Genomic DNA, 103,070 nt, shown 5'->3' on the forward strand with positions numbered 1-103,070 from the left:
CCCGCCATAAAGAAGTCTTCTCTCTAAACAATGCTTCCTTTATCATGTTTAGAATACAGTTAGAATACAGTTGAAGATATGGTTCCTTCCTTCCTTCCAAGTCTTTATGTTTTGTTTTGCTGTGTGTTAAACACGGCCGACAGCACCAGGGGACCCAGAATGCACCTCAGCAGAGCTGAGCTGTAGGGCTACAAAGGATCTGTATGTCAGCAGCTCCTGTGTCAGGGCCATCATCACTCCCTGCGCTAAATAACAAATTACCTCTTTTGGCTTCATGATGCTGGTGCGGCGTCAGGGAGAGTAATGTCACCCTGAGGTCTGCTTGTTTAACGTATACCTGATGCCTCGGGTTTACATTAAAAGGTGCCAAAGGATCCGATGGGTTTGTGCACACAAAAAGACTTTATGTTTCCACTGAGGTGGTCTGCACTGTTTCTAAAAGGAGTTTCGTGGAAAAAAAGTGCAATTTGGCAAGCGAGCAGAAGGAACTAAGATCATAAAACTGCAAGTGGGAGAGAAGAAAAGGGAGGAACAGAACAAGGGCTGTTTCAGAATCGGCCGAGGAGTCGAGGAGACCTATTTGGCCCGGACGACTGGATGACAAGGAGATGGATACTCCCTGCGCCTGGCTCAATGTGAGGCACATGTGTGTGTCTCAGAGCATATGTCAGAATCTTAAGATGGAGGAATAATGAAGGGTGGGAAAGGCAGGCAAAGACTGAGGCTCTCTAAAAAACGCGTTTCATTTCCCCTTGGGTTTATTAGACTTCCTACAAAGTGTCGGAACTGTAGTTCTGAATAGGCATCTCAAGGAAGCATTCTGACATTCACATCCTTTTCCTCTTCTCTTAAGACAAGGGGGATGATGTTAAAACTTTACAGCTTCCAGTGTAACACAATGGTAACCAAGTAGATGTTTATACACATGTAAAGCGCATAGCATAGAATAGCATATTTTGAAGAGATTTGAAGAGATTTTGAGAATGATTTACTAGGGCTTGTAAATAATTGGTCCGTAAAAGAGAGAAATCTGCTCTAACTTCAGCAGCTTTGACAACTGTTTTTAACCATGTGGTGGACGTTTTAGCGGTCACAGTGTGTTGGAATTTATTTAAGCACAGAGAGGGGCCCTTTGCACCACGGGCCAGAGTGTTTGGTGCAGGCCACAGAGGGCATGTGTGCCCAGGCGCGGTGGCAGATCAAGCATATAACGTTCAGCCGGCACCTTTGTTGTTCCGGCGCAGCTCCTGTCAGTATAGGCCACATCTGCACACCTCTGCAACCCGAGACAGGTGAAGCCCTCTTTTAAAAGTGCTCATTAAGTCTCGCCAAACCTTTGTTCGGAAGCCATAAAGGTGTGGCGGCGCCCGGGCCGTAAATCAGCCCCGCTGTCTGCTCACGCTCTGAGCCCTGTTCTGGGCCTCAACATGTCCTCAGTATCCTCTGTGTGTTGCCTTTGCTTCTGATCCCTGCTGGCTGGTTTGGCCCACCCAGTCCTCTCTGGTTGGTCGTGCCAGTTGAGCTAATTCACGCGGACAGCTGTCTGTTGAGTTAAAGTTCAAACGCTGACCTCTGACACTTTTGTCACTCTTTACAGTGTGAAAACAAACAGGGGATCATTTTGAGCTGTGTCAAAAATATGATTTGTTTTGGGAGACTTTAAACTCACATAAAATGTCAAAGATATCCCCACCAGTCTTACCCGTCGGTCCAGCAGTGAGTAGATACAACAGAGAACTTGGCTTTAAAACGGCCATGATGATTCTATTGCTTCAAGACCTCCTTTGCTGAGGACATCTTGGCAGTGTTCCGGTCGTCATCAGACACTAATTACACTCTCAGTGCTTGTTTGTTGTATGGAATGTGCAGGGTCAAACATGCTAAGAAAGGGGCCATGTTGGACTAAAGAACAAGGGCATGTTCTAGGGAAGTTCACTAGAGAGGAAACTGACTAGAATTGCATGTGAAGGGTTCCAATCGTGACGACATTTGTTTGAGGACAGGCTGACACTTCCAGGCTCCTCGTTTTTCTCGCTCGCTCACTCTCTCCTTCTCACACACAAATCTTCTCTCTCCCTCCTTTCTCTCTCACTCTCTCTCCATGCCATACACAAATCTTTCTTCTCTCTTTCTCTTCCTGTCATACACAAATCGTCTCTCTCTCTCTCTCTCTCCCTCACTCCCTCTGTCTCTGAGGGAGGCCTTGGCTGCAGTGTAGCTGAGGTATGGAGATCATCCTTCCTCGGCCCCATCTCTCCTCAGCTGCGTCTCCATTTGGCCCCGTGTCTCCCTCCTCAGCTCTCTGAGTGCCGCACACGGCTCACGTCACATGTGGGATGTGGGAACAGATTAAAACATGTATGGAGTGTTGTTTTTTGTTGCTGGTACAGGCGCCTTTGTCAAAGCCCTCTTTTAAAAACATGGTTATTGCTTTTTGTTGTTTTAAGGGGCTCTCAAATAGATTCTTGCTGTCAGGGACGAGGCTGATGCTTTTCCATGTCATGTTTTCTTTGGCTCGACCACAGCGTATTTCAAATTGCGCACAGATCTTTCCAGAGAGGGCGACCCATAAACGGGTCTTTAGCACTGGGCCTGGTCTAGCTGGTGCTAATGCCCTCAGAAAAGGTCTTGCCTGGCCAGGAATGTCCAGAGACAAGGTTTCAATTAAGCGGTTGTCATGCGAGTTTGTTTTCATGCCCCAAACGTCCGACTGAGTTTGGTCTGCTTGGTGTTAATGGATTTATATAATTACTTCAATCATCTGTGGATTAGAGCGCTAGCGAAAAAACAATAGCTTCAATGGAATCAGCTGGGGAACAATAGGGAATAGCGGCCCAGTGGGAACTGCACGGCCACATTCCAGCATTGTCATGACGCAAAGGCCCATCTTTTCATCTGTTGTGATTGAAAAACACAAAGCTCTAACAGGGTCCATGTGTATTAGATAATACACTTTTTGTGCCATATGTCAATTGGATTACATCTAAGCCATCTCTTTTTGTATTCCTTGTAGGCTTCTTTTACTCTGTAGCCTACCTTTCGACTCATATTTCTTACTTTTCTTGCATTGTCAGTGAAACTCAGGGAATCATTTGCTTTAGTTAGATTTGTGGTGTTTAAAAGCTTACAGGGGCTTGTCCGGGGCCTAGATTTCCTGGACACCACAAGACTGGTTTTAGGCTCAAGCCATGGATTCAGTGTTCCACAATCCACTGAGACCAGAACAGGCCGACTTGTCCTTCCCAAGTGAGGAGGGAAGAAATCCAATAATAAAAGATGCCTGCCAAACCTCTGAATTCCTGATGAGGGAAAGAATGCAGCAGGAAGAGAAGCCACGTCCTCCCTCCCTCCACTCTGCACTTTTTTCGGTAAACATGAAAATTTCCCTGACCCCGAGCTCACTACTCGTACTCATCTGCTTTGCCCTGTTAAGGGAATACGGTCTCGAGGAGTGAATAAGGCCCTTTGCCATCTCAGATTACCTAATTGCTGTACTTTAGGGAGTGCTCATTTTGGCTTACCCACACTCCCCAACCCACATATGAATCCTTAAGGGGGTGATCTGTGCAATCAGTGTTGCTTTCTATTTAGCAATGGTTTTATTGGTTGTACACAGAAATGTTGTGTTAAATACAATGACCCTAGTTACAATGCCACATGGCATTTTGTTGATGTAAAAATAATTTGTGTGAACCAGTCAAGATGTGATAATAGAAAAAACATTGTCATAGTTTCTACTTTTGGAAAATAATCATATCCGCATTATTTTTCAGTTTAGGAATTGATTGATAATCAGAATCAGATTAAAGATCACACTCAAGAAACCTACACTTTAGGACAAATAACTACCTTTATCAAAGCAACACACATGAGGAGAGATAAAATAATGTAAAACTAAAATAATAAAACAGTGCTATCCTTTTATACTTTCATACATTTTATCCTCCATTTTTCCAGCTTCCAGCGTGGACCACACAGATTAGCCTTGGCTACACAGATTAGCCTTGGCTAGCAGCTGTCTGGTGCTGTGCTGCAATCTGCTAAGACTTAGCATGTGGAGCAGCATGATTTATTACAGGCGGAGGCCTGTGTTTGCTTATGTTCTTTGTGATGCACTCACACAGTTCAGTGCCCCAGTGGGGAAATATCTCATTATAGAGGAGCAGGCACTGAGCATAGTCTGCTGATTGGGTTGCTCCTGATCAGCATCTGCTAATTAGTTCTGCATGAGGATACCTACAGAGCTCACATTTTCATGGGGGCTTGGACATAGCTGTGAAGCACTGTTGGCAGAACTGAGGTCTCAGTTACTGCTATAGTTTATGCTTCGCTCATACACCCTTGCGTTTCCATGGCAGGGCTCTTTGTTCAGCGGGGAGTGGCTCCAGCAGGACTGATAAAATTCCAGAACATTCCGTGGAGGACTCAGGTGGCCCTCGTCGTGCTCCGCTGCCCCCGGCATGCCTGCACTGACAGATGAGTGTCCAAGCAAGGGCGACTGACACGGCTCTGTACACGCACGGCTCGCCTGCTTGCACGGACTGCTGGCCAAACACAGGCCGATCATATCACCACAGGAACTCCAGGTGGAGTCTTAATGGTGGGCTTTACCAGGGGATCAGGCTATTGTTGGCAAAAAGAGGCCTTCTGGCTTTAACTCTCACCTGCATCTAATGCAACTCTCTGGAACGGTTCAGCCAGAGGTCAGCTGTAAATAGCTTGGACCATTTAATCAGGGGCTCATAGGAGAGCTGTTCCACTCCGCCTGATGACTTGAAGTTGTTTTCCTGGCCTTTGATTCCCCTCTGAATTGAGAATGTTCTCTCCCTCCCTGCACACGCTGTTGTGTTTAAATCATTTTGTATTTGATTGTTACTCAGTGCATGAGGCTTGAAGAAGAGGGTGGAGGCTGGGAGAGTGCCACTAGTCGATGACGGGAAATAACTGGAGTCCGTCTAAATTAAGTCCCACGTGTGGGTTGACACACTAAAAATTTGAAACCCAATCTGCATGGGAAGTGGTCCCTAACATGACACAAATGCATAAGAGGGAACTAACAGGGGCATGTGTCCCATCTAGGATCTTGCTCTTGACTGGTTCTGAGTCAGTGAGCCTGAGTGGCACAGCCGAGGCCAGGCATGGCCCCCTCACCTACACCATCACCCACCAGCGTGAATCGCATGCAGGCACACACAGGCATGTAACGCTAAGTCTGGGTGAGTACACTTTCTTCTTTGAAAAGCCTGACTCAGATGTAAACAATATGTTGCTACATAACAGAGACTCTGTTTTCATGTGCTCTTGCACGCTTGCACTGGACAGACGGGGATTTTGGCATGTTGTTCCTTAGTAATTGGACACCTCTTTTTGACGAGAAAGTTGGATCGTTTTGTCTTCTGCGGACGTCTGGCTCGTGGACTTTCCCGCTCCCCTCGGTGCTGAGGGTCGGGTGCAGCGGAAGACTTGCTAACCGATCGGCCATTATCCAAAATGGTGTTCATTAATCTGCTATTGCAAGTTCCTGTAATTTATGTGTGCTCAGCTGCAAGGCTGAATGACCTCTACTCCCATCCACTTTTCATCCTTATTCGTCAAGGCAAGAGTCGCTGGGGACACAGATCATCTCTGTTTGATGTGAGAAAGAATAAGAGACAGTTGAGAGACAGAGAGAATAAGGGGGAAAGAGAATGAGAGAGAAAGAGGGGAGGGAGAGAGAGAGAGGTACAGTTCCACTGCCTAACTCAGTGGAATGTTCTCATGCAGGGTGTACAGGCCTCACTGAGTCAGAAGCATTAGGCCGAGTCGTCCAAAAAATGCAAAGGCTTCATGCTGTGTGACTAGGACTTGCCGGCTTCTCCAAGGGTCAAAGTTATTGATTAGTGCTGGTGTGTCTGGAGTTCATGCTGGCTCCCAGTAGACGAACATCTGTTGTTGTGGAGCCCTGGACCGCAGCCCCCCCCCCTCCGCAGCTGGCTTCCCCTGTGGATCCATCACGCCGACGGATGATACTGTATGTCACAAGCTCTCGGAGAGAGAACAGAGGGCGAGTCGTCGACAGTGATGACAATCTGGGAGACGCAGACCTCTCCGCCTCTCTGGTTTCAATTTATGTGAATGTTTGTTCTGTGTGAACAGGGGACATGAAGGACCTTGGCTTTGTTTAGTTGTGCATCGTGATGAATTGTTTGGCAAGAGCAACAGTCAACAGAGCCGAGCTATTGTGAGAACCAAGAGTGTCGCACATCACATCCAATCACATATATTTTCCTCAGAGTTTATGACATCCTATTCACAAAACTATTTAAGAGGCATTTTCTGGGATACTACACTCATTGGCAAACCAATGCAATTCCTGTAAGCCGCTGGATACTAAAGAGTCTCTTTAGCACTAGGAGGGCATCAGCAGCATTTGCCCATGCACATTAGAAAACCAGGGAACAGCAGCAAGACTGTGCATATCTGGAATTGGTTTCTACAGAGCAGCTCGCTCCTCAGGTCGTCCTGTAAATCAGAGCTGAATAAGTGTGGGTGGGATATGATCAGAGGTGCAGGCTGCAGCTTGTGTGACAATGTATGCGGAGCACCGAACCTGTGAAAAATACCAGGCGTCAGATACCCCGAACATGGCAATGTGTGTTTTATCAGCTGGCTTCTGGTGCAGGAAAAATAATAAACATTTACTGTGTGTTACTGTATACGCCCCTCAGTGCAAGTCGGCGCGAGCCCATGTGTACGTCAGCCTGCTGCTCCTGCCCGCGGGTGCAATGCAGACACATAATGATTTTCTGACATTGTAATTAGATATAAATTCCCAAACTGTCTCTGGCATGTACAATCCCATACCTTATCTATGTTGCCACTTGTGGAGTTGGTATGCTTTCTTAGGCGTCAGATTCAAATTCACACCCATCTCGTCCAAGAGCAGCTCATGGTATGAAGTACTTGGGCAGAAGAGTTTTGCTTTGCCAATTTGAGAACATCAGGACATATGAGGTGCCCGAAAATAGAGGACAAACAACAAGATAAACCAAAGCACAGGGCAGACTCTGTTATACAGCATGTCGTGAGTTGTAGCAGATACTGTTTGAAGTTGCCTGCCCACTGGTGTGATAACAACTCAACTGAAGATTCTTGAAACAGTCTCCATCTACCCCTCCAACCCTGAAGCCATGCCAGCATACCAGCTCTGTCTCAGGCAGCCTTCGCTCTCTCCGTCAAAGTGATAAGAATGATTCATCGAGCATTCCTGCCCTTGTTTTCACTAACAGTGTTTTCCCCTGTTTTCCACTCACGTCTCCACGCTGCCAAACTGAAGATGACCTCATCGTGCGAGGGAAGTGTAGCGCTGTGCATACCCTCCTGGCCCGGCAGGAGTACTGGGGAGCTCAGGAAAGGCAGACAGAGCAACTGCCTGGTGGACTGATGAACAAGATGAACAGAGTCCTTGCACCACTGGGTAAAAAAAATGTGTGAGAGAGAGAGAGAGACCATATCAGTTGGTTGTTTTCAGACAAAAGAGGAACGTTTTGAAATGGAAAAAGAACGCAGACCAAATCTCTCATGCAGGCATGTTATTGGAAAGGCTAATAGCACATGTTGAGAGCGGGGCCGCTCCACGAGAGGAAGGGAACAGGGGGAGATGAAGTGGGCCTGATCGCTCGGGCTGCTGCTCACGCAGAGAGGCCTTTGGTGCGGCGGCGGGGAGGGAGAAATAAAACACCCGGGCGATCATAAAAGAGGGCCGGGCGGGACGTGAAGAAGCACTGAGCGAGCGGCCGAGTGCAGAAAGGGGACATTGTTTGTGTTCACCGCCCAGGGCCTGCTGAAGAGTCACTGGGAGCCGCGGCATTCCGAGGAGCACATTAAAACTCAGAAGGACAGCAATCTCAAGCTGGGAGGGTCAAGAGCGAGGGGGCCGGTGTTATGAAAGGTTCAGTCGGCCGCTGCGAGATCTGACCACTGCCTTGTTTCTGTGGGCCAATTATGGGATTAAAGGAGCACACAGAGAAAGCCCTGTGATCTCGTTAATAATCCCCGCTCACATTGAGAGCTGTTGTAAGACAGCCGCCGTGTCAGCTGAGCAATCACAACAGGGCCAGATTACCCCAGATTGCCAGCCCACCAGTGGTGCGAGCCGCACACCTGCACTCCAGCGATGCACTGGACTCCAGACGGCCTGCCGATGCAAAGGCCCTATGCTATGCGCTTTGCCACCAGTAGCGGGCTGTGTGTGTGTGTGTGTGTGTGTGTGTGTGTGTGTGTGTGTGTGTGTGTGTGTTTGTGTAGGTGTGTAGGTATGGCCCAGGGAAGGTGTTAAGGCAGTGGGAGTGGAGCATGCAATATGGCCTACTGTGGTATTGTATAACTGTGGTATTGAATATAAAAGAATGGCTCTGGAAAAGGTTTGCCTGCTGTTTGTCTATGCTTGTGTGTGTATGTCTGTTTTGTGTATATGTGGATGAGAGGGTTTCTTTATGTGTGGAAATGGCCAGGATGAAATGTCTGATTGTGTGGACTGTCTCAGTGGAGCTCTGTTGAATAGACTTGAGGCAGGAGTCCTCCCCTGAGGGAAGATATAGACTCCTAAAAGAACTCTATATCCCATTATAGCCTTCTCATTTTACAGCGACAAACAAATCCTCCATTTTGGTGGCACTCTGGCCGAGCACCTTAGCAATTCTAATAGGCCACAATGTTGCACACGGGGGATTGAATAGAATGCCACAGAAGCTTGCTCTCACACAGGCATTGACTTGTGCTCTCTAAGTCGGTCGTTTCCATGGATATTGTCGGTATGCCTGTTCACACATACCCTGCGCTAAACTCACACATATGGAATCTTTACAGTTTCCTCTCAGCTGAATCAATCCTACCCCAAACACCCTCGGCAGTAATTGGATTCACCCAAGCAGCTCCCCTAAACCAACTTTAAGACGCCCTGAGGATGTGCGTTGTCTCAGCTTCTGTAAAGCTCCTAAGACGGCTTCTGTAGTTGAGTGAAAGCCTCATGCACTGGCGGTGCGACTGGATTTGATGCTGTGATTGTTTTGGTTAGGCTGCCCTCTGCACATTTCTAAGGGGTGAGGTGTTGGGAGTGCAGAGTGCCGCTCCAAACTTAGCCCGTCACGTGGAGCCTATTTAATTGAACGTCTGCTGTGTTTGTGCAAGTGAATCATAAAGACCGGAATGACCACAGTGCAGGACTCTGATGTCCGAGGTGACAGAAAGGGAACTCTGGACGATTGGACTTGTTGCATGAGGGCCCCCTCCCAAGTGCACCATTTACAGCCCCCCTGCCCCTACCCCCCCCATCCCCACTATGTCTGAGGCCTGAAGCCAGCACAGGTCAAGAACAACAAGCCTACTGTAAAAGGAGCTGGGAACTGTCCAGCACACTGGATTCCAGTCGGGTTGGAGACTGCATGGCAGCGTGTTTTTTTTTTTTTTTTAAGGCTGCGTCGGTCTTGGTTCTAATGAAAGCCTGAGCAGGAGAGCAGTACCCACATGTGACTGCTTTTGGCTCTTTTATGACTCTTTTCCATTGCGACTGGAGGTGGCCGATGCGGGACTCGGGGAGCATGAAAGAGAGCGAGTGCACCAGACGAAGGGAGCAGATGGTTGCAGGCTAATACATACACGCGCAGAGGGGATTCTCTCTCGCGTGCCATGAAACCCACCCCCTTCGGAGTGTGATAGCATCGCGGGGCTTTGCTTTCTTGTGGTTCCTCACCAATTCACACATGCTCAAAGAGGACCTTTCCCAGACTTGGGGCCCGTGCTCTTACTGCCCCCACAAGACTGAGCCCACAACTTCCTGATGACTCATAGCTTGATTGTCTCTCCCGATGTCTCCACAACAAAGTGTTCATATCACTGAGATGACTGACCTGAAATGGCCTATATGTGGACAGCCCAGACGTAGTGTGATCTCTGTCTGTGTGAAACATAGGCATCCTGTAGTGTGACTCTCCAAAGTAATTTGGACACCAGGACAGAGTAGTCATGCACGTTTTAGCATTTGATGTGTTCATTAGGTTTTTGGACACTGTGGCTTTGGGTCTATCTGAAGCACTTCCTGTGTAACACATCTGTTCCAGAGGCGTGGTGAGCACAGGGTCAGGCTTTCCACTGGACAAGAGGAGAGTCTCAAATTCCACATATCTGCTTGAGGTGTGAGAAGAAGAGGACTTCAATGAGATCAAGGTCAGAAGGTTATGTGGGTTGGTGGATCTGTCAACTTGGCCACAACATGCCCAGACATCCCTGGAATTTAGCCAGCCAGTGGACTGCTGTTGCCCCTTAAAGCCACTGTTCAACTCAAGTGAAATAAGTTTCCTTACCTGTGATAGAAATGATTGTTTCTCCACCATTACATGAAATACATTAATTGTGTTGTCTGAAAGGTTTATACCGTATGACATTTGGTAATCCTGTATAGACCTACATCACTATTTTATGGGAGTGACTGGAATTACTAACAGACGCTATAGCCTATGCCCCCAACCTCTTCAATGATTGGTTATTTTATTCCCTGAATATGCAAGAAGCACAATGAACTTGACCTACAGTTGCTGGTGAGTCTTATAGAAATCAAAACCCTCCCACCACCCATCCCTTAAGTTATGAGAAGAGAAGTTGGTGTAGCAGAAACGGCACTAGGACCGTGTGAGCAAGCGCAGCGTCTTGCCTATCCGCTCCAGCAGCAGCGGTCCCACAATACTTTTAGTTGCCTGTCTCTCATGGGACGGAGGAACTGTAGGCTATCCCATACTCGGAAAATATGCTCCTTTGACTTTTCTACCACTCGAGGAACTAGGACAGATAACTCTGAAGAGTGATCGAACCGTCGTCGATCCAAATATCATTTCAGTCGAATCTTGGGGAGATCAGCTGGACCTGTCAAAATCTCTGGCGAGATGAGACTTCACTTGAGAATTAACATACCCGGTGTTCACGAGGAAGAGGAGCATGACTGAAATGTGAACGTATGTCGATTTTCTTATCAGGTAGAGTACCACCCTTACATTCAACAGTAGCCCAAATGCACAATGGCTCTTCTCATAAATCTCTTCCACAAATATTTAATTCGGTAGTCTGTTGAAATGACTATGCGTGGAATGAAATTTTGCCCACACCGAGGGTTCTTTTAGCTGTTCTGTCAACCTTATGCAGTGTCAAAGTCTGCGAACTTTGCATTGTATGGAATGCATGGGAACAATGAACAAAGTTTGACGAGTTTGTAGCCACGGTAGCCACGGTTTTACGGCAAAACGAGTTGTCGACGCGTGAAATTGAGGACTGGGCAAACAGAACGCGTTGTCCGTGAGTTTACCAACAACTCAAGGAGTGGACACGGGCTTGCTGAGTATTCAATCAAGATCTATGAGATAACAAAAGACAACGAGGTGGGTGGGTTTCTGAACAAAGCAGTGGTCTGGGAAACAGGTTCCTCTCAGGGAATTCCAGAGGCATCGCAAGGGGTCAAAGATACGTTTAGTATCTAGTCATGGTGGGTGGAAATTGTTAGGGGAGTGAAGAGCAAGGGCAAAAGTTGCACACAATTAAGAATTCCTTTGTTATCATTAGTGATAAAGGTCCTATTGCCTGGAAATGGGAACTGGGAATACTCCTGATTCTGTGTCATTACAGCTTTAGGTAGGCCGATGGGCTATTTATTGTTCAGGGGTGACAATGTACCTATATCTTTTAACAGTGGAGAATGACCTTTGTCTAAATTCTAGTAGTTAAAATGTAAGTAGCTAGGCAAACACTTTAGAGAAGACCTAATTGGTGTGTCCTGGACCATTGTCATCCATGCCATGTATCATAGCGTTTTACTATTACTCTACAGGAAGACAAGAGTTATGTCAGAAAGTCAGTAAAAAGGGAAGATCCATGTACTGTGGGGTTATGGTGTGTGCCCTGGGTGACCCCTCTCCTGCTCTGCTGGTGTTGAGCTCATCAGAGTCGTGTCTCGACCTGTGGTGATTCACTCTCAGACACCTGCGCCCACTTTGGCCACAAGAGCCTCAGGGCCCATATTCTTACATCATGTGTTTGTCAGTGCTAGTTCTTTCCCTTTCTTTCTTTCCCTCTTGCACATGTAACTAGCTGCACTTGCCATGATGTAGTGACACTTGCACATGTAACTAGCTGCACTTGCCATGATGTAGTGACACTTGCACATGTAACTAGCTGCACTTGCCATGATGTAGTGACACTTGCCATCTTTGAATGAATAGAAAAAAGGATTCCCTGCAAATTAGATTTTATTGCTAAGAGCATGACTAATTACTAAAGGTACCACAAAGGCTTTGTATGCATTCTCCAGTAACACTGTAGGCTACTTAAACCCAATACTTACAAAGAGTAGTAAACACGCATCTAATGCATTACATATGCGTTACATGCTTTACATGTACATTTACACATAGTAATGACTGCACTTAAGTGTTACAATGTATAATAAAAGCCCTTACATCCTGAAGAAACAACATGCTCAGTAAAGCTTAATACTTGGTAATGGAACTGTTGACATGTTTATGTTAGCAGACACTTTTGTCCAAGGCGACTTACAATAACATCAATAAACATTACATTAACATTAAAATAACAGTTTAGTCATATGGTATAAATAAAATAAATACACATTATTATTAGACTAAACAGAATGAACAGAATAATAACAATAATCATGAACATATTTATTTATGTTAAATGTTTATTCACCAACTATGCTTTATGGAGCCATATGATACTCAATAGAAGCTTCATTAATAATGCTTGTGTATCTGGCGTATGTACATGCTCATATATATCACTATAATGCATTATGCTTTAATGGATACTGGGTTTATGGTAAGTTCTACATATTTTGGCCCTTTATGCTTTGAAGCTTGTTAATTTGATAAACCCATCACATTTGTGGTTGCTCTTCCATAATCGAATTTACAAATGTAAAGAAAATAGATAGGAACCACTTTCATTCAGTCAGTGGTGTTTTATTGACCAACTAGAGAGTTTATACTAGGTTGTCATAACAGCATCGACCGTGGACAGAGGCATGGACACACATACAAACACACCACCTCAGATCCAGCCAGTATCATTATAAAAGTTACAATATGGCTGACTTAAGTATTACATTGTATTTGCCAGAAGAAACACAGCAAAGCTTGAATAATTCAACATTAGTTGAGGAGTGGTTGAAAAGCTGACAGCCAGACTGACAGAAGGTGGGGTTTGGCCTGGTGTGTGTTGATGAAGGTGTTATGGCCTGCAGCTATGTAGTTGAAATATGGCAGATGTATGAATTGGAGACGATATGAAAAAGACTGCCATGGTATGTGTTGGACTGCTGAATGTGTTGAATTGGCCCGCAAGGCATCATAAATCAGCTTAGCAGTCTGCTGATCGCCAAGCTTGAATGGTGGCTCTTTCACTGGCGCCTGAAGCAGCGTGGGTATACTTTTTAGGGGCCTTTTGTACTGCTGTGATGTTTTTGAATTTTGAGAGATCAATGTCTCCTTTCAGGACAGCCTGCGAACAGCCATGGCTCTTGATCACACGCCGATGTCTTCCCATCCCTGCTGCTCCTTCCTGCTCGTCTGTCTGCTGCTGCCCCTGTCCTGGGTGTCCTGTGTCCTGCCCCACCAGCCTGCGGCCCTCCACATCCCCTCCCTGGTGGCGCACACCCCTCTGCCCCTTGTGCGCTCCCGCTTCAGTGCCCAGGCCCAGCTGGACTTCACCACGCACTGCAACGCCAGCTGCTTCCACCGGGGCGAGCAGGCCAGGCCGGAGGAGCTGGCCGAGCAGCTGGCCTTCGAGACGCTCTACTCTAACGGCTCGCGCACCCTCACCGCCGTGGACCTGGACGAGGACGAGGAGGCCGAGTGGAGGCCCGAACCCGCGGTCCCCTTCTTGGCCACTGGGAGGCGCCGGGGTTCCACCGGGCGCCGGCGGCGGCAGAAGCGGCAGATCTACGGGGCGGACGGGCGCTTCAACATCCGCGGCGACCACTTCCTGTTGGATTACCCCTTCTCCACGGCCGTGCGCATCTCCACCGGGTGCACGGGGGTCCTGGTGTCCCAGCGACACGTGCTCACCGCCGCCCATTGCGTGCACGACGGGAAGGATTACGTGAAGGGGGCGCGCAAGCTCCGGGTGGGTTTCCTGATCCCGCCCTCCTCCCTGGTCAACGTCACCCTGCCCAGCACTCCTTCAAAGAAGCCCTTGGTGCGCTGGGTGCGCGTCAAGCGAACGCGCGTCCCCAAAGGTTGGATCCAGGGGCCCCTTGAGGTCAGCATGGACTACGACTACGCTCTGCTGGAGCTGCGCTGGCCCCACCGCCGGCCCTTCATGCGCATGGCCGTGGCCCCCTCGGCCCAAGACCTGGCCGGCAAGCGAATCCACTTCTCGGGCTTCGACAGCGACCGGCCGGGCGAGCTGGTGTATCGCTTCTGCCCGGTGGAGGACGAGTCCAACGACCTGATCTACCAGCACTGTGACGCACGGCCAGGGGCCAGCGGCTCTGGGGTGTACGGGCGCGTGTGGGACAACAGCCTGGAGCGCTGGGAGAGGAAGGTCATCGGCATCTTCTCTGGACACCAGTGGCTGGAGATCGACGGGGAGAACCGGGACTATAACGTGGCGGTGCGCTTCACCCCCCTCAAGTTTGCGCAGATCTGCTACTGGGTTCACGGGAACCAGGTGGATTGCAGCAAAGACTGATGGCAGACAGGATTGGTGACAACAAAGGACAAAAATAGCAGTGTCTGTTGTGATTTGTATTTTCAGCCCATCTGCAGTGAGTTTTAAGGTTTAATGTGGTTTAATGTGGAGTCCATGTTAGTCTTTGAAGAACACTATTATCCCCTAAACTATTTTTCTACACTTTATTTAATCCAAATTGGATCTGAGAATTTGACCCACGATACCCTTGTGCCTGATCAGGACTTTATACTCTTTAGGTGCCTTTGCTGCAATTCATAAGATTAATGTCTAAAGGGTTTGTTTACATTTCATAATGGAACACACTCATTTTGATATTTTAATTAAATATGCCCACAAAATCGTTCTGAAACCACTGACAAATCAGAATCTATGACGTTTTGATGTAGATTTGACTCATTCTGTGTTTTGAGCTACACATGTAATTGTGGTATTCTGTTTCTTGTATCTGACTCTGACTCATTGACACTTCTTACTCCAAATTATAATGGTTCATATTCAACTCAGCAAATGTAGTTGCAGAGATATTACGTGTGACTGCTTAAAATGGATAGCTTCAAAGGGCCTGGTTTTGGGGACACTTGATGTTGGGTAAAAATTATTTAAAATGCTTCTATTTTAATTAAAGATGTCTTTCTGAAATATCTGTCTTGTATGTAATTATGCAATCATTATCCACATGACAATTGTTGTTAAAATATCAGTCTGTAAAACTAAGGGCATGTTTCGCTTGGTAAGTGCCATCCCTGGAAATAAAATCACACTGTGAATAGACAGCGCAGCATACAAATGGGTGTGTGGCGCCCTCTTGTGGTCAAATGTTGATGCTGTATATTTTCACAATAAGGCTTGAGAGTGCCAAACACACTTTATAGAATGACACAAGTAGGCCACCAAATGTGTTGAAGACTGGACTTGGACATCAAGGTCCAATTTAAAACTGATATGCACCCATTGATCTGGTCAGAAAATCAAATGCCCATCCATATCAGCCATGTTGGTAGAATCATAAGCCTATGGTTAATTCATTAAGTATAAGTATATAAGTATATATACACTGTTTTGATCCCGTGAGGGAAATTTGGTCTCGGCATTTATCACAATCCGTGAATTAGTGAAACACACTCAGCACACAGTGAGGTGAAGCACACACTAATCCTGGCGCAGTGAGCTGCCTGCAACAACAGCGGCGCTCGGGGCGCAATGAGGGGTTAGGTGCCTTGCTCAAGGGCACTTCAGCCGTGCCTACTGGTCAGGGTTCAGCCGGCAACCCTCCGGTTACAGGTCCGAAGTGCTAACCAGTAGGCTACGGCTGCCCATTAGCAGGCGGAATGGTGCTTCATTACCAGTTGTAGCCACTAAAAGAAAAACTTTTCTTGAAACAAAATAATTATTTGTAACTACAAACTTATCCAAAGATTATATCCATTTTTCATTCAGGTCATTACCACCACAGCATCCAATGAATTTGCATTACAATGGGAATGGGAATACATGAGTTCAAATGAGACCATCCACATCTGACTGGTCACTGTAGTCCTCTTGAAGATCATAATGCAGATATGGACAAGACTAGAAAGCCCTTTAGAATCCAAGACCTTGGACAAAATCAACTAGCGACTATGGAAGGGCAATATAGACAATATTTTATGGTGTTTTTTGCATGACCTCACTTTTTGCCACAATAATCCAATACAGTGTTCAAAGGCAAAACAAACCCAACGAAAAACTACAAAAGGCTAAATTATTCCGATTATGGAGGATTAATACAACAATCTGACAACTCATTACTAAACTTGCATTGAAATATCCCAGGATCATACGAATTACTACATCATGGATGACAGCACATCCTCACACCATGCTACCCAACAGGTCATTCATTTGAAAATCAAGCCAAGACGAGAACTAATTTAGTGCCTTTTTATTAGAGATAAGGAGACAATACAAAACATCCACAAGCCAATAACCCTCGTAAGATCTGTACACAGGCTGTTCAAACAATCACTCCCCAGCAACCTTCAGCTCATTTCAAACAGACGTCACCTACTCTACCAGTTCCTACATCCCCCCCCCTCCCCATTTCTTCCCCTTTTTTTTTTTTTTTTTTTTTTTTTTAACACAAGTGAAGAGTGTGTTCAATATTATCACAATGATGCCCTGGTTTGAAACTTGGAAATGGTTGTGAAATAAAAAAACAAAACCCCAACAAAATAAGGGGCAGGGTGGGGGATAAAAAAAAAAGAAAAATCCCAGAATGCTTTTTGTTCACGTGCAATCATTCTTTTGGAGTGAAATGTTTCCGTCTCTACTCTTCCTATAGTCTCAAGTGCACACACATACAAAAACATACCAAGAGGTTTGGCAAAAAAAGGAAAGTAACAAAAACGGCAAGGAACTGAATTTTGCAGGAATCAATTGTAGTAAATTGCAACGGTTGCTGCCCTGTCCGACTCTCCAGCACTAATGGAAATGAGAAACAAAAAAAAAATAACCCAACCTGTCAGCACATATTAATTTCTCAAGTTATAATCAATCATTCTCCTTCATTTTTTAAAAATCTTTTCAATGTCCTTTTCCTTTTTTTGTGTTTTCGTCCCTTGAATATGAACCGGAATGACAGCCTAAAATTGTGTGGTGTTTGGAAACAGTCCCTCTCACCCACCCCACCCGCAAATATTGCCCCTTTACAGTCCCACCAATGATCCTGCCTCTCCTGCTGCCCCACCCTGTTGGAATGAACAGCTAAGCCCCACAGGGAGGTTGTCCTCATTCGTTGAGGGGTTTCCCTTCCAAGGAGACCACCGATGTGCCACCTAGCTTCTCAGCCAGACTCCTCCGGTCCTTGATGTCGTCCAAACCGTTCAACTGCCACTCGTGTTTGATGCCTGCAAAGTGAACCAAATGTAAGTACACAGAGGAAAATAACAGCAAGTGACATCAAAAATGGCGCCAATGAAACCTGTTACAATGACCATTACAATGACTATGGTAACATGTACATCATATTTCGATTAGGGTAGGGTCCATATTCTGGTTAAGGCAATATTCAGAATAAAACATTTAGGGGATAGATCCTTTATTCTGAGGGAAATTTTAGATGTGTGGCAGAATATTGAGCAACAGGAACATTTATGTTAATTGGCATTAGGGGGTGTAATAAAATATCAATAAAATAAAATAAAAAAACCCACAATATTTTATTCAGCAATTGATTTACATATTGATTTTTTTTTAATAGTTTACATGCAAGCACTTTATTTTGTTATTGACATGGCAGAACTGTACTGTACAGTGTACTGAATTGTTTGTCTAAAGTAAACTTATTTACTTACATTTTATATGCATGATGGTGTCTTTTATAATAAGTTTTTCTAAAGTTAGAACTAGAAAATCGCAATATATCGCCTTTCGCACAGTATTGAAATATATTGCAATGTATCGAATCGTAACCCATGTATCGTGATGGGTATCGTATCGCCAGATTCTTGCCAGTACACAGCCCTAATTGGCATATGTAACATACAGTAGTAGTGGCTGCGTCAGGACAGCTTAGTGTCAGTTCCTGAATTTCATCCATGGCCATGATCTAGGTGAAATCGGCTGGATTACAGCAGCTACCGTTTTGCCTTTTAGCCTTCTATTAATTCGCTTTGAGGGTTCTCCACTGGTTTTTGATCCGTCCTAGCCTCGTGAGACCATCCTGATCTCGCGAGCTTCAGGGTTTCACTCGCAGAGCAGTCTGGATACTTTCCGTTAGAGAATTTGGAGCAGTTCACCAAACGAACGTCCAATCAGCGTTGGCTTTGAGGCGGGTTGAGGTGTGACGCAACAAAAAACATGACTGCATCCACAGAGATGAGCATAGCTATCGCGCAAGTTTTATTCAAATTAGAAAGTATTCCTGGGTAAGCTGTGAAGCTATGAGTCTCAGCCATGCAGCTGGGAGGAATGAACGACACAGACATCCTCCACGGCTGATTCCAGTTCATAATGGAGGAATATACTTTCTTCAGAAGTGTAGGGCCTACCATGAAAACTTGATGGGAATTGACGTTGATTAGGTTCATGTCACATGCAAATGGTAAGTTAACATCTTAACGTTAGTCACGTTCCCTAACTTAATTGTATGTTAAACGAAGGCATTAGAAGAACTGTTCTCCATCTGGCAGAATCAGGTTAGATCTGTCCACAACATGTGCAAAACCTGCCTCTGAGTTTGTTGCACACCCTTTTAAAGAAGTCACTATCGTGATGCTTTTGCCCATCGATGAATTCCATGACATTCAAACGCTCAGGTTTGAACACATAAAGTGTGGCATTTTCCAACTCATCTGTTTACTTGCCTCAATATTCTGGCTAATACAGACATATGCCAAAGGTCTTGATTGGGTTTTAAGGAGTCAGAATGTGATCATAATTGGCTTAATGTGTTTACATGACGTATGCATGCACATTACATACGCAATTGGAATATTGCCATTATTCCAGTTAAAACAGGAATATGGTGTACATGCAAAAAGTCAGTGACTCACCTGTGAACTTTTTCTTGATGGCATCCTTGGAGCTAGCGTAGATCATCTTGCTTTTCAAGGGAGCCGAGTCAGGAGCCCTGAAAACAGAATTAAGCTTTAGCTAGAGCTATACACCTGACACTTGGGTGGTTGGGAAGGAAGGAAGACAACCTCTACCTGCTGTGCAACACACAGTGAACACGCAAAAGTAATTGGGAAAGTACAATCACTAATTCTGGAACCCCAGTGGCCTGAAATAAACTTCTCAACAACCGATCCCATCTGGCTGAGGGCTACCATGACTCACCAGAAGATAAAGACCAGGTCCTCTTTCTTGGTCTCCTTCGTCTCAAATGTGGCATCATAGAGTGCGTAGCGGCAGTCGTCACTGGGCAGCATGTTGATGAGCTTGGTGTAGGGGTCGCCTTCGTCGCCCTGCAGGATCTCGCGGCCTTCCTCCACGACAATCTTCTTCTCGTCGCTGCTCAGACAGAAGAGAACCACCTTCTTCCTCTTCTTCTTCTCGTCCTCGCTGAGGTTGGCCTTGCGCACCTTCATGTCATTGAAGAGGTGGAGCACATTCTCGTCTACTTTAACCCCAGAAGCCTGGTGCATAAATACAGAGATCAAGGTTAGTCAGGTCGACTGTGACTCAGAATGGCAACAATATTCCAGTGCTGAAATGCAGCCTTAAAGTGAATGCTTTGGCTGTCTGCTGTGGCAACAGGGGTATACATCACAGGTTATTTTGGGGCCCAGTCAGTTTGCAAATGCCATTTTTCAAATATGATGCACTACTTAAAAAGGAGACTGCCCAATATGGTTGGGCCAATGGAAATGTCATCTATCTAGAGGCTGCACTTGCAAACAAGAACCACATGGTGGCAGCAGACAGTTGAATGGTTAGGAAATCCCTGACAATGGATGTCAAACTACAGGGCAGGTAGTGTGAGGCAGACAAGTGAAATGGAACTCCGCACATGTCTCTGAAGAGAATGGTATTAAGGTAAGAGAAACGTTTTGTTCCTTGAGCCTATAGGACACATCGGCACCATCTCCTACAGACCCTGGGCAAGATTCGGAGCAGCATTCTTTTTTCAGACACCAAAGGATGGGTTTGGGTGCAGCACAAAGCTCACCATTCATCCGAGATCACGTGACGCCCACACAGTCACCGACAGGGTGGCGTGGCATAAGAAACCGACTAGAGCCAGGAAGAGAAGCACTTCCTCAAATGTTTTGCAACACGCAACCAAACCTTGATTTAGAGAATAGAGGGAAAGCGTGTGCGTCAGCTGAGCATAAATGGCTGCCTCTGAGCAAGAGGGAGCGCAATGAAAACAACCAATGGCAAAGTGAAAGATTTACAGTTGCTGACCATCTTGTGTTAAAATAAACACGTCTGCTTACAAGTACCAAATACTACGCTAAGACATACACTGTGACCATACAGGGAAAGAGATGGGAAGAGACAGAAACAAGTTCAGACAGAAACCACCTAGCCATACAATACAGCTTATGTGGCAATTAAGAAACAGTCTGTCATATCAACAAGACCATAAATTCTACACAGGTCTTCAGATTTCCATTAGTTTACGCAACAGGTGACAAAGTCCAAAGGCGGGGAATTAAACGGCAAGTTAGCAGACAACAGGGCGCAATCCAGCACAATGCCGTGTTCTGCCCATAGCAAGGAATGAGGGGGGCCAACCAACACCACAAGGCATCATGGGAAGAAAAAACAGTAGCACTGAGGAAGTGCAAAGGAAGAGCCGTTGAGACAGCTCACATCTAGCCTTAACCTGATCTTCATTGTGTGTTGGTGCTTCAAAATAATGTTCAGAGAGCACTTCCTTGTCTGCAGACAGGCCTAAGGTTACATAGGGCCCAGGCATCAGCAGCAGGGTGACCCACTTTGAAAGGAATGTGCGTGTGGTGAAGGGGTGTGGAAAGCTTTGCAAAGGGTGTGAGCACAAGGACTGGTAGAAGTGAGCATGTTCAGGCACCTCACTGCAATATACATGGGCAATGCCAGCAGTTGATGCCTGACTCAGACAGACCAAAAGCCACATGACACAATCACATTCATATTTTAAAAGTAGTATTGTCTGACAGCCTTGACCATGACCAACATAGGTGGTTAGGTGTGCTGTAATCCATCAGGGACTTTAACAGAAAATGAATGAAAATGGACAGCCCCTAAAAATCAGACAAACAGGAAATGTACTTAGATTCAGAAAGCAAAGCGAATGCTAACCCCATCTGATGGGCTATGCGGTCTCAGGGCTACCACCATCTTACCTCTAGTCATAAAGTACCAAGTGACGTTAGCAAATTCTGAAGGTTCAGGTAACACCCCAACATAATAGGCTACACCGGATAGCCTACTCATGCCGCTGAACACCAGAAAGTGCGATGACAGCGTGTCACTCAACGTGTGCACTGGAGCAGGAAACAATACAGATAACCACGAAAACTACGGGCCCTTGTGTTTCAAGACAAGTTCAAGAAAACAGGCGACCTAGAAAGGCAAAGAAAGCTGGATGCCGTTGAACCGGAACCGGCGTTTCCTTCGTACAAGACAGCGCTCCTACCCTTAAGAGAAAGCCACGATCCAACACTGGAAGAGATTTAATAGTAAACCATGACGTTCTCATTAATATTCAAATGAAGGAATTTGTCAGATGTAACTACTATAAAATGCTTAACACGAAGGATAATTTGCACACAAAAAGTAAGCCAGTGAATTTGGCGCTAACTGTCAGTCTAATTTGAGGGATGACTCAATGTGAAACTAGATTGACATAACTGGTCAACATTCCGCTTGCATTCGATGTCTGTACCGAGAAATAGACACTCATGATTGAATGGAGCATTTTTTTCTGACTGGGCCAAGTCGTCCACTGTCCGGCCAGTTTGGTCTGGGAAAACGAACGTAGGCCTATTCCACAAAATGTAATTATAAAATTCGGAGACGCACTTGGAAAAGTGTACAATGTATCCAATCATTCGATTGAACTTGGCTGCTTTCGAGTCACCGCAACATTTTACAAACCAGGAAGCGCCTTGCATCGTGCACTCAGCTTGACACGCAGACAGGCCATTTTCCCGTCAGTAAAGCAAATACCAAAAAGCAAACTACCTTACATGTACTCCGAGGGAACGGAGCTGTTAACGGCCTTTACTTACTACATAAACAATATCGACCTATTCTAAGGCCGGTGGAGAGACGTGCAAAACAGTTAGTGAGTTGAAACTGCACCGGGAATTAGGGTGGGGTCATAAATGCAGTCTTCGTACATCTGCTAAATTAAGCCGCAAAACGTTAGTGTTCCGATTAGACACACCGACGAGTCAAAATCTGCACCAATATGATCAGCAAACACCGGTAGGCCTCCACCTGATTTATAGTGCCCGGCATTCAAACATTCATTTGTACGTAGAAAATGCTTGAGGCGACCATTCGGAGACAAAGGATGGAGTCGAAATGACTAGCTAGCAGGCTCGGCACCATTTGTAGCCTGCGGGTTAACTAGCAAGAAGGATGCCTACACTGGAATGCGATGATGGGGTCTCGTTTAACAATGCCCAAACAATAGGCCTACTCAAAATGAAATACAAAAACACTAAGCAGATATGTTGTCTGCAGAGGACTGCTGAGATGGTAATGCAGCTTGGGCAGAAAAAACGGCCTACGGCCTTAATTTGCGGAAATAATGCGTGAGAGGAAATGGCGCCAGTTGTTTTTGGGTCGCTTCTACTCCATCTTAAAATTTCAGGCCAAATTCTTAGCGTTCGTCAAAGGGGGACAAATACATCTCTAGATCACTTATGGCCAAGAACAATGGGACTGCAACAACCATGATGCAAACAATTTGAATCAAGCAGATTCTACACCAAACACTGCTCAACCCAGTCGGCGCAACTGATAAAGGCGTCAAAGTGCTAACCTGGTGACTGCATGGCCATACAACAAGATAGCTGAATACGTTAAACTGATCACACAATATAAAAAGGAAGCTTCAAGAGCTATTAACCAAAGGTCGCATAATTGTTAAATGTAGACGTACCATGGTTGTCTCTGTGCTAGTCGGCGTCTGACTGGGAATTGAATGAGCTGTGACGCGTTCTTTGGTTTCGCACACACTTTATACAATTCACGGGCGCGCCTTCCTACGCGTGCTTGGTGATGCTGAGTTGGGCGCGAGCATCTCAGGAAGAGAGTGATCACGAGTTAAAGCAAGGAGTATGATGGGAGTTGGAGTTGGATGCTTCTATGTTTTCATATAATTTTAATGAAAACATTTAGGCTAGGTGTGATGAGTGGCACTGTGATGGGATAGTCATTTAATTTGCTAATTGCTGAATAGAACTGTATAGGCTACTACAGTCTAACTTACATGCGAGTGCTTCTGCATAACAGGCTAGACAACTGTGAAACTGACAGCATCCTGTCAAAAAGACAAAAATGGCAATTGATCTTGCCAATTTGTCGAATTGAAGGCGAATGCTGTTTGTATAAAATTAGAGGGTCTACCATTAAGCTATAGCCTACGAAAGTCTATAATTTGATGTGCCCTTTCGTTCAACATCAAGGCGATTTAATGAAAGAGAGAGAGAGCGATTTAATGTGAGTCCCATCACATACCCTACCCGCCTCAGAAATTCGGTTTAGGTGTAACATATATTTGCCCCGCTTCAACTATTTCATCATTTTCACTTTTTTGTAAACATTGACAGTAGCCTACTTATACAATCCACTACAGAAACCTTGTAACAAGTGTCGCAATGGACCCACACTATTTCCATCACAATTTGCTGTGCCTCACCCTTTGTCTGTCTCAGCCCCCTTTAAGGTTCGCTTAACTCACTTCCAAATAAGGAAGCAAATGGTGACGGCCATGAACGCGCATCACCCAATCCCGTGCACACGACGCAGCTCGCGACTCTGATCGCCATATATGGAAACAAGGCCATTTCTATTCAACAGCGAAATTCACACAACGAGGCAGTGTGCATCATACAGTGAAAAAGGAAAGAGAAAATGAGCCAATGCGGGTAAGAGGAAAACGCAGGTTACCATTTTCATGGAAGACTGGCATATTCCTATTGAAAATTATCACACCGAGACATTAAAAAATAAAGGTTAGGCCTATAAGATAAATAACAAAAAAATATAACAATCAATGCGCTCTGTAGCTTCCTCTATTCTACGACCTTTGTCCGCTTAATTCGGCGAAGGGAGGATGTCAGTATGCAGTGTTGGAAATGACAACAGAACAATAAAGATTAGAGCATCTAAGCAATTATTTTACACCCACTTCATAAATGGTCACAATTGTAGAAACACCAACACAAAATCGCTTCTCTTGTTGACTGCTGACACCTAGTGGCCACTACAGTACCGTTAAAAATGCATTCTGTATCCTTGTAGGGCCTAAAGTACAACGAGGGTTGGTAAAATGTGAGTACAAGCACTCATGCTAAAAAAAATGTGATCATACAGGACTCAGTTAAGAAGGATAAACAGGGTTAATTTATTTCTGCATATGAAGTATATGAAGTAGGTAGATTTAACAATGAAGTAGTATATGAAGTAGGTAGATTTAACAATGATCCACACAGGATGGTAAGGAGAAATTATGGATGGACCAGACCTCAGCCGTTGTCAACACATATATAGTATTAGTATATATACTCTTTTGATCCCATGAGGGAAATTTGGTCTCTGCATTTATCCCAATCCGTGAATTAGTGAAACACACTCAGCACACAGTGAACACACAGTGAGGTGAGGCACACACTTATCCTGGCGCAGTGAGCTGCCTGCAACAACAGCGGCGCTCGGGGAGCAATGAGGTTAGGTGCCTTGCTCAAGGGCACTTCAGCTGTGGCCTACTGGTCGGGGTTCGAACCGGCAACCCTCCGGTTCCAAGTCCGAAGCGCTAACCAGTAGGCCACGGCTGCCCCAAAAAAACATATAGGCCTATCTCAGTTAACTCAGACCTGCTGACTCCACTTAGGCAGCAGCAACACAAGGGACAAAGAGCATCATGCTGCTTGTCCCTCAGTGCCCTCTCAGGGCTACTCCAGCACTGCTCCCATTGTGCGAAGACAAGACAGTAAGTGTCAAGGCCTGGTGTCCTCTTATATCTTACTGTGAAACCATATCACAATAGTATCCGCATGTCATTAATGAATGGGCTACTACTAGCAAAATTATTCTGCATAGAAATATATATTTGTCAAAGTAGGCTACTTTAATTTATTTTAAGTATTTAGAAAGTTGCCTACTTAATTATTAATTTAGGTGTGAAAATTGCTTGCTAGTTTTAACTAGTTTTTGAGAGTACTTGCTGAAGAAATGCAAATACAATATTTCATGCAAAAGTCATAATTCCCATCAATCATAGTGGGAATAGACAACAAAAAGAAGTCAGTGCATAAAAATAATGCATAAAATACTCTTTATTTGGTTATTGTCGCTTAAATCTGTTCAAAAATATGACCTGTAACAGCTTTAAAAGCTGACAAGAAAATGAATTCCATGCATACATTTTATTTCTGGAATGAAAAAAAAAAAACCATCACAATGGAAATGAGGGCAGGATCATTTAATACACTCTTCACACTGACTACTCTGTCATGGAATGACTGACAGACATGGAATGTGATGAGAGGAAATATCAAACAGAGATGGTTATGGGTAACCTCAGCTGATAGAAGAGCATAATCAGGCTGCCTGTGAATCCAGGGAGTCCCTTTTCGTATTTGGTAGTGTTACTTTTCTTAAAGCATGAAAAGGGGGCAAACCTCAACCAACCAAGGACACCAACTCACTCATGACTGATGATAAACAAAAATGAAGGAATGCACTAAAAAAAGTTAGTTGTTGCGTTATTTTCTTTTGACTGGACACAGAACATGGATATGAAAAACATCTTTGGAGACGTAGGTCCATCAGAGATCTGTGGTAAAAATGACAACAAGGGAGCACCACATCATCTATAAGATGTTTATCGTTACTGTAAACAGTTCTCAGCTCTAGAGCACTGGGTCTGGAATGTGACATGCCTGTCTGCCCCCTAAAAAGCATCAGATTTGACAACATAGAGCAGGTGAGGAGGACCTTACGAGCAAAAACGACACAGCCAGTGCTGTCAGTTCAAACAGGAATGCAGATCAGGCGAGACCTGGAATTGCATCGGAATTCTCCTGCGAAACAATTTACATGCTTCTGATATGAGCAACAGGAGTTTAAAGGGGACAAAGCTGGAATGCACAAGAGGCATCGGTTACAATGAGAGAGAAGCTTGAACAATAGGCAGCAGAACAGAAATTTGGTTAAAGTTTATATGTCAGCAAATACACCATCACAGTGATCCATAAAGATTTCAACCACTTCTGAGGGAAAAAAGCTATAATGATGTCAACCAAATTTAAGAAAAGTGCAAATTCACTAATTGGCTTATTTCTTAGCTTCAAGCCATTTGACTTGATCAAACATTTATACTAAGCTGTTTATTGGCAGTGATGGAATGCAGTCAGCTTAAAAAGGTTGTGCATATATTAAGACCAGCAAGTTCAGAGCACCTGAAATGAGATGCAGGCTGGTGATGTCATAGTTCTGTTTTTTTGGTAGATACAGGCTGATGTGCTTTTAATGGAATGTCGACATTGTTTTTGTTTGTATACAAGAAGCACACATGAGGGACTCCTCTTGGCTGCGTTCAGAATACGTCATACTTTGCGATTTCTTGACAGGCATGGTGCTCCTAGCTTGACTTCTTTTCCTGAAGGACAGGGGTAGTACCTCTCGACTTGTTCAGCACAACTGTGGCCTAAGAAAGAAAGGTGGATGATCCTTTGGTAGTCACTAAATGAAAAACACTAAAATAGCCCACCTTTAGCACAAAAAAATACTATTCCAGATATTAAACAGCATGAATAAAAGGTGCATTTACATTTCATCGTCACATTTATTTTAAACCAACCACACTACACGTTGGTGAGCTAGTCATGAGTTTGAGGAACTGTGGCATTGTTATTTTTAAGACCTTACCTGTTCTAGTAAGACTCCTGCTGCTTGGTCTATGGCAGTGCCCACTCCGTGGTATTGACCCGAGTAGCGGATAAATGCCCAGGTGAGCATGGCGAGCATGGACACACCCAGGGCACAGTCACAAGCAAACGACACAGAAGCCAGGCCGATGAAGAGCAGGATACCAGACATCACGTACAGGAGGCACACAAGGACAAAAAGCACGGCAGGCGTTCGGAATGCACTGAAGACATTCTTTGACTGGAAAAAGTAAAATACATTATTAATATAGGCGAATGAACACAAAACACACACAACTAATATGAAGGGCTTTTAACATTACTCCACTCTTAAAACGAATGTGTTGGAAACAACACAAACTGTGCTGTCCCTATCTGGACATAGAGATGTGTTAAAAACAAGACACATTGTGTACACATACTGTGTACACTCTTGAAACGAATAACAAAAGCAATGTATTGGACACAAACTGTGTTGTCCCTATCTGGACATAGATGTGTGTTAAAAACAACACAAGTTGTGTTGTTTTCAACACATTCGTTTTAAGAGTGTAATAATGTAACAATGTAACAATGTTCGCAATTTGACATTTTCAGGTTCTCCTGGAATGCCTGGAATGAAAACTTCTTGAGCCAGCATCGGGAAAGCTATGGAATGTGGTTTTGCTACATATAACCTGAGTCAGGCTATTCAAAGTATGAACAAAAACTGAAACAAAACTGTAAGTATTAACAAACATCCAGCTTTGTATGCTTGTGAAGGTCATTTAGATCACATGCATATGAATGTGAGGTTTGATTGTAGACACTGTAGCTGTATGTAGTCCTGGCTCTGGCACTTGCCTCATTGTGTTTGCTGAATGAAGTCCAGAGCTCCTCCAGCTCGGCCTGCAGCTGGCCCTGGTAGCGGTCGCAGAACTCCTGGCCTCCCATCTTCTTAGTGGAGGTGAAGTTATGTAGTGCATCACTGAGACAGAACTTGTGCTTTTCTTCCAGAGAGTCGGGGGCGACATAAGGCAGGTCTCCTCCGCAAACCTGACACACAGAGGAAGAGAAGAAGAGGTTGGAGACACAGGTTAGACACAGAGCTCCGCCTTTATATTTGACCACAACAGCTGCATTTATGAATATTCACAATTTCTTTTTTTGGATATCTCAATCGTTGATCAAAAATGAAGGCTTTTTAGCCCTGACTACACGATCTGACAGCTGAGACATTGCCGTTTACACCCGTGTCCACACTACACTGCCAGAGAGACCACTACTGACCACTAGTGTCCAGATTTTGTTACTGCTGAAGTCACTTCCACTAGAGCAGTGTTTCTCAAACTTTTTCAGACCAAGGACCACTGAAATTCTTATACTTATGCCCCATTTTGAGTTTTTTGCCCAACATTGCACATCATCTACTTAGGAGGTCATTGCTCCATTGCACCTATAATCAAATGCCTGACTTGTTTGGAAAACTGTGACACTGTAGTTTCTTGTAAAACAATCAGAAAAACTGTGTGATGTACCGGATAACAAGCATCTCTGAACTGACCGCATTTAAGCCCTCTAGGTTACTTGATATGACTTAGAAACACAACTGAGCCCTAGCATCAGGTCTTGTGAAGTTCTGTGCAAAAGTACCGGTAGATCAATATAGAATGAATATAAAACTACTTACTTTAGACCATTATTTGCCAAGGTATGGTCATGCGTTTTGTATAATGCCCTATGGAAACTCCCAATAGGACTTTTGGTTATCCAAAATGCATACTTACAATCAAATGCCTACTGCATATGAACCCCTTTGTGTAGAAGCATAATCTTGGTCTCAAATGAAAGATAACACTGAAGTTTCATGCTTGCATTTGGATCATACTTCAGAGGTTCTGATATGGAATGACTACACTAAATATGAAATAATTACAAACATTATAAATCTTTACAATTTCTATTTCAATTCAATTGGTGGACTATACATCTGCATAACTAATATTGGATCAAATTACATGAATATTCAATTTCTATGGATTCTTGTGAATATTTCAAGACTCAATATGCCATATCTAGCATATCGCTAAGGATATACACTGCAGCTAGAAGGTAGGGAAGCACCAAAGGCACTACACTACACATATTTTACATGACAAGACAAACCTACTTCAACAGTATATTACAAAATAGGTCTACCTTACTGAACCACCTTGCTTATTGTCTTTGCACCTTGCTTACTGTGTCAGAGGATTCATTTTATTTTAATCTGTTTTAATTTTAGTTTACATAGGCAATGTTGCAGAACTGTTTGGATTTACATACAAGTTGGTTCAATATTGCAAACAACTGTATAATCTCTAAAAATGTAATCTATATTATATTTTACCTCGTCTGCTCGTGGACCATTTGGGATAGCTTGTGGTTCCCGGACCACAATTTGAGAAACACTGCACTAGAGTTCTCCTTGTTGGGGATGCTTTTACACTCACAGACAGGCTACACCAGGCGAGTAACTAAAGTGTTCTGTTCACAGAGCGCAAAAATAGTTTTAGAAGACTTTTATTATTACATTTTTTTAGATATAGGTCAGATATGTGGATGTGTCTTGCGTGCCAATCACTCAAGTGTTCCTTCACATTTGAATTTAGCGCCATCCACTGTGATCTGATCACTTGAGACACATTTCAAAACCATGTGTTTAGAGAGTCATAATGCCACATCACTCACCTTCTCCATGTTCTTGTAATACTGGTCTTTGGCCGCAGCGACAGCTGCAAGGTTATTGGCCTCTGCTGTGGCCTGGAGAAGAGTAGAGGAAAGTTACTGCCTCAGTATCTTACAACATGATTTTTCCTCACATACTTTCATGCTTGGCTCAAATCCAAGAGCACTTGTCTGAGAACACAGAGAACAGGGAGGTTACCATTAGCATGGATTTTGGGTGTGGCAGGTCTTCGCCCTGGTATATCTTGATGTATGCCTGAAAACAAACAAAAGGAGATGGCACTGTGAATACTAGAGAACACTACAAATGGTGTGAGTCATGGGGTGGCCACTGAGCCATACAGTCAAACATCCTGGGCAGGCAGGCAGGCAGGCAGACAGACAGACAGACAGACAGACAGGCAGCCAGCAAGGGGAAGGTGCCAGCAGAGTTGATTGGACATGGGCCAGGACTGGCAGGCTCACCTTAAAGAACTCCACCAGGCCCCGACAGGTCACCTTGTTGCCGTTGATCTCTTTCTCAGCCAGGGCATCAGGCTTCAGCAGTGTGGAGATTAGGTTGCGCAGCTCCTCTTTAAACTCAGGTGCCACATCTACAGTTTACGTGAAGGGTCCATTAATGGATGGAAAGGTTCTTCAATGTATACAATGATGGAGTGAGGACATGCTTGGGGTTGTTCTTTTCTTATATTTAACAATGTTTTATATCAATAACATATTATATTTTAATTTAACCCTTAAAGGTGTAGGTTTTTGAACATTCTAAGTTCCGCAACAATTGAAGGTTCTAAAATTCTATGTTGAATTCAATGAACCCAGATATTCTTTAGAATGTTCATTTCTCAACAGTACTCCTTTAAGGGTTAATATTCAATATATGTTTATCACAATTGTAACATAATGTAAGCCCACAATATGATATGATTGTGTAACTAAGGAAAGTTTCCCAGATGGCCTGTCTAGCAGCTCTCGAAAGTTTGCTATCAGATTGCGAGTCAACTGTTAAGACACTTTATATAGACAAACAAGGAGTTCCATACCACTGAGCTGGCCTTTAAAGGCAGGACTGGTGGCCACTTTTAGCCCAGGATGTGGTAAGAGGAAGCAGGAAATTGAGGTGAAACAGGAATGAATATGCTCCCTCACTGTCTGTAATTCCTCATGCTGAGTCTCCTTCACCTGTGTGTGACACACACACACACACACACACACACACACACACACACACACACACACACACACACACACACACACACGCCTTATTTTATCTTAAACTCCATAACAGGTAGCATTCCTAACATATCTGTTATCATTCTGGTATACTTGGCATGGGAATGATGAAAATATTAAACACAGCAGTAGGTACAAAAAGACAAGTTCTGATACCTGCAATCGTTTGTCCAGAAACTCCCTCCCTCCCCTTACGCCATACTTGTACTCATAGGGGAAGCTCCAGTCTCGGATCAAGAACATGAGAGACTGCAAGGAGAGGCCAACAAACAAGTTAGAAAATACAAATACCAAACGTAATAAATAGAGGCACCAGTGCTTCCAAACTGCTTTGACATAATTCATCCATTAATAGTCATCCAAGCTTTGCTTCACAAAAAAAAAAATATTGCTATGCATTACATAAAGTGCTAAATCACCCATTTGCTTTCTCACATTTGCCTGGTCAAAGTAGTACTTAGAACAATATATACTTATAATGAATTGGTCCAATTTGGTTCCTAATTGCACATTTATAAATGTATTATTATAGCACATTGGCCCAAAAATAGACATTGGAGACTGGGTTGTCTTTTTATTACTTTTTAAAAAGTAATAAATTAAAAACTGAGTGTGAAAGTGGCAGCCATGATAACTGGTCAAATTGTCTAAATAGTTTGGAGAGGTGCTTCAACACAGCCGTTCAAGAGGAAAAGGGGTTAGGAACAGAAGACAGGATGGACTATTCGACCGGAACCCTTCTCTGAACACAGAGAACATGGAGATCTTGCTAAATCTGCTTATGCCATGACTGTGCCATGGTGCTGAAGCTCATTTAGATGATAATCATTACGACCGTAATTGTAACTACTTTTCGGTGTTTTGTATACTTTATCATGCTATGCTCTTCAGCCAAGATACATTCTATTACTGCAACTCAGCAGTCAGTACTCACTCTTTGTCCCTGGTCCTAATTGTGTTAGTCCACGTAACAACAAATGACGGTCAGCAACCCATAATACATTAACAGCATGGTTTCTCTTCCTGGAACTGGGTTTGGATCAGGACCCTACTGTGTTCTCACCACAATCTTACTGCAATCTTATAGTTCATTTAGACCACCTCTGAAAATCGTCCATGAACGAACTCCACAGAGAGCTGTAGTGCTCCAGAATTTGATTAATAAAGATGTCGGGTATGGGAGTGCTTTTACAGAAGTGCATCAGCACTCACTCATTTCACACAGGAAATGCATATTAAATAGTTCCCCAGCTCAAATGCAACATTAAATGAAAATGGCAGCAAGCCAGACATTTCTGGATCTAATTAAGACTAAATGGCATTGTCTCATCACAAATTCTTAACTCTTCCCAACTACATTTTCACTGGTAGACCTTTTAACTCCTGTTCTTTTAATGAATAGAAAACAATGTTCTATAAAGATCCAAAGCTTTGTATAACTCTGGCTCTGGTTCCAAACAATAACCATATCAATTGACTGTATGATACAATAGACATCATTCAGCTACTGAAATTGAAGAGAGGCCACATGCAGGAATAATGTAAAATCAAATATCTGTGAGTCATGCTTGAGCACTCACTCATAAATTAGTACCTAACTGGATGCAGTTTTTTACGTCAAATGAAACCATAGGACCACTACTGACCAAAGAGGAGACTTGTGACACAGTTGAGCGCTATGTGCATTTGACTGTATTTATTTAAGTGACCAGGCCAGGTCAGCACTAAAGTAAACAGCCGTGGTACATACCTGAAAGGGCTTCAGGAAGATTTCATCCATCGCAAGACGACCATACTCTGTGAAGAGCTGTGAGGATAGTAAAACACAATCAAGATGCAACTCTCTTTCTTTCCCTATTACTGCCATGCTAACTCTTCTTCTTTGTTGATGCTAGACTCTTAAACTAGACACACATTTACTCATTTAAAATGATAAATCCCATTTAATGGCTTTCGCCTCAGCCTTTGGACACATGTTAGTCATCACATGACTCATTTGCACAGAACTGCCAGGTTTTTACTTCAAGTTGCTAATGACAACCAAAGCCTTCACCCATAAAACCCAATGCATTAAGCCATCCCCCACAGCTTCAAGAATTCACTGTATCCAACAGTAGACCATTTCATTCCCTAAGAGAGAAAACCAGGCCAAAGGAGACCTATTTGAAGAAGGAATGAGTGTTGCAAAACACACAGAGCGACTTAAAGTTGCAGCTCATTGCTAGCACTTTGGAGAAAAAGTGCTGGTTCAGTGGCAGTATGGTAAGGCTGCTAACCTGGAGCTGCTGGAGGTCGTCTTCCTGGATGTTCTGTGAGAGGTTATAGATCTGGAGAGAAGACAAGTGACATCAGTAAGGCACTCAGTAGCTAGAAGATTCAGGTTTCGACCAACAATCAAGTAGCATTTATTTTCTGGGATGATTTTAATTCACCCGATCAAGACTCTTAACTTATGTGTGCAGCTTGATGTTGATGCTTCCTTTGTGGCACAAATCCTAGTTGTTATAGGCTGAGAACCATATAACTTGCCCAAAGGAGAACATTTCTTCTCAGATCATTGTGAATATTGTGAAGCTGTGATTGCTGCATTACCATATACTGGTAACTGGCCCCTTTATATAACCACATGGGATTCCAAACTAGCTTCTGTGACTGTCTTGGAAATGGAATCTCCCACACTTCATGGCCACACCTAGGTGGTCGAGCCCCTGTCAGGCATGCAGACACATAGGGCTGAAGCCTTTGGCATACCTGCATCGAGCTGGTCATTGTGCTGAGGGCAAAGATTGTAGCACAGTCTTTCACTGTGGACTGGTTATCGAAGGCACCCTGAGTGTCCATTAGAAGTACGGCAACCTGGAAAAGACAGTAATGCAACACAAACCATTTACATTGGTGTAAACTAAAATTTAGAGATGAAAAAGCTCCTATTAGCTTATAACCACGTATAAGTGGCTTAATATAGAGTAAATACACAATACTTTGGGATGAATGAGACACCTCTCAGCAGAGCAAATTCAGTTCCAAGCTTATATCAATGCCCTTATCTGTAGACTTAAACAGCTCATCTGAATTAGTGTAGTTTGGACACTTTCTATTCCTAATCAATTAAATATATTCTGCCCAGGGCACTTGCAAAGTTATTACTATTACAGCTAACATTTACAGTATTGTGTCTTAGAAGCAAAGGAGATTATCTGTGATCAGAAATTCAGAATTGTATGGGTCTCCGTAGGGCATCATCCATCTCTACATCCCAGATGGTGCACAAGGAACTACAGGCCTAATGTACAAACTTCTGTGGCCATAAAACAATGAGGTCAATAGAGAGTTTTCCCATAAACACCTCACTTCAGTACCTGAGAGCCATCACTTTTGTCCACCAAGAACACCTGGTTCCACAGCTGGATGCCTGTGGTCTCAGGTTCTGAACCGCCCCTCCAGGAGAACCCCGTAAGGGGCTCATCTTCCACTCCCAACCAGTCCTCTTCATCCTATGGAGAGATGTCAGCAGGGGGGAGAGAGAGAGAGAGAGAGAGAGAGAGAGTGAGTGAGAGAGAGAGTGTGAGAGAGAGAGAGAGAGAGAGAGAGTGGAGTGAGTGAAGAGCTGACAAAGACAGAAATTCCTGTCCGACAGAACTAATACACCAATACAATAACAATACATATAATAACCAGGGGTTCCACCGAGTCCCCCTGACCCCTCCCTGCCTCCCTGATGGATAATCACTAGCATGTTCTAGGCCCCCTGGCCAGCTCTATGTGGCGCCTCTAGTGTGTTCAGAAACAAAAGGAAGAGTAAAGCCAGTGGAAAAGCAATGGTGGCAATTGTGGAACAGGAGAATGACACAAAACAGTAACACTACAAGTAGGTGGCATAACAGGAAGAGGACCACTAACTGACAGCATTAATGAGGTTTTACAGTTACTCAATGTTAGTTCATCTTGCTTAAACATACACAAGTGTTTTCATTTGTACAGCTTCTGTGTGTGTGGTCACTCACCCTCCTGTGCATATACCGAAGCATGAAGTCTAGAAGAAAGCTCTTGCCCTTACGGAAGGCCCCAGCCACAGACAGGACCACTACATGCTTATCTCGCACCTCTGGGGCAAGAAGAATCTCCTCCAAGGCCTTAGTGTCCAGCTCAAAGGAGTGGTCCTTCTTATTTACCCGGACTATCTGAACTGCGCCAGGCTCACTCCCCATTTTGCTTCCCTGATGCAGAGGCCTGACAAAAAGTAAAGTCATAAAAAGTGTAACAAACAAGGGGTTTGCCGTTGCAATTTGCAACTCCTAGAAAAGGCCTTAATATGTTTATGGTATTTGGCAGTAACTTTAGCCAAAGCGATTTACAGTATAAAAACGCTACAATAGTTCCAAGTAAATATACAAAAAGCCTACATAAAGATAGCAACAATAACACCAAAACAATTAAAATGCTGAGTTTTTATATTAACAAAAAAACAAACATACAAACCATAACTCTAAGACAATGCATTAATTAAGTGCAAGGTGAACAAATTATTCTTCAAAACATTTCTTGAAAGTCACAAAACTATCGGTACGTAGGACATTAACCCATACCACCAACGAGGAGTCACAGAGGCCGTGAGTCTATTCTGTGACCTCTTATCGATAATGGATGGTCGACACAACAGACGCTCATCAGAGTATTAAAACATGACATCAACTATATATTCAAGATGTAACACATTACTTGCTTCTTGTCTGATGATAAATGGCAGTTTCAACATCTATGCAACCAGATTCCTGGTTATGATGTCTAGTAGCCACTGTGGAAACGAAACTGCGCCTAGATGCGCAAGCAGAAAATGGGCCAATGGTAACAGCGAAACGCCAACCGCGTGCAACAGAACCACTCATGGATTCCACCGCTTTTGAATGAGTTGCTTTGTTGCACTGCCGCGACTACCCACACCCGCCGGCACGAAAACACAACCAACATTGCTGAGGAATTAACTACTGCTAATCTATTTGGATATGCAACAGTTCAAGCACACAGACGTTGGGGTCCATTACTCTTGAATTTCCCCTTGGGGATCAATAAAGTATCTATCTATCTATCTATCTATCTATCTACTCTAGGATAATTCCATGCCCTAACATGTTATCTTCAGTAACGTTACTTGACAGAAAATAATGTGACATTTTAGATAGGATGTCAGAGTTGAGGAAGGGCCCCAACAGTGATCAATATTGTAGGTAGGCAAAATAAATTTCAGGTTTTCGCAGGACGCTTGGTGAATTGACCACAAAAGACCAACGTGAGTATAGAGACTAGTGCCGAAAATTAGCTAGAAAGGAGAGAATGTCAAATATGTGGTTCCACCCAACGGGTCATCGACACCTGTAGACATACAGGTAACTAAGTGTGTAGAACTGTGACAAAGGGGATAACGTCACCTGGTATGTAGTTTTTTTTTATGTCGCTAACCTCAAGCATGTCAGACAACAAATTTCGAAAGGAAAATTTCCCAAATGTCAAATTAAGTTGTAACCTGCCGAATTAAATTAGTCACTGTAAACATAAGACCATTAACGCTGGCTTCGCTCGTCATAACGTCTTGAAACTCCATAAACTGTTTGACAGAGTGACCTGGATAAACATGTAGCTAAATAGACGTATCATTGGCTTTGCTTAATTAGTGAAACGCGAAACGGTAGCTAGCTATGCTGCTATGAACGCACTTTGTAAAAGACCATGGGCTAGGTAACGTTAGCAAGCAAGCTAAACTAGCAACAGCTAGGGATAATTGGCTTGCTCCGTGTTGATGGCAGCGTAACGAAGTATAGGATAATCTGAAACAAATGGTCAACATAGCTTAATTCTCCAAATAAGACAAACACTCTCGATGCTGCTGCTAAAACAAACAGGTAATTCATTTTGTAACACATGTGATTTAACGTTGATGAGGCAGTTCAACGAAAGAGATGCGGAACACAATTTGTGTTCACGCACCCAACTAAGACACATAACACGCACACGCTCAGGTAATAACACTTTGTAATCAATTCAGCTTTCTTTACCTTTGGTATCTTTTAGTGGGTCCAAGCTTTTTCTTTGCAGTAGCTGTGCCTCAACTCTAGCTAAACTTTTACCAACTAGTACGAATCCATATGACACTTCCCACATCCAACTGCCAGACAGGATATGTAGTTTGTTTTGGGAGTGACTCACAACGACTTGTAGTTATGATGGCACATAATTGAACTACAAAGTCTGGAATGCGGTTTCTAGGTTGAGTAAATGTTATGCTCATGGGACATGAAGTTCTTTTAACGGGTTACGATTGCGGAATCAGCTAAACACTGCCATAAACCATGAGCCGCTTTTCAAACATTACAAAATTATAACCGATTACCTGACAGTAGGCTACGTCATGTAGCCTAGGCTATACTCAACCTGCAGTTAATCTTAAATCATTTAATATATGCCATGTTCCTTTAATAGTATTTTTGTGGGCACCATCAGTTTTTCCATGATTTCTGCCATATACAGAGGGTGTGTCAGTAGACCAAATAGCATGAATGCGGCCATAATTACAACTATATTTACCCATCAAGACACCAGAACATTACAAAGAATAAGAATGCTTAACCTGAAGAACAACATATTTTCATATCACTGTAACACTTCACTGTTGTGTACAATGCATTCTGTCCACATCCACTGCAATACAACGTTCAAATACAGTATGGTACATTCGGCCTTGGAGTATGTTTCAAATAAAAAAGAAAACGTTCTCCATATATAAGCATTTCAAGAACTCTTTATTGCCATGCAAATTATACAGAAATCAGAAATTGCGACCAACTGTCTTATTCCATGAAGCAAGATAAAAGTCAGTCATTTACATAAGAAAGGAATCAAAAGTTCACATAATGTTAAACAGAGAGGTCTACAAAGTCTGAAATGTCTCAAAAGTAACATATTAATCATCCACTAAGTGCACAAGATTAGTTACTAAACATTATTTGTGCCCTGAAACAAAGTGGAACCACTGGCAGTCTTCTTACAAGTGTTTAAAGCATTCCACAATTTATAAATGACAACAATAAATTGATTCTTAATGACCACAGTGTGAAAAACACAAAAATAGCCATTTTTATTCAAGGAATTCCAACAGCAAAATCTTAGAGGAACGTTGCTTTCAGTTATTGTTAACATTTCAGAGAGTTCAAGTGCATTGGCTGATTTCCATGTGAGGTACAGCACCTACATCACTTAGTGACAGGAACAATTCTCAGGCAGTTTTATGGTGTCAACATTGAACAACCATTCCATAAATAGTCAGCATGTAGCAACATCATGTCAGCATGTAACATGTCAAGTCACACCAGTTTGCATCAGTCTCTGTTGAGTGTGTTTAGTAACTGTAGTTGCTTGACCTCGTATGCTAATTACCCAGAGTGTCCACCCCCTGCAAGGTCAAGGAGTGAACCGGCAGCTTCCTGGGCCTCTGCATCCAGCTGTAGTATCTCTACCGTCTCCAGATCCAGCTCTGCGTTTCCAGGAAGCACTAGGTACTCATACTGGTTAAACTGGTAATAATGGAGCTCAATGTAGCCACTGTCAGCAAGCGGGTCTTTCTCTCCCTCTTTTTCTGCCTCCTCATGAAGTGTCACAGACTCTATAGCAACCAGCTCCTCATGGTCAGGGGTCATAGAGCAGGGCGCACTGGAGGAAAGGTCATCTGGGGAGGGGGGGTAAGAGCCATGAAACAAGGAACGGATATGTCATATGTATTGTAGTAGTAGGTCTAGACTGGAAAATGTATTTGTGTGATTACACAACTGACACACACCTACTACAATGAATTAAGAACAATTAGTGTATCCTTAGCAGTTCACAGTTACATAATTCAGCTGTTGCCACAGAGATGTTCAGCTCTGTGTGTAAGAAATACAACCACTCATTGACACAAGCTAAAAATCACTTTGCATAAGAACCACACACTAAAAGAGACACATAAAGAGGGCAGTCCTGGTGTTGCTGTGGCTATAGGTTGCCAGGGCAATGCCAGGTTGTTCCCATGACAATACCACCCAAACACACCAGTTTTGCAATCCTGAGAGAAAGTCAGACTAGACAAGTTGAAGACTTAGGGAGTCACTTTCACAAAGTTAACTAGTCATGTAGAATAATGGGGAAACTCCCCATTTTTCCCCCCATTTACTTTATTCCTGAGAGGGTGCATTTGGTATTTGAGATCTATACAAGCATAGCACATGGGTTTTGATTGTGATTTTTCAATATCTACCTACCTGACATTTCGACTGTTTCACATATGACTGGTGGCCCATAATCAGCTGCCTCCTGCCTATAAATGCACAGCATTAAAGACAACATGTGGATGTTAATTACTCTGTCATATTAGGGAAGGCATTCAACTGGCATTAATTTTTTTAGGAACATCAAAAATATGGAAAATGTGAAGCCCACTATGATGCATGATTTATTCCCATGTGTTTATACTTACAATACAGGATTGTTAAGTAGATTGACATTGGTACTGTGACAATAGTGTGTTTTCTTCAGCACCTCTAAAAGAGCAGGTCGATACTCTGGGCACACACACCAGAGTGAGCCTTTTCCACCAGACTGTAAGGACATCACACAAAATAACTAATACCTAATAACACACAAATATCCAAGTAGACACCATATATGACGGAGTAAACAGATATTGGTGGCAAATTTGCTGGAGTCCTTACCTTACACTTCTCTCTGCTGATGCGGCGAAAGCTCTTATTCAGAGACAGGTTGTGCCGAACTGAATTCCTCCACCCACCTGGGGCAGCCCTGTAGTAGGGAAAAGAGTTGACGATCCACTCATAGATATCCTTCACCGGCAGCTGTTTCTCCGGTGAATCCTCTATTGCCATGAATATAAGGCTGCTGAATGAGTATGGGGGCTTCCCGAGGGCACGGGGGCCCGGCGGGGGAGGGACGAGGTCCCGAGGTTCTACATAGGCCAGTGAGGAGGTCTTGAGCAGAGGTTGCATGGGCAGAAGGTTCCGTCTCTGGTGAAGCCAGCTTAAACAGGTCAGGTCGTCTTGGTCAGATAGGAGAGGTGACCCTAGGCAGTGTGAGGTGAGCTCATCAAATGGCTGAGAAGGTGTGGGACAGGCGGGGGACGAGTGTGAGCAAGGGAGGGAGAGAAAGGAGGGGGAGAGAGGAGGAGAGGAGGGTACAGTGGCAGAAGAATGAGGCAGAGAGGGGGACAGTGAGAGGTTTTTGCAGGGAGTGCCGGGGGACTGGATGGGAGAGAGGGGTGGCAGTGAATGATCTTTCTCCATCGCTCTCCCTGCTACAAACAGGTGCAGGTGATATTCACATGAACCTGGTAAAATATCAACAAAGAACCCGTAAGCAATCATTTGTTTGATATCATTTGAAACAAGGTCTGTACAGTGATAAACAAAATAGGCAATAATCAAACTATACTAACATTATAATTAAAGAGGTTGTAATCAAAGTAAGAAATTAAAATGCATAGTTAAAGACAGATCCAGAGGTAGAGTGGACAAAAGAGTCGTCCAGTTCAAAGTCCTAACAAATTATTTTTGCGCCACTATTCATGTGTAAATGATTTAGCAAGCCATCTAGCGAATCTACAGCTCTGGACGACGGGGACAGACAGGTGCACAGAAGAGATAGGTGGTTAACATTACGTTAATTGTTGTTAAGTCAGTCAAAATTCCTAAATTTCCGTCCAGTTAGCAAACAAAACTAAAATGAAGCCGCATGGTGTTCCACCTGAGAAAATGGCGCTAGAATATTAAGTTACATTTTCAACAATTAGCAAGCTAACCATTCTTTTGTGGACATATCTAGGTGCTGAGATAGGGACGGGTGCAAAAAAAGAGTAACTTACCTTTTATGCCAAACTAATACAAAGTTGATAAGATGTAAATTTGCATCAACGGGGATGCATTTAACAGTAGAAATTATTTCGTTTGAACAATCCAGCGGCTAGAACACCAGAGAACGCACGAATTATCACTGGTGTGCGCGTTCTTACTTTTCCCTGGTTTCCTTAGTAACCAAAAGGACGCTTTGCAGCAGGCGCGCCTCTTGCTCGACCTTAAAGTGACATGCCCATCTGAGTCATGACCGAGTCTGCATTAAAGCAGTAGACACTCATTTTCTTTTAGCAAATTGAGGCCAAACAAGTGGCTATTCTGCTTTACTGAAATACTCACAAATATTAGCCCCATATTAAATCTGTATCAGATGGCAAACTATCAGTTTTGAAAGCTTTCCATTCTTACAGGTTATGCATATAATAATGTATTAAATTACAGCTATAACAAGGAACACATAACAATGATCCAGTTTTTTTGTATGTTTTTCTTTACTTTACATCCAAAACATCGGATTACTCAATAGGTTCACTTCATCACACACATCAACTGAAATGAAAACATACATGTATAAACTGCTTTCGTTTAAAATTCACTCATTTTGTTTTTGTTTTACTACAAAAATAAAAACACTGCTGTTCATGCTTCCAATAGCACAGATAAATACAAAAGGAGTTATACAAGTGTGTGCTTCACGACATACACAATATTTCAGCACAGAATGTTAATCCAGGGAGTTGCAATATAGATACGTATTTTATAAAGCCAAAACTGTTTGCATTCTCCTAATATTCGTTCATTGGTCATTTTGGTTGTCTGCCTGTTTAGACTATTAGACAGCCAAGGGACAAAGAGTTTAAAAGGTTCTTAGAGGTCCATTTTTGTTGAAGTGAAAACCCATAACTCTGAAGATATTTTTCAATGAGCTATCCATTCATCCATAGCCTTACATGCCATATTCAGTCTGAGTTTGTTTAAGGAGTTTATCAACACTTTAGTCCCCAAAACAAACAACCTACAACAAGCAAATATCTACAGGCCATTTTGGTACAATGGCCAAAGGCAAGTGTAGTAATGACACTCCATGAAGTTTGTTAAAGGTCATTGAAAGTTCCATGCTAGCAGACCCTGATGGATGGGCACTACCAGGTCACCTGACCAGGTGAGAGGTGAGCCAGTAAATGATGATTGGCTGAAAAACAGCAGTTGCCATGGTGATGTAAAGGCGGAAGCGGGGCTTGACGCTTGCTCCAGCACCCATGGAGTCGGAGGACAGCGAGGAAAGAATCTTCATCTTGAGTGAGCGGACCTGAGAAGAGAGATGTAACTGAATATATACTGGAAAGGATAGATGTGTTCATCTCATATTACCATATACCATCATACTGACTTGGTAGTGTTCATAATGTATCTCATGTTTCAATTTAATAACAAACACAATAATCTTAATCATTAATCATTTAACCATTCATCTTAATCATTAATCTCTCTGCAAAGAAATGCAGTCTTACATTACGATCATCATCATGCTAAAAATAACATGGTACAGCATGTTACATGCTAATAAACCATTTTCCAAAAACTAAAACTGTTATACCAGTGTTAGAACTCATGAGGATGCCCTGCACCGAAGACAGTTTATGGTTGAACACCTGGCAGTTTCTGGTAATTAATTAAGTAAGTCACTTTTGGATTACTTGAGAACTCCTTTGGACTCTTTGGACATTCTGTTTGCTTGTGCTTGGTTATTTTCTTCACTATTTGACAGATGTTAGGATATTTGCTTGGGGCGTTTCTGAAATTATCATGATCATAAACTACAAATAAGGGGTCATAACAATGAAGCATATAATTTAAATGTGTATGTAAAAGGGACATGTAAGTGAACTAAGCTGAACTATTAATTTACATCTTCAATATTTTGTAGATCACAACATGTACACCACATTATTACATTTTTTTACACGGCTCTTCAGAGTGCTGCAGAAAGTTCCATTCACATGAGTGGGCCTTCCCAACGTTCGGAAGTCTGTTAAATCTATGTAATTACCATTGCAAAGTATATAATGACCGCTGTCAATGGCAACAGGTTTTGTGTTTTGACTCTGCTGCGCGTCAGGGTGATTATCCCTTGCTCACATCATCACAATGGTCATTAATAAACTGAGTTATGTAAAACTGTGAACTCACTATGAAAAACATGAGGGCACAGGAACTCCAGGCCAAAGCAACATAGTAGCCATCACTGCCAAAGAGGAGTCCACACAGGACAGTGAAGATCATCCTAAACCAGAGAGAGGCAACAGTTTAGCTCCATTGATTTATTTCATTGAACTCATTTAAGGTCAGGAATGGTCTCCATGCTCCTTTACATAACAGCAACATGTTAATGTGCATTAAAACTAGATGTACCGCAGAGCGGTACAAAATATGACCGCCGCCCAGTCCAGCACATTTTTTCCACAAAAATAAATCACGCTGAAAGGCCTATATGATTCTAACTGTCTCACTAAATTGCATTATCCACACTCAATTCTCACTGGTATCTGCTAGACAACAAGTACCAAAACATGATTAGTTCATAGATTTCACATGTAAAATTCATTTTATACAACCCCACCCCCATCTTGCCTGTTCATAATTCTGAGAAATTCTTGAATTGTGTGCATGCACACGTTTATGTTTATGTGTGTGTGTGTGTGTGTGTGTGTGCGTGCGTGCTTGTGTGTTTGCCTGCGTATGTGTGTTTGTGCATGTGCATGTATGCGTACATATGTCTACTGTGTGAGTATGTGTCATACGTATGATTACTGTGAATGTTTGTGTGTGCGTGTGTATCTGTTTATGCACATGTGTGCACATGGAATGGGTTAACATGACCCCTGGAGGCAAACATACAAAAAAAAAGGTGGACCTCCTAGGCCCTATAGTTCTCGAGATATTCACAGAAAACTGTCTCCAGCCACCTACAGGCCAGTTGGTGTATAGTAACATAAATTAATTTATTGTGTGGCCCCCCATGAACGGAATTCCACAAAACTTGGCGTGCATTCAGAGGGTGTCATAATGATCCTACACTTCCAATTTCGTGCATGTTAGGTCACAGATACCTGCGATTACAACACCTCATTTTTACTTTTTTGTGTTTAACTAGGTGGCGCTATACATGAACTGAGTGGTTATGGAATGGGTTGACATGGCCCCTTGAGAGCAACATACAAAAAAAATTGTCCTTCTAAACCCTACGGTTCTTGAGATATTCACAGAAAACTGTGTCTGCCCTACCCTCCTTTCGGGGGGTCCAGTCCAGCGGGGGGGCTACAGATCAACGAAAAACGATGGTTCCATGCTATCCATGTGGGGTTACATGCCCACCAAGTTTCGTGTACCCCGGTCTTTCAGTGTTCCGGGAATCCTTGACGGAAATTTGGACATGCGAAAAAGAGGGAAAAAAAAAAAAGAAAAAGCCTTACCCCACATATTTGTATCCACTGTAAGCAATGAGATCAAAGGTAGAAAGATCGGAGTGCACGGTAAGCAAGTACAAGCTCAACAACATGGCCAACACCTCAATGACCATCCACACCAGGGCAGTGCTGGCACACAGCCCCAACACCTCTGGACTGAACCTGTTCCACAGGAGACATAAACAAGAGAGGGAACAACGGGTAAGCATGTCGAATACGACAATACACTGTATGGGCCAGGCAATCTTTCACTATGAGCATGTAATAAAACAACACAAGGTGCTATGTGGAGGGTTTTTTAATGACCTAGAAATACCAAAAGAATGCAAAGAAACAAAAATGCCTGTCCAGATTTCCACTGAAATTAGCACACAAAACAGCTAGCCTGGGCCCGGGTCTTATGTCCCAGGTACAATGTGTGGTGCTGTATTCTATGAAATGTGAGTTGATGGAAGAGTGCAGTGTGACTGTATTCAGGACTACTCCACATATCTCCTTTATTTAAAAGTACAAAGCTGGGAGGGGATACGCAGGTAAACACATATTTAACCTTTTCTGGATTCCAAGGGCCATCCCAGCTAGCAAAATGTAGGTGATGAAAGCCATTGCTATGACAAATAGAAACCTCAATTAGAATCAGGATCAGGACAGTGACTGTTTAAGACAAATAATGAAGAAGTTTTCAGACTGTAACTACTGTAGGCATACATCAAGCATTCCACATTACTGGAAGAGGGAATATTATTGCACATGATCACAACCAAAGTTATTTTCATCGTCACCCATGTCATCAGCACTGGTAGTATTAGCCTTGACTCACAGGGTATGTAGAGGTCAGGAGCATTCACATCATGTCGGGGAGGCAGGGGAGTATCTCTGTGGTATCGCACTTCCCAGTCCTTATGAAATCACAATATAATAAAACAAAAATTAGACACACTGCCTCGTCTTCATCGGGACATGGAGTAGTTTGTGTACTACATCTTACGATGGACAGATAAGGCACAGGACAAAACCTTTTTTCATATAAACTATGATTATGGAATTTTTTTTTTTTTTTTTTTAAGTATATTTTTGGGTTTTTTTGCTTTTATTCCGACAGGACAGTGAAGATAGAAAGGAAGTGAATGGGAGAGAGAGAGATGGGGTGGGATCGGGACATGACCGCAGGTTGGATTCGAACCTGGGTCCCTGTGGGCACTTGGACCCGTACATGGTACGGGCACTGTAGCCTGTTGCGCCACAGCGCCCCCGATTATGGAATATCTTTGAAGGAGTCACTGGCCGTGGTTCTCACAACTTTTTATCTGTTCATCCCCCACAATCTATTAGCCACGTCTCCCAAACAACTGATTTGACAGTGCACACCTTTAACCGTTAGTGTTAACCACTGCATAAAACGCAAAGCAGAAGCTAATATGTAACAATGGATTGTCCACAACAAGAAGTGCAATGCAAATAAGCAACAGTATATGTATCTGTCAGTCATCCAGATCTTACATAAGCAGTATGTAAGCACCCATTCTCAAAGAGAAACAATATGGAAACACTGTGAATTGTGGGTCTACATCTAGGGCTGATGAGTATCCCAATTTCTAAACCTGTTGGACTTTTTAAAAAGAACTTTTTTTAAATTCAGACAGAAAATCATTTTTTGACCCCTCATATATTTCGCGCCCCCTAGTTTAAGAATCCCTATCGTAAGGCACAGTATGGGGGCAATAGAATAACTGAGAAGGAGCCTGCAAAGTATGAATATGGTCAGCTAACACAACACCATAATTAGATCAGAATGTAATTTACCTGATGCGTATAGGGGAACATGAGGAGCATCAGTTTCTTCATTACATATTTGGTGTCAACGGCGAAGAAGTGCTTCAACTTGTTCATGGAAACAAACCGGCCTATCTGTGATTTGGGGGAAAAGAGAATATTCACACAGTTCTAACCGCGGCGACTCCAGCCTTCCAGATGAAACTCCACATCATGTCTCAAGACCAAGTCTTACCTCTTTATTGACAATATCCTTCCCCTGGTTGGCAATTGAGGAACCATACATCATGGCAGCATTGGCCATCGGATCAGCAAATAAATTGTTCACGCCAGCGCCACCCCCACCACCACCAGGGGGTCCACTCATGTTGTACCCTGAATTGTAGTAGCCCTGACTGGACATTGGAGGCCCTCCGGAGCTGGTATCATCAAAAAGCAAGGGGTCTCCAGCTGGTGGACCTGTGCGAGCTCTTGGTTTAGCTGTATAAATACCAAGCAAAATATATTTGTGTCAGTTTATGAGGCTGTGCTGGGGAGCACTATTCCATGCAGCCCAACACAGTCGATCCAACATACAAAATCAGGGGAAAACCCCTGATATATCCTGCACAGCTAAAGCGTTAACCTACAATTAGCCTGTCCTACTTGAAGTAAATGATATTCATTACAGACACAAAATTGCACAACTGAAGGAACTATAACTGTGGAATTTCTACTATGACTGCATATTTAAGTTAGAATGTTATTTTGCATGTTAGAACTACATTGAGAATCATGCACAATAACGTTATGACAAACACTACCGGATTTTTCTCTCTGCAGGAATTGGTCTGCCCAGGTTACATGGCAGAAGCTGAGCCAGCTATCACCAAACTTAGAAAAGTTTGTCCAAAAGAATGTCATCCAATTATCGTCCAAAATAACAAGCCTTACTGTAAGTTGAGCAAGTTTACAAAGTTTAGATAAGTTAGCGATATATAGGACAGGTTGGCCGTAGTAAACTGTTAGCTGTTATCGTTGACTGGTAGTAATGTGATGTTACTTACTCGCTCTATGTCCATGGTGAGGAAGGTCCATTTTCTATCGTAGGATGACCCTAAAAATAAATGAAAAAAGACAAGTAATCTACTTGTTAGATATCTTGTGTGTTTGCCAACCCGTTTGGTTAACGTGTTCTCCCTACTGCTGGCAGCAGATGTTACTTCGTCAGCTGGGCATCCACGTCAATTGCTAGCTAGATAGCTAATGTTAGCTAGACTAACTACCTAATCTACATCAAAGAGCTCCCTGTAACTTTACAAACAGCAGCCTTTAACTCTCTCAAATTGATTCAGCGAAACGGTATCAGTCATTCAAAGCAATGACATAGTACTTATAACCACAAATTGAATACAAGTTTTATCATTTCTAAGCTAACATCGATTAGCTGACACTTACTAGCTACGTGTCTACCAGTGCCTCCACTGACCCGCCTTCCAGCTTTCAGTCATTGGTCCATGAATCTTTGCCTGCGTGGCAAGCGTTGCAATCCCGATGACTTTATTGGTCAATGAGCATTTTTTTTGTTTTGATAAATTCTACAAAGCAATTGGTGAAACAGAATGTCAGTCAATAGACAAAAGTTTACTAATTATAGACCCTTTCAACAATAAAAACAAAAACAATGCTTGAACGTTCTATTTGGGCCCCAATCTACTTCCTCTGCATTTAAAATAAGGGTCCCCTTTCAAGAGAGTTCCATCAAAGATCCTTGATTACTAGCTCCGCTTTAACCCTCTCTGGTTCCATTCTCAGCATCATAGTTGGCCCCACAAGACTTCCTTTTTAACATTCCATATGTTATCTTAATGTAGAGGAAGTAGATTGGGGCCCAAATAGAACGTTCAAGCATTGTTTTTGTTGTTATTGTTGAAAGGGTCTATAGAGCATCACAGTCCCGTCCCTCCTCCGAGAGAGCTTAGTTTCCGGAAGTAAATTTCCCATTCATTTATCCAAAGATCCTTGATTACCGCTTTAACCCTCTCTGATTTATCCTATTGACGTTTTGGAAAAATCTGTATCTAAAGAGTTTTAGAGCATGTCTTAAGCTAATCAGCTACGGAGTAACTCATAAGCATACAACATATCATTTCGAGTGAAAAAACGAAGAGAAAGTCCACAAAAAGTCAAAGGTACAAGGCTGTGTACATATTTTCCTTTCCGAGCGAAGGAACTACTCATCCCATAAACCACCGCGCCTCACTGAATAATATATAAGCAATGCACGAACCAGCGCGAAATCATTTCCAACCGGCGACAGCACGTGAACCCTTTCCTCCAAACAGTGATTTTTATATAGTGAATGTGCGGTTGATAGCAGTTATTTCAGGAGTAATCGTGCAAATAATAGTGTTTTGGTATTGAATGTTATATTTACCATCGTGTATTTTATATTGTGTGTGTGTGAAAGCGGTTAACGTTAGCAACATTGTGCAGTGCTTCGTATCTGACTGCCATCCTGATACATGGACTGGTGCATGGTCTGCTCTTGGACCACCATATTCAGTTTGCTGTGAATTATTACACAAAATGTTCATTAAATGTACGAAGAAGTATTTCTAGGTTAATGATTGATGATATGACTTGTACAGTATGAATGCTACAGTAGCCTAGCTAATGTTAACTAGCATTACCAACCTCCCTGCAAAACTCACCACACAACTTTGTAGGTCTTGTCCCTCATGCTAGCCCTTACAAAACCTACAAGCTAACCCTCAGACACACAACAGTCAATAATGTGACCCGATTTAAAGTGGTTTTCACCCCTTTGGACACTCTTGATTTCGTCCTTGAAACAGTGAAATATTTGGGGCAAAGACGGTTTGCTAACCATTTTACTGCAGTGTCTAGCTGCTAGCTGGTGGTAGCATCCAGCTTGCATGTGCTATCAGCTAGCTAGCTAGTTCAAAAGTTTAAGTACTTAGTGAGGATATACAAGGCTTTTTATGCCTCGACTAAGTTGATGTTTCCTATGAACAACAATTCATGTTCATAAAAACAACAAGGTCACTAAAACATTATATTTCACACCTGTGTTGCAGCATGTAGGCTAATGCTAGCAGCATTATAATGACATTCTAATGTCTGAAAGGCTAATGATTAGCCTATCGGCTACCTGAAAAGTTAAGTGTTTAAACTAGCATTTACAGTGTTCTATGTGATGGTGTATTGGCCCTGACTAAGTTCGTGTGATATATAAACCACAATCCTTGTTGATACAAGTACCAATGTTTGTCTAGAAAGTTTTTATTCACATTAAGATTTTCGCCATAGCCAGTAAAAGACTCCGCCATCTTTGTCAATAATTTTCTCTGATAAAGTTTCAAACTATGATCATAACGGCCTTTCCACCAATCAGAGGCATCACTGTGGGATTGTTCAGGATTGTGGGTAATGAAGTACTTATCCAAGACATCGCGATTAAAAGAGATTTATTTCAAAGGTTAGTGCCCCTTGAATTTTCGCCCTCTATATATACAATCGGTTAGTACAGCCTTAGCTGGTTTTGAGTCTACCATGTGCAGTTAAGTTTTTATGGCTTATACCCGAATTGTCAATGGAGAAATTGCATTGAATTCTTACTTCCGGAAACTCCTGTGGGCGGGACTGTGATGCTCTATTGTAAGCATTCATTAATTGTACATTCATAGATAGATAGATAGATAGATAGGCTAGAGCCATAAAAGGTAACGACAGTGTTCCAGCAGCCATAGCATACAAACAGAGCACCAGAGAATGTCTAATAAGGACTCTGACAGCACTCACATACAACTCCAAAACAGAAAAGGTTGGGACGTTGTGTAAAATGTGAATAAAAACAGAATGTATTAATCTGCAAATCTCTTAAACTCATAATTAGTTGCAAAAAGGACACAGTATATCAAATTTGAAAATGACAAATTTGACTATTTAATGCAAATATATGTTTATTTTGAATTTGATATCAGCAACATGTTTCAAAAAAGGTATGAAAAAAGAGCATCACAAAGAGGCAGGGTCTCTAGAAGTAAAGATGTATGGGTATTAATCACTCTAATCTGTGTGCACAAATGATGAAACAATATGGGTTTGTGTGAATGTACAGAAGCACCAAGAAGAGTCCATCTGATCAAAAGTCCTGGACTCAATTTTATACACTGACCATTTTCTCACCCATTCATGGCCGGTCATTTTTGACCGAGAACACAATGGGTGTTCTAAAGTTAAATAGGCTAAAACACCCAAATTGTTATGAAAATGATCACAATGATCATCATGATCATTGAGCCTCATGATAGTCAGAGTAAATTGACAACTTTTTTGATAGAAAATTATTGTCAATCGGACAAATTTGACCACGAACACAATAGGCTATGGTCAAAAAGAACTTGTTTGACCAGTAAGTTGTATAGCCTAGTGGATGTGAGGTAGGATATTGCCCATATAAACGAACTGCTACGATATTATGCAACATCCATACAAGCCAAACTTCCTCCAGCCAAGATGATTTAGGTTATAGGCCTAAAGCCTATTCTCGTTTGCATAACCTATAGGTATGCCCACGTTTGATGTGTCATGTAGTAGGCTAGGGTAGCCTATTTTAGTCTACAACTTTAATCATCAGCGATGATTATAGCTTAGGCCAACTGGGTGGTTTGACAAACTCAACAAATTATACAACTGGTTTTGTCGAGTTAAATGGAAGTGGTATGATTAAAATATTCAAATCAAATGGCCTTGAAGTAATGAAGATGTGTGATTTATGTGTCAGTAGGTGAGGTGTGCCTGTCCACTGTGTTCTGCACCTGCACATAGGCTATGAGACGTCAAGATATATGTTCGTGCCCAGCCCATATTAAAAGAAAGTCCTACGCAATCATTTCTGCAGGTCACTACATGTCTCAGAGAGCGAAAAGGGTGTGGCATCTCGGCAGTCCATAAGCATGAGTCATGGTCCTCAGTTTCCCTCTCTTTCGGATTGTTGATACTAGAGAGCTACCGTGACCCAGCGATTTCCCCTTAAGCTGAGACAAAGTTTCAGAATGAGAAAAAGTAGACACTGAAATAAAGCAGGAATCTAATGGCTAGAATTTCAACGTCTGTAAAAGATTTGGTAAAACACTTTGTAACTTGATTTTGAAAAGTGCTAGGCTACACATTATTATTATTATTATTATTATTATTATTTGTAATTGTGCAAATAATTAGCTTATAGTCTAGGCGAAATAAAAGTTAGGCTAAACTAAACAAATCCACCAATCCATAATCTTTCAATTAAATGACATTAGCCATATTTTTCTTGATATTGCCATCGACGTATAAATATAACCAGGCCCATAGTCTACACTCTAGGCTATAGGCCTAGTAGCCTAGGTTATAAAACATATTTTGAAATAACACCGAGCAGGCCTAAGAAGGTAAGAATGTAGGCATGGTTAAACGGAAGTGGACGTGTTTCCAGCTTTGAACGTGCTTCAACAATGTCCTGATGTGACAGCTGTCAGCTGTCATAATCAGCTGGAACCCATTGTTCCTGAAGAAAGAAAACAAGTACATGAAGAACTTTGAACCTGTAAGCTATTAGCTCATATAACGGAACATTCAGAAAGTCTTAAAAAAGAGGATAGACTAGCCTATAAGACTGCTGCGAAAAACGTTAGCGCAGTCTCGTGCACCTATGTCTGAGTCATTTTATGACCCAGGCGGCTTTCCCTACTTTCAATTAAGGGAAGATCTTGGAAGTGTGGTAGCCCAGCCTCTTTAGCCTAAATTATAGCCTAGGCTACTGTGGTAGGCCTGTAAGACAGTTTCATTTTTGTCATCACTAGAGTAGCCTAGGCCTAAGCTAGCCTAGTTTAATAAAATAAAAAACTTAAAACCCTTTTCACTGCCGATGTAGTCTACGCTAAAATACACAATGAAATAAAATATGACATTATCACAATTTATCATTCATTTTCAATTGTAAAACAATTTGATGGGTAGCAGACATGGTGATTGATTGTGGGCTAGTCTACATAGGCCTACTACAAGAACCAGAGAATGTCTAATAATCCGTAGACGGGCTCTGGAAGAACACAAGCCGAACTGTCAAAACGGGATTCCCGGAAAAATCTAAATATGGTCATATACGTCACTCACAGTTCCCTTGTGCCTGTGATCCGTGACTTGCCCGCACCATTTCCCGAAATGGGAGGGGCGTAACGTATTCAGCTGTAAAATATTGGGTGTTTATAATCCAATGACTCCTCCGTAATCTCACTAGAGTCTGAAACTGAATCTATGCGAAGGGTCATGCCACATCAGATGTTCGTATTCTAAAGACATTTTTGGCTGTTTTGCGAGTCAACACGTGCTTCATCGTTTCCCCATACCCCCTGGATATTGGATTATTCTTCCCGGCAATAGGTGGTGCTTCCTTAATTTTGAAAGTGCTGTATTTGCTTGGGCAGTGGACAGATTGGTGTGGTTAAAAAGACATCGGTTTACTCTTTCAGCTGTATTACATTGTGTAGCCGGGGAACACAAGGACACTAAGTGAAACATCGCATATATGTATCGGAACTATCTCAGAGGAACCGACCAGACCTTCTCCGAGAGTAGCTCTGGCTCCGGATCAAACCCAGCTACGGTAACAAGTAGCACTACCGCGCAGCAACAACAACAGGTGAGTTACCTTAAGGAGCAGTATTTATCATCGATTCTCGGTTTAATTGTACATATGCTACCCTGTTCAAGTGAATAGACTATGTCAGATGCTGCCAGCAATACCAACTTAATATTGCCAAGGTATGCTGTAAGCATTTCCCATAGCCTACGTAGGTACCTTACACTGATTAACTCTACAATTTTTTTTTGTCTAGGCTAAGCTCTAGTCTGACTGACTGGTGGCACATTATCTCTTCGAAAGCCACTCTTAGTTTACAACACAATGGCACATTTGTTAATAAATTGTGAGCAGACTTTTTCAATGAAGAAGTAATAACCATGATGTTATTTACTCACATGGTTTAATAACTAGGCTAGGCCTATATTAGCTTAGGCTACTATAGGCTACTAACTCTTTGTGATTTAATGAACTAAGAGATTGAAGCTTAATTTGTTTTTTTTTGTCTGCAACCACAGAAGTTTTCTGTGGCAGGATCCAGTCAGTTCGTGCCCAGCCTCAATGCAATCACATCAAATCAGGATCTCCAGTGGCTGGTACAACCATCCATCATTGGCCCTCCAGGACCCTCAAGACCCTTGCGTCACCCTTACGCCATGACAGTTGGTGCTCATTCCATGGGGGGGCTCTCACCCTCATCAGAGCCACATTATCCGCCCAGGGGTTATACGAGCTCCTACCGGGTCAGGGAACTCCACAAGACGTCGCACTGATGAACATGTAAGATGGTCCTTACAGTTGTGGTTGTTTGTGTGTGTATCTGTGTGTGTGTGTGTGTGTGTGTGTGTGTGTGTGTGGTGGGGGCCTGATGGAATCCACTGTCTTTTAGTCCACATAGAGGAAGAGGGAGTGCTAGGTTGACAGTTGAATAGACAGATGTTTGAGTCAGTGCCTCAGTAGTGTGTAATATCCTGTAAGAAGAGTGACTGCTTGGTTGTGCAGTTTCACCAGGAAAGGATAAGTGGAGAGAGGTCACAGCTAGAAGAAAGAGGAACTACTTCAGAATGCGTAGCAGAGCTTTATACTGGTGTAGTAAATCACATTATTTTGTTGTGATATATACTGCCTTTACAATAGTATATATCATGTTGGAAAAAGATGTTTATTTACATTCTTCAAAAGTGTTCTAGATGTAATCAGTGTGACACATGTATTTGTCCATATTGACCTCTCACCCTCTACATTTCTCTATATCTACATTTTCAGACAAGAGTTAACTGTGTGAAATAATGCGACAGGAAATGGAATATCATGTGACTCATTGGGGTAAATCATATGACTCAAACATGAGTCATCAAGGGGGTCTAGGTGTGACTCATCATTATGTGTGAGGGTGAGAGAATAAAGGGTACGCACAGACAGACAGACAAAGGACTGAGATGCTCTAAAATCATTGGACGGGTAAATGAGTTAGTAGTGACAAATGTTGAGATAGGGGTCATTAGTTTTACATGCAAGTCCCAGTCACTCACATGCAATAACACAACAGTTCCAGCAGGTGGCAGTGATAGACTTGTGTTGGAATAATGTGGACTACAATGATCTTAGGCCTACACAAAATGAATGAGAATTTCAGTTTCACACTGACTGTTGCATACAACCACTTCAGTCAGTTATATCAAATCCATTTTAACTGAAATGATACATCCTTCATATGCTGTATTTTTATCATTGCAGTTATCCCCAGAGGAGCAAGAACGACGAAGAATCAGAAGAGAGCGAAACAAAATGGCTGCTGCTAAATGCAGAAACCGCAGAAGGGAACTGACTGACACACTTCAAAGTGTAAGTTCAAGTCCATTAGGAAAAATTCACAGTGGAATTTTCTCTGCTGTAAAACACATCTGATTTTTAGTAGTTGCTTTTCTTGGTACAAGGTAATATGAAATCTCTTTCCTCTTCTACAGGAGACAGACGAGTTAGAGGACGAGAAGTCCCGTCTACAAAAGGAGATTGCAAACCTGCAGAAAGAGAAAGAGAAGCTTGAACTGGTTCTCGAGGCCCATCGCCCCATTTGCAAGACCCAGGATTCCGACTCGGACTCCGACTCCGACTCTCGTCCTAAACTTCCTACTCTTCGAGGCATCAAGATTGAACCAGCTGACTCGGATCTACCGAGACCCTCCACCTCAGCCCAGGCTAAAGCAGACAAACCCAAGCCCAAAATAACCATTCCACCGCCACCTGCCCCAGCCTCCTCATCTGCCATCCATGTTGAATCTGAAGCTCTGCACACACCTGTGCTCATGTCCACGCCATCACTCACACCGTTCACATCCAGCCTGATCTTTACCTACCCATCGGCCTCACTGGAGGCAGGGCCCTCGGTGACCGCACAAAACCTCAGCCTTCCTGGTCCCTCGACTTCCACCCAACACAGCACTATTCAGGCCTCAAGGAGACATGAGCCTTGTGGAATTGCCCATCGTCGTAGCAGCAGTAGTGGTGACCAGTCAGATCACTCGCTCAACTCTCCAACTATCCTGACCTTGTGATGTTCTTCAAAGAAAACATGGCTAGTCTAGAAGGTGACGATGTGTCAATTGAAAGTGTTTTAAAAACAAAGCAAAACATTTCAACTAATGAAAAGGAATGGAATGAAAGAAATGAAAACTAATGAAACATTATCCCAGTCCCATACTTAAGAATATTTCAAATACTATGCCATAGGATGTGCTAACATGTCTTTTTTTTAAAGGTCAACTCTAAAGAACACTTTATTTATACAGTATCTATTATATCTTCATTAAATGAATCTACTTATTGAGCTTCCAATAACATTATCACAAAGTGAAAGACACTTCCTGCTGGTTTGTTATCCACTAATGGCATGACTGAGGGCAGACTGTAGAGTCTGTGGCAGCGCCGCTGTTGACATCTCTGAATACGTTGGTTGAATTGTTGTGCATTAAATCAGATGTATGTCTTCATTTTGATGATGTCATACATTTTCTTGTACCCATTAAGTGAGCATTATCAAGAGAAAAAAAACTATACCTACAATCTGTTAATTTATGGGGTGGAATTATTATAATTTATCTTTAACATCTCTCTTAGCCTCTATACATTGTACTAAAAGCCCATTTCATTACACTGACATAATGTAGCAGACCTGTCAAATTCTACATATTTCATGTGAATATATGATCACTATGCACTTGAAATTACTGAGTGTTACACTATTTTGTAAGGTGTGTTATGTCTGAGATGTTTCAATAGATAGGTAATATATGTAACTGTATGACATGAAGACACAACCAAGGCTGGACCATAGGGGTACGTCTAGATATTTATTTTGGAAAAAAAAATATATAATATTTTTGTAAGAGTTGTTTGTTACCAGTCTGTAATAACAAGTGTCTACTGTGAGACTACAACATGTTGTCTGAGTAAATAAAAATAGTGACTCATGTCTGATCTGGGTGTCTTTGTTTTTGGACAAAACAAATATTACATTAATGTTTACATGGCCACATGATTAAAATTTAGTTTAAAAGGATGACCAGTATATTGAGTGTTGATCCTTCTTCTTCACCTCGGCCTCCATTTTGTCCTTAGTATATGTTGTTAACCCAAACAACATACGCATCATTCCAAATGATGAGTTACAGTTATATCCATATACCACAGGTCGGATGCATAACGGAACAGGTTATGTTACACCAAGTAATGGGGGGCAAAAGAATGGCTCAACCTCATGTGACTCAGGGGCGACTCATTCCATGGTAAAAAGAGAGGGGACAATTTAGGAAGGGAGGAGGAAGGGAGGACTTGGTACACAATTTCCTTTTAGGATGTCCTGAAACCAGACAAAGACAAGCGCTGTGACTCGCGCAAACCGATGACCGTTCAGTTGCTCAAAAACAAATAAATAAATAAATACATAAACCCTCCTCTGAACCCATGTTTATGACTAAAGTGTTTAAAACGTTTACGGAAAAAGACAACTTGTGCTGACTTGGCCAATGAAAAAAAAAAATTGGAAGTGAAACAGAGGCAGTATGGGAATTGGAAAAGGAAGGAGCCAACTGGGTGCACGGAATTAATCCATTTGTTTGATACACTTGAACAACACGTGTGGCACAGACCCAAACAAAGTGCCGCACTCCTGATCAAAAGCCTACTCATCCTCTTACTCATCTGAAGGGGTAACTGACAACATACAAGGTGACAGCTACACAAAAAAGGTGTTTAGGTGAAGGAAATGACTAAGCAACGTGGGAGACTCTAAACAACTTGGCAGAGCCAAAAGGGACAAGCAGGAATATGTATGTTTTCTGACTTCTCAACACATAAAGAGGTATGGAGGTGAAAGCATATTTGAATGGGGAAAAAAGGCCAAAGAGACAACAAACTGCATGAATTTTGTGGCCAGTGCAGAACATAGAGTCCTCTGTTTCTTTATCTCTCCAAAGAGGTACTCACTCACTCATGGCCTTGGAAGCATATGATGTAGACGGTGATAAAGGGGAGTTTGTCCTGAGCTAACCAATGTGCACATGTCGAGATAAAGGGACCTCTGTGTGACAGGATCACTAACCAGGAATAGCCGCTGCACTGGCCACAACCTGAAAATGAGTAACATGAATCTCCTCAAATCATAGCTATGAATAGGCCATAGGTATACATTATGCCTTAGGTCAATCAGGTAAAGAACATGTTTTAAATCCTTCAGAATGGTCACAAAAAAAAAAAACCATGGCAGGATTGGGTGTCTCAATCAGTGTATTTTAAAGCTCTCCAATACACTACAAGCATAGCCCATCAGTTACAGCCAGAGACAATGATATTACTAGGCAATAAGATTAATGCTAAAAAGGAAAAAAAGAACAAACAACAAAATAGCTGTCACCGAAGTGATGTTGATCATGCCAGTGGTACTGGTATTTAAAAGCATTTTGACAACATTAACACAGAACAAATGACTGGTGAGCCAAACTTATTCTGTGCAATAATAATAATAATAATAATAATAATAATAATAATAATAATATATCATGTGAAAATGTCACTTTATCAATCTTCCAAATTACCAGTGTATAAACCTAGGATCATGTGCCAAAAATCCAGTCTTGGGAAAATCCAGTTCAACAAAAATATACAGCTATGTGCAGTGGTGTCCTCCAGCATTTGGTGGGAATCATCATGAAAGCACTGAAGATTTGTCTGGTCTTATTTGGTGGCGTTTCTGCAATATAACTTTCGGTGTTACACAGCTGGGTCAGGTGTATCATACCCTCCTGGTTCAACCAAGGCAACCACATGTGCAATTAGGCCTACTGAGTAATACTGAGAGCACCTCCAGAACCTGATTAGTGATTCCAACTGTTTTTAAGTCACTCACATTTAAATACCATCTCATCAACTCTCTGCATTGCCACCTGGTTTCAGTGATATGATTTTGTTCATAACTTGCCCTTCACTTCAGCTCTGTGATTTTTGATCTGATCTAAAATAGATCATTATGGCTCAAATCAGGATTAACACGCGAATCGTGTGAAAGGATTCGCCCACAGCCCTGTCTAGTGCAGTGCAGTAAAAAATTAGCCCACATTGACATGTAGTCCAGTGCATGTGTTGAAAACCTGGGCAAAGTGAGCAATTTGGTTTTTCCTTGCATGGAAAGTCCATTATATTTAGATAAAATGTACATTTCATTTCAATATACAGTTCCTTCTAGAATAAAAGGTAATCTTACAACAGTTCACAGGAAAAAAAAAGAAAACAAACAAGTAGATGGAAAAGGCCTGAGCTCTCAGTAAAAATATCAGGATAACCTTCAAATCACCGATTCATAGAAATCCAGTTGTCGATTCACTGTCTCAAAAGGTAAGACTGCTTTGAGAGGATCAGTGAGGACCATGTCATCATGGTCAATCCAAGTCCCCCATGGAAAAAACAGGCTACTCCAACAAAGCTCAGTGGAGCCAAAAAACATGTACAAGCTGTAAACTATCTTATCTCTCAACGTAGACATTTCTCGTCAGTTTTGTTTTACTTCATCTTCACAGAGATAGGGCGTTGTGAGGATGAAAGATGGCGTTTGAGTACTTCAGTCATCAGGTGAGCAAACAAGGTGGAGCTGGTCCGGGCTCCCCACACTCCCGGTGCTGGAGCTGCCATCGCCTAAGTCCCGGGCCACCATGCACGGTAGATTCAGCTCGGTGGACCCTCCAGGACTAGAGTCACTTCGGCTGACACACTCTTCTTCAAGCACCAAACAAAGTTCTTTCAGGTCTAGGTTTTCCTTGACTAGCCCGTCTTGCATGCGCTCCAAATCAGCGAGTTTCTTCAGGTATCCACCCAGATCTTCCCGCATTACTTTTGCTGCATGATGGCCAAATAGTTGCCATTCTCGTGCCAATTTCTTCACCTTGAGCCGGTCATCGTCCAGGAAACAACACAAATCACGCAGCTCCTGGTTTTCCTCTTGCAGGCGCTGATTGATGACTTTCAGCTCCCTGATTTCGAGAAGATGCCCCTGCAATTGTTTATTTACCTCTTTGATGAGTCGACCACGCTGTATAAGAGCTGACATCTTATCTGTCTCCTCTTTACGCAGTCTGCTAACTAGCTCCTCTTTTGAGCAGGCGAGTAAGTCCTCGTCAGACATCTTTGACAACTCTCTGTTGAAAATTTCACTGTCGCTCCCCATTTTGCTGATATGGAACTGAGAGTATCCGAAAAGATAGTGCAAAATATGCGCGGTTCAAGTGCCCAAATAACGCATTCAGTAAAAAACAAAATGCATATTGAAAAATACTCAAAGCTGCACCACACAAACCGTAAATACAGTAGCCTTGGCTAGAACTGTGTTATTGGTCACGACACTCCCGTTTTTCAGGCCTAGGAAACAATGTTCTTTTAACTCCACGGTGATTCGAAAAAAATAATGTGACGTTGGACAGTCGTTGTAAACATGAAAAGCCCTGTATTTTACCCCTGTGTCTTTAATCTTCGACTTTGGTGTGCAGTGCGTGTTTTAAATGTGCACACGAGGCATCATTGTGCTGTTATCGCGGAGGATGACGTACTAAAGCTTCAATCAAATGCGTTGTCCTTTCCTCCGATTACCGTTTTAGCTTATTCCCAGTGATGAAAACGATACGACGATGACTGGATGAAGTGAGAGAATAAACATAGGACAAACACAAAATGACCCACTCTGTTCATCACAATATTGTGCGCTGGTCTGTTATCAAAGATTAGGCAATGATGTCCGCTCTTCCTTTCTATGCCTTTGAGATGAACCGTTCTCCGCCACGCTACGTATTCGACATTTATGTAAAGCAAATTCTTTTTTCAAAGTAAAGCGATTTCTTCCACATTTCCGTATTTCCGTTGCATGGGACCTCGGCAGGATCTTGGCGATGGCCAGACGATGTGTTTTTTTTTTCTCAGGCGAAATAAATTAATAAATAAATCGAGGGGGGATGGGACGGCCTGCCCGACTAGATATGAGAATAAGGCGATTCCAGTGAACGATGCGCAATGGCGCTTGGGCTAAAACCTTACACGTAAACGAGCGCCACAAAAGTAAATATTTGTAAAGATTGGTTACAGTTTTCCCCTGGTGATGGCCGTCGTGCAAAACGTCAGCAATGTCCCCTGTTCTCGAAACACCCTCCTCCCCCTCTTCCCTTTCGCCTTCCCTTACGGTAAAGATCCGTATTGTACCACATGGGAACTATGACATCACTTTGTCAGATTGTCATGGACATGATTTTTCCTTTAATCACACTTCTTGTTTATGGTAACTTTACTCAGAAATCAAGTAAAATTACGTAGGCCTATATGTTAAAAACATATATTTTTCCAATGAAACCTGCATCTGACCTTTTGTAGATGTGTCCCCCCAACACACACACACTGAAAGTGTGTGACAAAAGGTGTTTTTGTAGGTTAAGCCATGGTATTCAGCCACATCCTTCCGCCCTGTGGTCCAAACCTATTGTCACCATGAGGCCATAACAATGAGGGGTGTTTTTCAGGGGACGGCATGGGAGAGTGCATGGGCGGGACTGGAAATAGGCCATGGTGAAGCTATGGAAAGCAGGGGGGCTATACAGTGGCCAGAAAGACAGTACTGAAAGTTTGGAAACAAAAAGCTAGTTGACCATGTCATTTTTTTCCCTCACTTGTGTAATTTAGAAGGACAGGCAAAGAGTGAGAGAAAGAGAGAGAGAGAGAGTAAAGAGACAGGGAGGGTATAGAGAGGGATTTGGGAGGATTTATAGTGGTTAATCTCCTCAGGGAACTAGGGGGGAATTGCAGTAACACAACTTATCAGAGCTGACTGGTGCTTTAAAAAAAATACTTTTTTTGCACAAATGTAAATCAATTCAGCCACACATATATATGGAATGATAAAACAGTCTTAAAGTAATGGAAACATCTGTTTGGATACACATGATATCAGATGATTTGGGCCATTGTATGATCATAAGGATAGGAGGATGACTGAATCTTTGCTTTCTTCAGTCTAACACGGAAACAGCCTCAGTGCTGTCTGAATGTTCTCACAGTGTTGTTTCAATTCATGTTCATTTTTGATTTTCTTCCCTGCATGTTTTTGTTGTGAGTCACTTCTGTTTTTAAAAACAGCCAGCAGTTCAAAGCAGACTGGCCATGGGCTGTTTGAGAGACTGAAGGGCACATACAATATTAATGAACGGTGACTGATGCCCGATTTTATTTTTGTCCATGTACTTAAAATATTTTCACATACCCAAGCCTCCAGTAACTGGGGTGCTGTTTATTCATGCCAAATGCTATTCGAATGAAGATTATCTGTAATATATTCCTTATTCATTTGTCAGCACACAGCTTATACAAGCAGATGCTTTGTGGCTAACCGGATGTAAGAAGTCTGCTGTTGATGTTATTGCAATGGCTGTTGGTGCATTCAGGCAACTTCTCATTAAGCAGAGAGACGGAGCCTCATTTAACTACAGTGGGGACATGCTTGGCAAACACAGATTAAATCAAGCTGAAATCATTTCGTGTTTAGATGTAGTTTTTGTAGTAATTCACTGTGAAATGTTAGTCATGTGGCAAGTAGTTGACTTTGGTGACAGAAAAATCCTGGCAACAACCACAGTGATCTTCTCAGGAACTCAAGCTGTTGGATGTTTTGGGTTACACTGCTGGTCTTCCAGCTGTCCAGGGGTATTAGATCCGAGCCAGAGAACATGACAGAACAGCAGAGCACATTGTTCTCTTGGTGTTATAAATGATTTACTGGTGATATGTTCCTATGTTAAAAAATGATTCATCAATAATTTACCTAGAGAGGTGGGCTTTCAAATAAAAGGATGTAAAAGTAGGCTGGTTGAGAGCCTACTATGTATAGAGACTGAATAGTTTGAAGCACTTTACAGTATGTGCTTGTGGCAGTACATGCTGTTTGGCAGTCTTGTCCATGTTTATATTGTAACACAAGAAATATTCATGTGTTCAATGCATGCACATTCATATGCATGTGTGTGTGACAGAGAGAGAGAGAAAGAAAGAAAGAAAGAAAGAAAGAAAGAGAGAGAGATGTAAAAGATGCAATGGTAGAGCCAAGAGGTAAGAAAGGAATTTGAGTCAATTAACCCTTAAAGGAGTACCGTCACACCGGTGTGACGGGAATGTTGAGAAATGAACATTCTAAAGAATATCTGGGTTCATTGAATTCAACATAGAATTTTAGAACCTTCAATTGTTGCGGAACTTACAATGTTCAAAAACCTACACCTTTAAGGGTTAAGTACTGTACAAAATACAGTAAGAATGACATGATTTGAAAAAAGCAGATTTGCAATGGATCTGTCACTGTGGCAAATTAAATTACACAAAATAGTGACTTACAACAAAAGGATGGCTAAGCAGTTGAAATAATGCGATGCACACATGATCAATGGCTTCTGCTACAATACTGAATGGCTGTAACCCTATTACCTCAACCTGTTCTTGCACTGACATAGTTTTTTATATTACCTTGTCTACATTATACTTTACTCTCCGATTCGTCCATATTATTTATGCTGGTCTCTAGACCTTATTATTGCACTGTTGCACTGTTGGACTAATGTTGGACTACTTTTTGCACCTTCACCATGACACTCACTCTCTTGAGCACCTTACCATTCACACATAAGTAAAGGACTACTGTTGGACTACTTTTTGCACCTTCACCATGACACTCACTCTCTTAAGCACCTCACCATGCACACATAACTACAGGCCCTGTCACTACAAGCGTCTCATGCTTGATCACCAAGATTTTTTACATTTATTTATATAGTATATTTAGTATTTAGTTTTGTTAGTTTTTCTTATCTCCTGCTGTCTCTATTGTACAGTGGAGTTTGGTTATATGTTTATACTTATACTTATATTTACCATTTCTGCTGTAAGTGCATGTTGTGTGTGATGTCTGTATGCTACTGAGACCCTCCTGAATTTCCCCTCGGGGATCAATAAAGTATCTATCTATCTATCTATCTATCTATCTGAACTTGTGTGAAAATAATTCAGCTAGTGAATAGGGCATGCAACAAGGAGTTGAGGGCAGTTGTTTAGCACCAGAAAAAGATACGTTTCCAAACTTTCAGTACTTTCTTTCTTGATCTGTGATTTCCTCCCTGGTTCAATACAGGTAAAAATTTCAAATGTATTTCTGTCATTACACTCAGACTAACAGACTGCTGTTAGGTCTATATATTAGCAACAATATACAGTAGCAACAATGAATAGATATATAATATAATATAATAGAATAGAATAGATTGAGCTGGAAGGCAAACATGTGGCACACATTGCTGACAACTATCTAACACATTCACCAATTAAACCAAAACAGACTCCCTTGGGCAGCCGTGGCCTACTGGTGAGCACTTCAGACCTGTAACCGGAGAGTTGCCGGTTCGAACCCCGACCAGTAGGCACGGCTGAAGTGCCCTTGAGCAAGGTCATGTCCACCTAACCCCTCACTGCTCCCCGAGCGCCGCTGTTGATGCAGGCAGCTCACTGCGCCGGGATTAGTGTATGCTTCACCTCACTGTGTGTTGTGTATGTTTCACTAATTCACGGATTGGGATAAATGCAGAGACCAAATTTCCCTCACGCCTCACGGGATCAAAAGAGTATTTATACTTAATATATGTATGTTGGCTTATACAGAGAGGGCCGGGGAGGGCCAGGGGGGGACACTTGGTAGAAATGTAGAGTAGATAACAAGCAGTGGTTTAATAAAAAAAATATTCATGATTAGCCTTCACCTGCCAAGTAGACCATGCCCTACATTTTATGCACTTGGAACATGCATTTCAAACTGTTTTATCTAAAATCTGCAGCTTAGTTTCATGTTTTTGTTAGTGGCTGCACTGAGGTTCCATTATTTTTGTATCCAGTACATCCCCAACTGCCCACTGTGGTCTTCTGATGAGCGTCTGTTGTGTTGACCAGCCATAAACGCTCGGTCAAATTCCTCATTGGTTCCTCGTTACACCCAGTGTTCCTATGATAGTTTTTGGTCTTTCTAGAGGGGTCTAAAGATGATCTGTTCAGCTTAATCAATTGTAGGAGTTATTGTTTGTTTATTTTCATTATTGATTGTTATTGACATTATTATTATTATTATTATTATTTTTACTTTTTTCATTTCTTCCTAGTCTTATGAACTTTTTAATGTTAATTTTTAGGTTATTTTTTTTTTTTAACTAGGCCTATTGTATTGTGATATTTTGTAAGTTGTTTTGGACAAAAGCGTCTGCTAAAATCCATAAACATATATGTAGGCCTATAGCACCAGAAATCTTCATGGAACTCTGTTTGCAGATTTTAGCTTTAGGCCTACAATTGTATGGACTGTACAAATCAAGGGAGTGTTATCTACATCAGTGATCCAAAAACAATTGGCTCAAGCTGTACAGCAATACACTATCACATTTCTCACTTATTTGATAATATATGACATTCATGCATCATGCAATGATTGAAGAGAAATTCACACACAAATAAAACACACACACACACACACACACACACACACACACACACACACACACACACACACACACACACACACACACAAAGACATATGGGGTCACCCTGTCATAAGAGGCTGTGCATTTTTTTTTTTTACTCTTTATCATTATAAGGGATATCAAGAGAATGCAAAATTCACTTAAAGATACACTCAATTTTTGTTTGGTGATAAGTTATCTGTGCATTTTTACAATCTGTTGATAAGAAACTGCATGAAATATTTGGAGGTCACTTGAGATGACGTCAACAAAAATGGCCATTTAATACGTCGAACGCGGAAACATGGGAATCATGTTTATTTAAAATATCAATCGAAACATTGTAGTAGAACATTGACTCGGTAGTTATAGAATTTGTGCGGTAGCCTACTTCGTTGAAGACCTATTACGTATGCGTAGATTTTATTCGACGAGGCTCTAAAATGCCTTGTTTTTGAACAGATGTCATACCAGCTAACGTTAGCTTGCTAGTTGAACGTAAGCAAGTTATATTGCTAACATACCTTTTTAACTATAATTTATAATTCTGTGTTGGATTTCCGATGGCTGAAGTTCTTCATGTCAGTCGTTGTCGCGTGTCTTTTGTCGCTCCTTGTTTGTTGTAGGGAAGCCATAAACTTGTGCAAAAACAGTGGGCCCGGCAACCAAACAAACATTAGTCCTAGCCTACTACAAGCTTGGTTCTGATGCCACTAGGCTATAACTAACGCTTAGATAAATTTCATTAATACCCGTCCTTCGAGCAATAGTCCCTGTCTGATTTAGCTACAGCCACGATGTCTGTAGAACTCGATGTATTCGTTGGGAACACAACTATAATGGATAAGGAGGTCTATCAGTTATGGCTCAATGGATACACAGGTAACTTACCATACACATGCATAGAACTACTTTACATGTCACTGCGTGAGATTCTGGGATATGTCAAAGCTCACCTTCTATTACAGTGAATGATGCCGTGAGGGTGCGAATGGAAGGAGGTGTACTGGAGGAGTACGAGGCCAGTGCTGAAGTACTACTGAGTGACACCATGGATCAGTTTAGGACCTTCCAAATGTGCGAGCGCCTTTTGCACATCCCTGCCAAATTGGCCAATCAGCTCTTATTCCAGATTCCACCTGATCGCCAGGCCATGCTCATCGACAGGTTTGGAATTCTTATTGATGGCATAATGTTTTAAGGGTTCGAACCCTGACCAGTAGGCACGGCTGAAGTGCCCTTGAGCAAGGCACCTAACCCCTCACTGCTCCCCAAACGCCGCTGTTGATGCAGGCAGCTCACTGCGCCAGGATTAGTGTGTGCTTCACGGATTCACGGATTGGGATAAATGCAGAGACCAAATTTCCCTCACGGGATCAAAAGAGTATACATATACTTATACTTACTATACATGTTGTCTTGTATTTAGAAGTGGTATAGAGATTTTCCTTATCTAAGTTCCTTATATTGATGTAGTTGGCCAAGACCAGGTGCCCCTTCCTTTGTAAACATCAAAACCCCTATACATCTGTGGGTCAAAACATTTCGCATAACCATCATAAAAATTTCCTGTGACTTGTGTCGCAGGAGCCCTTCTCTTAGTCCAGTCCAGGCAGTATAACCCTAATTCCGCCTCCGCATGAGTCTAGGGGAAGCTCAACACCCTGTTACCTTGTGGTCTGTGCCTCTTTGGGCTACTGTTGATTGATGCAGAGAACTTGGTCAGGTCTCTGCTAATTTGTCCTACTCCCTCTAAGTTGACTATGACAACTGACTGATAATTTATTTTATAAATATATTTATAAATACTTTTTTGATCCCTGAGGGAAATTTGGTCTCTGCATTTAACCCAATCGGTGAATTAGTGAAACACAAACAGCACACACTAATCCCGGCGCAGTGAGCTGCCTGCTACAACGGCGGTGCTCGGGGAGCAGTGAGGGGTTAGGTGCCTTGCTCAAGGGCACTTCAGCCGCGGTCCCACTGGTCGCTGCTCGAACCGGCAACCCTCCGGTTACAAGTCCAGAGTGCTAACCAGTAGGCCACGGCTGCCCCAACTGTTCCCTTACTGTGAAATAGCCTATATCCCAGACCTAGACAAGTGATCTTACAAGCTAATCCATGTCAATTGTTTCATCAGTGAGTGACCGCAATGTTTTTGCTCATCTGTGTATGATTGCACATTCTTGCTCCATTGTTAGCATACCAGCCACCAAGTAAACAAGAAGCAGTGTATTCTCAGAGGGAAAATAGCCGTTACCTTTTAGGAAATGAAAGTAGACTATGACAAAAAGAACAGAATTCTTTTAGTGTCTGAAACAGGCAAGATTGGTGTAAGGAATACATAGGGCTTTCGGCTCTACGGGCAACTGTTTATTTCAGGTACTATGCCTTTGATGATGCTTTTGCGAGAGAAGTGCTGGGCAAAAAGCTTTCCAAAGGAACCAAGAAGGACCTGGATGACATCAGCGCCAAGACGGGCATCACATTGAAGAGCTGCAGACGACAGGTTAGGCCAAGTTACTGCTATTCGAGCAAGATATCATCCTAAATCCTCAAGGCTATTTGGACAAAATCCATTTTCTGACTTGTTTCATTTTAATCACTGTTTGTGTTTGTGTTCCGTTTCAGTTTGATAACTTCAAGCGTGTGTTTAAAGTGGTGGAGGAGCTCAAAGGCCCTCTGGTGGAGAACATACGGCAGCACTTCCTGCTCTCGGACCCGCTGGCCAGGTGAGATGGGCTCGGCGAGCCTCTGAAATCCACATCTAGAAGAACCCCAAAAATACCAGAAACACCTTTTGATCTCTGCATTACTCAAATATCTGGGCGGAAAATGTGGAGGAGTGAGTGCACTTGTTTTTGCTGCTCACAAAGATGACTCATTTTACAGAGTTTCTCTCTTAAAATAGTCACACTCTTAACTGTGAACACAGACTTTCTCCCAGTCTACAGTAGATAGAACATACAGTAGTTAAAGCCCAAAACCAGAGCACATCAGCACGGTACACGATTGAATCTGCACCCTACATTTTCATACAATTATAATACAATATAATATTTATTTATTTATTAATTTGTGTGCATTATTCCATAGCTGATGTGCATGCCAAAGCAGCTATAAAATACACAAGCTTATGTGAACCCAGTAGATCCCCTGCCCTGTTCTTCTGTAATTCTTGGGGTTTCCATACTTTCATTCATTCATTCATTCATTTTCCTATGTTGTGTTCTCAGGGACTATGCTGCTATCGTGTTTTTTGCAAGTAATCGCTTTGAGACGGGGAAGAGGAAGCTGCACTATCTGACCTTCCAGGACTTTGCTTTCTGTGCTGGTCAGCTAATCAACAACTGGACTTTAGGATCTGTGGGTGAGAATCCGTTGGTGCACCTTTCTTGTTCAGATATACACTAGAGAGGTGTTTTAGTGCTAGAGGTAGGGGATTTCCTACAGTGGCCAATTAAGTCTATTTACCATTAAAAACAACTTTCAAAACAAGTCACAAAGCAACCTTTGTGGTCAAAAGACATCACCAACAGACAGCCTTCTAGAGGATTTCACTGGGGTTATCAAGCAGGCACCTTCCTTCATCTGTGTTGAATTAGGCCCATGCCACCTCCAGAAGGCTCAGCAGTGGTGTCTAACGTTAGACCCACCCCCCCTCCACACTGATGGTGGGTTCTAACAAATACAGATACATTCTTTGGTCATTTCTCTTTGTTGCTGTGGCTGTATATGATCCAATCAGCAACATAATCAAACAAACCGCAAGCCCTTGATGCAGAGACCCACAAATACCAACACATTTTTCGGTCATTCCTCTTTGTTGCTATGGCAGTTTATGATCCAATCAGCAACATGACCTCCTAAGTAGTTGTGGGGAAGCTATGTATGAGACGAATAACCATAATGATCAAGATGTTGACCAAAATCAAAATGTGATCACAACATGTCTTGGCCTGTGCAGATTTTAAGTGATTGCGTTGACTCGGACATTGGTCCAGCCAAAGACCCATAAGCTGTGTTGGTACTAGCATGTCAGAAAACATAGAAATGTGTATAGTTTTGTATGTAAAGATTTTCTGCATATAGAAACAGTAACAGAAACTGTTTATATACAGTATCCTTCAGAATCTGAGTCATTATCATCAGCTTTTCTTTTCTATCAGTGTTTAATCAATGCTCACTCTGTGTCTCAGATAACTTGGCAGAGGACATGGATGTCGACCTTGATAAAGAGTTCCTGCAGGATCTGAAAGACCTAAAGATTTTAATCACTGATAAGGATTTACTGGACCAGCATAAGAGGTGTGTGTGTGTGTGTGTGTGTGTGCGTGTGCGTGTGCGTGTGTGAAAGAGAGAGAGAGAGAGATGGGTATCTGTATGATCTGTCTGGATAACACATAATTAAAGCCCATCTATCTGCCTCTCACTCACCAGTCTAGTGTGCACAGCTCTCCGGGGCAAAACAAAAGTTTTCAACGAGATGGAGGCCAATTTCAAAGTGAGTCAGTGATTTCTTAGCAGCTTTCATGTTGTGCCACTCCAACTGTTATGTCAGATATGTGTTTTGTAGCAAGTGGTGAAATTGGGGTTTCTTGGAGGAATGCCAACATTTGTCTTACTCCGCAGTGCGTGTGTAGCTGATGATTCGTAATGACTAAACTTCCTTTCTTCCTCAGAATCTCTCTCGAGGGCTTGTCAACATCGCTGCCAAACTGACTAACACGAAAGATGTCCGAGATTTCTTCATTGACCTGGTAGAGAAGGTGAATATTTTTGTTATGGACTTCGGTTTGGCGTTGAAAGACTTGACAATTGGTGTTTTTGGGACCCTACACTGGAGCCAGTGTTCTGACAGGGTGTTCTGTGTCTCTATCCAGTTTATTGAGCCGTGCCGATCTGACAGATGGACCACTGTGGATATGGCGCTCTACCTCACCCACTACACCAACTCCGCGCATATGCTGGACTCTTTCAGGTCAGTACAGTCTTTACGTTTTGGGAACTCTCTTTCTGGTGATTTTGTGAACAGCCTCCATGCTGTTTGGCAGTATAGTAACAGATAGTGTTTGGCTTCTCATTGCGGCTACCAGTAGACAACAACTCAGACACAGTTATAGGCACACAAAATACAGAACATTTTAAGTTTGTCTTTTGGTCATTTTTCAAGTGACATGTCCGTGATTTCTCACAAATACAGGAATGGGCCACGAAATAGTCCTTCCCGCTGATATGAATATGAAAAGCTTTGTGGGTTGCGGTGAGCGTGTTGTTAAGCTTGTGGTCAGAGTTGACAGGAACCCAGTGCACTGACTCACGCCCCTGATGGGGAGGAGCTGGGCAGCCTTGCGCTGCATCAAGCCAGCAAGAAAGTGTAATGAAGGGATCTGCTCTGAGACCTACAAAACACCCAGCTTAGTATACCACATACCTGTGTGTGTGTGTGTGTTCGTGTGCGGTATCTCTGTCTCTGTCTGTGAGTGTGAGGAATTGTGTGTGTGTGTGTGTGTGTGTGTGTGTGTGTCAGTCAGTCAGTCAGTCTGTCTGTCTGTAAGTGTGTGTGTATTTGTGTGAGTATGAGTGTGAGGGATTATGTGTAGTGGTGAAATGTGTTCTCTCACCAGAGGAGGTCACTGTGTGACACATCATGTTCCCCTCTCTATGCTAACCTTGTTTCTGGCCCAGTCATTTATCCAGCCAGTCTGCCTGGAATGTGGTTTGCTGTTTACACAAACTCTGCACCACTCACAGACTCAACAAAGACATATTCATCGCCCACACTTATGAAACAAGAACCTCACATGAAATTGATTTACGCAAATAAATGTACAGTATTCAGAGATTTTTTTAAATGTTAATTTGGAGCACATTAACATTATGAGCTGTTGATTTCAAACTGAAATGAATGCTGTTTTTCTTTCTCTTTCTCTCCAGGTACCAGGCCGTTTGGAACAGGTACATGGGAGTCATCAAAAGTTGCATCTTAAGAATGTACCACGACTGAGAATTCTGTTGACTTTTCTTGGCCTCTCTCCGTCTCCCTGTGCACGTGCCCAATTTGTCTTGTGCTCGGTACTGTAATTCCTCCCTCTCTGTCCCGGAGTTGCACTCCTCTGCTTCTCCTTGCTTAACCCCAAACTCAATTTCTCTTCTCTAATCCCTGTTCTCATGGATTCCTTTGCCAGCTGTCCTTCTGTTTTTTTTTTCTTTGCTCTCCATTCGTGTGTACTGTCCTCATGCTCAGTTCTCACCTTTTCTTCCACAGTTTTCTTCCACTGTTTGTATGCTTGTAAATAAAGTCTATACGTTTTGTACAGTTTGTATTCTGTTTCTGTTTATGAAGGGTTTCTCATGACTCACTTATCACCTATTGCCAATTATGTGTGTGTATGCTTTTTAGTGCTATCTTTTTAAGGGAGAAGACAGCACTTGACATACAGTGTTAGTTACAAATACAAAGCAAGTTTGAAATACATTTTTGGGTAAATCATAACTATTAATAAGAAGACTTGACACTTTGGTCATGTATTTTGTGAAAATATTTTCTTTACATTTTCATGAAAGAATCAGACCAACAACTAAATCTTGTGAAACCCCTTGATGTCCTACACTCTCTGATTCAGAGACTAATTGACAAATTCTCTAAGTGATGAATTGAACCACAAAAAATATTATTTTGTAAACTTTTTATTGAATTATGACGTTTGACGCCGCATAGCGACTTAGTGTCATGAAGTGTCATAGATCAACTGCCCTTAGGAAGTGACCATTAAATTGCTGGTAGGTCTCAGCCCTAGTAGGTGTGAACATCTGTGAGGAGGGAATGCTTCACAGCCAGCTAGCTGTAACCAAATACGCCTCATTCAACTCAGTCAAACAAACCGCAGCTATAAATAAACCGTTTGCAAACATATGGGACTGACGCGATGAGCATGTAAACCTCATGGCATTCATGGATGAAATGGTCTCATTTGGGGATGGTTCTACTTGAAAGGAGCTAGGATGTACCAAGCAGTTATGTAGGTGTGTGTGCCAGTGTGTGTGTGGTTGTGTGAGAGACCGTGTGTTTACTGGGGGCTGGGTTAGCAGTAGGGGGGCACAATTTGTTAAAGCCATGGGGGACAGTGTGTGTGTGTTCTGACAGACATGGCACTCTTGTAATGACAGCTGTCAGCTCTTAGAGTCCAATTGATGTGCTGCCTATCTGTGTGGCAAAAGCTGTGCATATATGTGTGTCAAACCGCTGGAAACAAATTACAGTAATTAGTTTTGAAATGAAAAGCAATATAATGCCTTATTTTGGATTCATATATCAGGATAATTTGTCAGGAAGAATGTGCTAACAGATTCCAAGAATAGTTGGTTCACAATGCAATGTGAACAACACCATGAGTGATATTTTATAAGCTGCTCCCAAGGTCTACTACTGCTTTATTAACAAATCGGTAGTAACTATGTGAGTCCATCATACATCCATCATGTACAGTAACAGTGTGACATGCATAATAGATTTGCTTAAGGATTTAATTTTTAAGTGCTATCAAATTTTCCCTAAATTATGCTGTTGCAGAGTTTAGTGAAACAGTTGATTCCTTCTGGCGAGGTACGTCTGCACACTCTCCATCCTATCAGAAGCGCAGAAATAAGCACAATTATTGTGAGAGAGGCTCTTTCCACTGTGTCATATCTAAATACTTTCCTCCCTTCTATCATCAAGGAAGGAGCTCCAGTTTAAATATTTAGATGGCAAAAAAGCAAACTGCTTTTCCAAGTGTACGTGTGTCTCTAACGTCTGCTCTCCTTCAGTCTCTAATTTTTGTCCACATTCCTTGAGCTTCTCTCCCAAGCTATAAATATCCGGGCATGTCCGAATGAAAAGGAGTGAGAGAGCAAGTGCGAGTCTGCTTCAAAATGAGAAGGAGAGAGTGTGTGTGAGATGGAGAGAGAGTGTGTGTGAGAAGGAGAAAGAGTGTGTGTGTGTGAGATGGAGAGGTACAAACAGTCAGATAGGGGGGTGAGCTGAGGTGGGGAGGGGAAAAAGCCATTTTTTTTTTAGCAAGCTGTGGGGGGTTCGTTTAAATGAAACCAGGTGTACCATGTGGCCACGGCTCGTGTTTGTGAGTAGTGCTGGTGTGCGTGAATCTGTGTGTGAGTTGTTGCCTGCGAATCGGGACAGATTTGGAATTTTGGAATTTGGGCCACAGACCAGGAATTTGCATCCTGTGGGGTCAGAGTAAGGGGTGTGTGTGTGGGGGGGGGGGGGTTGTCGAGGGGGGGTCTAGTGGGTGGAGGATGGCAGTGCAGGGGGCTGGATGGAGAAGACGGGGGTGGTGGAATGGGCTGTCCCTCTCTTCCTCTCTTTCTTTCTCTCTCTCTCTCCCTCCTCTGCATACATTCAAGACTCCAGCTGTCGGTTTTTATCCCACTCACTCTCTCAGGGCCGAAGAAGCAGGAGGAGGAAGAGAGGACGACCAGGGCCACTCCAACCAGCCGCAGAGAAAGTAGCCACTCACACACTTGCACTCTCTCTCTCTCTCTCTCTCACACACACATACACACACACACTCTGCGACGCACATAGGCAGACCCACTCAGAGGGCCGACCTGCCGCACCACCGGAAGAGAGCAGAGAGAGAGAAGTCTGTGAAGAGTAGGACAGACAGCCGGGAAAAAAAGAGATCGCAGAGGAGCTGAGGAGTGCTGGCCTGTGAGTATGAAAGATTCCAATGTGACTGTGTGCCTGTCTGTGTCTGTGTCTGTGTGTGTGTGTGTGTGTGTGTGTTTCAGAGAGAGAGAGTGTCTAATGACAACTGAAAAGTGTATAAGTGCCTGTACATGACTTTTTCCCTGACAGTGTGTTTCAGTTGGTGAGCTGTTGTGAGACAGTGTGTTTGAGTTGGTGAGCTGTTGTGAGACAGTGTGTTTGAGTTGGTGAGCTGTTGTGAGACAGTGTATTTGACTTGGTGAGCTGTTGTGAGACAGTGTGTTTGACTTGGTGAGCTGTTGTGTGGCAGTGTGTTTGACTTGGTGTGCTGACAGACAGTGTGAAAGAGACAGTTCCAGGTTTCTTAAAAGTGTGCTAATGAATTATGTTGTCACCACCAAGACTCTCCACCAAGAAGTATGTGTGTGTGTGTGAGAAAGAGAGAAAGAGAGAGAGTGAAGAGTGAACTTGAGGAGTGAACTGTACTGACTGACTCCTCTGCACACGTCCTACTTACACCATTGCTGCCTTCCAAACTTCCACGGCTACACAAGCTTAGGGGGGCAGCCAGGCAGCCAGATTGCTAAACAGCTCATAGTAAGTCTGTCTCTCACAAGCAGACCCACGCATAGTAACTCGACACCAATCCCTTTTGCGTTTGTTTTAAAACAGTTTCCAGTATGGGTTTGTGGGCATCTACTCATTACGCAACATCTACTGTATGTGGCATGATTACAGACCATGACTCCATGAACAATGTTGCACAAAAAAAAAAAACATTGCACAACATTTCCAGCAAGGATTTCACAACTTTTATGCAGAAATGAGGTTTTAGGAATCACTATTGCACAGGGACTGGGCTAAATGATGCATTGTGACAGTTACTCAAAGGGGATATGGAGAAAGCAGGGTTTGGGGAACGAAACAGGTGCCATTAACAATAATTGCCTCCTCCCCCTCGTGCGCATACGCTCACAAGCGCTATTACTACACTTATGACATCATAGCCGAACACAGCTACTCTCACTGTAAGCACAAAGACCTCCTCTGTGCGCCTTAGACCACTATTTCATCATTTTGTTTATGTGTTTTAATAATGACTTGAATTGAACTTATTGGCCATTTATATGGTGGCTCTGTGACTAGAGCATTCAGGTAGAGGCAGGGAAGGGTGACAAGGTGCTTTCAGTGCCAAGTCCTCAGGCTGGTCCTCACAGCCAGAGCTGCCCCCCTCTAAAGCAGTGCCAGATCTTTTTCGAATACTTTCAATAATCTGAAGCACTGTAGCTTTCTGTCCCTGGAGCATGTAATTGATTTGGGCCACATACTGTACATGCTGGTATGCACGGGCCCTGAGGCTCTGGTGGGTCTTGATTCATGAGTGGCTGGTTTGGCTCCACGGGGGGTTTGCGCTGGCTGAAACGAATGATTCAGCAATCTGGGATCGTTTCAGTCATGGGTCATATCAGCAACTTCATGCCTGATAGAGCCACGGGGATATATTACAGAACATGGCACTGGGGGTGTGTGTGTATGTGTGTGTGTGTGTGTGTGTGTGCATGTATGTGTGAGTCAGTGTGTGTGTGTGTTTTTGTGTCTGTGTGAAATAGAGTATTGGCACTTCCCTGCTCGTGGCTTTGCCACTTGCTACCCCTAAAGGTCAGTCATTAAGGCCTAAAATTGGAAAATACATCAAATTTACAGAGAAAAGTAATGTTTTTTTCTCCATCTGTGGTGACTAACTTGATTGAAATTGTTTTGTGTGTAAAGGTCTTTGTGTTAAAAAACCCAGGTCTTCGTTGCCAAACCCAGAGCAAGCAAATTTGATGCCATAGACCAAACAGTGCTGTCCTTAGAGTTATGAGTGACAGCTTAAATGAGCCTTTGGGACTGAAAACTCCATATGCCAAAGGTGGAGGGTGGCACCGCAGACAGCAGAGGGAAAATGCTGCTGACACGAAACAAAATTACACAAGCCAGCACAATGCAGTTGATGTGAAGTGACTGGAGAAAACCATGCCCTTTGGAAAAGAACTAAATTATGACCCGTTCGCTGGGTTTTAAAAATGCAGGTCCGTGGACCATGACAGAGTAAACAGGGAAGCAGCCTCGCGCCGGCCACAGCGCCCTGAGGGCGCCACACTGGCCGCGCTCCCGGTGTGTGTGGACGTCGGCCATGAGTGGCAGCCTCGCTCTAGGGCCACGCAAGGGCCTGGCCATCGGACTGGCCGCAACCTGCCCTCTCGTTTTTTTTGGGGTTTTTTTTCTTGACGGGGGTTTTCCCGGGAATGTGATACTCTGGGAATGAAAACATGGTCCGTGTCCGTCGTGACCTGGGAGGGAAGTGTCGGCCACATCCTCGCCGCCGCGGGCATTCCATCGGGGCGGGCGCCGCCACCGCCCGGGGCCCTGTGCCCGCGCTCATGCCACAGGGGCCCCTCCGCTGTGCGAGCCAGTGACGCAGTGTCTGTCAGCTGTCCGCAGCGTTTGTTTTTCATTGGGGCAGGAGGCTGGGTGTTTGTGAGTGTTTTCTTAAGGATCCTGGTCACTGGTGGACACGGGCAGATGCCCCTGGGTGTTTGTGCTCCTGTGGTGGTCCGACAGGTGTGAACCAATAAGCAAGCTTTTATTAGGAGTCTCCGCGTACGTGTGAGTTAGAGCATACTGTATGCCTCGTAAAGGTGGGGCATTCTCTTTTTATGAATCACAATGGTGTAAGGCAGCGTAAGACTGTCCATCAAGTACATTTTGGTAGCAATGCGCAGGACTAAGCTATTTTAAATGCCCTCGGCTAAACTTTTGACTAGGACCCATTGTTGAGGATCACAGGATGTAGCATAAGCTTAGACATAAATCAACTTATTTTTGCGGCTCTGCCCTTCACATCCAATTCACGTTGATTTCTCTCAGTTCTTGTGCCATATGGTCATGTGGAGTCTTGAAGCAGGAAATAGCATCCAAAATCAGTCGCTGAAGGGTAATAATCCAATCATACGAGCCTGTGTTATATCACTGTGCTTAGGGAGTAAGTGTTCAAGGTCACATCCGTCTCAGGTCCATTGTGCACACTTGCCTGTGGTTTGGAGAGGGAACTGGGCCATTACCATTTGGAGGCTGATGTAAGAGGCTGACTCTGGCACGTGGGGACGTGCACGTCGCCTTGTGGGTTGGTGTCTCAGACACAATGACATAAGTCCTACTTTAGTGTCCCGAGACGTGTCTGTTTTCTCTGGCTGGCCACATGTGCAAGTGCACGTCCTTTCTGTTGGGGGAATGGGACGTGATACATGTCTACCTGAGGGACACAGACAGACACAGTGTGTGTGTGTGTGTGTGTGTGTGTGTGCACGCTCAAGTGAGTCTGTGTTAGTGTGTGTGTGTCTGTCTGTCTGTGTGTGTGTGTATGAGTATGCGCACGCTCAAGTGAGTCTGTGTGAGTGTGTTTGTGTGTGTGTGTGTGTGTTGTGTGTGTGTGTGCGTGCATGCCTGCGTGTACGCACACGCGTATGTCTGTCTGTTTCCACACGCTCGGACGAGAGTGTTAAACTTGCAGCTTTTCATGTTGACTGTAAAATTATAAAATGTTTGAATAGTATTTGATTTGGCGAATGGAACACATTTTCTCCTCACCTGAACAGGCGCCGATGAGAAGGGGGCTTTGTCTGAGTGTGGGGACTCCACCGAGTTTGTGTTCCCTAGAAATAGAGAGGACTAAGCAGAACCAAGCACAGGAAACTGCCTGACCAGTAGAACGTCTGAGGAGCCATTTAAATAGTGACCCTTTAACTTTCCTGAATGTCTCTATCATGCTGTTGAACGTCACCCTTATTTAGAGTTAACAGTTACCATATGTTAACTCTTTTATGACTTAATGTTCCACATTTAAGACCAAAAGTGAGTCACTGACGATGTCAAATGGTATGTTAAACAGGAGAGCTTCATCTACCTTGAGCTTTTACCACCATTGTAAAGTGTGTGGTCTAAACTTAACCAGTAGAGGGAGTCAGGCATCCACACTGTAAAAGCAGACATGTGTTGGGACCGCTGGCTGTTCCAGTCCATCTGAGTCAACAGAGCATAGCAGTCTCACAGTCCTTTCACAATCCACTGCCTCCTTTGTCCGACTCCTAAAAACAGTTAAAGGAGGCTGAATGGATCGTTGCCTCACAGACAGAAAGGTATGTGTGTATAACAGCCACTGTCAGCACTGATGTTCCAGCAAATAAACCTACGCTCCCATGCCCTCTCTCTTTCCCCTGTCTCCTTCTCTCCTTCCCTCTCTTCTTCCGCTGTCTCTCTCTCTATCCTTTTTTTCTCTGCAGATTCCGTTGTGCTGCTGCTGTGAGGGTGAACGGTTCCCCTTGTTCACACCGAAGGCTCCTGCTCCTTGTTCTGTGCCTGTGTTTGCGTGTGTTTGTGTGTGTGTGTGTGTGTGTGAGATAGTGTTTGTCTCCCCGTTTGCCCTCCTGCTTGTTCGCCGTCGAGTCCGACAGCTCTGCCAGTGTGTGAGCATGGCGTCGCCCGCCTGCGTGTCCCTGCTGTGTGTGTGTGCGTGTGTGTCTCTTCTTGTCCCCAGCGCGATTTCACAGCCACCCTCAGAAAGTGACACCTACACGGTATGGCCACCTCTCTCTCTCACTCTCTGTCTCCCTCTCTCTGTCATATTTGAGCCAAATGGTATTATTGTGGCCCTTTGTCCCTTGTTCTCTGCCCCTGTCTTTTTGATTCAATTCAATTCAATTCGATTTGTTCACGCATAATAGCACCAATGGTCCGAAGATGCGTACAGGGCCCAAAGCCTGAGACCCTGAGAGCAAACACTGAGATGATGGGGTCAAGCTATAGCCTTCTTTAAAAGGAGGAGGACCCATCTACTCAGGGCCAGCTGGCTAGGGAGAGAGTGAGGGTGGGGGCAGGGCTTGGGGGTCTGAAGGGAAAGGAGCGGAGAAGAGCAGAGTGAACATATGAAATACTACACTCATCAGAGTGAAATACATTAGCATATATACATTGATATGCAGCAATAAATAGCATAAACATTCAAAGATACAAACAAGATTGATCAAAATGGATGGAATCTATTATAGTGGTTATATGCGCTCATAAGGTTACAATTAAAGATAGGCAGACATATGAAGCAGATTAAGTTGTCAATGACTGTCTTTAACTCTTCTGCCTTTCTCCTTTTCACATTTTCTCTGAATTTGTTCAGTGTCTACTTTGTCTCCATATACATGCAGGCTAAATGTAATGAGTTGTCAGTTAAAATGGAGATGTGCTCATTAATACGATGTGATATGATTGCATTTGATTCATGTTTAATTGGTTCCATCTGAGCCGTTTCATTAAATTCTACTCTGTCCAGCGGCCATGACTGTGTCTTTGTCATCAGATGACATGGCTGAATGGCGTTTGGGTAATTTAGGCCCTTTACCTTGTGGCTTTGCTGGGCGCCGGCCGGCCGGGGTTCACTGATGGTTCTGCTCTCTTCCCCTCCACAGGAATGCACAGATGGCTACCAGTGGGACCCGCGGACACAACACTGCAAAGGTGTGTCTTCTAGAACCCAACAATATGAGTGCTGTTATTGTGCAATGCTTGTCAGACTTGCTCTGTGTCCTTCCTCTAAAATCCCTGTTTTGACTATTTAGACAGTATTGCAAATCATTTTATTTCAATTATGTTCAGTTCACATTTCATCTAGTGAGCTTTACTGGCATGAGAGCTTTGTTTTTCACTGATACGCAAAAACATTTCCATACAGTTCATACACAAATATAACATAAAAATAATAAAAACTCTCTCTCTCTCTCGGTCTGTGTCTGTCTGTTTCTCCACCAGACATCAATGAGTGTGAGAGCATCCCTGACGCCTGTAAAGGAGAGATGAAGTGCTTTAACCATTACGGGGGCTACCTGTGCCTGCCCCGCTCTGCCTCCGTCATCCCTGCGCCGGACCCTCCTGCCCCGAGCCTCCCTGGGCCGGCCAACCCTGAGCCCTTCAACCAGTGCCCCATGGGGTACGAGCCGCAGGGAGACAGCTGCGTAGGTGAGCTCGGAGTGACCGATGGACACGTGTGTGTAGAGGGGTCAATTATACTGTAGATGGATGGATAGACTGGCAGAAACAGCATACGTACAAACCATACATACACACATACGTATACAGAGACACGCTCAGACACATAGACACAGACACACACACATGCGCGCGCGCACACACACACACACACACATGCATGTACGCACGTGCGTACGCATACACAGACACACACACACACACACACACATAGCCAAGGGGTAAGAGGATGGGTATGATGAGGAAGAGGCGGATGGGAATGAGGCAGGAGTGAGTGAGACAGGACAGGTGTGGCCCTGGGAACAACTGTGTGTGGTGCTGGTGTGAAAACGTTTGTGTGGGAGTGCCAGTGTGCCTGCAGGGGGTAGAGGAATGCAGACGTTTCCGGTGGAGACAGCTGTTGCCATCTAGGCCAAAGGGCACAGCCGTGTCTGGAGTTTTGTGGCTACAATCTGCTGGTGTGAGCCTCATCGGTGATCTGGCACAGGGGTGTGTGTGTGTGTGTGTGTGTGTGTGTGTGTGTGTGTGTGTGGCGTGGGGTGGGGGTTGGTGGTCGGGGGTTGGTTGGACACAGAGCCCACAGATACATCTGCCTGGGATTCTCAGCTGTCCCCGGTACTCAGTAGAGTACCAGCTTAATGAGATGACCCTCTGACAGGACGGATAAGCTGGTTCACTGGCCTCCATGACCAGTCCCCGTCAGTGCTGTGCATTGTCTCACCATCTCCAGTATGTGTGGGCATGCCGGTGCCAGTAAGCCTCTGTCTATTTATCTTAGCTGAAGAATGCGCTTTTCATATTAGACCAACTGTTGGCAAAACCTCAGGTGATCATACAATATGAATGCCTTAAGTAATACGTCAGACATGTTTTATTGTAGTGTAGCGCTGATGTGATTCATTAATTCATTCATACATGTGCATTTGGTATGATTTAAATGTTGCACGAGTATGACTGTGTCTTGTGTTTTGTCTCATAACAGACATAGATGAGTGTGCGAGGGACGAAGACGACTGCCAGCCCAGTCAGGAGTGCATCAACACACAGGGCAGCTTCAACTGCCAGTGCCCAGATGGGTACCGCAAAGTGGGCACGGAGTGCATCGGTGAGAAACGGTCTTTCATGTGTCAAATGTCAACTGTGTCTCATTGGATGATATTGTAAAATCTCCATCACCTTCTGGTATGCATGTACTATCATATGGTATGCATGTACTATCATACGTACCAGAATTACCACGTACATGCAGAATTACAGTTTCCTGTTAACGTGAACTAATGACTCATTAATCTGGAAACACAAATCACTCTGATGTCAGACTACAGCTGCTATTACGTTCACATTGAATTCCACAGCAGGAAGATGTAAGGCACTCAGAGGTTCCTTCTGTGATTGAGACGTTATACTGTTTTGGCAGTATTGCTTTTTCAGACTCCATTTCTCTCTCTCTCCAAGGAACTTTCACAAAAATGGAATAACTTAAACTTGTCAAAATACACCATTGTCTTCCAAACAACTTATCTGTAGGCTTTATGGTGGCCCGCACTCTCTGATTGTCTGTGATTTCCTCTCTGTAGATATTGATGAGTGTCGGTACCGGTACTGTCAGCACCGCTGTGTCAACGTCCCCGGCTCCTTCTCGTGCCAGTGTGAGCCGGGCTTCCAGCTGGCTGGCAACAACCGCTCCTGCATCGGTGAGCAGGCGGCCTCCTCCCACACTTACCGCGCCAGCCTGAGTCACTGCCCATCCCACAACCACACGCACACAAAATGCACACACGCGCAAACACACACACACAGACACATACCGCATACGTACACACACATTTGCGCGCACACACACGCAAGCACACACATACGCACACACGCAAGCACACACATACGCACACACTTAAGTACCCCATACACACAGACACATACCACACACGCAAGGATTCTAATCTACATGCCTTCACAAGCACACAAACAAGACGGCAAAGTAGGCATGTATGAACACAAATAAACATAGGTGTGTGTGCCGTGTGAGAGATGTGTAGACATGTAGACAAAACAAAAAGGGAATACTGGTAAACACACTCACATTCTCAGCAAAACAAAATGGAATCAAATTAGACACTCACATACAAGATCAAAGTTATGTACACACACACACACACACACACACACACACACACACACACACACACAAAGAGATTGTCAGACTTGCCCTTTCAGAGGGTGAGCCCACACACTTATTGCACAATGCCATCCTACACATCTGTGTTTTTTTGTCCAGCCGAGTAGCAAAAGCAGTTCCTTTTGGGGATGACTAATTTGGATGTGTGCTGCTCCCATCTGCTCGTGCTCCCTAACCTTCACATAATGCCATGCTTACTCGCTTGGGCTGGTGTCAGTGAGAGTGTGTGAATGAGTGTGTGAATGAGTGTGTGTGTGTGTGTGTGTGTGTGTGAGTGAGTGAGTGAGTGAGTGATGCAATCCTGGTTATGAGGAGGGCTGACTCCACGTGTGCTCTGCTCTGCTCTGCACTTCCAGATGTGGATGAGTGTGGCATGGGCGCCCCCTGTCAGCACCGCTGCTATAACACATACGGGACCTTCCTCTGCCGCTGTGACCAGGGCTATGAGCTGGCAGGAGACGGCTACGCCTGCAACGGTAAACATACACAAATAGACACACACATACACGGACACAAACATACACACGGACACGGACACACACACACACACTGTAAAACACATACAAAAACCGGATGTGAATCTCAACATTAGACATGAAACCTCTTTCCAAACTGCCTCTCATATAGTTGTATTGTTATATAGAATCAGCAAATAACACCACCCAACCCCCCAGTGATATGTGTCATGGCAACCGAAGTGTGCTAATAATGAAACTGTGAAGAAGCCAAGGGTTTGACATGTCACTGCGTCCTATTTGCCAAGGTGTCACACACACACACACACACACTTATATTCACTCAATCTCTCTCCCTTCACCCTATCTTTTATTGACAGACATTGATGAATGCAGCTACTCCAGTTTTCTGTGTCAGTACCAGTGTGTGAATGAGCCAGGGAAGTTCTCCTGTGTTTGTCCAGAAGGCTATCAGCTCCTGGGCACACGGCTCTGCCAAGGTGAGCAACTTCCCCCCCCCCCTTTCCCCCCCCCAGGCCTCCACTCCTCCTCTCTCTCACAAAGACTCAATCAATAAAGGACAGACTGTGAATCCCATAGTCCCTGAAGAAGAGGATCGACTGTAAAGTCCCGCAATCCTCCGAGAAGAGTTGAAAAGTTTCACAGAGGCAGCTGTGGGGTAGTGGGGGGTCACTGATCTCACTCTGCCTGTTCAGATGTTCTCAATATCGGATGAGTGCAGAAAGAACCATGGTGAAGTGTGATAATATTCCTGTTTCATTCGCCCATTTGTGTGCTTTCTGTCCCTTTCCGTGTCTTCAGATGTGAATGAGTGTGAAACGGGTGCACACCAGTGCACAGACGGGCAGAACTGCATCAACATTCATGGAGGTTACAAGTGTGTCGAAACCAACCCCTGCATTGAACCCTATGTGCAGGTGTCAGACAAGTGAGTATGCACTCTAAACGTAATCTCCTGCATACAAACACACACACACATACTCTCTCTCTCTCTCTCTCTCACTCACACACACGCACACACACTCTTCCGCACACACACTCTTTCTCACATCACATTCCCATTGCTTGTGTACAGCCACGACATCTTTTATCCATTAGGCAACTATGTTTCTGTTGCCTCTCACATTATATCAGAGATTGCTGTGATTATTTTGTTTCCATGCCTCAGTCCAAATTTGATCATCTCTGCCGCTGGAGAGCATCCAGTGTCATTAACATACCTCCTCCAGGCTCCTAATTGATAGCAGGTGTGGCCTGTCTGACTAGGGTCACTTCTTCGGGCTGCTTTTTGTAAGCATACTACAGCATGTCTTCTGAGCAGTCAGACCTGTTTGAAATAAAAAGATGTCCAGTCTGGTGTATAACAGCAGAGACAGGGAGACATCTGGTGTGGACATCTCTCCCCTGCTACATCAGTGCCCCCTAGTGGCCAGATGCCTCCCTGAGCGATGAGGCCTCCTGAAGGCTCAATTAGCCATGACTGCTTAACGACCTTAATGACTTAGCGTCAGGAGAGGAGACGGAGAGAATCTGACATGTGGAATGGGATAATGTGTGAGCGGCTGACTAGGCATTTCAGCACTTTACTTCCTAAATTCTCTAGTCAGAAAGTGAAACTTGTGTGTGTGTGTGTGTGTGTGTGTATGAGAGAGAGAGGGAGAGAGAAAGAGAGAGGGAGAAGAAGAAGTAAATAGAACCTGACAGGGACAGTATTTTGCTGAGTGTGTGTGTGTGTGTGTGTAATCAGTGGTGAGCCTCCCTGTGGCCGTGTGTTTTCTCAGCCGCTGCATGTGTCCGGTAACTAAGCCGGCCTGCCGGGAGCTGCCCTACTTCATCGTGCACCGCTACATGAGCATCACGTCCGAGCGCTCCGTCCCCTCCGACATCTTCCAGATCCACGCCACCAGCGTCTACCCCGGAGCCAACAACTCCTTCCGCATCCGCTCCGGTGATGAGAACGGAGACTTCTACATCCGAGTAAGAATAAGCAATCAGAGTTTTCTTCAGACATTTCTAGCCAGTAGGCCTATAGCATAATGTGTGATGGATGTCTAAAGATGGGTGACCTGATCATGAGTGAGTCATGTGTGGGTCAGTCTCAGATTTGACTGCTCTGTAACTTCTGAATAATTCACTACTTCTATATTGATAGAACAATTGGAGCATGCACATCTTCATTTCTTATACATATTTATATATGAATTCCATGTTTTCCTTATACATGTGTGGAGGCTACGTATGACACAGCACTGACACTTGGTTATGAGGTTGAGAGATTAAAGGCGTCTCTTGTCCTAAGGACCTGTTTCACATTTAGATGGAAGTCGTGTGGATCAGCAGACAGGTGAAGCAAAGGTGACACTTCACAGACTCAACTGATGTTTATCTGTGTCTTTGATCTCCCTTGTCCTCACCACAGCAAATCAATAACATCAGCGCCATGCTGGTGCTGGCCCGAGCCGTGACTGGACCCAAGGAGTACGTGCTGGACCTGGAGATGGTGTCAGTGAACCACGTCATGAGCTACCAGAGCAGCTCTGCCCTCCGCCTGTCCATCTATGTGGGACCACATGCTTTCTAAGTACACAGACAGAGAGAGAGATACAGAGGGGGAGAGAGAAAGGAGAGAGAGAGATAGAATGAGAGAGAGAGAGAGGACATAAGCACAAGAGAAAGAGAAAGGTGGAGGAGGAGGAAGGCAAGCTAAACTCGTTTACATATTTGTAGAATCCTTTGCAGCTCTTCCTCTCACTTGACATGGCCAAAAAGTCCCATATTAGCAAAAACGGTGGCGAACAATCCATTATTCCAACTGCACCATCATCAAGCAGTGTTTTTGTGAAATGGTAACACTGCTAAACACCTCCTCGGGTCCATTGTGCCAGGTGAGGTTAGCTGAGGCCAATGTGACCAACTGCACTATGATAACTGCTGTATGATGCTGTTTTAACCTGAACTCCATCTGTCCCCTCTACCACCTACAAAGTGCCTTCAAAGAGCAGGTGGGCAAGTGTACGTTGTTTGGTGCCAGCGATTCTACAACCTGCCCTTTTGTCTTCTTTTCATTTTTAGATTGTTTATTGTTATTTCTTTATTTGACGGCTACAAAAACATATGGACGTACAGTTCTGTGCAAACGTTTTAGGCACCATAGTTGTTTCACAAAACATTTCTTTGTCTTTGACACTTGTATGTTATCTTTATTAGCATTAATGTTTCAATTGGAAATATCATATTTTAAAGTTTTCCAGGGAAACATGTATGTGTTGTTACAAAATGTACAAACCACATTGCAGTTTGAAAACCTAAGGGTCTTCAGCTCAGAATACAGTGTGAACTGGGATTACGTGATGATACAGAACACATAAGAACACATAAGACAGTCTAAATCCACCAAAGAACTGTGAAGTTCTCAGAGAAGTACCTTAAAAGTATCTGAAGAACTGTACCTATTGGTGAATTGATGCTGTTTTGAAGACAAAGGCAGGTTGCACCAAACAATGATTCTTTTGTTTACTTTGTATGACTTTATATGTAAAGTGAAAACTATTCATCTCATTATTTTGAAAACATCCTCACATTTTTTTCACAAATGCCTAAAACTTTTGCATGGTACTGTAGAAAGACAATGTCAACTCTGAATCAAAACTCCAAAGCCTGGCTCACAATATTTATGACTATTTGACCTGAGTTAGTATTTGTTGCTATTTTGAAGCATTTCAATTCAGTGCTAGCAGGGAAATGCAATTAAGCAGCCAGTCAAGGAAAATGCTAAATATTTTAATTTTGTAGAGAAATTTCTGGATTTGCAAGCAACATGCTGTACTAGGGATGCTCTATAGGCTCCTCTCAGTGACAAACTTCACCTACTCATTCATAAATCAAAACGTGAGGTACTTAGCCCGGGCGTCATAAAGAAGCCTGGCCATTTAAAGTTATGCCATCACTTCAGTGGACATCAATGTGTGTTATTAGGGTGAGGCCTCGTTTTTGTACGTTACTTATTATTTCAGACACTGCCATTATCTCAGTAACCACTCAGACACACGTCACAAATCATTCACACATTCCCTGTTTACCACAACAGAATTCATCACTACAACATATGTTACCTTTTTTTTAAGAAAAGTGTTTTTTTAAATTACATTTTGTACTTGTGTGTGCTGAAAATAAAAATACAAAATATAAAGAAATTGTCTAACAGTTGGTTAATTATTGTTGTCAGTATCATCCCCCTCACCCTATGCGTTCATTCTGCCGGGCACAGTGAATAGTTTAATCTCTGATATGCCAGCATATTGAATATGTCTGTAGCTTGCTGTAATGTTTGGAACCTGCTGGAGCCATGATCGAGATCAGTAAATATCTGATAGAAATAATCTAATTGTAAAATTCTAAAAATAGCCATTCAGTAGGTTGCTCAATTGCTGTTCGGTCATTCATGATTTATCTGCATGATACAGAGCCAGCATGTAAGATAACTCTACAGGAAGGATACGTCAATGACCTTAAACAAAGGAGAGAAAGAGTGTGAAAGAAAAAGAGAGAGAGAGAAAGAGCATGAAAGAGAAAACCAACATAAGAGTAAAGAATGAGGGTTGATATAGCCTTCCATACAGAACTAAATTGGTTCTCAATAGAATGGTGCTTCATTGGTTCCCTATAGAATAGGTTCTTCTATGGAGTGACTCACACATCCCGTTTTTCTGAAGCAGTGTCATCTGAGAGCCAACAGCAGAGCATAATGACCTTACAGCACCTGTGTCCTCGTGCTGCAATAGCTTAGCCTGGAGCCAGCAGGTGAACTCCAGCACAGATCCCCCCTGCAGCCAAAAATAAAGAGAGGTAAAAAACAGGGAAAATCCCCAAATCCATTACCCAGCGCCCCCGCAGCAGCTGTGCCCCAATACCCTCCCCCTCCCTGAAAACCCTCCCCACACTCAGCCTCTCTCTCAAACACTCAGTCTGTCCTCACTCAAGGACGATGACTCACAGCCCTGAAAATAAAAAAGGCTTATATAATCCTGCTAGGGAGCAGAGTGCCACAGTCGCCACAGGGAGGCAGTGTGACACAGACTCAGAAAACGGGGGCCAAGGCCAAGAATAGTAACAAGTGCGGGTAATGGAATCTTGCTCCCGGTTTTCAGACCTAATTGACCAATGAACTCGCTTCAACTCCTTCCGTTGTGTTACAGCATCACGAGACACACAGAGAGGAGGGCGGATGTGGAGAGGGGAAGAGAGAGGGAGAGAAAAGGGAAAGAAGTGGTAGAAAGAGAGAGAGAGAGAGAGAGAGAGAGAGAGAGAGAGTCATAGAAACTCTAGTTGGAGTTGGAATCCAGTGGGCCCCTACAGACAGAGCATATGTACAAGCCGTTTAAAAACAAACTGTACTTGCCCCATGCCACCCACACAAATACAAACACGCACTCACACACGGTCCAGATGGCATCGGCGGGGTGTTCAGATCAGCGCGTGGTGGCAGAGATTATGACAAATAGGTGGTGTCTAGGGTGGATGTGTGTGGGTGAGAGATGGAAAACACAGGCACAGAGAGGGGACCATGATCTGGGACACACGTGTGGGAGGGGTCATCCTGTAGCAGGGCACAGCAGGCACGCACAGGAGGAAGTCCAACCAGGCTGGTCATCATCATCAGTGTGTGTGTGTGTGTGTGTTTGCATACGAATAAACTTGTTGTATTGTAGTGTTGTATTGTTGTGTTTAGATTGGGAGAGTGTCTTCATGTGTTTGTGTGAGTGAAAAGCAGACACATAATACATATCCTTGGATGTGAGTGGATCAGGTAAGGACAGTGAGCACTACCCAGCCGACACTCATTTAACTGTGTGTGGGCCACACCTGGGCCAGAGGAAATTCTTTGTGTCAGTTATCAGTGGCTGGGCCATTCTTGGGCCGGGGACCAAGCCAGAAGTTGGCCAACACTGAGGCAAGGGAGTGACCCAGAGGTGGGCCAGACAAATATTTTGCTATGTGGGTATGCTCTAGTCTAGACCAGTGTTTCTCAAACTTTTTCAGACAAAGGACCAGTTGACCAGTAAAAAAGAAACGCACGGACCACCTACCTAAAAACAGAAAGGATTAAACTTAGCCTACTTCAACAGTAGGCCAATATTAGCCTACACAATAGGCCTATTGACTGAACCACTTTGCTTATTGTCTTTGCACTTTGCTTATTGTGTCAGAGGATTCATATGATTTAAACTGGCATATCTTACAAAGATAGTGTTGCAGAACTGCTTGGATTTTCATACAAGTTGGTTCAATACTGCAAACAACTCATCTTTATTATATTTTACCACGTTTGCTCCCGGACCACTTGGGATAGCTTGCGGACCACCAGTGGTCCCCGGACCACACTTTGAGAAACACAGCTCTAGACTCTAGTAAAGATCGCATGCAATGGTATTGGATTCCTGTTGGTCTCTGGTATCTCTGGTTCTTAAGAAGCTTTCATAACTATTGCCCATTGAAAGGAAAGAGGAAGGAAACGACCAACAGAGCACTAGAGAGTCCAGGCAGATCGGTCAGCACGCATGGGGGAGGCCGGGTCCCTTGTTCTCCTCAGCTTTCCAGGTGCACCCGTTGAATTGGTCAACATTAAAAACCTAGGCATTAAAGGTACACTATGCAGGTTTAGGTGTTTTTGGCGACTGTAGAGCTCCCTATAGAGTCGAGATACATTTATATTTTACTCTACTGTTGAGCAAAGTTTGCGTCACTTCCAGATGCCGGCGAGTTAGACCAGGGTCTTCAAATGGAATGGAAACCCGAGGACTGAGAGGGCCGAGGAAGAGCAGGTTCCTCGACAAGTTCCCACTTCCTAGGTTTTACCGAACCGAACGCCCATAATGGAAACTCGACTTATAGCTAGGTGAACGATTCACCTATTACAAGTTTGTTTACCATCAAATTGGCTTCGTAAAGGTGAAAATCTTGCATAGTGTACCTTTAAATGGCCCAGACAACAGACAGCACATCTGCACTGGATCTGGGGCATATTTAGTGGTCAAGGTCAAGGTAACTTTACCTTGTAGCTTAGTGACAAACCCAGGTATATTTTGTTTGCTAGGAGAACAAAGCCATTGGTCTCCTCTATTTGGAGGCTTAAACTCTTACTCTGATTTAACTTATCCATGTTTGTCACTAAACAACACTTAGAATACGCCCCAGGACTAAATCTATTCCTGAGTTGGACCAACAGAACTCACCTTCCCAATGTAAGGTAAACAGGTAAACCCACATGTTAAACTCAGTCATCTTCATTGTTCCTCTATCATTTTCATGTCGTGGATTGGATGGCTATTTCTGTAGATAAAGGGGGAAGTGGCCGTTTGGCCTGCTGCTAGTTAAGTGTTGTTTCCTCGTCCACCCTCTCAAATCTGGTCCATTAATAAAAACAGGTAGCCTACTCTCTCAAAACAATGAATGACATCCATTACGCCATTTTAATTATATCACAAAAGGGCGGCAGCATGAAGAGCAGTACCTATCTGTGTGTGTGTGTGTGTGTGTGTGTGGGTGGGATGAGGTGGTGGCAAAGTGGCAGGAGGGTTGAGATGACAGGAAATAGGCAGGAACCGTTTCATTGTTATTTTGGGGTGTCTTGTAAACTTAATATAGCAACCCGACAGACAAAGATCCGGACACAGGAGGGGTAAGCTAGGGGAAACAACAATAGCTCCCCGCTGATTATACAAGATGCCTCCCTCAAGATGTGGGTTACAGGGCTGTCAACTCTGTCAGTGAGTGTGAGGCTTTCACAGCTCAGCCTCCACTTTATTCCTTACAAACAATTTCTAATTACCTACTAATTCATGGAAAGGAGATCCAGGGTTCATTCTCATATTCAAGACTTCACCACTTGTCATGTGGTGTTGTGTTCCCTAAACTGGTTTGAAAGAACCATCATTTATTGTGTATGCTGAAGGAAAACACATCAAAGGCAGATATTATGGCAGAGTTCACAAATCCTCTTGCCGCCCGAAGCTTGTGGTGCAGTGCTACTGTTGCACAGACTCCCTCTAAATTATGCTGGAAGGCTCCACAGATGAGCAGCTAAGACAGTGAAAGGGTACACTGTGAGACGAGCGCTGGTCACCAGTAATTGAGCCATTTATTTTGAGGGAATCCAATTGACCTCCAAATATTACAAGGGTGCTTTGATTAAAATGCTGTCTGCATTACAGTGACATTGACAACAAGAGTCATATCCCCAATTTACCTCTGATTAAATAATCAGCTAAATCCAATTAGTGAGCTAATTGCTGTAGGAGCCTCACAAATGGGAGTTATCTACACGTTGCTCACAAGACCTGGCTAATTGTAGTGGAGTCTAATGAGAGGGGGAGAGAGAGGATGGAGTGAGGGTGGCACACGATTCAACACCTTAAATCCACTGTTTGTGTCATGCTCGTTGGTTTGTTTACACACAGCCCTCAGCCATCCTCACAATAACTTGGCTAATATTTAACTTGGATTTATAGGCTTACGCTAATTCTGCACCTTTGTGAATATTGATTTAGAAGCCCTGAATAGATTCAGCATAAGCCAATGCAAAAACAAATTAGTATCCTGACAATTATGGATAAGTTAAATGTTTAGTGTTTCTTATCATAATTATTTGGGAGACGATGGAGATGTAACAGGTAGGCTAATGTTAAACAAAACTGACCCACCTTTCCACTTGAGGTTCAATCGCTCCACCACGTTGTTAAAAAAGACACATTTGCATGTTTGAATATCAATAAACCTGTCAACTTAATATTATAACCTGTGTAGTGACTTCATAATCTGACAATTTGTGGCAAACTTAATTCTTGACCTTTACAGTGTGGTAAGTTAGAAAATGTTCATTGGAAGCCAACTCCCTTCACTTCTTACTACGTGCGTAAATGCGGTTACTAAGATACGGCAGCGTGTTGCTATGGACGCGTGGGTGGACAGGCAGTGGGATCACTATCAGATAATATTCCCGCCAATTGAAAGAATCTACAGGAAAGACAGTGGGCTCAGCGATGTGAAAGTGTTAGAGAAAAGAGTGGAGCAAACTTGAATGCAGTTGTGCTGCGCTCCAGCTGTCCAGAGGTCCGAATGCGCGCACCAATAGTTCTGAGTGTGCCACTTCAAAAACTGTGCGAGTCGCCTACGGTAAGGTCTGGAACTCGGGGAAAGTAATGCAACTTTCTACCCATGAAAGTTATTTATCATAGCTCCAACATCACGCATTGGCCGTGAGACACACGCATTTGATGAGTTTCACACACTCACACGCCACACCCCCGATTTCTCACGCTGAAGTGTCAACCCGGTCGGTCAGATGCCTGAAAAATGAGTTTAGCCTTACTATAGATCTACCTGTTGAGCCACGGTTATGTTTTCAGAGACGGTGAGAGGGTTCAAGAGCACCCCCTGTCTGTGGAATTTTCTAAATTTTCTCTCATTTGCGATGCTACTTCAGAAGCCATCCCAGGCGCATTTCCCCCGCATTCCCCCGGCTTCAGGTATGCTTTGAGTATTATTGAGTATTTTTCACGCACTCACACGCCACACCCCTGATTTCTCACGCTGATGATATCACACATCACATGTGAACAAGCGAAATCTAAGCTTTCCAATGATATTAGCGCCAAGTTGCTGTGATAAATGGTTCGCGAGAAAATTATCATTGAACCGACGTGCAATTTAGGCTAATCATATTTGCATTTTGCACACAGTGCACACCCATTACTCTCGGTTTAATATCTCACTAACCCTTCACACAACACGTGGCAAACCCAATATCACAATAAACAGCAAACCATACCGAATACGAGGATATAAAGCATGCCTCAGTGGTTCCTGAGTAATCCGGTTTTGAAATTGCAACACATTTCTACATAGCCTCATTGGGGCGAAATTATAATGTCTTCTAATGTAAACTATTTGTCAGTAGGCCTACATACATTTTTGTAAATTGCTCAGCCATAGATTATCCCACTATCATGGTTCTTATATTGTCAGGTTCCAGCCAATCCCACTTACACAGATAAATTAATATATTTACATTGGCATGCTTCCTAGTGACATTAATGCAAAAATATGAAGAAAATAAAATAACGAGACACAAATATTGATATAAAGCCTGACATAAGCCATATGCAAACATTCACATAATGCAGATATGGGTACAACCTGAAAAAGGAATAGCATGTAGTAGGCTATAGGCTTACAATGACCAATATATTATCTTAAATGAACTAGCTGAATAACACAGGTGACCACTTCTGCATAATTTCATGGAGTGCTGAAATGTACACACATTTTTGAACATTTCTGAACTGTGAAATGTAGGCCTAGCATATGTTTTTGTGGTTGTGAACTTATTGCAATATCACCATAACTATTCCACCTGTGTATGCATGGTTATAATTCTAAAGTGCAAAATAGCTTAGGCCACACAAGGGCGTAGTTTGGTCTGAGCTTTGGTGGGGACACTACCCACTACCCCCACCCCCCACCCCCCAAAAAAAGCCACTCAACTCTTTCACCAGCCACTATAGATATATAAAATGATTAAAATGTGCTACTGTCCAACTACTATCCATGATTAAAATGTACTGTCCAACTTGATCTAACTATACTGTGTAGCCTAGGCTACATAATCTGATTTTAATATGTACAGATATGTAGGCTATATTTAACATTTAACATTTATTTTCTATTTGGTCTGTTATGAAATCATGCATTGACCTATTTAAGCACAGCTCAGTTTTAAGAAACGTGTATGCATGCTTAGCATTTTGTGGAAATAAATCATTAAGGCTACATTCACAAACTCTTAACCGTGGGCTGCCTGTATATTCTCTGATTCTAATAATTACAGATATCTAGGCGATGTAAGCACAGGTCAGTTTTAAGAAATGCTTAAAGCCGAAATACCATGTTGAATTTTGCTACAATTTATTTCAAAACCGGATTACTCTGGAACAGCTAATACAGGGGCATTACAGTTTCGTGGAATTCTGTTCATGGGGGGCCACACAATAAATTAATTTATGTTACTATACACCAACTGGCCTGTAGGTGGCCGGAGACAGTTTTCTGTGAATATCTCGAGAACCGTAGGGCCTAGGAGGTCCACCTTTTTTTTTGTATGTTGGTCTTAAGGGGGCATGTCAAGAGAATTGAGTGTGGATAATGCAGTTAGAATCATATAGGCCTTTCAGCGTGATTTATTTTTGTGGAAAAAATGTGCTGGACTGGGCGGCGGTCATATTTTGTACCGCTCTGCGGTACATCTAGTTATTAAATCTCTTGAATTTACTGTTCTCGCGAACTGTTTATCACAGAAAATAGTGGCTAGCTAGCACTGTTTAAAAGCTGAGAAAAGGCTCTATCGTGTGACATGTGTGATGAGTAGCCTACTTCTCCAGGAGTTCAACAGAGAAGAATGGGTGAATTTGGACGCACTTCATATGCCTTGTAGTGAAGTGAAGCTGAAGCACTGTGCCATGCTGCGCAGGAGACTGCGGCTCACTGGTAGTTATTATAGGGAATTTAAAATCAGCGCGATTTACCCTATACTACACATTACAAGATCTGTAAGAGATGATCCGCAGCACTGAAGTGAGACATTATTTAAGTCTTTGTGTTGCGCATGTGAGCGTTTTTTTCCCCATTTCAACCTGAATATTGGTGGGGACATTTCAGTCGTAATGTGACATTGGTGTGGACACGTCCTTCGTTCCCCATGCAAATCTACCCCCCCACACACACACACACACACACTTTTGCCGTGCGAAATACCAGTGCTGTTTTCAGCATCTGTTTAGTGCTTCATTGTCATTTTCATTGGATTCTCCCATTTGCGCGTAAATCGCTCATAAACTTTTTTTTTTGTTACACGCATTCTCCCATTCCTCTTCTGTCACACACAGTGACAAGCGCCAAATCCCCCGCAGTGTTGAAGAGATCAGTCGTCACCCTCACTTTTGATAAGGTAAAAAGCCTTATAGGTACGCCAAATAAATAATAACCTATAGGTTTATGCTAGGCTATGTAAAACTCCCCATTAACAGCCATCACGTCACTAACCACAGCGACTGCACAATCTCGTATTCACTCTGTTGGATATCTGAAGCCAGTTTGTCTACTTAGATACTGTAAATCCTCAAATTATGGCCGGGGTCTTAAGACAAAGTACAGGCCTTTAGGGGCAGGATTGTATTCGAGACAGTCCTTTATTTCTTATGCGAGTTTTATTTTGAGACATGCGTTTCTTAGAGCGGCATACTGGTAGGCCTTCAAAAGCATGACATTTTCGGTTTAGTTTGATATTTAATTTACTTTTGGACTGTTTGATTATATTGTTAAATGTTGGGACTGATGGGCACTGAAATCTGGGGAGGTATTTGATGATCACTATTACGTATATAGTTGAAAGAGTGTTGGGATTTCAAACAAACCATCTGCTTTCATGCGTTCATTGAACGTCCGCGGTGCTGTAATGGAAACCTTATTGCGTAGCCAAGTAGCCTATCGAGTTATTTTTAAATTATGCATGATTTACTTATTTACTTTATTAATTTCGTAGGCTGGCTTTATTTTGTTATATAGAAGTATCTAAATAACCTGTTAAAATGTACCAGAATTCAGGAAATTGCATCTAGTCCAAAAAAAATGTTCTGGGGGAGGACCCCCAAACCCCCCACTGAAATGTCCCATACACTTTCAGAATGCCTCCGATGCCCATGGTCCTACTAGTAGGCTAGATCCCTTTGATACCAATGTTAATTTAACTCTGGGACCCTGGTCCCAGGGATGGATTACTGCACAGGCCTTCCGGGCCCAGACCCAGGGGCCCAAGATGTCAGGGGGCCCTGAAGCCCAAGCCTTTGCATGGAATCATTGCCTCAATATCAACACATCAAGATGTAGGCTATGAATCTGATTGAATTTAGTATTGGCCATCCCCAAAATGCACCAGAATACAGGAAATCACTGTACAAATTAAAAAAAGGAAATCATCAAACAAATTTAAAAAATTCTGGGGGAGGACCCCCAAACCCCCCTTCCACCTATGCGACAATTAGTTGGGAGCCCTTAAATACATGTGGGCCCAGGGGCCCAAAAGTTCATAATCTGTCCATGCCTGGTCCCTACACCTGAGAACCACTGATGTAGTTTTTTTTTACTGTACGGTATAATGCTGAATGAGCCAAACAAAAATTTCCGCAGGAAAATTTTGGTTGGCCCCACCAAATCTCACTCCAAGGTTTTTTGAAAAGTTGGCAGCCCTGAATTATTTATTTGCAGTTTACCCATGATTACTAGATGCTTTAGGCCTTATCCAAAACTTGATGGGTTTTTTATTAGTTCAATTTAATTATACAAACAGTATACAAAGAGTATACAATGATGGGTTCGGGATTCGAATCCGGACCTCGTTAGATGGTGACGTTACCGCTACGTCCATAAGTATTAGCCTCGGTGCCTCGCATCTTATATTTGTCAGTATAACTTACCGAATAACACTCCACACAATAGGTCTTCCATGGGAGCATGGCATGAAGCCTACAGCCCACATATATTTGTCCAGATGAAACATTAGTAACTGTATTAATGTATTTGTTAATTGTTAAATTGTAGCCTATAAATATAAATGTGATATATATATATATAGTTACCAGATAAGTCAATGAGCAAAACTTCATGTCAGGTTTCCCTTTATTTTCTCTTATTTTTTATAATTTTTTAACTCAAAGTCGGAGTTGAGTGTGCCTGCTTCACCACAGACATTTTTTTTAATACCATATCAAAATAATGCCACATGCCTGTCAGATGATTTTGCCTCCTTGACTATACTGCACTATACTGAATGCTTTGATCACTCTCTGATCACTGTTGTCATTTTGACAGCATTTGGGCTCTTAATGTTGGCTGAAGGAGATTGGACCATTCTGTTTCATCCTCAGTGTTGCTTTGATTGAATGAATGAATTCAAGTCAACTCAAGTCAAGTCATTTTTATTTATAAAACGCATTTACTTAGTACAATCCAAAGCGCTCAATTGGCTCAGTTTGCAGCGTATTTTTGTAATTGGTGAGTGATATTCTGCATTCTGAAGAAGTGTCTCTTCATGAACCATATCAGAGTTTGACTTTAACTGCGAAATTAAGATTACATGACCCAAAATGGTCAATAATCACAACTCAAAGGGAAGATATAGGCCTCTTTAACTGTAGTTTAAACACAGTTTAGTCTCATCTAGTCTTCTGTTAGCTACCAGGACTATATTAGAACATAACTAACTCACTAATTAACTAACTAAATAGAATAGTGTTAAATTCTACTCCTGGTGACCTATGATGTGCTTCTGTATGTCATTCCTTTGTTTAAAGACCAGAGTTGATCATCTTTGATGTTGCCCATTGTCTATTCCACCAGGCCCCAGCTTGCGGCACGCTGAGAGTAACTCAATTGCACTCTTTCTCAGACCAATTTGAGCGAAGATGGACCAAAGCCTCTGCTTGGAAATGAGTCACTTACAGGATGTAGCACACTGTTCTCAGTTCTGTGGTTCTATCCTAGTGATCTACCAGGTAATTCACATCTGTCATTCAAGAACTTAGGAAAAAAAGGAGAGAGAGAGAGAGAGAGAGACCGTGGTGGTCATAACTAGGAGTCGGCAATAAAAAAGAAAGCAAGGACAACTTGTCCCAACTTGTGAATGGTGATGACATTGCGTTATAGGCTGGCAGTGGGCACTCATGTGAATGGAAGACGACGCGGCGAATCTGTCAATGAAAAGGTGAATGACAGCAGCTAGTGCTCCAGTCCAGTGAGTCACAGACAGGGTACTACAGCGCTTTCTGAGTGCCTCAAAGGTTCTAGATGTCGGCAGAATGAGGAATATGGACCCCAGGAGTCTGTGAATCTAGACTTTGTGCCACAACAGAAAATTACTAGGAGGAATGGGAGAGAATCTGTGATAGAATCTTGTAGGGTATGTCGTGTGTTTACTTAGGTTAATCCTTTTAATGTAATCTTCAGATCTACTGTAAACGTCATATAACATATCAAATGTATTCTACGTCTTTACCCACAATTGGGCAAGGCATAATATAAAGACTATGGCCCTTTACCATGCTGGTCTTTGGAGTAGACTGTTTACATCAGAGCCAGACAACATTGGAGGAACGCAGTGGCCGAGGTGTAACATAAGCCTTGATGAGAGCAAGTGGGAGCAGACACTACACAGGTAAAAAAACTTCTACACTCTTTGACAGGCTAATTACGGTATGTGTATCCATATCCAAGGCATGTACAGATAATCTGTATCTACTATGAAGATGCCCATTTATGAGAAACCATAGATATAGAATATATACGTATATAAGTATATATAGGTTTCTATATCTATGAGAAACCCTTTAAGCCCCAGCACTCTATTGAACGCCTCACCTCCCTCACACTTTATCTCTTATTAATATTTACAGATCACATTGATTTGATCAGGATAGTCTAAAGGATTTTTAGATGTAGCCTAGTTCTGTTGGTAGGTCTAAATTTGCCAAAAAAGTGCGACTTGATAATATTCACACACATCATGTGGCCCAGAGAGAGAAGTTTGTCGACTGAAATACACACCATGAGAAGATTACCCATACATCAATGAAAAGCTCTGTGAGCAGAGTCTTTGACACACAAACCCACACATGGGTACACACACAGAAAAAGCCAGACACATGCTCATATAGACATAGTGATCCAATTGAATTCTTTCATGAAATGTTTTTTAGGAAATAACACTCCCCTCCCCTCCCTTGCCAGTAATCCTTGGGATGAGAACTATTTCAGTGGGTAAATAGGCAAGTGAAATTTACATTCTTGCATGCACATTTCCCTCAACTAAAAATGATAGCCATAAAAGCTCCTTCATTAGGCACTGAGGGAGAGGGAGGTTGGGGCAATAAGGGAAGATGAAAGCAATAATCATAACTCTAGCCTGGAGCGAGAAAAAAAGCATCTCTCTTCCTTCCTCTCTCCCTCCCTTCTTTCCTTCCTTCATCCCTCCCTCCCTCAATCACTCTATTCCTCTCTGCCCACTCTCTTGCTCTCCTCCTCTGATGGTTATGCAACATTCCATCAGATGTAGTGATTATTGCCACCATTCCACCTCACCGTTCTCACCATAAACATGCAAACAAGGTCAAATTGCAGTGGGTGATGTTACTGCAATGGTGCACTTTCATTAACAAAAAAATAATTAGAGGTCAGCTATATGTGATTCTGAGAGAGGGGCTGTGTGTGAGATTTCACAGCACTCAAAAGAGGGGAAAAGTGTAAGGGTAAAAAAGAGGGACAGAGAGAGAGAGAGAGAGAGAGGGGAGAGGGGAGAGAGAGAGGGGAGAGAGAGAGAGAGAGAGAGGGGAGAGGGGAGAGAGAGAGAGAGAGAGGGGGGAGAGAGAGAGAGAGAGAGAGAGAGAGGGGAGAGAGAGAGAGAGGGAGAGAGAGAGAGAGAGAGAGGGAGAGAGAGAGAGAGAGAGAGACTGGTGCTGCGCAGAGAGCATTCATCTTAACTCTGCCAGTGCAAGCTGCCATTGAGTAGAAGAACAATCTAGAACACAGGCGGAGAGAATGATTCATAGCTCTGGAGGGAGGAGGAGCAACATCTTTTAAGTCTGTATGCACCTCCATAAGAACATGTCTGCTGTTAAATGGGTAAAACTGTTTCACATCATGTGTCCATGGAGAGGTTTTGTAATGGGATGCCTTTGGCTGTGCAATAAAGAAGAACTGGAGAGGGCGACAGACTAAGAGAGAACAAAGAAAGAAAAAAAATCCTGCTGCTAGGAGGTCTGTAGTGATGTCACACATTTACATCACATCGCCATAGCAACCTTGCATCAGCACCAAGTAACTGAAAAAGGAGAGGAGGCCAGAGAAGCAGAGGGACAGAGAGAATATAGTACTATGTAGAAACAGCCACTAGACTGATGAGAGGAAAAAAGCAGTTATGAAAATATTTTGCTATAATAAAAGGTACTAAAAATCACATTCGTAAATTCACAAAAGCTCTCGATAAGGTATCACTAACCTACAGTATGCATTATTTCAGCATTGCTTCGCCTCAGCCATTGTTCTGTGTACATACACGGTACATTTATGAATGGCTGCATCACCATTGAGGCCTGCTTGCCAGACTATTCCCGTGCTGGTCCCCAGGGCTTGGTGCAGGATGCCTCCCAGCCTCCGAGCGGAGCACAAGACTGAGCGAGAGTGAGACTGACACCAGCAACAAAAGTCCCCCTGTTCCCACTGTTCTGTGCCCCAAGTTCTAAAAATAAACCCAGCAGAGGGAAAAAAAGAGAAAGAGTACAAGGCTACAGGCTTTGGAAGCATCACCGTCAGAGGGGAGGGGAGGAGAGCAGGAGAGAGAGCGAGAGGAAGGAGGGAGGGGGAGTTGAGGCAGTGAGTAGGTGTGTGTGGGTGTTTGTATTGCTCACTTGTGTTGCTTAGACATCTATGGAGCTGCTTGCACACATGTCAAGACAATTGGCACACTTCTGTTGACCGAGAACCTAATCAGTGCCCTTGTGTGCGCGCCAATCAATAAATGAAATGACAGTTCATAATGACGCAAAGATGTATACTGCAAGACAAGTTTATGCATATGCCATAATTTAATCTTATTCCCTCAGAAATCCATCTCTCCATTTATCTGGACATCCATCTGTTTAATGTTCTATCTGTCCATCCATCCATCCATCCATCCTGTCACCTTTTCATCCATTCACCTCCGTATTAAAGATGTAACCGTGATCTTTACTTCCACATCTCTCTCTCCTTCCCCTCTTTCATTAGCACTCTTTCTCTGCCCCTCTCCTTGCCCGCTGTGTCTTCACTCACTCTTGCTCCAACGCAAGAGTGGGAGGTGTTGCTAGGCGACTGATTAGCTCTTTTCTTTCAAGAAGTGGAGTGAAGACCTTGATCCTCTGTATAAAAATAAACAGCAGAGAAAAGATGGAAACCGCGGAAAAAGAGCACAAGCATCCTTCAGCTACCTGAGGAAGAGGGCTTTGCATTCGCTTGGCCAGTAAAGTATTTTCTGACATGCTCTTGACTCTTTGTTTTTTTCCACTCGCAACCTCCTAGTACTTTTTTTAATATCCTATAAATAGCGATGCCATCTCTTTTCAGAGAAATGTGGTTTGATTGAGATTCACTTTGTGTCCATTCTGAGAAGAACTGTTGAAAAATCTCACATCTGAAACTTTAGTTCAGTGTGTATAGTTAACAAACTCAACACATGTCAAATTTAACTCCTCAAGAGCTGTTCCAGTGTGGCTTTGTCTCTGAAGAAGCAAAGTAGAATAACATTACATGGAGTGACCAAGTTATACCATGACTCAGCCAGCCAAGAATATGATAGAAAAGAGCTTTGGGCGTTGCCCTGTGTTTGTCTTCCAGTGCCAGACTCAAACTTCGTCACTTGCAAGGTTCAAAATGAGATATGCTGTTGGTCTTCTTTACATTTATGCGTCAAACTACCATAATAAAGTCATGTTATGGGAATAGGAATACATTGTGAGTACCTTGCACTTAGTTAATCATAATATAAGCATGAAAATATGCACATACACACTGAATATATCAAGAGCACTACTTTGTCACTGCTTCCTTGTGGTTATGAGGAGACATTAGGTATCACTCAGTGGATATTTATACTTTACTCTCTTTACACACACGGCTCACTTATCCCGTGTGAAGCAGGAGAGGAGCTGCCATTACTGGGGTCCAATCTTGTGGCATTAAGCCCTGCGGCTCCCTGATGGGTCACCCTGAGAGAGCCCATCCGTCCACTTTCACGTGCGTTCTCTCGCTCACATCCGCCACTCTCCCTTCCGATGCTGCCCTCCATTTCCTGCCCACCTACCCGGCCGTGCCAGCCAGCCTGCCACCACTCACAATGCCCTATCATTACCAGAACAACAGGGGGGCCACCCAGACCCCTGTGTGAACACGCCACGTGGGGCCTGGTAAACTCTCTGGAGCTGATACTGCTGGGAAGGAAGGAAGGAAACATCTCTGTTCCAATTTGTTTTCTGTCTTTTGAAAAAAAAGGAACTCTTGAGATGTGAGGTTTTGAGTATTATGATTGGGGGCCTATAGTATGCACCCCCAGGGTTAGATCACGCTTCTGGGCCACTTTTGAAGAGGAGCCTCAACAGTAAAGTTTTATATAGGTCAGTACATGCAACTGGATTGGGCTCACCTTGAGTGAGAATATGACAAAAAGATTCCTCGTTCTTGGTTCCATGTCGCAGAAGCAGATGGTACAACACTTCACAGTGTGAAATATTGGAACTTAATCATGTCCATCTTTTGTTCATTTTGTTTCTTAATCTAAAACCTTACTTCATTCAAGACTTTGGGTCTGATGGGGCCCATTCAGGGTTTGGAGGCAGTAAGCAGGATACGTATTTGTCAGTTCACAGAACCCAGTCAAAACATGGCCACTAGTTATATGGTGTTGTGGTACAATCATTCATATTACATTCAATTACATGGCATTCCATGACTCGTGAGGTCGGTTGTAGATTATACCGCACATATCCAGCTAAAAATAGCACGGTAATATGTTGAAATTAAACGACATGAAAAATCGATTCCTATTTTTACACCCAAAACAAATGCATTTTACTAAATATAGAGGAAATTGAGTTGTGGCATCCATTTATGGGAGCATTTGTAAGTCATCGGAGGGGAAGCGAGCTATTTTTAGCACAGCGCGACGCTCGCCTCGCAACAGGTCTGCGTGTCTGTATATATGTTTGTGAGCATAAGGTCAATATGGGAAAACAATCGAGTTATTTTTGTCTAATTGTTTTCGCCAACAAAAATATTTAATTTCGTAACAGTAGACTATAGGCGAAAATGAAAACGTGGAAAAGACATTTGAATGCCTCTCATAGATTATATTATCGTACTAAATAAAAATGTATTTGTCTTGTGTCAGATGGGGACTGTGTCTCAATAGATCACATTTTCTGAAAGGTTTCCATAAAACCCTGCTTCCAGGATTTCACCATTGAGCTCTTTTTGTGGCGTTGCTTTTCGCAGTTTATTGGAGTTTGCTGTTGACTCGAACACGACGACTGCGATACACCACCACCACGTTGCGAAGGGAGATAAGGCCGACATTATTATATGTGCGTGCTGCTTCGGCCATGGGCATGAATCATCACGACCCTTTGTATAATTATTTGATAGTCACCTATTGGATTCAAAAGAATAATTGTAAGTCGGGCCTTATCTCGCGGTGCCCATAGCCTTTACCGACGGACGAAGCTTATTCATAACCATGGACAGCAACACCCATACTTCGCTCTGAATGTGTGGCTTGCAAACATTTATTTGCGTCCCATCAACTTCATCGGCCCTTACAATGGGTTTTCAGCCCCCCTCCCCCCTTAGGTGTTAACCTTCATCTCGCTTTTAATAGCAAGACTCACTTTCAATCAGTTACAGTAACTGGCCAGCAACAGCAACACCGGCCCTT

General features: G+C 43.1%; 9 protein-coding genes across 14 annotated transcripts; 4 read left to right on the plus strand and 5 right to left on the minus strand.

Annotated features, from left to right (window-relative positions):
* The first annotated feature begins 4,880 nt into the window (after positions 1-4,880).
* Positions 4,881-15,372, plus strand: LOC125286301 (serine protease 23). 5 transcript variants are annotated; one of them, XM_048231259.1, is made up of 2 exons: positions 4,881-5,216; positions 13,534-15,372. In XM_048231259.1, the coding sequence occupies exon 2, from the start codon at positions 13,552-13,554 to the stop codon at positions 14,728-14,730; it is 1,179 nt and encodes a 392-aa protein (XP_048087216.1). In that variant the 5' UTR covers positions 4,881-5,216; positions 13,534-13,551; the 3' UTR covers positions 14,731-15,372. The 5 variants fall into 5 exon arrangements, with proteins under 5 accessions (XP_048087216.1, XP_048087219.1, XP_048087217.1 ...); XM_048231262.1 differs by having other exon boundaries at positions 13,539-15,372; XM_048231260.1 differs by lacking the exon at positions 4,881-5,216 and adding an exon at positions 10,600-10,985.
* A 1,502-nt stretch (positions 15,373-16,874) lies between these two features.
* Positions 16,875-23,456, minus strand: cfl1 (cofilin 1). Its single transcript, XM_048231266.1, has 4 exons — positions 23,315-23,456; positions 19,552-19,850; positions 19,266-19,342; positions 16,875-17,618 (listed from the first exon to the last, which is right to left on the minus strand). The coding sequence occupies exons 1-4, from the start codon at positions 23,315-23,317 to the stop codon at positions 17,500-17,502; spliced, it is 498 nt and encodes a 165-aa protein (XP_048087223.1). The 5' UTR covers positions 23,318-23,456; the 3' UTR covers positions 16,875-17,499.
* A 2,238-nt stretch (positions 23,457-25,694) lies between these two features.
* Positions 25,695-37,449, minus strand: atl3 (atlastin 3). The gene is made up of 14 exons (XM_048231267.1): positions 37,292-37,449; positions 35,246-35,471; positions 34,601-34,735; positions 33,993-34,097; positions 33,518-33,568; positions 32,992-33,048; positions 31,398-31,490; positions 31,052-31,190; positions 30,477-30,604; positions 30,211-30,267; positions 30,015-30,086; positions 28,149-28,340; positions 27,307-27,546; positions 25,695-27,085 (listed from the first exon to the last, which is right to left on the minus strand). Exons 2-14 carry the CDS (start codon positions 35,447-35,449, stop codon positions 27,020-27,022), a joined length of 1,539 nt encoding a protein of 512 aa, XP_048087224.1. The 5' UTR covers positions 35,450-35,471; positions 37,292-37,449; the 3' UTR covers positions 25,695-27,019.
* A 567-nt stretch (positions 37,450-38,016) lies between these two features.
* si:ch211-145o7.3 (forkhead box protein N2) lies at positions 38,017-41,314 on the minus strand. The gene is made up of 5 exons (XM_048231970.1): positions 41,143-41,314; positions 39,980-40,608; positions 39,745-39,866; positions 39,530-39,585; positions 38,017-38,958 (listed from the first exon to the last, which is right to left on the minus strand). Exons 2-5 carry the CDS (start codon positions 40,562-40,564, stop codon positions 38,666-38,668), a joined length of 1,056 nt encoding a protein of 351 aa, XP_048087927.1. The 5' UTR covers positions 40,565-40,608; positions 41,143-41,314; the 3' UTR covers positions 38,017-38,665.
* A 286-nt stretch (positions 41,315-41,600) lies between these two features.
* On the minus strand, positions 41,601-47,903 carry yif1a (Yip1 interacting factor homolog A (S. cerevisiae)). Of its 2 annotated transcripts, XM_048231971.1 has the most exons (9): positions 47,809-47,903; positions 47,418-47,467; positions 46,607-46,851; positions 46,402-46,506; positions 45,419-45,497; positions 45,149-45,206; positions 44,605-44,760; positions 43,322-43,415; positions 41,601-42,440 (listed from the first exon to the last, which is right to left on the minus strand). In XM_048231971.1, the coding sequence occupies exons 2-9, from the start codon at positions 47,446-47,448 to the stop codon at positions 42,282-42,284; spliced, it is 927 nt and encodes a 308-aa protein (XP_048087928.1). In that variant the 5' UTR covers positions 47,449-47,467; positions 47,809-47,903; the 3' UTR covers positions 41,601-42,281. The 2 variants fall into 2 exon arrangements, with proteins under 2 accessions (XP_048087928.1, XP_048087929.1); XM_048231972.1 differs by lacking the exon at positions 47,809-47,903 and having other exon boundaries at positions 47,418-47,802.
* A 4,609-nt stretch (positions 47,904-52,512) lies between these two features.
* On the plus strand, positions 52,513-56,473 carry fosl1a (FOS like 1, AP-1 transcription factor subunit a). Its single transcript, XM_048231646.1, is given in 5 exon segments — positions 52,513-53,056; positions 53,515-53,693; positions 53,695-53,776; positions 54,734-54,841; positions 54,964-56,473. Coding segments are annotated over 5 exon segments (1,071 nt in total). The 5' UTR covers positions 52,513-52,942; the 3' UTR covers positions 55,552-56,473.
* Positions 56,474-57,763: 1,290 nt separating this feature from the next.
* Positions 57,764-60,466, minus strand: ccdc85b (coiled-coil domain containing 85B). Its single transcript, XM_048231647.1, has one exon. The coding sequence runs from the start codon at positions 59,709-59,711 to the stop codon at positions 59,109-59,111; it is 603 nt and encodes a 200-aa protein (XP_048087604.1). The 5' UTR covers positions 59,712-60,466; the 3' UTR covers positions 57,764-59,108.
* Positions 60,467-65,314: 4,848 nt separating this feature from the next.
* On the plus strand, positions 65,315-71,386 carry fibpa (fibroblast growth factor (acidic) intracellular binding protein a). Its single transcript, XM_048232255.1, has 10 exons — positions 65,315-65,949; positions 66,036-66,234; positions 67,450-67,576; positions 67,699-67,799; positions 68,304-68,437; positions 69,267-69,375; positions 69,508-69,571; positions 69,750-69,836; positions 69,951-70,048; positions 71,005-71,386. The coding sequence occupies exons 1-10, from the start codon at positions 65,865-65,867 to the stop codon at positions 71,072-71,074; spliced, it is 1,074 nt and encodes a 357-aa protein (XP_048088212.1). The 5' UTR covers positions 65,315-65,864; the 3' UTR covers positions 71,075-71,386.
* Positions 71,387-73,469: 2,083 nt separating this feature from the next.
* Positions 73,470-86,697, plus strand: efemp2a (EGF containing fibulin extracellular matrix protein 2a). The gene is made up of 11 exons (XM_048232283.1): positions 73,470-73,777; positions 78,097-78,390; positions 79,276-79,324; positions 79,616-79,822; positions 80,835-80,957; positions 81,430-81,546; positions 82,385-82,504; positions 82,864-82,983; positions 83,306-83,432; positions 84,286-84,481; positions 84,924-86,697. Exons 2-11 carry the CDS (start codon positions 78,286-78,288, stop codon positions 85,083-85,085), a joined length of 1,326 nt encoding a protein of 441 aa, XP_048088240.1. The 5' UTR covers positions 73,470-73,777; positions 78,097-78,285; the 3' UTR covers positions 85,086-86,697.
* Positions 86,698-103,070: the final 16,373 nt, after the last annotated feature.

Source organism: Alosa alosa, chromosome 21, assembly GCF_017589495.1.
Source record: "Alosa alosa isolate M-15738 ecotype Scorff River chromosome 21, AALO_Geno_1.1, whole genome shotgun sequence".
NCBI lineage: Eukaryota > Metazoa > Chordata > Actinopteri > Clupeiformes > Clupeidae > Alosa > Alosa alosa.

What these genes read in the sequence shown, in the direction of transcription:
- LOC125286301 (XM_048231259.1), top strand. Translation starts at nt 13,552, where the DNA reads ATGGCTCTTGATCACACGCCGATGTCTTCCCATCCCTGCTGCTCCTTC.
- cfl1 (XM_048231266.1), bottom strand. An exon ending in GACCTGGTCTTTATCTTCTG is followed by an intron (nt 19,343 to 19,551) that starts GTGAGTCATGGT and finishes TTCTGTTTTCAG; the next exon opens with GGCTCCTGACTCGGCTCCCT. An exon ending in CATCAAGAAAAAGTTCACAG is followed by an intron (nt 17,619 to 19,265) that starts GTGAGTCACTGA and finishes TTCACTTTGCAG; the next exon opens with GCATCAAACACGAGTGGCAG.
- atl3 (XM_048231267.1), bottom strand. Translation starts at nt 35,449, where the DNA reads ATGGGGAGTGAGCCTGGCGCAGTTCAGATAGTCCGGGTAAATAAGAAG. An exon ending in ACAAAAGTGATGGCTCTCAG is followed by an intron (nt 34,098 to 34,600) that starts GTACTGAAGTGA and finishes TGTCTTTTCCAG; the next exon opens with GTTGCCGTACTTCTAATGGA. An exon ending in ACGACCTCCAGCAGCTCCAG is followed by an intron (nt 33,049 to 33,517) that starts GTTAGCAGCCTT and finishes CTATCCTCACAG; the next exon opens with CTCTTCACAGAGTATGGTCG.
- si:ch211-145o7.3 (XM_048231970.1), bottom strand. Translation starts at nt 40,564, where the DNA reads ATGGAGAAAGATCATTCACTGCCACCCCTCTCTCCCATCCAGTCCCCC. An exon ending in CTACTTAACAATCCTGTATT is followed by an intron (nt 39,586 to 39,744) that starts GTAAGTATAAAC and finishes GTGCATTTATAG; the next exon opens with GCAGGAGGCAGCTGATTATG. An exon ending in TGAAACAGTCGAAATGTCAG is followed by an intron (nt 38,959 to 39,529) that starts GTAGGTAGATAT and finishes CCCCCTCCCCAG; the next exon opens with ATGACCTTTCCTCCAGTGCG.
- yif1a (XM_048231971.1), bottom strand. Translation starts at nt 47,448, where the DNA reads ATGGACCTTCCTCACCATGGACATAGAGCGA. An exon ending in AGGATATTGTCAATAAAGAG is followed by an intron (nt 46,507 to 46,606) that starts GTAAGACTTGGT and finishes CCCAAATCACAG; the next exon opens with ATAGGCCGGTTTGTTTCCAT. An exon ending in GTGCCCTCATGTTTTTCATA is followed by an intron (nt 42,441 to 43,321) that starts GTGAGTTCACAG and finishes CTCTCTTCTCAG; the next exon opens with GTCCGCTCACTCAAGATGAA.
- ccdc85b (XM_048231647.1), bottom strand. Translation starts at nt 59,711, where the DNA reads ATGGGGAGCGACAGTGAAATTTTCAACAGAGAGTTGTCAAAGATGTCT.
- fibpa (XM_048232255.1), top strand. Translation starts at nt 65,865, where the DNA reads ATGTCTGTAGAACTCGATGTATTCGTTGGGAACACAACTATAATGGAT. An exon ending in CAGGCCATGCTCATCGACAG is followed by an intron (nt 66,235 to 67,449) that starts GTTTGGAATTCT and finishes TGTTTATTTCAG; the next exon opens with GTACTATGCCTTTGATGATG. An exon ending in AGATGGAGGCCAATTTCAAA is followed by an intron (nt 69,572 to 69,749) that starts GTGAGTCAGTGA and finishes TTTCTTCCTCAG; the next exon opens with AATCTCTCTCGAGGGCTTGT.
- efemp2a (XM_048232283.1), top strand. Translation starts at nt 78,286, where the DNA reads ATGGCGTCGCCCGCCTGCGTGTCCCTGCTGTGTGTGTGTGCGTGTGTG. An exon ending in GCGGACACAACACTGCAAAG is followed by an intron (nt 79,325 to 79,615) that starts GTGTGTCTTCTA and finishes TTTCTCCACCAG; the next exon opens with ACATCAATGAGTGTGAGAGC. An exon ending in AGACGGCTACGCCTGCAACG is followed by an intron (nt 82,505 to 82,863) that starts GTAAACATACAC and finishes TTTTATTGACAG; the next exon opens with ACATTGATGAATGCAGCTAC.